Genomic DNA, 107297 nt, shown 5'->3' on the forward strand with positions numbered 1-107297 from the left:
GGATGGCGGATCCCTCAAGTTGAGATCCAAGCCCCTGCTTTTACATAAATCCTTCTCTTCTCCCGGCGAGTAAATCTGTCACCAGAAGCAATAGCAACATCACCCAGGAATTTGTAATTTTTCTAAGAGAAAAAAATGGCATAATATGAATAAACATATCATCCATGCAACGCATCACAGCTGAATAAAGATTTACCAGGGAAGAGTTAAATATTCTGAGCTGGTGATTATTTGCCGGCATGGGTGAGACCTTAGGTTCTGAAGAAGAAGCCACAGGTTCAGGAATCTCATAGACTCTTTTGGAAGAAGCAAAAGGCAATCCATTCAAGTTTGATGTCTGCAGTGAAGTGTGATTTCTGTTTGAAGGGAACAATTCCGTCTTTGGTTGTCCAACACTCAGCATCTCTTTTGTAACAAGAGTATGTGGTTCTGATGATCCTGTACGGGGTCCGGGAGAACAATGCCCGTTTCGCGAAGTTGGCTCATTCTCGGGGGAATTAACGCCCGTAATTCTGAAAGCTCCCCATAGGAACATCAAGTTGTTCCAGCCTGTAAGGGTAAACACAATCGCATTTTAGCAACACAATGAACTATAATAGCTCAATTGTAATGGAGAGGAAGATTGTAATACATCTCTGCATACGTTGGGATTCTGGTGGCAGGACTTTAGATGAGAATATCAACAGTTCGACTCCGTCGACGTATCCTTTAAGAGCTAAATCATTGACAATTAAGTGCTTCAACAAGCTCTTGTAGGTCCCATAGCTGCACGAGAAGTGGAAGTGAAGGAGCTTATGGGAAGGATCTCGGAGCAAATAACCTTATTATGAAAACAAATGTAAAAGATTTTCATAATACCTCTCATGATTTTCTGCAAAGAAGAACACAGCAATATTGTTCTCCATGACCTGAGTATCCGTAAACTGAGTGGGCCACATGCTTGAACGAGGAACTTCATCTAATACTATCTTCTGAGGGAACTTGCTCATAACACCGTCAACTTTATCGGAAGCGTGATTTGATTTATGTGCTTGAATCCAGGGAAACAAACTAGTAAGGCCTCCACTTCTTGAAACCTCAAAACCACCTCTGCACGAAATTCAGAAACTCATAGATAAGACCATCTGAAAACAAAATGAGATATAGAATCATATAAAATAGATTCCTAGAGGTGAGGGGAAGATACGTACTTCCACAGGAAATCAGCAAGCGGAATGACGCTCCTTGGTGAAGGAACTAAGTTGTCCAAACAAGGTCTTCTCGTAAACCTGTTCACATCCAACTCATTAGCTTTATAAGGCTGTTCTGCTTTCGCATTGTTCACGACTATTTGGTTCTCGACATGTTGATCCCCTGACCCATCGTGAGGTGGACACATTCTTGATTTTGAGAGAGTACTCAGATGCTCATAACCTCGAATTCTCTTCTGATCATGATTATTAGCTACAGCAGAATGCTTTGATGTCAATTCCCCATTTCGTGCGATATTGTTATTGTCAGCATTTAATGAACCCAGCTTGGGTACACTCTTTGGTGGACTTGAAGACTGATCTTCTATCTGCCTCACTCTGATCCGATCCTTAACACGAGGAGAAGTAGAGGACAGCATCTTCTTAGCTATTGAAATGTCAGGACCTGAGAATTTTGTGTGGGCATCTTTGAAAGACTGAGATTTACAGAAAATTCGACGGCTCTCCTTCCCGTGATCTTTAATTATGATAGACCTCTCACTGCCTTCCTTCGGCCGATGATCCTTCACTCGTGTGTCTCCAATGTTGAAGGACCTTGACTTTAGAAGACCTGCAAAGCTCCAAATAAAGGCAAATAAACAGAGAAACTCAATTCCATAAGTAAATGACTCAATAAAGGCTATAAAGCTGATGTCTCAAAACTATTTTAAGACGTACGTGATTTACCAACTGAAAAGGTACTTCTCGTTGAACCGCCCAAAGGAAGTGGCTTAACTTTTCCCTCAGCCATATTTGTTGGTGATGAGAATGTACAGTTCCGAAACAGCACTTTCTGTGGAGGAGACACTCTTGATGATTTATCACGTGTCTCCGAAATTCTCCTTTTTGTAATTGGGGAAGCCTCTGAATTGCCTGAAGTGATCTTAGAAGACAACTTAGAGGAACAACTAACTGCTTTAGCTGTCCTCTTCTCAAAATCAGAAGCGTCTGCATCCACTTGCAATTTCTTCTTCAAATTTGATGGACCAAGACTTCCAAGCCTTTGAGTTGCGTCTATTGAGTATGATCTCTTCAATGCTTTCTCTGCCTCTTCTAGCTCCTTCTGCCTCTCTCTTCCAGATTCCTGGCTGATTTCACAGTCTTCACAGACCCAATCACCAGCAGGAACTTTGTCCATCTTTATATGCATACAGTAACTGATAAAAAGACAAAAGTAATGCCATTGAAAGTAAATAATACGTAAGAGAAATAAAATAATTGCAACGAGCAATTAGTTGAAATATATAATAGCAAGGGACAAATATCTCAGAGATCAGTCGGAAGTCATTACATGTGCTCTGCCCCATCATTGCACTTGGTACATATGGCAAGCAAACCTTCGTGACCTGCATCCCCACATATATCGCAAACTCTAACCTGTTCACATGCAGGCACCGGATAAAACAACCATACAATTTAGCCCTGATAATTTGCAATTTCAAGTCGGCAGTTTCAAGTAATTACTCAACAGGTCAAATATCAGAAATGCCAAGAGCAGGGACTGATTCCATGGGCAAAAAAGTCAATGAATTTAGCATTCGTTAAGGCAATAGCCTAGTTAAAAATACATACAAGAAAGAAAAAAGTAATAAAGGAAGGAAATCTCTCATACATCTTCATCAGCAGTGTCAGCTCCACTGTTATTATCAGCGGGCTGGGATGGAAGAGGAATCTCTGTGATATAAGGTTGTTCCATTGGCCGACACTGTTTCTCTTTGCACTCCTTTGTTTCCGGATGTTTAGAAATCTCAGCTGCCTCCTGTCCATTATTAAAAACATCAGATATACTAAACTGAGCATCTTTAATTTTGAGTGAATCGTGTGACAGTTCAGCAAGAGGAAAGAAAAATCAGGGGAAAAAAGGGGTAAATTGTGTAACCATTCAACCGAAGAAGAAAAGAAAAGGAAAAACAAGAGGCTCTCCGATTACTAACTTTAAAAGACGTCGTTGTACTTGATGATTCCCCTTTCTCCTCAAATAACACAGAAGCTTCCCCCTGAAAAACAAGGGCAGTTATTAGTTGGGTATTTTAAGAGATTTGACTGAAGAGAATTAATCTACCGACTGAAGCATCAGATTATAAACCTTAGGTGAGGGTTCTCTCGGAGTTGGAGCCCCTGGAAAATCCACTTTGCTAGTTTCAGAATCCTTCATGGACCTCTCCCCGTGATTACTGCCAGATTCTTCAGAGTTTCTGCTTGTCTTATACAGGATGTTTTGCTGATCATTAACAGCTTTTTCAGATGAAGGAAAGCTATTGACTGAAGCAGAGCTACCTGACCCATCATTCTTCCTTTCAGCATTGTTACAACGATTTTCAGCCGCTGTATTTGCAGTGTCAAGTCCACTGATGCATGAGGTGTCATCAGAAATCTTTGTATTACTACTGTTCTGAGACCCCAGTTCACTAGAAGAGGATGCATTGAGAAGATTACTGGTGTCGGCATTAGAGCATTGACCATCACTGTCTGAGCTTTTCATTGAAGGGCATAACAAGTCAGGATTCACCACTGAGCCCTGTCTGAAAGCTCTCTCTTTACTGGCTCCATCGAGAGAACCATTGTGCTCTCCAGCCGATGACACAGGGCTTGAATTCGTAAGTGTTGAGCATCGTTTTACACGGACATTGCATGTTGTCAATACATTTTCCATGTAAAATTTGCTATTCGTCAAACCGGACCTTGTTTCAGCAGATGATCCCTATTATGCAGAGCATCAAATTTGATTTAGGGAATGAAACTAAATGCAGATCAGTACATTATAGTAAAATACAATACGAATGGACAACAAGAACTGAAGGATCATAACCAAAGAAAAAGAAAGTTAATGCAGAGAATAATGAATGTGATTGACTCCATGCTGGAACCATTCAGTGTGCATGTGCTTGACTCCATTCCTAATGGCTTAGATCATCTATTGTTAGGTGATATTGCTAGAGCTTCTCTAGCCTGTCTTTGTATTGCTTAATTTATGCTTTGTTATGGCTTGACCCATGTATCCACCAAGAAAGAAAAAAGATACGTCTCCCAACTCAGATCATGTAGCTGACAAATAAATAAGCAGCTTCGATGCAGTACCAAACATATATTACGTCTCCTGAGAACAAATGTCAGAAAACAAGACTTGCAAATAAAATGATTTTCCCATATTGGTACAGGCAAATGACCAGGGAATTTAATGGAGTAACATAAAATCTCTAATGCCATAGAGTTGCATCCCTTCTGCAATTCAAGCAGACGAAGCGGGCCAGCAGTCAATTATGGCAGGCAGACATCATAGATATCAATCAAAACACAGCAAAATCAAGACAACAACGAGAATGTGAATCCGATAAGTCTCTCCTCTCAGACTATCGTGAAAGCGAGGAACTAATCAGAAACAAGAAAAACCAAGGAATAAAAAGTGCTACCGTTAAATGAGCTGTCTCACCATTTTCAATTGGAGGGTCGATCGTGCCTCATTACCAGAAGTATCCTGCAAAAAAACAGCGCCCTTTGTGCTACACCGCTACTCCTTGATCTAAAGCACAGAAAGGGAAAAAAAAAAAAATTCTCGAATATTACTACTCTGTAGTAAAATGCAAAGCTCGCAATCAATAACCACTAAAGCAGAGAACATAGTGGCCGATATAACCAGAGCCGACGATTTTACGATCAATCTAGACGAAACAAAATTAAATAGCCATCCACAAGTTACGGCAAGATAACAAAAACCTCTCCTTTTCATTTCATGGGGCCACGTAGAAACTCCCGAGAATCACCTTAGTCTACCGCACAAGGAAAAACAATTGAAAAAAAAAAATCATCTGTTAAATCGATGACTTAGTAGTAAAGGCAAAAAGCTTGACTCAGCTAATTCGAACGCGATAAACCAAAGCAGCACGAAATCACCAATCGCCACCGACAGAAATGCAGAAACGATTGATGGCAGCTAACAATCGGTCATTTCCGGGGCTGATCAGGCGACGGAGCTACAAAAATTAGCTAATGAAATGGACGAAATTCAAAGCTGCGATTCATTGATCGGGCAAGAGAAGAATTGAGGTGAGTCGGAGGTGGGAATACATGCCTGCGTCTCCCCCAAGTCCCTTCGCCGGAGCACCGTCTCACAGCTCTCCGAGCACTCCTCCTTCCTCCCCCACTTCACCTCTCTCTCTCTCTCTCTCTCTCTCTCTCCGTACAGAGAATCAGAAGAAACAGAGCCCCTGTTTTCTTCCCCTCCTTGTATTTATACTGTCTCCTTATGGTATGTGTTCTCTATATATCTAAAACTTAACTTCCATCTGCCCCTCATTTCTTCTCATATCTCGTTTTGCTCCTCAAAGTTTCAGCTTGCCTCGATTTACTCCATCTTGTATTTCTCCTTAACTTCAATGAAATAAAGGACGATTGGATTACTAACATGCTTGTTCTAATCAGATATTGTAAGAAACCTTGATAATATTAGTTTTGACAATTTAAGGTTGGAGAAGAAAATTGACTCAATGCTCAAAGTATTATAATAAGTCATTTGGTAATATAACATGTTATCTATTGTGGAGTAAGTTTTTTAACTTTATAGAATGCAACTAATATACTTCCATGGAGCATCACCAATGGGATGAGGGAAGTTTCAATTTTGGGTGGGATTCACAAAATGGGACAAAGAAATTTTTTTTATTCCCATTGGAGAGCTTGAGCAAATTGGGACTGATTCTACTTTTTTTTTTTACCAGTAAAATTTAACACATATTCCGGGAGAGAGAGAGGAGGCCAACGAATCGACATACATGTGTCTCTCACGTGGGATCATAGTTGTTCTTTTCATCGCAGAAAAGAGTCCCAATTTCGAAAGAGTATAATTTTTATGACGTATTGATTAGGTGGTTTTATGCGGTTCATAATAGAGATATAATTGGGATCCAAAATGAGACTAACATTGGTGATGCTCTTAAGCCACCATGTTTCAAGGAGAAATGTTTAGTAATAAAACTTGTAATATTATAGTGTCATTCATCCATCTTTATTGATATGTTATATAATCGCGTAACACAATGAATGCATGAGATATATTTTCGATTCGTATAGCTTCCACGTCTAAGATGGTTCCCGTGTGAATTTTACCCTATCCAATGATGTCTGGTCGGCCAATTGACGCCCTCAACGCCGTCAGATACTTAGCTTACGTTTAGACGGTGCGTGAGTCGGCATGGGCTAAAGTGAGGCTCATGAAACTAAAAGGAGCGACACTGCATGAATAGAAAACCTCAGGGTGCAAATAATAAATTATGGTGCCACAAGTAACATCTGCGAGTCAAGAAACTCAAGACGAACCCTGAGCCGTAGGATCGGAGCGGAGAGAAGATGTAGTTCTGCGAGAGAGATTGCACATAGGACGGGATGCATGGGATACTGAATTACGATATTTATTAATCAGAATAAGTTGAGGGGGCGGAGAAAATAGAAAAATCAAAAAGAAAAATAGAATAATTGGTTGCTGCGTTAGGGACGTCACGCGCGTTGGGCTGTGGCTGACCTGCGCCACGGTTGATATTTGGAGCAGAACTAATCACGTGGTGACACGTGTGGATGTAAACTGGCCACGCATGCGTATGAGCGTATATATACATGTACAGTAAAATTCTCGCCCGCTGGATGGGAAGGGAAGGGCAGGGCGGTGGATTTACGTCTATTATTTTATCTCATACATTTATTTATTCCTTATATAATAAATAAATAAATAAATATATATATATATATATTAATTGCGACAAGAACAAATGGAGCTATATTTTATTCTGTTCCATCATGTTTTGCATGCAACACGTTTGGGCGTGGTTTCTGTCCGTATCCTCTACTGTCCTCTCTCGTGTTTCTGCATGTAAATTTCAATGGATTTTACACGATTGTGTCCTTGATAAGGCGATACCTTCTATTGACATGTGCGATATTTTTATTAGGATGGTTAGCATTTTGAAAATTTATTGTTGCACTATCGATAGAAGATTACTGCGGCGACGAGGTATCATTGTATAAAAACCAAAATTTCAAATATCTTATATTATTATTATGATTTGGATCTATGATATCATTTTGACGCTATCAAAATCTCCTAGACACGAGTAAAATACATTAAAAAATTTCGCACTCTTCTCTCGTGTCCTTAAAATTTGCCATTCTTTAGTTGCTTATGTACGGGAGGTAGACATAATGCGGTTGTTAAAATGAGGACAATATGGAAATTTAGGAGTGCAGTTTGGTGGATATATCATTAAATGAATTGATTGATTAATTAGCAAACTAATTAATATTAATTAATTAATTAATTAATTTCTCTACATAAAGGAAGGGGAATGGAATCTATTCATTGAGCCTTGCCCCAAACAGATAAGAAATGATGCATGCTATATTTGGTAACTGGCAATGGCAATTGATATGTGCCCGATGCAAGCTGCTAGCTAGTGGTGGCCAGAGGGGACTTTGATTGGGTGCAAGCGCAAGTGAGTTAACCCCATTGGCTATTCATTCGAGTTGGTGGGCCTCCTTCTAGAAATTTCTATATGTAAGCGAATTCTATGCGATGCCCAGCTTTCTTTCTTTCACACTTGTTAAAATCGTTCTTTGACGAAATAAGCAAACGTAAATCGGAATTGCGGCCCGCACACAAAGTACTTCGAGCCAGCCAATCTGTTCACAAATTTTCCTTGCCGTAACATTAGATTAGGCACGAGGTTATATTTTAGATTACGCAATCGTGACATTTCAAAATTTTACATAATATTAGAATATGTTACATATTTGCGTAAACTCGGACCACTCTAAACCCAGTATTTAATGTAGTCAAAGTGCATCCCATGTTAGTCCCCTCCCCCGACTGAACATCGAAGAGGATGCCAAGCTCGTTATCTATTAGAAAATCAGAGAAAGCGAAAGAGAAAGATCGCCTCACGCTCAGTCGTTGAAGGCGAGTGTCCAATGGCATTTGGCAAATGTAGACCAACACACTCCACGTTGTCACATGAGGGCGATTGTTGAGTGTCAAGTATAAAGCAAAGTTCCACATCGGTGATATAAAGAAAAAATCATGGATTTATATATGGGATTGTATATCGTTATCGTTCAGTTCGAGCTTTTATATTGTAAACGGATCCAAACTTATATATAATCATAATGAATATTTTTAAATGATATATACGAACGGGCGCATTCGATACGCTGACCACGTGTTTGTCTACGGACCTTCAAAACTAATCAGCCTCCCCTCAAAGATTGGACGTCAAAGCATCTCAATTTTTTTTACTTTAGTGGTTTTGCAGATGTGATAGTGGATACAACAGATAAGTATGCGAACATTATCCATAAGAAAAATAATAATAAAAAGCAAGTGAACATGAAACTTGTTATTTTTCCATTTTCACCTCACCCCGTTAACGGTGGTAAAATTGGACATATGCCGGACGAATGATTTGGAAAAGTAAAAGTGAGACGAAATAAGTGAAAGATTGTCCCGAAAGGGCCGAAATACGAGTTTATTTGAGCTCATCGAACAAAAATATGATCGAACATAGGCTTCCGGTCCATAAAAGCTGGGCCAGACATGTACAAAATGGGGTGTTATAGAAAGCCCAGGGTTGCCCAAATCATTGAAGGCCCAGATTTAGCACTGAAGAGTTGAGGCCCAATTGGAAGATCAATCGAGCCTAAACTTCCACAGCACTCTCCTGGTCATCCTCATAGAGATTCCATACGATAAGTTATCGTCGAATTTCAACCGATATATCAAATCATACAACTAATCTGAGCGTCTAGACGTCGGGTTTGGCGTAAATGTGCTGAATCGTGCGGGAGTTGTCCTAATTCGATGGCTTCTACCAAAGAAAAAAAGTCACCATTCATTTAATTCATGCAAAAACCTGTGCGGGAGTTGTTCTAATTCGACGACTTGTACCAAAGTAAAAAAGTCACAATGTATTTAATTGAGGCAAAAAACCAATCTTTATACGGTAACTTTCACACATAGAATTTATCAACAAAAAGAAAAAAGAAAAAGAACTTCCTTGAAATGTAGTGCCAAAATTACAAAAATTTTAATTTTAACTTTAACTCAACACACTATACAATAAAAATACATATTTTTCAGGTCAAAAATTTTAACTTTAACTTTAACTCAACACATTATACAATCATTTGTCATTTTTCACGATCAAAATAAAAAATACTTTTAACTCTGAAATCAAACGTACGACTATATATTGCTAGTTCCACGGGGCGCAACGGAAGCGAAAAAGGAACAGAAATTCAAAATTTCCTACCCGTGAAACTAATTCCAAGACCTACTAGAAGAATAAGAGTAAATAAAAACGTACCTGGAATATTTAAAGTTGTCGACCGAGCGTCCCACGCGTGACGCCTCTACTGGAATCCACACCGACTTTGTCGACGAGTCTTCGAGATCGGCGGTGCTAGCGACCAACACTCGAAAGAAACACCGATGCGACACCCGAAATTTTCAGACTAATGGACCTAATTTGAGTTGAACAATTCAACCCAAAATATATATATTTTATATGCACACATATATGCACGTACATATATATATTAGCATATATATATATATATATAATATGTGTGCGCTTTTATATATAAGCATATATATATAATCATGCTTACTGCTCCTTTTTATAAGCAATATGGGGGATGAAGATGAAATCCCAACCGATGTGGGATTTAGGGAATTAAGGTTCCCTTATGACATGTGTCCTTACACATGTTAATCCACATAAAAGCCATGTGTCACCATATTAATCGTGCATCAATTTGGTCCATTTAATCTAATAAATCGAGTCTAATTAATCGACAAATTTAATCTCATTAAATATCCAATTAATTAGTCGCACCATAAATCATCTAATCTCTATTAGATAATTTTATTGTTTCAAAATATCTCGTCAATTTAGTCGTAGTGTGTGACCCTGTAGGTTCCCAATTACGTTGACAGTAATATCAAAATCTCTATTTCAATATTACAAACAGTGAGTGGCATCTAGCAATGCATCACTGTTACTCAAGTAATCGGAAAGTCAATTTCTCGACGAACCTTGTGACCTCCGTTACCGTGTAATATAATCCCTTTGTCCTCTATATCTCTATTGAGCCCAAGGCATGGTCGATGACATCCTTGTATGGCTCAATATCTCTTTTTCTTGGTTTACCGGGTAAGTCTATCAGAACAAATGAGCTCGATATCATTATATCGACCCATTTGGGTATGCATACACTTTTAGACTTAACCACCAAGTGGCCGTGAAATATCGCTCCCGTTTCGTAGGAGGGACAAATCCTATCTTGATCACTCACATTCCTCTCCATGCTCTGTGGTATACCCAATAACTGTCTTTATAACCATCCTGTTACAGTGGCGTTTGACAGTATCAAAGTATATGACATTACATGTAGGAATCTATGGTGACCTCAAGTCAAAGGACCATTACACTATAGTCACTTTGAGATATGCTAATGACAGTCACGTAACAACTCATGTAGCAATCTCATGGCGGATCAGTCATATACACATTACTCTTAATGTATACATGTGGTGTGATTTGATATCTCCATATCCATGACCTATGAGATTTGATCATCAATCAACACTTACACTAATCTAACCGTATTATCGTTGTCCTAATTAACGATAATACTTTGACTATGGACATTTAGGAATAATGTTCAGTAATTATAGGATCTCACAATCAAGTCACACTTGATGCCTATTGAACCTACTATTCCAAGGACATTATTGTGTAAAATCATATTTAGCGCAATTTACACAATAACAGATATGCCTCGTAATATAATGAAATACATGTCATATTACAGAACTGATGATAGATTGCATCTAGGGCATACACCAATTCCCAACAATCTCCCACTTGCACTAGAGCCAATCTGGCATCTGTCTAATGCCAATAGATCTAGTGTGAGCCTCGTGCTTGCGCTGCACAAGAGGTTTCGTAAGTGGATCTGCGAGATTCTCATCTGTTGGTATTCTGCATATCTTCACATCTCCTCTGTCAATAATCTCGCGAATGAGATGGAAGCGCCTGAGTATATGTTTGGATCGTTGGTGAGACCTAGGTTCCTTAGCTTGCGCAATGGCTCCATTGTTGTCACAATAGAGATCCACTGGGTCTGCGATGCTAAGAACCACAGCAAGTTCTGTTATGAACTTCTTGATCCAAACGGCCTCTTTTGCAGCGTTAGAGGCAGCAATATACTCGGCCTCTGTGGGAGAGTCGGCTACTGTCTCCTGTTTGGAACTCTTCCAACTCACAACACCTCCATTCAGGCAGAACACATACCCTGACTGCGATCTACTGTCGTCCTTATCGGTCTGGAAGCTAGCATCGGTGTAACCTCTTACAACGAGCTCTTCTTCGCTTCCATATACCAAAAACATCTCCTTAGTCCTTCGTAAGTACTTAAGGATATTCTTTACTGCAATCCAGTGTCTTTCACCTGGATCTGATTGGTATCGACTCGTCATACTCAAAGCATACGAGACATCCGATCGAGTGCATAACATAGCATACATGATAGATCCAATAGCTGACGCATATGGAATCCTATTCATTCTGTCCCTCTCCTCTCGAGTAGAAGGACTCTGAGCCTTCGAAAGGCTTATGCCATGTAACATAGGCAGCGACCCTTTCTTAGAATCCTGCATGCTAAAGCGCCGAAGCACTTTATCTATGTATGCACTCTGACTTAGGCCAAGCAGTCTCTTGGATCTATCTCTATAGATCCTAATACCTAGTACGTAGGTAGCTTCGCCTAAGTCCTTCATAGAGAAACACCTTCCCAACCAAGTCTTCACAGACTGTAGGGAAGGAATGTCATTCCCAATCAGAAGTATGTCGTCTACATACAACACCAGGAAGATTACTACGCTCCCACTAACCTTCTTGTAAACACAGGGTTCATCTTCATTCTTGATGAAACCAAACTCTTTGATTGCATCATCAAAACGAAGATTCCAGCTCCTAGAAGCTTGCTTCAGTCCATAAATAGACCGTTGTAGCTTACAAACCTTTCCGGCACAATGTGGATCGACAAAACCCTCAGGTTGTGTCATAAACACATCCTCGAGGAGCTTCCCGTTCAGGAAAGCAGTTTTGACATCCATTTGCCAGATCTCATAATCATAATAAGCTGCAATTGCAAGCAAGATCCTGATGGATTTAAGCATAGCTACCGGGGAAAAGGTTTCGTCATAGTCAACACCATGAACTTGTCTGAAACCTTTTGCCACAAGTCGGCCCTTAAAGGTAATCACATTACCGTCCATGTCAGTCTTCTTCTTGAAGATCCACTTACACCCAATGGGTTTTGCCCCTTCAGGTGGATCAACCAAAGTCCATACTTGGTTAGTGTACATGGACTCCATCTCAGATCTCATGGCCTCCAGCCATTTCTCAGAGTCTAGGCCTATTACGGCTTCCGCATAGGTTGTAGGCTCATCATTATCTATGAGCAATACGTCATTGTCTTGAGTCACGAGAAATCCATATCTCTCGGGCTCATGACGTATCCTACTAGACCTACGAGGCTCCTGTGTCACCTGTGTAGAAGATTGTGCCACAACAACTTGTGGTACTTGTTCTGCAACATCGCCCGTCGATTGGTCAATGTCATTTTGTGGTAGAACTTCCCCAAGTTCTAATTTCCTCCCACTAGTTCCTTTGGAGAGAAACTCTTTCTCAAGGAATACCGCAGTTCGAGCGACAAACACTTTGCCCTCGATGGGATTATAGAAATAGTATCCTCGAGTTTCCTTAGGATACCCCACGAAGTAACATTTGTCCGATTTAGGGCCAAGCTTATCCGAAGACAATCTCTTCACATAAGCTTCGCAACCCCATATCTTTAGAAAAGACATCTTGGGACGTTTCCCATACCACATCTCATATGGTGTCCTTTCAACTGATTTCGACGGAGCATTGTTTAATATGAGAGCAGCTGTCTGTAGAGCATATCCCCAGAAGGAGTCAGGTAAGTTTGCATGACTCATCAAAGATCGAACCATATCTAATAAAGTTCGATTCCTCCTCTCAGCTACACCATTCCATTGTGGTGTTCCAGGTGGAGTCAGTTGAGATAAAATCCCACACTGTTTAAGATAGTCAGCGAACTCATAGCTCAAATATTCACCTCCTCGATCTGATCGAAGAACTTTAATGCTCTTACCCAACTGATTCTCCACTTCATTCTTAAATTCTTTGAACTTTTCAAAGGATTCAGATTTGTGTTTCATCAAAAACACATATCCAAATCTATTGAAATCATCAGTAAATGTAATGAAGTAGAGATACCCACCTCTAGCAAGCTTGTTCACTGGTCCACATACATCGGTATGTATGAGAGCCAAAAGATCACTAGCTCGCTCACCTTTTCCGGTAAAAGGGGCCTTAGTCATTTTCCCCATTAAGCAAGGTTCGCATGTCTCGATCGATTCTAAATCAAACGAGTCCAGTAATCCATCCTTATGGAGTCTAGAGATGCGATTCTCGCTAATATGGCCTAAACGACAATGCCAGAGGTAAGTCGGGTTCGAATCATTAGATTTGAGCCGTTTGGTTTCCACATTATAAATAGGCGTATCTAGATCAAGAACATACAGACCATTACTTAAATGTGCACTGCCATAATATACATCATTCATGTACATAGAACAACACTTGTTCTTTATAGTGAAACAAAATCCCTTCTTGTCCAAACAAGAAACAGATATTATGTTTCTACTAATAGCAGGTACATAATAACAGTCGTTAAGATCTAATACAAGCCCAGTAGGTAAAACTAGGTGATAAGTCCCTACAGTTAATGTAGCAACTCTTGCTCCATTTCCAACTCGTAGGTCCACCTCGCCCTTTGTCAACGATCTACTGTCCTTTAGGTCCTGCATATTTCCACAAATATGAGTACCACATCCGGTATCTAATACCCAAGATGTAGAAGTAGTAGATACATTAATCTCTATAACATGGATACCTGAAGTGGAAGTCTCACTTCCCTTCTTCTTCTTCAACTCTTCCAGGTATATCTTACAATTCCGCTTCCAATGTCCAGTGTTGCCACAATGGAAGCAGTAATCATTCTTCGCCACCTTGGCTTTAGGCTTCAACGCACCCAAGTCAAAATTGGATGCACCTTTAGCCTTCTTGCCTTTACTCTTGCTCTTGCCCTTTCTTTTGGTCCCTTGGACCATTAGAACGGACGTCCCCTTGCTGATATCATGCTCAGCTGTTCTCAACATGCTAAGCAGTTCAGGCAATGGTTTATTGTAGTCATTCATATTATAGCTCATAATGAACTGACTATAACTGCTGGGCAGCGACTGTAGGACTAAATCTGTGGCCAACTCTTGACCAAGAGGAAATCCCAGTCTTCCCAGAGTCTCAACGTACCCAATCATCTTGAGTACATGAAGACCCACCGGGCTACCCTCAGTCAACCTTGCCTGAAAAAGTGCTTTAGAGATCTCGAATCTCTCATGTCGGGCCTGCTCTTGATAGAGCTGCCTGAGATGCACGATCATATCGTACGCCTTCATGTTCTCGTGTTGCTTTTGAAGCTCCGAGTCCATGGTGACTAACATGAGACATCCGACGTTTACGGCATCATCATGATGCTTACTATAAGCATCTTTCTCAGCTTGGGGGGCATCGTCAGGCGGTGGCGCAAGAAGAGGTTGCTCTAAGACATATAGCTTCTTTTCTTGGGTGAGAACAATTCTCAAGTTTCGATACCAACCAAGGAAATTATTCCCTGACAGTTTGTCCTTATCAAGGACGGATCGCAAACAGAAAGTACTAGAAGTGCTCCCTGCCATGGTAACTACCATAGAAATATACAAAATAAGTATTATGACACAACAATATTTAATGAGGACTTTATAAATATTGCTCCCACTATTTATATCAAATCAATGACCCTCAACATTGATTCAGAGAATATCATTCTCATAGTAGCTCAAGATCCATATCTCACCAAGCTCTGAGTCAGCGAGGGCTGATTCACCCAGAACTGGCTATTTAGGTAGGGAACTCACTTTCCCAATTGCATCACATGCAACTCTTGATTAGTTGAGTGAATAACTCCTTATTCAAATCTATCTTATAGATCGATGTCCAACTACATGCCTCTGAACTCCTAATCCTATTAGGCTTGCTCAGTTAAGTCCGACCCACTGGTAAACACAACGTCTTACTAGGATAGATAAGGGCATCCTGCGAAGGCAAGGTCTACACACTCATCGATCTTGGTCTTGACGAGCGTTACACGGTGGAAGGATATGGACTTAATATTTTGAGGGATTTGATTAACATTTAATCGATCTCACTATACACTATTATGTAACTATTACATAATAGTCCACACGTATAACTATTATACTAACACAACTAGGACATAGTCCATGTCTAACAGTCATGCACCGCAAATATCAAACATAATCATACCAGTACCAAGCATAAAATCATATTTTATGCTATTATCTACTCAGATTCTAACTAGCTAGGCTCTGATACCAATTGCTAGTTCCACGGGGCGCAACGGAAGCGAAAAAGGAACAGAAATTCAAAATTTCCTACCCGTGAAACTAATTCCAAGACCTACTAGAAGAATAAGAGTAAATAAAAACGTACCTGGAATATTTAAAGTTGTCGACCGAGCGTCCCACGCGTGACGCCTCTACTGGAATCCACACCGACTTTGTCGACGAGTCTTCGAGATCGGCGGTGCTAGCGACCAACACTCGAAAGAAACACCGATGCGACACCCGAAATTTTCAGACTAATGGACCTAATTTGAGTTGAACAATTCAACCCAAAATATATATATTTTATATGCACACATATATGCACGTACATATATATATTAGCATATATATATATATATATAATATGTGTGCGCTTTTATATATAAGCATATATATATAATCATGCTTACTGCCCCTTTTTATAAGCAATATGGGGGGGTGAAGATGAAATCCCAACCGATGTGGGATTTAGGGAATTAAGGTTCCCTTATGACATGTGTCCTTACACATGTTAATCCACATAAAAGCCATGTGTCACCATATTAATCGTGCATCAATTTGGTCCATTTAATCTAATAAATCGAGTCTAATTAATCGACAAATTTAATCTCATTAAATATCCAATTAATTAGTCGCACCATAAATCATCTAATCTCTATTAGATAATTTTATTGTTTCAAAATATCTCGTCAATTTAGTCGTAGTGTGTGACCCTGTAGGTTCCCAATTACGTTGACAGTAATATCAAAATCTCTATTTCAATATTACAAACAGTGAGTGGCATCTAGCAATGCATCACTGTTACTCAAGTAATCGGAAAGTCAATTTCTCGACGAACCTTGTGACCTCCGTTACCGTGTAATATAATCCCTTTGTCCTCTATATCTCTATTGAGCCCAAGGCATGGTCGATGACATCCTTGTATGGCTCAATATCTCTTTTTCTTGGTTTACCGGGTAAGTCTATCAGAACAAATGAGCTCGATATCATTATATCGACTCATTTGGGTATGCATACACTTTTAGACTTAACCACCAAGTGGCCGTGAAATATCGCTCCCGTTTCGTAGGAGGGACAAATCCTATCTTGATCACTCACATTCCTCTCCATGCTCTGTGGTATACCCAATAACTGTCTTTATAACCATCATGTTACAGTGGCGTTTGACAGTATCAAAGTATATGACATTACATGTAGGAATCTATGGTGACCTCAAGTCAAAGGACCATTACACTATAGTCACTTTGAGATATGCTAATGACAGTCACGTAACAACTCATGTAGCAATCTCATGGCGGATCAGTCCTATACACATTACTCTTAATGTATACATGTGGTGTGATTTGATATCTCCATATCCATGACCTATGAGATTTGATCATCAATCAACACTTACACTAATCTAACCGTATTATCGTTGTCCTAATTAACGATAATACTTTTACTATGGACATTTAGGAATAATGTTCAGTAATTATAGGATCTCACAATCAAGTCACACTTGATGCCTATTGAACCTACTATTCCAAGGACATTATTGTGTAAAATCATATTTAGCGCAATTTACACAATAACAGATATGCCTCGTAATATAATGAAATACATGTCATATTACAGAACTGATGATAGATTGCATCTAGCGCATACACCAATTCCCAACATATATATCCTCTTATTTTCATCTCCCCAGCCGTCGTGCAAAGGAAGTAATCCCTATAGATGGATATTCCACCCAATTCAAAAGTTCTTAGTCTGGTTTCAACTAAGGGGAGAAAACGTAGCAATCCGATCCCAGATACAATTTGCTTTCGCTGTCGTTCTCGTTTCGAACTGTTCCGTTTTGATTCATTCTTGCTTTCATAAAATGTAGATCGGACCCTTTCCAATATTGGTTATGTGATTATAATAATCGATGGTTGCGATTGTCCAAACTTCGCTGACACATCTCATATCAACTTAATAAATTATTTATTTAATCTAACTTTTTTTTATTTTTTTCGATTACAATGAAAATGGAAGTGAATCGAATATAATGAAATAGAAATTTTAATAGCTAATAAAGAGGCATAAATTGTTTCACAATAAGTATCTATCTATAATATAATTTTTGATTAAATTCCAAATTTTTTTTGTGCATATTGTGCTATATGGAAAGTTCAGTGGATTCCAACTTATTTAATTCGATTCGAATTAGCCCAAGTAAAACTACCATAATATGAATTTTTTCTATTCACCAATCTAAAACTCAAAATTTTCACTTAAAAGATAATAATCTCCGAACTGATTGAATGCAATCTTCAAATTTTTGTCGTCGACAGAGAAAGGCAAGTCAAGCGTGTAAAGACTTGGAGGAAAAGGCCCAGGTGCAACGTGTGAGCCTCGTTGAGAGCGTTATCTCCACGTGTCAGCTTTCTAGTGGCCTATCGGATATTCAAATGCAATCCCATTACCGCATCATTAAAAAGGATCAATCAGGACATTCTTCGACCCCAAAAGCCCACAGGAAAACCAGCCAATAGAAACCCACTGGAGTGGGACCCACCGAAACACTCCGCCCGTTATATGATCCGTCCGATCAATTGCGCTGCGAAATCTGACGGCCACGATCACTCTCCCCCTCCTCCCCTCGAAAAATTTAATGGTTGCGTGAACAGAAACGAACGGTCAATAGGCAAGGAACAAACGAACGAACACGCGCTCGGACTTTGGCTTCTTCTCCGGCAATGCCCTCCGATCTTGTGCCCCGTCTCCGGCTGAACCGGTTGTCTTGACGGAGTTTCATGCATGGAGCTTTCCCTACTCACTTCGACGGCTTCGCTTGTCGGCTCGACTTCGAGCAGAGCAGCTGCACTGAGCGGTGGCAGTTCGAGGCTCGTTGACTACGCGGCGAGGGGGAGGAGGAGCCAGCGGCCGAGCTTTTGCGAAGCTAGGCCTCCGGTGCGTAGCGTCAAGGCCTCCGCGGAGAGAAGTGAAGGCATTGATGGAGGCAGGGAGAGCGAGAGCGGCGGAGGTGCCGGAGGATTCAGTGGCCCGGCCATGGAGGTGACCACATTTGATCGGAGATTCGGGGAGTCGGAGTTCCCTGTGTGGGAGAAGATTGGCGCCGTTGTGAGACTCAGCTACGGAATCGGTAAGCTACTCGCACCACGCTGTAACAGTGATATCGCAGGTCCCCATAGTATCGGTTCTTCTTCGATTCATCGATTCGATGTTCTCTTTCTTCGCATCAAACTAAGCTTTTAGATATCAATGGAGGGAAAACGAGTGAATCGAAAATTGGTAGTTTTGCCATGGAAAGGTTAGCTTTGGCGTGGTACTCCCTTTTAGGGAAAGTTGTTATCTGGAAAAGGATGAGACTCTGACAAAGGCTGTCTGGCTCATTTTGAGGAAATCTCTGATTTTACATGTTCTCTGGCTTTTCAAGAACAGGAATCTATGGGGCAATGGCCTTAGCTGGGAGATTCATATGCTCGATTACGGGAGTCGATAGCATGGGAGGCTTCCACCCGTCGTTGGATGCTATTCTTGAAGGACTGGGATATGCCGTGCCTCCTATTATGGCCCTATTGTTCATACTCGATGTACGTCTGCTGTGTAGCCGGATTTTTCCGGTCCTTTTCAGCTCGACAAGCTTCTCTTATATTCACGGCTGAATTTCTGAATATACAAAACCGAAATGTTTGTTTATCAGGATGAGGTTGTGAAGCTATCGCCTTATGCCCGTGCTATTAGGGACGTCGAGGACGAGGAGCTCTGGAGTTTCTTCTACGGAATGTCTCCTTGGCAGGTCTGTCTTCCTCTTGCCCCTGAACAAACCTTGGTTGTTATCCTTACCTTACATATCCATAAAATGCGAATCAGATTGAGTATGATTGATCAAATTATGTTTAACACGCATGCTCTATTGCAGTTCGTACTGATCGTAGCTGCCAGCTCTGTTGGTGAGGAGCTTTTCTACCGAGCTGCTATTCAGGTCTGTTGCCAAAAACATCATCTTTATGGCATCATACTGTAATGGTAACCGGCAAACCCGACTGATTTTCTTGTTCATTCTTTCCTGGACTTAAAAGGGAGCGCTGGCGGATATGTTCTTGAGGGGCACGAACTTGCTTTCTGATACTCGAGGACTGGCATCTCTTGTAAGCACTTTACTCCTTAAAAATTAATACCTGTCGATATTCTTCAGCAATTGACTCATTTCGAATTATCCGCATCGCAGACTGGTGTCTTGCCTCCCTTCGTCCCGTTTGCGCAGGCTTTTGCAGCAGTTCTCACTGCTGCTCTTACAGGCTCACTTTATTATGTGGCTGCATCCCCTAAAGGTTCGTTCTCTGCTAGTCCAAGCAACGGATATTCGGATTCCTTATATTTCTTGTTCATGTACGCTTACAAATCTCCTGCCTCCTCCAGATCCTACATATGTTGTGGCACCGGTTTTGCAATCCCGAACCGGCCGCGAAGATCTGAAGAAGCTCTTTGCAGGTTTGATCCCCCCCCCCCCCCCCCCCCCCCCCCCCCCCCCCCCCCCCCCCCCCCCCCCCCCCCCCAACACTCATGTTATCGCACCTCTGTGAAAAGAAACTTTTTAGTACTATTCTTCATCATACGACCTGTGTTTTTCTTTTTTTTTCTCAGCCTGGTATGAAAGGAGACAGATGAAGAAGATATACTCTCCTCTTCTTGAAGGGCTTCTTGCCCTCTACCTCGGGTTTGAATGGATCCAGGTACAGATCTCGAAACCTAAATACTTTTCAAGGACTGTGGTTCTTAAACAGAGTCGGGCAAGGGAGTTGTTAATCGGTTTCCTTCATGTGACTCCAATTATGACAGACAAACAACATTCTCGCGCCTATTATCACACACGGGATATACTCCTCTGTGATACTCGGGCATGGTCTCTGGAAGATACATGATCAACGAAGGCGATTGCGCCAGAGGATCCAACGGCTCAAGTCAGAGGGGAGAACTCCGACTAAGAAGTAATGCGGCTGCTCATGTAATCTTTGAGTAGGTATGCAGGAACTTGTACATTACATAGAGAGTTAATTGGCATCTAAAATAATTCTACAGCAGTGAAGATGTAGTGTACCATACGACATCACAAGGTAGAATAGTACTTTATACCAACAGTGTATTTATATGTAAATCGGAAAAATTACAAGAGTATAGACTCACAAGCACACTGTTAAATCATCGGCTACACTGGTTATCTCCTTGGAAAGTTTTGCTTACTGATTGTGCTGATTATATTCTCTTATTATGTCAAGCAATGCGAATTGCAGTTCTAGGACAATGCTATTAAAACATTCTGACGACACAAGAAGGGATAAGATTTCTGCATTATTATTGTCAAGCAAAAAGACCTGCCAGTTCATGTTAACGTGAAACACTTGAAATCATTCTTTACTGTCTATATTGTACTTTGGTGCTGTAATTTGAAATACCAACATCTGCAAGAGGAGCATCAATCTTCTAATTGGGCAATGATGTTCACGAACACCTTGTAACCTTGGCACATATCTGAGAGAAGGCAATACTCATTCTTGGCATGATAAGTTGCCATTAGACCTGAAATATAAAGTGAAATCAATGAGACACTAAAAGGTTTTGTTTGTGCTGATGATTTGGTGGAATTACAATACTTGAAAAAAAACCGTGTATGGATATGATAAGGTATATTTATATTACCGTAGCCAGCAGTTTGCACATCGAAGCCTTCATCCTGTTGAGAAAAGATAAGGAGTGGAATGAGCAGAGATGCAAGCAATTTAATAAGATGATAGAAGAGATATCAGCAGATTAAGTAACCTGCAATTCTCGGATGAGAGGCAGGCTTCCAGTGATAGAGTAAGGCTTCACATGGCCCACAGCTTCCTCAGTGGCCTTGCAGAGTACGTGGTAGCCACGAGAATCGAGATTACAGGCTATTCCTGAATTTGCCTCATCGAAAGTTATACGAAGTCTGTAACGGAAAGTATTAAAAGAAAATCCTTTTCAGGAAAATTCGATAAGCAATGAACGAACCAGAGAGAGAGAGAGAGAGAGAGAGGCAGACCTTCCTCTGAGGTTTTCTTCGGGTAAGACATACTTTGACACAGGACCTCGAGTATCTAATTTCTCTATGTTTTTATTTATGTCGTCCACGTATTCGTATAGCTTCTTGATGACATCTTTTACGCTGGACCAGAGTACCAAACAGCAATTTATCATGACAATGATAAGTACATACAAATGGCGAGAACTCAGTTTCCCGGGGAGAAGATCTTGTAGTTCAAAGGAGCAAGATTCTTACTCGTAGAAGGGTGTCAACCTGCAACAAATATATTGACAGGAGCCGAGGTAAGAAATCAGTTTCGGGCAGTTCTAGAAGAAAAATATGTGGAACACTATTACCTGACGTCTCCACAAACGGTACATTCAGCAGGAACTTGATTGATTCCCCCTCCTGGATCTGATGACAAGAGCAGAGGAATCATTATTAACATCCACAAAGACTATACTGCTTGAAAATTTATGACTTACAGCTCCATTGGGTCGGTTTCATGGTTGATGGGGTAGCAAACCCATAGATCTTTTCTTTTGAATGAGGTGGAAAATCCCGGTAAAACCGAGACTGAATTTCTTTAAGTGCTTCCATAGCCAGCTCCAAAGGATTAATAGCCTGAAACACACGAGAAGAGATACTACCATTGCAAATGCTTTAACATACAGAATCGAAAGTATGTCGTCTCCTGAGGGTCCCAACAGAGATAGGTAGTTAAAAATTTCGATTGCTGTACCTTATGTGGCAAACCACTGTGGAATAACTTTCCTGTAACTCTGAGCCTCCAAGGAATCATACCACCGGTACCAATGCAAGGCTGTTTATCTGCGGTATCAATCCAAAATCTGCAAGAAAGATCATGGACGGATTAAAATCTTCCAAAAGTTCTCAAGCTCGGGAAAAGGCTCCTCTCGACTTGAAAGAACTCCACGGAAAGGCAGCAGAGAAAACATACAATGGACCCTTCTTCAGCTCACTAAGCATGCCTTCGTTCACGAGGGCATCCACTCCGACGCCTGTAATGGCAGAATTCTCTTCGTTAGCGATGAAGACAGCAACTACAGTTGACTTTAGTTTCGGCTTGGTCTCCCCAAGCCGCTTCATGAGCTCTGTCACGAGGGCAACATGCCCCAAGCAATCTGTCGTTCCCCGGCCCCGCAGCTTGTCCCCGTCGATGCTCATCGAGAAGGGATCAAAGTCCTGAACAGACAGTAATAATATTTATTTCGCTGGGACAAGATATACACAGGTATCTGCTAAACGAATTATCCAGACCATCTCTGAACCAAACAATTCGCGTTCGTCGTGCACTAAAGAAGAAAACCAGCAGACCGATGTTTCTTCGAGTACATGAAGCAGCAAATGGCACTACGCTGAATCGGTAGACTCTGATAATTAGAATTTATCATCTCTACTGTAACTAACTGAAAGGGAAAACGCAAATTTGCCAAACAGATTAAGGCCTTGAACGTCAAAGCCATCTACAGATCATCCAGACTGCACTGACGAGTACAGAATCGAAGCAATATGCCACACTCCATGGACACCACTTTAGCAGGAGACGGTATTAAATCCATTTACCCATTGAAAATTTTAGTACTTAAAACTAGATGAGACCAATTGGCAAAGACCGCCAAGATCGTAATCGGCAAGCTCGATTGAGTATAAATTCAGAGGCATAATGAAATCAACCAAAAGAATCTACAGCTAGTGACGAGGACGGAGAAGGAAGCAGACCCAATCGCTGGGATCAGCGGTGACGACGTCCATGTGCATCCCGACGAAGGAGAGGATCTTGCCGGGGACGGACCCGGGGTACTCGACGATGACATTGCCACGGTTCTCGAAGAATGAGACGTGGCGGAGGACGAGGGGGCCGCCGCCGGTGGTGGTGCTGAAGGGGAGGAGGGAGTCGAGGACGTGCTTGGCAATCCGGTCCTCCTCGGGGATAAGATCGGGGGGGTTGTTCTGGACGAACTTGGACTCGCCGATGAGCTTCGAGAGGAGAGCCGTGAAGGATTGCTTGTCGAGCTCGCCGAGCGTGTCCTTCACGTTTGAGGACGCCATTGCTGAGAGAGTGAGCCGCACTGTGAACTGACTCTGTTACCGGAGGTTTTACACTGAAAAAGCGGCGTTGAAGTTAGGGAAGGTATAAATAAGAGTAAGTTATGATTTTGGTCCTAAACGATACCAGTGTCAAGGGTTTGGACCCTCAAAAATTTTTACCACGATTTTAGTCCCTCAATCACCATTCCGTCAGATGTTTTAGTCCTGCCGTCTTCTTGCGCGTGCCAACCGTGACGGAAATCTCACGTGACGGCTGTGCTGGACCTAACTCCGTTAACCACCCCTTGAATTGCCAAAAATGGTGTCGTTGTCTTCCTCGTTGCTTGCTTGCCCTAAATGACGTCGTTCTCCTGTAAGCTGAGTCTCAAAAGAAGAAGAGCAGCCACTGCGGCGGCTTCTCGCACTGTCCCGACCCCTCATGCTGCTGCCATCAAGTCGATGAGGTCTCTACTTGGGCGTCCTTCTTCTGATGCCTCTGATCAGCTCCGCTCCTCTTCCTCGTCTGCTTCTTCTTCTTTTTCTTTGAATGAAAGACTTGGTGTTCGTGATGATAGATTGCTATTACGGGATGAAAATGAGGGCAGAGAAAATGACAGCTTCGGCGATTTTCATTTTGCTTCGGGAGATGGTTTCATCATCAAGGAATTGCCTCCCAGCGTGGATACACAAGCTGAATCTCGTGAACCCAAGGAGAAGGAGCAGGAGAAAGATATGAGTTCACCACCACTTGCCCTTGAAGATTTAGCTGCTGCTGCCAGGACCAATACCTTTTCGACCCATGCCGAGGATTTCGGCAAATTTGACACTTTAGCTCTTACTCCAATTGCTATTGTTTCACACTCGGAAGAAATGGGTTCGGAGGGGGGGTGGGGGGGTAGGAGGAGGAGAACGCCGATGTTTAGGGCGAGCAGGCAACGAGGAAGACAACGACGCCATTTTTGGCAATTTAAGGGGTGGTTAACGGAGTTAGGTCCAGCTCAGTCGCCACGTGAGATTTCCATCACGGTTGGCACGCGCAAGAAGACGGCAGGACTAAAACATCTGACGGAATGGTGATTGAGGGACTAAAACCGTGGCAAAAAATTTTGAGGGACCAAACCTTTGGCACTGATATCTTTTAAGGACCAAAACCATACTTGACTCTTCATCTTCAAAGGAAATGGTTAGATATGGGTGATTCTACCACAGCACGCTACGCAATTTTGTGTATCATAATAATACAATAATATTAAACATTATAATCATCTAAATTTTTAATCTTGTTTGATGTGCTTTATATCCACGCTCCAAACGAATTTAAGTAAAGATTATCTTAAAAGGGAATGGTTAAATATGGGTAATTCTTCCACGGTATGGTACGTAATCTGTGTCTTACAATAATATCAGTCATTATATGAATTCTTAATTTCATCCGTCTATTATTTACATGCTTAATTGAAAATTGAATCGAATTATTGATTGTGTCATGAAAACCTTTATATCCACGCCTCAATACCCAAGAGGAATATGTGCTTCTAAAAGATATTTTATAATGCGCCCAATCTCGAAGTTAGTTCTATTAGTTTCAAATCCTATAGTAGGTAGAACTTATTAGATTCCGGCATCTAATTCGTTTTTCTAAACACTTTTTTTATTGATTTTTTTTAGCATAAAGTGATAAATCAATCAATCAATCAAAACAGAATTCTTTTTTATATATTTGTAGCGGGGCCTCTCTACTTTTATAAATTACAAACAAGTCCCACGCTCAAGATAAAAGGCAGGAAGGCAATTAATTAGGACAGGGGCATGCGAACTACATCGCCGGTCACTGCCGGTGCAGGCGACTTGCAGGCTCTAGTGGTGGCCGGCCGGCAAAAAGCCCCTGCTCTGGAGATCTAATCCTCTCTATTGAAGAGTAAGCATCTTCGATTGAGCCAGCCCATGAATGAGCTATAGCCCAGCTTACTCTTGGATTTGGGTCCAAATGTGGACAATGGGAAGTTCTTCAAATTTCCAACCCCAGAATCAAAACCTAGCAGGCGAGCAATAGATTAACAATCCGTACTTAATTTAGTAGACATGACGTACAATCCAATGACGAGAAAGAAAACTTGGAATGGCTATAGATTCATGTCTAAAACTATCCCGATCGATCTTGAATTAATTCTCTCTAACCTTGTATTTGGATCGAGGAAAGTTGAGGGGACGAGAATAGAGGGAAGGGGAAGGGAAGTTTGTGTGAATTTCATACACAAATCCCCCATTTCTCTCGTCCCTTTTTCCTCTATTCAAACAAAGCATAAAAGTCTGCTGCATACAATAAAGCTACTATAGAACACGATGTATGGACATTGAATACTTCGCTCTTGCCTTGAAATTTATTCAATAACGAGTTCCGACGCTAGACACTGCAACTATATTTCATCTGCCCACATGAGCATAATTAACGGTAACAATATATTTTAGGAAAATATTCTCAGAACATAATGTAAATAAAATAATACGTTGCGACCTCATTCATTGTAGTAGGCCTATGTGCCTCTTTTATAATCGGAATATACTTTGCGACCTCATTCTATAAAAATTATGGAATGATTCTCATTAAGATAGTGATTTTTCTTTTTTTCACCCATCATGAGTCTTGAAGGCGTACATCAACAATTATATGGTTGCTGATCGACTTCCACAACCAAAGGATACCAATTTGTGATTTCTTTGCTTTTTGATTGGTAGGGATTCAAAAAGTCGCTTAATTAGAGCTAATAACCTCGTCCTATATGCAGGGGCGACTCAAAACAATTGGGACTTAAGGTGAAAACGTAAAATAAAGCCATTCATTTACTCGGTATAAATTAGAGAGTAATACAAATAGAGATAATAAAAAAATTCAATAATGTAGAATATGGGTGTGGAAGTTGATGATTTATTTGACGAGAAAGAGAGCGAAAAAATAAAAGGACAATTTTATGTTTTTGAAAAATAAAATGCCAGTGGTGATCTTGGTCAATTGGTTGAACAGTAACTTGAAGTTCATTTAAGAGACAAATATTAGGAAGATAGGCTAATAAATTGCTAATTAACATTTTCTTTTCTTTTGTTTTGGCCAATCAATGAGGATGACCGTTTGTGATATTAATAAATTGCTAATTAATGTACGTGGTGCCTAATTGCCTGATTAGCTTCAATTGGGAGTTCAAATATTCAATTAAGGGAAAAAAATATTTTTGGTATAAATTAGAGAGTAATACAAATAGAGATAATAAAAAATTTCAATAATGTAGAATATGGGTGTGGAAGTTGATGATTTATTTGACGAGAAAGAGAGCGAAAAAATAAAAGGACAATTTTATGTTTTTGAAAAATAAAATGCCAGTGGTGATCTTGGTCAATTGGTTGAACAGTAACTTGAAGTTCATTTAAGAGACAAATATTAGGAAGATAGGCTAATAAATTGCTAATTAACATATTTTTTTCTTTTGTTTTGGCCAATCAATGAGGATGACTGTTTGTGATATTAGTAAATTGCTAATTAATGGACGTGGTGCCTAATTGCCTGATTAGCTTCAATTGGGAGTTCAAATATTCAATTAAAGGAAAAAAAATATTTTTGGTCTTATTAGTTTAATCTTCAGTCAATTTTGGTTCTATAAATTGACAAAAATCAAAATTAGTCCTATATGTTTGGTCTATTAGATAGTTTTGGTCCATTTGATGAATGAGCGTCAAGGAATTGCTGATGTGAACTTGATATCATTAATTTTGTCCACGTGTTAATTTGTTATTAACTACAAATTAAAAGTATTTAAAAATTAAAACATGAAAAAAATAATTAATTAAATAAAATAAAAGAAGAACATAGCCCCGACTAGAAGGTTGTCGCTTGGCGGGGGGACTAGATTGAGGTGCTTCCCTTCTAGCCGCGCCTCCCTCCCGTGACCATCCAATCCACCGAGGCTAGGTTCTTTTCTTTTCTTTAAAAAAAATATTTTATTTATTTATTTATTTTAATTTTTAATTTTACTTTTTATTTTAAATATTTTTAATTTGTAACCAATAACAAACTGACACATGGACAAAATTAATGTCATATCCCATCATCAACTCCACAATGGCATTCACTGAACGGACCAAAACTGTCTAAGAGACAAATATATATGAGCGATTTGGCTGTTTTTAAATTTATAGAACTAAAATTGACTGAAAACCAAACTTATAAGACAAAAAAAAAGTATATTTTTTCGTTCAATTAATCAAGGAAGTTAACATTGGTTGTTAATTGATACGGAGGTAATGAGGTATTATAGAAAAGAGAAAAGTAAATTCCTTTGATGGAAAGAAAAGATAGGAATAGTGGGAAATTGATAAGGTAATAGTGGACTAATTAATAAAAATGAGAGAGGATAATATAAAGGTTAAATAAGTTATTAGAGATTTTAATTTAAAAATAAATATAATATTAAATAATGAGTCTATATACTTGGGGTTAGGGGCTTATCATTTTCGGGGGCCTAAGGCGAAGACCTTATTGGCTAATGCACGGGCCGCCTCTCACATGAGACCAAGACAGTCCAAATTAGTGACCCTCCTTTTAAAATTTATATATATCGATATAAAATATAATAAAATTGCCTTGAGATATAATAAATGCACTTTATTTAATGCAACAAAAAGAAATCACTTAATAATTAATCAAAATACAATAATTAGTATTACGGAATAAAACTTTTTCCATGGATGAATTTTCATAAATAAAAAATCGTGATATTAAAAAATAATTGAAGGGATATAGTAATAAAATTTATCAACACATTTAATTGCTATTGAGATTTTAGATTGTGAGAATATATTTTCAATTTCATAATTTTTAATTAATATAAATATTATAAAATTGTAAGATAATTAATATTTTGCAAATAGAATAATAAAAAGATAGAAAACAAAGTAGTCAAAATAAGAAAAATATTAATAAACATAAAATGATAGAGTTAAAAGGATTATCAATATTATTTTCTCTAGTTGTATATAGATTTGTGACATATTTAAACTTTAACTAAAAATTACAAATTGAGAGTTTTGGATTAGATGGTAGTTAATAAATCTTTATAAATATCCTTTTTCAGTAGTCAAAATAAGAAAAAAATTAATAAACATAAAATGATAGAGTTAAAAGGATTATCAATATTATTTTGTCCAGTTGTATATAGATTTGTAACATATTTAAACTTCAACTAAAAATCACAAATTAAGAGTTTTGGATTAGATGGTAGTTAATAAATCTTTATAAATATCCTTTTTCATATATATAGATAAACCAATATATCAATATAAATTTATAAAATGCAAAGAGCGAGAGGAGAAAGTGCCTTATTAGTCAAATAATACCACTCACAATTTCATGTTAATTGACCTTCCAAATTCTATTTCAATGAATTTTACTATTTTTTATTTGCATCATGCTCGATAAATTTGTACAATTTGTCCGTATATATTATTTGCATGTAACAACATACAATTGAAGAACTTTTGAAAAAAAAAAGTTTTCTTAAATTAGGAAGAATTTCTCAAAGTATATAATATATATAAAATTTTCAAAATCCATATGCTAACTAACATATAAATAAAAGACTTGAAAATTTATTTTATGCACAATCTTTCTACTCCTGATAATTTTTTCCTACGGCCTAACCACTATTTAAAATCTCTTACTCTTCACCTATACATATTACCCAGTAATGCATCTCTGCACAATGTTATTTTCATATTTATGAAATAATAGTAAGGATATGTTCGTCATCATGGTTCTTTGATGGTTACAAATAATTTATTGTGTTTTTTTTTTCCATACTTCCTGTAGTACTTTATTCTTTTTAAATTTTTATTCATTCTTACACTATATGTATTGATCAATTAAAAGTTATCGTGAAACACGCATATATTAACTACTATTTATAAATAACATATGGTCGTAGATCAGTTCGAAACTTTGAATTAATTACACCCCACGGTCACTATAGGAAAACAGCCCTTGGACGACAGTTTTCCGGCAACATTTCAGAAAGTGTCGCTAAAGAGTTGGAGCCGGAGGAGTGAAGACAATGGTTATATAAGCGTCGGCCTATGATGGTCTATGGCGACGCTTTGGAAAGTGTTGAAAATAAAAGTTGCGAGAGGTGCTCCTAGCACGACCTTTTGGCAAGGGTCGCGGCAAACCAGCCTTGGCCGACTATTTGCTTGTGTTGTCCCAAGTTAAACCTTCAATGACTTTTCAAAGTGTCGGCCAAGCCCTCATGTTTGCCGACATTTACTAGAAGTCGCCTTAGGCCTACTTTGGCGACTTTTTTGGAGTGTTGATAGTTGTCATCCTAGTTCGACTATTTCTCTGAGTCGTCATATGTAGTATTTTGGGGATTTTACATTAGCTCCTGATAACTTGACTGAATTGTAAACATGTTCATCATAATAGTATGTTGTCAGTGACGACATTTGAATAATGTAACCGACATTATCCTTCTGATAGCGTGATGGGTTTCTATTACATGGAGTAGACTTTTAATGGTGTGGAGATAAGCAATGGCATAAAGAGCAATTGATCGATTGAAAAGTTCGCAACTTGGTTTCCAAGAACAGGTATTTAATTAATTCATTTATCTTTTCGTAGTTTCAGCCTTAAAAGGTCAGTTATGCATTTTGCCATAATTGTTTGTTGTATACATACATAGGTTCCAAGTTTGGCGCTAACAATGCAAGCCGCGAAGTTATTGCTCTCGCTCGGGGCCCAAGTAATGTGATATTTACATTTTCAGGATTTATAACACATGGATTCTGATTTCATACCGTAACTGGGGAGAAGTTTCATAACACCCAAAATAGTGGCGTTATGGTTGTTGCTAATGGCCAACCATATTATGGGCGTTGTACTCGTATGTTTGATTAAGACTATTTTGGTGATTTCAAGGTGACCATGTTTAGATGCGATTGGGTACACATTAATTCTAATCAGGGAATGTAAAAGGATTCAAATGGCTTCACTGTGGTCAACTTCTCAAGGCGAATTCATACCGGAAGCGCTCCATCCGATGATCCTTTTGTATTTGCTTCACAAGCAAATGAAGTTTTTTACGAGGAGGATGGCAAGAGCAAGGGGTGGTTTCACGTTATAATGACAAAGCCAAGAGATTTGTATATGGATGGATTAGAAGTTCGTGCGCAAGATGAAGATGATGACGACATATACGCAACGTGCTAAGATGAGACGATATTAATTATTAATTTTGATTTGGATATTCATCTTTACTTTGCTTGTATATGGCTATTATGCATTTGTTCAACTCACTGTACGCGATTACATACCTACCAATATTCTATCCTTAATAGAAACTTTCACTAAAGAGAGACTAGCAAAGCTCGTAAATCGACTCTCTGGACTAACAGCATGTTGCTTTTGGTAGTCATCATGCTGCCAGCATGGTTTTAAAACGAGATATTTGCCTGGCAACATGTTGATCCATATTGGCAGCATGCTGTCAGCAATAGGTCCACCCATATATATCGACAACCAACCCCGACACCTGACAACTTAACCCTAAAACTTTAAAACCATAAAACACTAAAACCTACAAGCCTAAGTCGATCTCTAATCGGTTCTGGCCCACCAAATTCACACAAAATAAGGCCGGAATCGTGGGAAATCCATCAGAAACCACACTGAATCAATCAAGCATGGTGTACAATTGAATCAAAAGCCACATTGAATCAGTCAAACACGGAATCATGGTTCTCGGTTTTCGGTTTGATCATAGCCACACTAAATCACTCAAGCATGCACGAGAATCAAGGGAAATCAATCAAAAGCAACGAAATCCCGATTTTTTTGGCCAACTGAATGGAGAGGGCCGAGATCCCTCCTAATTAGGCGATTTCATGATTAATTATTTGATTAATCCAGGTTAGAGTGATTAGAGTCAGATATAGATTAATCCAGGCTTGTTAACCTGTTCAAAAGTTAATTTTACATTATTATCTTTATTCCTGTGAAATTTAATCACAAATCAACATCGAACATCATACAAATTCATTAACATCAATAGTCAAGAAATGACCCTACATGAATCCCATGGTGTTGCTTTCGGCAGAGTGGAGTTAAGGAAGGGCCTAAGCACACCATAATCATGCTCATTTCATCATTTTCCATCTCGATTTTAATGTTGAGTTGGCCAACTGAAGGGAGAGGGGCGCCGAGATCTTCCTAATTAGGAAATACATGAATAATTATTCTTCAATTAATCCCGAGTCAATTAGAGTCCAATGGAGATTAATCCAAGGTCATTAACCCGTCAAAGCTTATTAACCCATTCAAAGGTCAATTTTACATGATTATCCTGTTTAAGAGAAATTTAATCACAAATCAACCATAATCATGCTTATTTCATCATATTCCATTTCGATTAAGTCCATTAATCAAGACCAAGTTAATCCGCATATTCATATGAGTTCATTCTTACTTCATAACCATCAGGATCAAAGACGAGATTAGTCCCTGGCCTGATACTATGCTGCTTACTACAGCCAGCAAAAAGCTAGTACGTCTTGAAAACGAGATGTCTCATAACGATTGATTTTAAGGATCAAGGACGAGATTAGTCCCTGACCTTTTCCTTTCTATGTCTGATAAAAATAAAACATAAAATAAAAAGGTTAAATTTGAAATTTGAAACAGAAAACCCTTCCTGTATCTTTCACTTCCTCTCTTGTGAAAAAGAAAACCCTCACCTTCTTCCCTTTCGTTCATTGGCAACCGAAGCCGCCTCAACCAAGCAATCCAACTTCGCCTCAATTGAGGTAAGCGGATTTCCCCTGCTCTAGTCCAAGCAATTGAAGGCTCCAGGATCGCGATTGTGGCGTTCTCCCCCAACTTCGCCACCTCAACATAGGTGCTTGGACGAGCTGGTGCAAAATCCCCGAGTACCGGGAGCTGATGGGCAGCTGGTCCGATCGGTGTTCCATCACGTTGACCCGTCGCAGATGAGGAAGGCGACGAGGATTTTTGCTGCTCAAATGGCCAAGCATGTTGGCAGCACATGGTCAATTAAGGTCTTGTAGGATTTAAATTTGATAATATGTGTCACCTGTTATTATGAATGAGGACAAAATTCTGCAAATATGGCAAGAACACGTGCAAGAACATTAAGGGGGAAGTACGAGTGTCTTCGGGGGAGGCTTCCGTAGGCTCAAATACCTCAAGGAACTCGCCGGAAGGTGAGAGCCAAACTCAACCTCCAGAATCGATGGAAGAAGTGCCTCCAACTCCAACCGGTAAGTACCTTTTTAGTAACAGTGTAAAAGACGGGTATGCTTGTAGAAATGATGCATATGCTTGCTATTGTACGCATAGGAGCCTATGAGAAGACGAGGACCGACAAACATGTCGGACATTTGGACTCCCCCAACAAGTTAAGTTGATAGAGGAAGCAAAGGAGTGATTTTCGAGGCAATACCAGCAATTGCTTGCTAAATTCTTGAAGCATGGAGAATTGCGTAAGTCAAGCCATTTATATCTTCGTGTGGTTGCTTATTATCTGTTTGTTGGATATGATTATAATGTTGTCAAGGACATCTTCATGCAGTTTCGTAGTCTACTCGGAATTCGAACAAGCAAGGAAGCGGGGGTTTGGTTAACGGCGCAACCCAATAAGTGCTTCTGGAGTTGTATTTGGATTTGCTAATATGTGTTAACTTTATTATTGTGACAGTGCTGATGCATAATTTCCTAATTATGATGTTGGGAGACTGGTTTGGATTTGTGTTGGAATTAGTAGTATGTGTTAACTTCTTAATTAGTAGTTGTGACAGTATTAATGTATCACTTCTTAATTATGATGTTGGAATTAGTAGTAGATGCTTTGTACTGATAAACTGTGTTGCAATGTAGAATTCGGGGTTTCTTTTCTATATGCATTTCGTGACCAACAGTGGGCTTGTTTCATAACAGGCTGACAACATGTTGCACAAACAGAGGCAGGATGTTGCCAGCATTGTCCCATGTGAGAGCAAGCCATGCTTGTCTGACCTTTGTAAAGGTCGGCCCATGCCTTGTTTGGCGACCCTAGAATATGTTGACCCAGGCTTGGATTGGATGACGCCGAGCGACGTTGCTCCTGGCCGTGATTGGGCAACGTTTAGAAAAGTCGCTCCAGGCCATGCTTGGGCGACGCTTCTAAGCGTTGCTATTTAGAAGCATAGGCTACTTTCGTAAATATTGTTATAGACATTGCTTAACTGATGTTCCAAAAGGTCGCTACAGACCATGTTTGGGCGACGTATATGGTGGTCATTACAGGCCACGTTTGGGCGACTTTCTGAAAGGTTAGCAAAGGTTAAGATTGAACGGCGTTACAAAAAGTTGCGCTAGAGTAGGCTTGGGCGACGCTTCTCACCGTCGGTAGATGATATCTTGACCGACTAATAATAAATGTCGGTACAGGCCGGCTTTAGCCAACGTTTTGTAAACATTGGCCAATTTTTGTCTGTGCCGACATTTTGAACAAAGCGTCGCTGGATCTCTAGCAACTTTTTTTTATCTGACTGTTTGCAAAGCATCGCCAGAAATGTCGTCGGGCTTTTGCCAACACTTATAAATGTCTTCTAAGGGCCCAAAAAACGTCGCCAAAAACCTGTTTTCCTGCATGTGTTCTTCATTTTGAAAGTATTTCCAAGTGTCTTCAAATTTTTCTTTCCTTTTCTTTTTTAATTGAGCAATTAAAAATAAAGATAATAAAACATAAATAAGGGTTTATTCCTCACGAATGAGAAGTCAGAGATTAACAATTAAAATGAGAGATTCTACCTTCGTAGAGTCCGTGAATATAAAATTTATAGTTCATATAAAAATGAAATTACTTATCATATAGATCATAGTTATTCTTAAAAAAAGAAAAAAAGCACATATCATATCATATTTTATCAATTAAGGCCGGGAGGAACCATCCGTGGACTTGTCAATGGCTTGACTCCAACCTATTCTCTGTAAATACATAAATTTGATCCTGATACGTAATACATGCATGTATAGTAGAATTTTCAATACTCATCGCGCTGCTACTGTTTGTGGTAAAATTTAACGGCATTTCTTCGTTCTTTTTATTTTTTTTCCCTAGTCCTTTCTTACCATAAACTTTTCATTTTGTTTTGCAATTTATTATTCATCTAGAACAAATTGATGGGGTGCATGTCTGTCATAGGCATGAATGCATATGACAAGTAAATAATAAATGAAACACTTTTTGGTTATAAAAACGAGCATATATTCTTCACCGGAAAAAGAAGAAGAAGAAGAAGAAGAAGAAGAAGAGCATTTATTCAAACCAATCATGGGCTAGACAAGCCAAAAATCTTAACTATGTACAAGAACATCCAAAAAGAGAAATTTGATTTTGATAATCTCAAAGCTATAGAGCCCACGATTCAAAAAATCTCATGCTTTTAGTGGGAAAATCAGATGTTGAGAAATCTCACTGACTCCTCAACGTCCGAGGTTGACACAGTGAATATTCACATAGGTAATATATATGGAAAATTCTAATGTAATATAATATTAGGATGACATATTTGATACTTTGATATTTCAGCCTAAATATTTAATACTTAAGTTCAAATGCTTAGTACTTTTATTAATGAACTGTAAAACATACTAAGCACTTGAATTGAATTACTAAACATTTAAATTTAAAATTGTATAAGTACAAAGATATTTATATTAATCACAAATATTAAAAAACATTAAATTATTGAATTAAAATACTAAATATTTATATTAAAAATACTAAATAAATTACCGCCATTCGTTCTCATGTTAAACGGACGCTATACGTGGGCCTCCTGTAAGGATTGATTTGAGACAAGACTTGCCTGCAAGTAATCGATGATCAGGATAAGATAGAGACAGACAGAAAGAGAAAGGAAGAGGAGATTTTATGGAGTGTGTGTGGAGGCGAATGGGAATTCGAGCCCCATGCAAGAAACCGGACTAGCATGCATGCACTACACAACCTCAGAAATCAACTTCAGTCTCATCAGCACAGTCCCCCCCAATCCCCCATACACACTCTCTCTCTCCCCCACCACTTCTGACTACTGTGTGCCCCGTTGGAGTTATCCGAATCTTGGTCGATTCTGCTCATCATCAGCCTCCGATTATCAGTAGCAGGGTTTCTCTCATCAGTAAACAGTAACATACAGCGATATTTCTCTTTTGGATCTTTCTTGCTTTGTCAAATTATAAATGTCTTATATAGAGGATGTGGCTGAGTGAACTTTATCTCTAAGCAGAGGCCAGATCCTTACTGCTGGCCGCCTCCATTGCCCTTGATCAAGGATGGGATAACATCAATTTCATTTGTGATGCTCTCATGCTCGTTGACGCGATCAATAGGCCCTCCCAGGCTCCTTGAAAAATTAGGACTATCATTTTAGATGTAATTTTTTTCCTTAATCATTTGTCTTATCGGTATTGTTCGTGAATCCCCTGAACTCAAAACTCCCTAACTCGCGGCTTTGGCCAATTTGGTCTTAAGTCAAATTTAGATTCCTTTTGTATGCTTGAGGGGTTAGCCAATACTATCTGTTCCTTTATCTTCGGATTAATAATATCTCTTTTAGCCATTTACCTATCAAAATATAAGAAAAAGTGAACTTTATTTGTAATGCTAGAGGTCGAAACTTAATTAGTGAAAGCACTTCAAGCATAAAGATGAAGTGTGCACCTCAATATGTAGAAATTAGTTTTAGTCATAGTCTCATATATAGGAGAAAACATACGTAAGATTTCATTTTTACAGTTGCTATGTCAGAAAAAAACTGCAGTTATATACTTAATTAGATGAGGTAGTTGGGAATCATCAGAAAATTTATGCTGCGTTTGATTTGTTAGTGTGATTTTAAAATTATGATTTTGATTTTAATTGTAGAAAAAAACAAATGAGATGGCATTATAAATTTGACTTGAGAAACGTGTGTTTTTGTTATTTAGTGGGTAAAATTAAAATCAAAATTACAATTCTAAAATCAGTTTTAAATTTCAAACGAGACCTTAGATTCTAGACCAGCACGCAATTATTTCATGCGGCACATTTTTTTTTTAATGTTATAAATGTGCGGGGATCGGTAAAATGGAGCAACTCAGCGATAGTGACAGCGAACTCATCATAAATAGAAGGAAAGTTTAACGATGTCGTACCGCACGATTGGCAAATTGCGCATTAAAATGGAGTTAGATATGATAGAATATCGAGCTAGCAAGAAAGAGAGAGCCAATGGGCCGGGGACCAAACAGAGAGTTATGCTGACAAGTTAATGTCTGTGACAAGGCAAGGGGGCCTTAATATAGTCAATTTTTTGTGCACAAACACACACTCACTCTCTCCTGTTTGGGTATGGCTAGCTGTCTTTGTGGGTGCACTGCAACTATATATACAGACACACAAGTACACGTTTATGTATATATATATATATGTCTATGTATGTATGGATTTTGGTGGTCGGGCAGGGAGGCTTGAATTTTGTGATAAGATTCCTTTTTGAGATCATAAAAGAGAATCATGAATCTAATACATTTAAATAATAAAAAAGATATAAAAGGATACGAGTAATTTTATGAGGTATCGAATTTAGAACCTTTTGATCATCAAATTAAAAATACATCACTACGTTATATCTTCTTTTGATAACAAGATCCATTTTTCTTTTCCCTAATTGAAATAAGAAGAGAAGAAGAAAGGAACATAGATACTTATAGATACTTCCATATATACACACACACATACACACAGAAAAATATAGTGTGTGCAGTGTAAGTATAGTTACAGTGTCATCATCATCAGTATCCCAGAAGCAATAAAGCACTGACCCGACTGACCCGACAAAAAAACCCTCTCATGAGGTCCTTTTCCCTTCTGCCTTGTGGATGAGCATCTCTTGGGAATGCCAAAACCCTCCCCTGCAGCACTCAAATATGGTAATAATACTGTTTGGACACAAACGAAAGTAATTTCTCCATCGGGATCATATAATTCAGCGAAAAAATGATATTTCAGTTCGCAGAATTTATGTACAGTGCAAAGAATTGAAACTTATAGACCATGTTTGGTTTGTGAATATTATTTTAAAATCACAATTCTAACTTAACTCTATCCACTACAAAACAAAATAACTCATACAAAGTCAAAGAGTGAGTCCCATTTATATCACTTTTTTTCACAACAAAACAACATAATTTATACAAAGTCAAAGGGTGGACCCCATTTATTCCACTCAAAATCAAAATCAAAATCTGATTTTAAAATCCTACTGTAAAACCAAACGCAACCATAGGAAAGACCTCCCGGTTAAGAGCAAGTTGATATACATACAAATGAATGTTTTAGCTATAAATTGAAACCTCATGATTGGCAATAAAAAAGGTAATCACAGGGAACTTCCATAGTAACTTCTTACATGAGGGTTTTAGTATTTCACGCTTATTACATCCTGTATCATCTCTATGTTTTGTTCTTTTCTGTCATAAGGAGATACGTGAGATCAATACTAAAAAAAAAAAAATTAAATGCAACGAAGTCGGTAATTTCATTGATAAACCTTGCATGGAGAGCCTCTTGATTTCTGGGTGAATGAGTGTATTACTACATTGCACCACTTTTTAAATGTTTTGACTTGAAAGTTATATTATGTTATTAGTTTTGAACTTGCTTGGAGCTTCTGAATCTCAGCTCAATCAGGTTTCTTTTACTCGGGGCTTTCTTCTTCTATGGTGCCCCCAGCTCCAATATTTATTTCAACCAGCTGTCAGTTCTTCTTCAAGGCACCGAAATTATCTCAACTACTCGATTGGCTCGTGCATTGCTTAAGCTGGAAAATATGATGAAACAAGTGTTCAAAACAAATGTAACTGATTAGAGGGATATATGGCATGTAAAAATATTCATGATTCTTGAGAAAGGAGCATGTGCAATGCATATGTTCTCACCTGAGAATTAAGAATTTTCAAATTTGAATTTCGTTAATAAGGCTATACATTTATCTGTATTTAGATTTTTATTTATTTGTATGAGGTTCATGATCCTCCCTTATAATCTAAAAAAATTCACAATTCTCTGTGTATACTTACACCAAGATGATGCACTTTAAACCAAAATGTTAAGTGAGGATTAGTGAATTCTAGTTGCACTATATCCAAGTTTAATTACATAACTTATCCAAAAAGAAAGTTTTATCCATCCTAACATGACAATTTTTTTAAAAAATTATTTTAAGGGAGATCTCACGGCCAAGTACAAAAATATGAAATAAGGTGAAATAAAAGGATATATAAATCTCATTAGCGGGGATTAACTTCAAGACCTCTTGGACGAATGCTATGATGATTTCTAATTACTAAGAAAATATAAAACATTTTTTTTTCTCTTTTCCTGTCCTTGATGGGTAATTTTAATTTGAACTAGTTAATTAACATATGTGGGTCGCTCTCGTATGGTAACCAATATGTATTGGGTTCCATAATCATGCTAAGACTACTTGTTTTTCTTTATTGGTTATTAAAATTTATATTTTATTATATTAGACCCATAAACCCTCTTATAATTGAAAAATTAACATATATTAGTCCTATAAATAATTCAATATTAACTTTCATGATTACGGAGGGAACTATATGTATATATAGAACGCAAAATTTAGCTCTTGGCAACAAATGCTTTCACAATTAATGTACTCTTTCATAGAGAAATCTTCATTTTCTTTTATATGTATCACCTGATATTTAGAAAGTTAATAAGCCCCAACTCATATTCAAGTTAGATCGATTTATTAAGGGATAAGTTTCTCTTAAGTAGTGAATTTTTTCCATTTACAAGAGTCAAATATGAGACCTTACTTAAGAGAAAGAGGTGCCAAACTACATCAATCAATCCAAATTTATTCTTGTTAATTTTGATTTACTCTTTGAGTTTGTCTACAATTGGTTGGGTATTACATGTCTTTACTAACCTATATCACGGGGACCTTTACCATTTGTTTGGAAAAAGGAGGGGAAGGGAGGAGGCTTTGATATAAATTTCAAAATGTTTTCACTTTTCGATGTGCCGATTAATCTAATTGCGATTTGGGTTGATCCATTAAGTGTCAGACGATCTCAATTAAGAATTTTCTCCATTCGCAAGACTCGAATCCGATACTTCGCTAAAATAAAAGATGAGCCAAGCCTCATGAACTATTTCAAAAATCACTTATAAAATTGGTGCGATAGACATGTGTTGCCATGTAGAACTTTTTCTTTATTATTTCTACCCCAAATTTTTTAATATTCCCAAAAAAATAACTTTTTTAAAAGAAATTTATTTTTCAACTTTCATCTCTTTTCATTCATTTGTTTCAAAAAAGTTCTCTTCTTTTAAATTACATTTTTCATTTATGTCTTTTCCACTTTTAGGCATGTTAGCCAAAAAAATTAAGGAAATAGTTAAGCTATATATATTTTATAAGATACTAGCGTACAACTGTCAATTTCCTATTCTAATGCTTTTTTCAAATATATGTACTAATTAGTATTTGGTTACGTTTTCCATTTTCATTTGTTTTCTCTCCTTTAATGTAAAAGCTAATTAATCATTATTCTAAAATTTTATATAAACTTTTATGTTTTCATACTTATCTTATAATATCATTTAATTGAGTTTCTCATTTATTTTTTGTCTACATTCACGTATGATCACAAAATTGAAATGTTTTCTAAATTACAGTGTTCAATCAATTTTAAAACGAATGACGATGTTTTAATTTGTTAATATACTTTCCAATATTGCTAACATATGTTATCATACTTCGATCATATGAAAATATTAACTGTTGACAAAAGGAGTTTTTGGAGACCGTAACATAACGCGGACTCCTTCCTAGTGACATTGTAAAATTTAAGGAGAGGAGAGAAAGAAATGAATTCATTTTCTTTTCATTTCTCTTGTACTCTTCAACTTTACATTTCCCCCAAATTGGAGAAATTTAGAGAAAAAAAAATTAAAACTTTAAAAATCTGAAAAGATTATTTTGTCCTAATTTAATAAACAAGACTAAACTATAAAAATGGAATATACTCAATCGATCTAAGTAAATTTTTCTTCCTCCTCCTTTCTCTCCTTTATTAATCTATCCAAATAATGAAAATTAAATCCATCCCATTAGCCTGTTTTCCCCGCCACGTTCTTCCCTCCTATCCCTTGTTAATTGAAATTCGATCAAAGGTTAAGCTCAAACTCAGCCCATCTGATAGGTGTGAAATTTACTACAAAAATGTATATGCACGATAACATTTTCCTCATGCATAAACTTGGTGGGTTGAATCGGAGATGTGGCTCTCTTCTCTCTTGCCCTTACATTTACTCATGAATTCTCTTTCTCCCTATGTCTCTCTTACATCTTTTGATCGATTAAATTTACAAACATTAGGTAAGAAAATCGTATCCAAAATTGAATGTTCAATACACATTGACAGATATATATCATATCACTCGCTCAAAATCTACCATCACATTAAACAGTAAATTAATTTCAAATTGCAATATGATAAAATTGTGTGAGGCTCTGTACAACACACGGGCAAAGTAAGCCGTATACTCGAATATTTTTTGGGCCTACCATATCGAGTAATGATAGAACGAATTCCCCATAGCAATGTAGGTCTAGACATTTACTCTGTTATCCGTGTCGGACAATGACATGGCACTGCAACTCTTAAATTTTTTTTTTTCTATTTTAGCATAGTATCACACGAAACCCTAATTTTGTTCCATCTTCCCAGGACGACTTAACCATGCATTAATTGTAATTTATATAGATCCTTTCCTCTTTCTATAATTCATTCATACCCAATTTGGCAAAATCATTTCAATTCAAGTAAATGGTTCAAAAGTAATTTTTTTTCGGTTACAAAAGAGAACTTATGAGACCATTACAATGTAATAGAAATCCTAATAATTTATAAAGGGATACGGATAGTTCCAGCACGATTGTCGAACATGGAACCCCTTGCATACCAAAAGAGAGCGTGCGCTATTGCGTTACTTGGTTCATAAGTAAATTAAGAACAAAGATACTAATTAACTAAATGAACGAAAGAATAAATGAATGTATTAATCAAACAACATAAAATTTGCAGCAAATCTGACTAGCTAGGGACAGGGTTCTTGATGAAGGGGCACCTTGTAATCTCTCCCCAATTATTTTGATAAGAGTGTAATTTATCAATCGGAGTTATACATGGCGAATCTTGCCTCAATCTCATCCCTCTTGAAAAAACCCATAAATATCTGCAATAATGAGATCTGAATCCTGTGACTGTCGTAGCGAGTACGGCTCCATTACGAAGGCAATGGCTTATACCCGAGACGAAGCTCAAGATCAAGGTCTTCAACAAAATCTTTATTCCACTTGCCATCGGCATCACCCCTACTGTGACAATTGCTGATTTGAGCAGAAGATGCTTCAATAAATTTGCTCGAGTATGCGTGAGAAGAAGTGAAGCTCGTGCTGGGCTTCGCCAGCAAGTTATTATCAACAGGCGCAGGGAACCAATTGCTCGACATGGCAGCATCAAATTGAGGAGGTAGCTGGTAGAGAACGCAAAGCCCTCTGTTAATGTTGGCTAATTCTTGACCAGGGACAACGAGTGCGGAAGAGGAAGTAGAGGCTGATGACAAGGCAGCGGCTGGTGGCGGCAATTGGTGATGGAGCCGCTTAGTAGCACGGTCACGGCGATGGACATTCATGTGGCCGCCCAGGGCCTGGGCCGACCGGAACTCCCTCTTGCAGAATGTGCAGGTGTAACACCTCGGAGGCCAGGTCGAGCCCGAGACACTCCCTGTATAGTCCTCCACAAAGGCTCTCACCTCCCAGGAGTCATCTAATTCTTCTGGAGCCCGCACCGTAGGGTTCCACACCAACTGCGCATCGCCCGAGCCTGGAACGCCAGGATAGTTGGTCGCCGGCTCCGACTGAGCCAATTGTTGGAGCTGTGTCAGGGAGAGGAGGCTTAGCCTGGCAGCCATTTTGGGACTTCAAATGAAACTTCTAATGAAATGAGATAATATGCAGTGAAAGAGAAGAGTGATGAATTGCTTATATATTGGAGGGAGGTGATATAAAGGTAAGAGAAAGGAAACAATGGTGAAGAAATTAGCCTTGACAGTCTGTGGTGTAGACTACAAAGTTCATCTCCCAGCAAATAGCGGTTGGAATTTAGGATGCATGGTTGACATATGATGAAAATTTTAATTTAATTAATTAATTGACCCATCTAATTAATTTATTCTCCACGGCCACCAACAATTAATTCTCTGTTCACTTCAATAGATGTAATTTATAAGTGAGCTGCGCTTGGATTTCAACGCCCGCACGCGTTGGTTTATTTGCTAGTAAATAATTTGATTCGATTTCGCTGGCTTCTTCCATTGATTAAATGGGAATACAAAAACACACAGCATAGTACCCTTCATAAATTGCGTTTTATGTTGATGAATTTTACTTATTGAAGGCGGTTCGAAATGCACCACAAATAACTTACTGGCAGGGTGAAACTAACATAATCAATTGAGCAAAAATTAATCTTAGTTACTATATCGAATACGATGGCATCACTAAAAAAAACTATTTTGGTTTTCCTTATTTATTTTCTGGAGCATTTGCAACTACCTTTTTTTCTTTTCTTTTTCTTTTTCTTTTTTCTTCAGTCGCACTCAATCATTCTCTCAGGTAATTAAGGTACATCTGAATTACAATCCTAAACCATGTATTACGCTTGCTAAGGAAGGCTCAGATTTATTAGTGTGCCTATTAAAATAAAATAAAATTTTATTTAAAAAATTGGTATTGAAAAATTAGAAATTTTTTAAGAATTTCTTGCAACTTTTAAGTTATTCAGAATATCTTGACGTCTCCAGTAAATTGTAAAAGTAGAATTTCGAAATGATTGAATTTTCTTTTGGTGAACCGAAGTGATTGAATTTGATCAATGTATATAACAATGAGAGGGGAAGCAGAAATTTATTACAAAAAAAGTGTGGCGGTAAGTTTTCCCTGTCAGAAACAACAAATGTTTCCCTGTCAGAAACAACAAATGTCGAAAATCTTACCAAATATGGAAGTTCTTTTATGTTTTTCAACGGAAAATATGGAACTTCTTTACTCCCCTTAAGAGATCGTTTCGATTCAACGTATGAAATATATATATATATATATATATATGTTTTGTGATCCTACCTCATTAATATGAGAAAACATCAATTATCATCAGTTTATCCCGAACGGATTAATGGGTTAATCTCTTGAGCATTTGACATAATACGGTGTCCATATCAATAATTTTATTGGTTTTTTTCTTCAAGATAGACTCATTTAAGATATTTTCTATGTAATAATTGAATGACATTTCATGGTGGAATTCACGGCATAAAATTGTTCTAATAGTATTACAATAGTACAAAAGGCGTTTTGTTAATTCACCAAAAATAAAAATGAAAAAGGAAAGGACGGCTCAATATTGTAGAAACAAAATAATTTTCCTTCCCTTCAGCTCTTAACCTATATCTAATAATTGTAAATTAATATAGTTTTGTCATACTGAAAAATAAATAAATACCAACGTGAGTTGATTCAAGCATTTGACGCTTGTTTTCTTAAATAATGTCTCAAATTCGAGTATTAAAAATTGAGAAAATTCACGTTGAGAAGATTTTACCTTTTACTGGATCAATTCAGTTCGAATTGAATTAATTGGAACTCATTAAGTTCCATATATTAGGATATACAGTGAAAATAAATAACACTAGCCAGTTTTAGGGTCAAACGTCATTCTAAAATATGCGGCCTGCCTCACCTTGGAATCAGATCTCGTAGGTCAAATTTATTTATTATGGGAATATGCTCGATCTCCTTGAGTAGTATTTATTTACTACTCATAACTGGATATTTTTGTTATTGTATATTATGCATTGACTGTGCGACAACAAGAAATAGACTCTCATCCTTTCACTTCGTTTCAATAAATTCTATGTTTTGTCGGACCCCTACATAAACCCAAGTTTCTCTTCTGGGACCAATTAATTATTTTTGTTTATCTTTTTGGTATTTTATATTTTGGTTATTTAACTATTACTTTTTATGTGTATCACATGATATCTGAAAGCACGATAAATCCTAATTCGGATTCCAACGACAATGGCTTAGTAAAAGAGAAATCTCTCCTAATCGTACATGGATTTTCTTCATTTACAAGACTTGAATTAAAGACCTCACTTTTAAAGGGAATTGATGTTGAACCATTTGAAACAATTCGTATTGATTATTTAACTTTGCCCCAAAATATTTACCAGAATTATTTTTCACGATCTCACAGTAAGTTTTCAAGTCGAAATCTTGGTGTGAGGGGGGCAAACTCCTTTATAATATGTACGTATCAATTGTTTATTGATAAGATGCATTTAATAAACTCAAAGACCTGGAAGAAAATGGCGGGATTTTTAGGCATATTAATTATCAAATGATGTGAGCGAGTGCCTACTCTGAACAAAATGACTACCCAAGACGATCATTAATTTATAATCAATACTAATGACGAATATGTGGCTCAATAGTAAATTGAGCTACTAATTGACGGACTTCACTTGCAGCTAGCGCAAGCATTCAAAACTTATTGTAAGCACCTCGTGGCAAGAGTCTAACCGATGTCTAAGATTAGTTTCAGTCAATAAGTTAAGGATATCGGTGACTTTACAAAAAAAAAAAGAAGCTTTTTAACAATGTTATATGTTATTGAAAAACGAAAAAATTTGTGACTAATTCATTTGAAATCATATAAATTAATCATGTTCTAAATAACATCAGCTGGTAGATGAAAATTTTTCAGATTAATTGTTGCTTGTGGATCACGACAGCGTAGTTAAAGAAGATAAAGTCAGTTCATTTCAATGCACAACAAATGAGACTGTATATATTGATCTCAATTATGAGCTAGGCTATAAGCCAGAAAATCTACTATCATGTAAATATTTGTGTACATTTAGCGCATAAATTCTGTATCAGAAAAATTATAAATAAAAGAGACTCAGGGAGTATTTTTTTCGGTGTGCGCTTTGGTATTCGGAAGTCTATAGCCTCAATTAATTCAATTCAAGCCAGGTCGACTTAATAAGTGGTAAAACTCACATAGTGTGAATTTTCTTCATTTACAAAACTCGAACTCAAGATCTCGTTTAAGATAAAAAGTATCAAATCATTTAAATCAACCCATGCTAGTGACTTGGTTGTATATTAAAGTTGAGTTCTAAATTTCATTAGTTTATACCTTCTACTTATTTATGCCCCTTGAAATTTCACCCCTTATCATTCTAAGTTGACAATGTTTACAATAATCTTATTCATCAACACCTGTAGGAAATAATTTCTGACACCTCTAGTATCATTTTGAAAATTTTTTACTTGTGTTAATTATAAGGGTCAAGGTTCCTCTAAATAGTTGTTTCATTTTCTTTTTGTTGATAAGTCTAAATATAGTTGGTTCATGAATTAATGATATTCGGTCAAAAGGAAATAAATAAAGATCATATTCAGTTTGTTCCAAACGTTAGAGTACACAAAAAGTGGTTACTTTGATGTCGCAATATAGTTATGGACTCACCAGCTAGCTGGTTGAAGTTGCATTGACAAAGTAAATTATCTCCGAGGCAGTCCCTCGATCTCGTAATGAACTTAATTATAAGTCAACAACTATAGATAATTAATTAATTAAGTCACCAATGTAAGACGTACATAGATATACATATATACATGTCATATGTTAGATTATCGTCCATAGTAGCTAATTTAATTTCTTTTGACGTCGCTATCGTTAGAAGCTGTTCTCCATACACATATACACATAGCTCAAGACAAAGGTAAGGGCCAGCGAGAAAGATACAAGAATGACGGCATGCATAAAACCCCCTAAAAAAAATGTGGGTAGAAACTATGGACATACTTTGCATTTACGTTTAAATTTTTCTTAGAAAATAAGCATAATTAATAAATTTCCTTATTCACGTGCAATGTAAGAACGTTGAATGGATGACTAAATATATATTATATATTAGTCCACTCACAATTAATTTAGGGAAGTTTTAATTTTTTTTTCATTTTTTGTTTTAAATATAAAAAGATTAAATTTAAAAGGTAAAAAAAGAGTTAATAGAAAGGTATATGTAAAACTGAATTAGGACATTGAGGAAAAGGACTAGCTAGCTAGATGACAATGTCCATGAAATCTGCAAAACTTATAATAAACAACAAAAACCGAAAAACAGTGACGAGAAAATCCCTATGAGCCCAATTGTCACATTTCACAAGAATTATCGTTACAGTCATTATTTATATTAATCTAATATTTGAATCCTTTGTTGGTACCATAGTTTATACATTGAGACGTATATCAAAGAGTCTACAGTTTTCACCCAAAAAAAAAAGATATTTATGAAAAAAATGTATCTAAATTATGCACTTTCTTGCTTGATCAGAATATAATACACTATAATTACAATTGTCCGTATACCGAAAAAAAAGATGAAGAAGGAATCTTTAAGAAATGTAGCAAATTAAGATCTTGCAAAATGTACTGAAATTAAGCATCTAGTATCAGCTAATAACAAAATACTGCATGCAGCACCCCTTAGCCTTACTATACGTGAAAATTCTCGGAAAGAAATTCGTACCGGGGAGCTCATAATCTGGACGAAACATGCTCCAGCCTTCGAGCTCCCGTGACGTCAGCCTGCAACCTATTAAGCCTGCATTTCCACATTCATTATCAACTAGCTAATCAATCGTTTCCTGTGTAACTTAACTATATTCACTAATATAATCACAGATCAAATTGATCGTGCATGCTTCAGGTACACATTAAATGGGCTTTTCCTCGCTTTCCAATGTCCATATGAATTGGCCCAATCCAAGCTGGGCCGAATCGAGAGCGAGCCGAAGTGTTTTTTTTTTATCTGTGCTTTCCTTCTCTTGCAGTTGAAGCTTTCAAGGATTGATGTTGACGGGGTCTTCGGACCTCTTAAGCAAAACTGTAGTGACTTTGCCTCAGCTTTCATCTTCTCTATCTCGGAGGTTTGGTTGCGACAGATCGTACATCAAAACGTACGTCGTCCGAGCTTATTATTCCAACATCTCATGATGTTGTTTTTGTATTATATGTTGTTGCGAGGAACTTAAATTCCGCAAACATGTTCGGGCAGAAAAAGATAGAACCACATAATTAATTCATATCATTTCTTGATTAGATCATTCGCGGTTGCCTGGCGAGACTTGATCTATGATTTTGAGAGGACAGTAAGTCGTACGTGCGTACCCTACCTCGTCATTGACAAAGGGCCTCGTATCCCTCTTTGCGTGGTCTTAATTTCTTTCTGGATTAGAGGAGACTATGGAATGTTGAAAGATTGCTCCGGCATTTACATAGGATATTTTATGCTTATAGATTTTTTTTATTTTTTTTAATATCGTGCATTTTCCTCAGAGAGAGAATGATTCCTTATGGCTTTGATCTAGCTTGGTGGTTAGTCAACACCCACATATCTACTACTTGCCCCACTTCAAATCACAACACATCACGTCAAATCTGTCCATCTCAATTTTGCCATTTCGGGCAATCTTTTCATTATTTGGACATATTGATTCAAAAGTTCATTTCAGGACAGACAATTCACAGGCTACTTGACGCGCCGGGTTAGAAGAGCTGCAAAGGAAGAGATGAATTGGGAACGCATTGCAGACAAATATCTTTTAACAGTCTAGAAGAATGTTATGCATAACTGGAAACGGACTAGTAGTGCAGTCGGAATTCATTTCACGACTAGTACTCCCTCAATCTTGGGTATTCGGTTACAAAGTACCATGAAGTCGTGCAATTTTTGCTGCTGTCACGTGGGAGCCTCTATTAATCTGCACAACTTTTTATTTAAGCGGCATGTATGTATATGATTTATGAACCCATATGTTAGGCTTTATTTTGAGCACATGCTTCAGGCTAAGTGATGTTCCCACCCCCATGCATGGCCCACACGTGATCACGTGGCCGAAAACCCTAGCAATTGCTTTTCATGGGCTCTTCTTTTCTCAGCTAGCTGGGCCATAGTCTTTAATATTGAGTGCCCCTTTCATACTTTTAAATTAGCACAATTTACTTGTAAGTCGATGTTCGAGTGAGAATTAACATCAATCAATACAATATATCATGAATCTACCAAAAAAATAACTAATTTTGAGCAATATTTTTCCTGACTGCTGCTTGAAACATTTACTTAACCCATTGTTTTGATGAAAGGTACTTTTCTGATCATATATAGTTCCATGAATATAGGTACATTTAACGGCACTGCACTAGCTAGAGATGGTCTGGAGCGGATAGACCAACGGATACTGGCTAGTAAGGTTAATAAAGTAGCTAACATGAACTATACTTCTTTAAAATTCGATAATGATAATGATAATGATTTTCATGCCTTTAATGTTGATTGAGGTGCCTCGCATTCGACCTTGGAGTCTCGGAGATTCGGGAGTCTCAGGAGACTCAAAGAACGACAAAGAAATTGACGAAGATGATGAAGAGGGATTGGAGGACCCGATCAGCAGTTCAGGGAATCTTCTGTCTATTTTGCAGCATCGACCCAAGGAAAATTTCTAGTTCTCTGTCAGAGTCGCAGTATCACAGTACATGCTGCAGCAGCATCTGAGAGCTCAGCTGAAATCTGGACAAGCTTGACCCGTGACCTGACTCAGTTTTCTTTGTGTTTTTCCACTCGAATTGACTAGGGTTCACCTCTTTTGAGCTGGTTTAGGACCCCTTTCTATCTCTTTGGCTTTTTCTTGTAAAATAACGACAAAAGACCGCATTCATGCATCTTTGAGAGAGAAAAAGGAAAGAAAGGGTTAGGATTCTTACAATTTGGGATTTTTGAGTTCTTTGAGTGATTAAGAGTATGTACACTTGTAATCTCCCGATCTTCAAGTGAATTTCTCCGTGCTATGTCACTGTGGATGTTTCCTACTTCGGGTTTTACCACGTAAATCTCGATCCCTTGATTCTCCTCCAACTCTACTCCAACTCTACTCTACTTTGTTGCCTTGAGTTGTTGCTTGGCTTGCTCGTGCTTGAGATTCTCGATTTTGGGTTGTTTCCGCATTATTGTTGCTATAATTGGTATCATAGCCTAGGGTTGAGGATGTCGACGAGGTTTTAAGTAGAGAAGTTTGATGGGTTGAATGATTTCGGGTTGTGGAGGATAAAGATGAGCACTTTGCTTGTTCAATGCGGGCTTGATGGAGTGCTTGATGGAAAATGGCCGGCTAGTGTGAAGCATGAGGAGAAGAGTATGTACATAGCCAAAGCCCTAAGTGCGATTCAATTGAGTTTGTCGAACAAGGTGCTTCGGGAGGTGTGCGGCATGAAGTCGGCTTCAGAGTTGTGGAAGAAACTTGAATTGTTGCATTTGAAGAAGTCATTGCTAAATAGACTATATTTGAAGCAACGGTTGTATAGATTCTGGATGACTTCAGGCACCTCGGTTGCCAATCACGTGGACTTGTTCAACCAAATTGTCATGGACCTCTAAAACTTTGAAGTGGAGGTTGACGATGAAGACCAAGTTCTACTCTTGTTATGCTCGCTATCGGAGTCGTATGAGAATCTAGTTGATATGATGTTATACGGTAGGACGAAGCTTACTCTTGAAGATGTAAAGTCGTCGCTACTCTCTAAGGAGTTCATGAGCATAGTGGTTGAGAATCAATCGGGCGATAGCGACGGTCTCTTTGTACGGGGTTGGGGAACGAAAGGAATCCTCAAGGCCAAAGGAAGTCGATGAGCTAGAATTGTAAGAAGCAAGGACACCTCAAGAAGATTTGTCCAAAGATGAATGGGAAAGGCAAGAGTGTTAGTCCTTCGGCCACCGCCGGAGTAGTCGAGAGGGATTCGGATGAGGGGGAGCTTGTTCTTGTAGCAGCTGAAGTCACTAAAGCCCACGAGGATATGAATGGTGATACGCTCGCTACCATATCAAATAGCTTGGAGACTAGTTGGATCTTGGAATCGAGATGCTCCTACCATATGTGTCCCAACCGAGAGTTCTTCATCATGTATGAGAAGATTGAAGGTGGTAAGGTTCTCATAGGCAATAATAACGCTTGTAAAGTGATTGGTATTGGTATGGTGCCGGTGAAGATGTTTGATGGGATGATTATATCATTGTCTAATGTCAGGCATGTCCCCAAGTCGAAGAAGAATTTGATTAGTTTAAGTACTCTTGATAGCCTTGGATATGAGTATAAGAGGAAATGTGACGTCTTGAAGGTGTCAAGGGGCGGCTTTATGGTCATGAAAGGTGTAAAGCATAATGGCCTATATATACTGTAGGGAAGCACCATTACAGGAACTTCAGTTGTGAGTTCAGCGGATCAAGATGCAATTACAATGAAGTTTGGCACATGAGGCTCGGGCATATGAGTGAGAGGGGTTTGACTGAGTTGAGCAAGATGATTACTTTGTAGCCAGAAGATGGGGAAGCTAGATCTGTGAACATTGTATTATGGGCAAACAATACAGGGTGAAGTTCAGCATCGAAGTTCATCGAATCAACGGTATTCTGGACTATGTTCACTCAGATCTATGGGGTCTTTCTCAGGTACCGTCCATGAGTAGGTGCAAGTAAATGCTAACCTTTATTGATGGCTATTCAAGGAGGGTTTGGTCCCGTTTGGTTTTAGGGTTGATTTTTAAAATTGAGGAATTTACCTAAAATGGCTCATGATTTACTCGTTTTATCAAATCTATCATATGCTTATTTTTTTGTCAAATCTATCACATGGTTTACTTTTTGCATCAAATCCATCACGGCGTTATCTTTTCCGTCGACATCTAACGGTCGTGCTGACGTGGCGCCCACGTGGCAAGTGTGGCCCACTACTCTCCACGTGCCACATCAGCACAGCCGTTAAATGTGGACGGAAAAGATAATGTCGGGATAGATTTGATGCAAAAAGTAAATCATGGGATAGATTTGACAAAACGGGTAAATTATGTGTCATTTTAGGTAAAAACCCCTTAAAATTTTAACTCTAACTTTAACTCTACTCACTACACAACAAAAGTCAACAACATAATTATTACTTTTTCCCTTTTCTTCAATTTTTTTAACAATTTCATTCAATTTTTAATACTAAATTCTCTCAACTATTCATTATTTTTTCAAACTTTTTCTCATAATTAAATAACACAATCATTACAATTTAATTAAAATCAAAACTCAACTCTACTTAACCCTAAAATCAAACACACTGTAAGTGTTGAAGGCACTTGTTGAGAAGCAGACCGAGAAACCGATCAAGCTTTTGAGAACTGATAATGACTTGGAGTTTTATAGTGATTAATTTAACAGATTCTGCAGTAAGCAAGGGATTGCGAGACACCGAACAGTTCCGGGAACACCACAACAAAACTGAGTAGCCAAACGCCACAACAAGGCGGAAGCTTGCAACATAGCTGCCTACTTGATTAACAAGTTTTCGTCGACCTCCATAGAGTGCATGACCCCAAATGAAAAGTGGACGAGAACGCCTACTAATTATGCTGACTTGAAGGTTTTCGGATGTCCGGCATATGCTCATGTATAGAGAAGGAAAGTTTGACCCGAGATCCCAGAAATGCATCTTCCTCAGCTATACAGATGGGGTGAAATGGTATAGGTTATGATGCCTAGATAGTTCGAAATTCCTCATTAGCCATGATGTGATCTATTGATGAATTTGCTATGTTGAAGTCGAGTCAACGGGCTGAAAGAAGGGAGGTGGAGCATAAGGAGCAGGTAGAGCCTAGTGGTAAGTAGGTGAAGCTCGATCTTGAACCATTAGAAAATCCACGAGAAGTTGAGGAAGTCCATCTCGAGCTTCCTCAAGAGTAGCTGTTACAACTTCTCCACTACGTTCTCGTTAGAGATAGGGAGAAAAGGCAAATAAAACCTATCCGGAGATGTAGGCAAGTAGATCTAGTAGCTTATGCATTGAGTGTAGCGGAAGAGATCGAGGGTGACGACCGGCCGAGATACACGAAAGTTATTCAGAGTAGGGACTCGATGCGGTGGGGAGCAACCATGACAGAAGAGATGGAGTCACTTCCGAAGAATAAGAAGATTGTACAGTGCAAGTGGGTCTACAGAAAGAAGAAGGGAATCCCGAGAGTAGAGAGTTCGGGCATAAAGCGAGGCTGGTGGCGAAGGGCTTCACACATAGAGAAGGGATAGACTTCCATGAAGTATTTTCTCCAGTCGTGAAGCATACTTCCATCAGGGTGCTACTTGCATTAGTAGCCTTGTACGACCTTAAGCTTGAGCAACGCGATGTAAAAACCGCGTTTCGTCATGGAGAGCTTGACGAGCGGATATACATGAAGCAACCATAGGGATTTGTTGTTCCTGAAGAGGAGGACCACTTTTGCTTGTTGAAGAAGTCCCTCTACGGGCTTAAGCAATCACCTCGACAATGGTATAAAAGGTTTGATTTGTTTATGTGCAACAATGTTTTTTCTAGAAACAATTATGATTGTTGTGTGTATGCGAAGAAGCTTCAGGATAGCTCCTATATTTATCTATTATTGTATGTTGATAATATGTTGATTGCCACGAAGTATAGGGATGAGATAGACATGTTGAAGTGTCTACTCGGTTGAAGGACTTGGAAGCTGCAAAGAAGATACTTGGCATGGAGATTTGCAGGGACATTATTACTATCTCAAAAGGGCTACATCGAGACGGTTTTGGCTTTGTAACGATTTAATTATGCTAATTCCAAGCCGGTTGGGATGCATCTTACTTCGCACTTTTAGTGTATATGTAGCCATGTCACCATCTACTGATGAAGAGGCTCGGTATATGTCAAATGTTCCCTATGGTAGTGTAGTAGGAAGCTTGATGTATGCTATGGTTTGCATTAGGCCTGACATAGCTCAAGCTATAAGTGTGGTTAGTCAGTATATGGTTAATCTCAGGAAAGATCATTGGAGAGCGGTGCAGTGGATTCTTTACTATCTCAGAGGTTTTGTAGATGTGGGCTTGATATTTGGTAGAAGCAAAGATGTCTCATGCTTGATTGTTGGATATACGGACTCAGACCATGCAACAGATAGAGATTAGAGGAAGTCGATGACCGGATATGTCTTCGCTTTGTCGGGTTGTACTGTGAGTTAAAAGGCGGTCTTACAATCCACAGTTGCCTTGTCGACAATAGAGACAAAGTACATGGCCTTAGCGGAAGCGGTGAAGGTGAGTATTTGGTTGAAGGACTCACTGGGGACTTTGGTATTGATCTTGAGAAGTCGGTGGTGTACTCTGACAGTCAAAGTGCCATTTGCTTGTCGAAGAACAACGTCTATCATGAGAGGACCAAGCATATCGATGTCCACTATCACTTTATCGGGGAAGCTGCTAGTCAGAGAGTAGTGGAGATCGAGAAGATCGGGACAACCAATAATCCAAAGACATGTTGACGAAGCCCGTGACCACGAACAAGTTCTAGGCACTGCCTAAACTTGGTGAGCATTTGCAGAGTTTGATGTGGAGCCCCTATTGGGCAAGCGCAGAGCCGGAGATGTGTGAAAATTTGTTCAAGATTGGTGAGATGTGGTCGAATACGATATAAGGTGGAGATTTGTTGATTGAGGTGCCTCACATTCGACCTTGGAGACTTGGAGATCCGTGAGTCTCAGGAGACTCAAAGAACGACAAAGAAATCGACAAAGATGGTGGAGATGGATTGGAGGAGCTGATAAGCAGTTCAGGGAATCCTTTGTCCGTGCTACTGCACCATGTCGCAACATCGCCTAAAGAAAAATTCTTGGTTCTCTATTAGAGTCACAGCATCACAATGCATGCAACAACATCGCCTGAGCGCTCAGCTGAAATCTAGGCGAGCTCGACTCGCGATCCGACTTGGTTTTTTTTTTTTGTGTTTTTTCACTTGAATTGACTAGGGTTCACCTCCTTTGACCCAGTTTAGGATCCCTTTATATCTCTTTGGCTTTCTCTTGTAAACATAACGACAAAAGACCATATTTAAGCATCTTTGAGAGAAAAAAAGGGAAGAGAGGGTTAGGGTTCTTGCATTTGGGACTTTTGGTTCCTTGAGTGATCAAGAGTGTGTACACTTATAATCTCTCGATCTTCTAGTGGATTTCTCTGTGCTTTGGCACCATGGATGCTCTCCGCTTCGGGTTTTACCACGTAAATCTCGGTTTCCGTATTCTCCTCCATCTCTACTCTACTTCGTTGCTTTGTTGCTTGGCTTGCTCGTGCTTGAGATTCTTGATTTTGGGTATTTTCTCCATTATTGTTGCTACATTTAAATTCTAGGGCTAGCAAGTAGGATCCGCTACATCACGAATCTCACTTTAGGAAGATGTGAGACAGCAATGCCGGGCTATGCAGGAACTTATGCCTCAACATAGTCATCGGGACTAGCCTCGGACAGAAAGGGAATCAACCCCAATGTCATAAATCTTCACCTCTACTATATACAGTACTCTCTTGGATAATTAGGATAGTTTAGTACTGTATAGCATCTGGTCCGATACAACTACTACTCTAGACCCAATGTACGTTGCTTGGCATTGAATTGTGTCTCGAACTTCGGGGGACTGTACCATCAAGTGAGACTGAGCCGATTCGGATTCCAATTCCAGCCAATAGAGATGATATTGCAGAGCGCTGGTTCTGCAAAAATTCTGCTCACATATTTACTCTTTCCCTTTCTCTTTCTTAGGACCCCTTTTCAATCCCTGCGGTAGTGAAGCCGCAAGACAGTGGCGTGCAGTACCGCAGGATATGAAATTACTCAACAGCATCTTATCTGTCTCGGCTCCAACCATCCATGCACGTGTTTGGCACAGCATATGAACCCACATAATTTTTTTTTTTAAGTTGACATCACGAGTTGTTCTCAACCTATTTAGCTGAGACTAATCCCCATTCGGCTGTCAAATCACGAGGTACTTCCAATTTCTAACCTTTTGATTTTACCACGGCACATAATTCATGTTTTGGGATTCGAAATGTGTCAAAAACCTTTTCCTCTTTTCATTATTAATTTTCTCGAATTCCCTCGTTTCATCAGTTGTCCTGCAATTTATGCTTATGCTGTTGTTTTTCCATTTAGGATGATTCAGGGTATAGTAAATGATTCTTCTGTCTCTATGGTGTCCGTGTCCGATGAAGAGACAATCATTGACGGTGAATTAAAAACATTTGTTGCAATGTCTATCCCGTCACACCACAAGTTGACGTCTGCTTTTCAATTTTTCATAAGGAAAAAAAGGAGGTAATTGGTATATAAACAAAATAATCTACTCCTCCCTTAAATCGCACCATTGACCCCCGGATATGCATACATATCTCGACCATCATGCCAGATCGAGTTTACAGGAGGATGGCTAAACCATGTCTCACATGCATTATTAGTTCAATTTCTTTTAACCTTCAAAAGAATAGAATCACTTTTAGCATGAACATCTGCAATGGAGAATGTGTATTCGATTTTTGACCGGGGTGGTCTTCTTCTTTTCAAATATCGACTGCCTGGTACAACGCGTTATAAGTAGAACCCTTCAGATACCCGACCGTTGAGATTGACCTTGGGCTGCAACAATTACGAATAAAATGGAGCCGACCACATACATAAGATAAGGCGACAAAATGCAGTCATTATCAGCCACGGGAGCCCTACACACAATGTTTTTTTTTTTGGCATAATATAGCCACTATGTACCTTCTCTATATTAATTATTAAACCTTTCTCTTTCTTTTCTCTATTAAATTAGCATTAAAACAGAAGGGAATCTATGCTGTTGGAGGTCGTGTTAATCAATTAATTTAATTATTGTGCTAATATTATTCTTTGTAACATGGGTTGGACCTTTTTGAAAAGAACAAAGGAACATGTTAGTATCATTTGATTTGAATATATGTTTACTCATTTGGCACTTTCCGAGTTGGCTTCATAGTGTGGAGCAAAATTTTCAAAAGCTGGATTTAGATGGGTTTTTTCCAATGATGTTGATGAGTTATGAGCTTCTTGGAATTCCATAAAAAACGCACAGCTCTCTCGATTCGATTATAATCGCACGCCACGAATCCTAAGTTGTTGTCTCACACGAAAAGTGAAATTTTATTTTCGAATTTTTTTTTAATACCATATGGAATCGAATTCAAAATCTGACATATTTATCTTTAACTGTTACGGTCACATATTTAATATTTATTGTAGGTTAAGAGAGCCAAACTATTTGTAAGGGTAGGGTTCTATATATCACCAAAGATTCGTGATTTCGTGGAACTCGTGATAGGAATTTCAAAAGTCTTCACCTAGGAGGAAGAAAATTTTCAACCATACTCTAGAATTTGGGGAAATTTATGTACATTGATGTGAAAATTGAAATTATTTAGGTAAACTAGTTGCTCGTTTATGGTGGTGTTTCTGGAAGCTTCCTTGACCCCTTCCTCAAATTAAGTTTGAAATTCGAAGAAAGATTTCATACTTACTGTTATTTTTTTTTAATTAAAGAAAACCTTACTATTTCATTTTAATAATTTCCAAGTTATAATTAACAAATGACACGTTTTTGAAGTTTAACCACAATATATTCAAGTCAAATTATATGAGAAATAAAATAATGTGGGACTCCGACATAATTGCAAATTATTTTCATGACTATCATGTCCATACCCATAATTAAAGGAAAAATAATATAAATCAATCAATCAAATAATATATGTAAAAAAAATACCTATACTATTACATGCATGAAAGTCAATTATTTGTTAACTTACATCTTTTTCCTGGAAATAGTAGTTAAAAAGGATGCCTTGATTGTGCTTATCTTCTAACAGTTTAACTAGCCAAAGTACCATCGCTTTTCTAGCCATGTTCAACAGATCTAATAATTAATAAAGCTAGTTTAGATTATATTTATTAACTGAGATTAATTAAATCTTTTATTTGATTTACTCTTTGACCTACATCATGTATATATTTAATTTTATTCTATGTTTATCTAATAGCTGCTACTTAATATTTAATTTTCTGAAGTTATATAAAATATATATCGGTACTATATCTCTAGCTGTAACATATACTATATTTATATTAATGAGTGATATATATATATAAAGGACAATAATACTATAAAACGTTAAATCCCAAGTGGATAAGTTTTGATTCTTAGAAAAAAAATGTATTTAATATATTAATTAATAAAATAAGTTAGTTGCAATTGGTAATTATATCCAGATAAGATTCCAAGAGCATAAAAATAATAGGGATGCGCTCATGAGGTAATGATTAGTTTCATGTCAAGTAAAATTATCCGAGGTTTCGACAATTCCCAAACATTTCATAATCAAGGTAGAAAAGACATTGAATATAGAGTTTTTAGAAGAAAGTGATTATATATTATTAATGAGTGGATTAATTATATAACTATATCTCTTCAAATAGTCCTTCCTTGTAACTAATTTTGCTTTGTATTGGAGTATATTAATATTATTTTGCTGTTGGGAACTTTCGTAACTTGTAGTATTTTAACAAAAGGATGGTTTGATTAGGCTGGGACGAAGAGAATAAAATATTTTTTTTTTGCCTAAAATAAACAATTCTAACAAATCCTCAGATCACTAATTTCGCATATTAAAAAGGCGAGATCCAAGTGAGGTAAAGATACCCGGGCAATGCATAAGGAAAGACCACAACTGTCCGATTTTTTGAGTTCACCTTAACGTTAAATATAAAAATGGGTATACAAAAATAAATTAGCTTACAAGTGACACTCTGAGTACTGAAGTAAAACTAACACGATATATAATTTATTAAATATTTGTTTAACGATTTCAGGAACTTCTTTTGTAGGTAGAATAGAATCAAAAGCAATTACTAGAAGATAAAACGATTGCTGAATCGTTTTCAATTTTTTCTCCGGAAATAATAAATTTAAAAAAATGGAATTTGCATTTCAACCAATTTATGGTAGCAATGATATATATATGCCCTCAGCATTATTATTCTATTAAATTGATAATTAGCTAGTGGGGGAACCTCGGATACGAGGGGTTTTTTAATTAGTAATTAGTGAGAGTTAATTATTGATTTGGTGTCCGAAGATGAAATTTGATTGGCCGACTAAGACGTTGTCACCCAGATTATGCAAAGATTTGTGTTGATATTCTATTGGTGGAAGACGACAAATTAGCTCATGTTTTTAAGACTCCATGGGCGAGCACTTGCTTGGAAAGAATCACGAAGAGTTTAGTGCTCACAATAATTAATCCAAGCTGGCCAATGAAGACCAACTTTAACCCTTACACATAAAAATATTATTATATGATTATGGTGTGATCGTCATTATCGCCACAACTTGACCCAGTACAGTCGTCGCTCGCTTTTATTGTCATTTCAAAGACAAAATATATGTCTCTATCTACACGTATAATCTTTTAAACAGTCAAATTTTTAAACTAATGTGATTTTTTTCAAATGAAAAGTCGTCATTTACTGTAATTAAATAATTAAATAATCAACCAATATAAACAATATAGAGATCATACGCACATAGATCTTATAGTTAACATAGAACCCTTTTTTTAACCTAAATTCTCGATTATTAGATTGTCGAGGATGCTTAATTTGCTTCTCCTACTAATCTATGATGAAAGGAAATTGCGTCTAATAAAAAAAATAACTAAGGGAAAATATAGATATTGTGTAGGAAAAAGTTGAGTGCGTGTGTTTCTACATAGGACGCCGCACGAGAGATGAGATGGGAGTTTTGACGTTTGATTTTGATGTGGAGGGGGACAAATTGTTGGGGGGATCTGAGAAAAGTGTTTTGGTTTTGTACTTTGGTGGATCCTCCAACTAAACCATATAGTTTTATTTCACCAGACGTAATCGCATGTAATATATATTGTCACATACTTCACCATATGTAACTTGTCCATATCACGAGTTTTAGAATCATTCATTAATCACTACGCATTATCTGCTCTAATTTATCAGCTATCAGTTAACAACTTGCAGCAGTAACGATTTCAAGATATCAATTGGCAGAATGTTTCTTAAATTACTCCTACGACTGAAGGCAGTAAGACCAAGTTCATGTTCGTGTATTGGGACAAGAGACGGTAAGCAACTTAGGTGATTTGATTCGGGTGATTCGATATTTATTCTCTTTAAATATATTGTCTCGAATTTTAATATTATAAATGGAGAAATCTACTATTGAAAGAACGTTATCTGTTAATTAAGCGATCCCACTCAAATCTGATTTAATTATTTAAGTCATTAGAGTTAAAAATTAATTTAAAAAGGAAAATAAATTGGTATGGATGGGGAAAAACTCCCGAAAATTAAGGGAGATGGTGGGGCTGCAGAGGACAATTCCCAAGGTGGGGAGAGAAGTGGCGACAGCTGCCTCGTGGCCGACAGCTATACGGTGCCCTCATAAAAAGACCCCTCAACACGGCCTCTACTTACTCAGTGTAATGCTGTGCTGTGCTGTGTGCGCTTTGACTTTTTTTTTTTTTTTCTAATTCGGAATATTCGGATTTCGCTCGATTAATTTTCGAGGTTCGGTGAATTCCTGACGGTGCACTGAGCGAATAATTATGCCAAAGGCATTTTGGTGACTTTAAAGGAATTCGAACCTGAATCTCGATGTAAATTTAAGTGCACATTAATTATTAGATCAAACCCTTTGAGTTGCGTGCGCTTTGACTTGGAGACCGCACGTGAATGTCCCCTCCCCTGCCCTTAGCTCCATCTCCTTTCCCTTCCCAATACCTTTCACCTCATTTTATGGTAAGAAAGGGAAAGGATAGGAAGCCCTTGTTACATGTGTAAACGGCTATATCATGCAATGTAAAATATATCATAAGTCCATAACAACATTTCGATACTTAACATACGATTTACTTGTATACCTAAACGAATAATGTCTTTGAGTACTCAATTGAATAGTCCGGCATAGCGCGGCTTTCGAAACTATGTGTGCTAGTCTCCTAGTTCTTCAGAAGAAACACATCACGACCATCATAATTTGATTCTTGATATAGTTGGAGAAGTCTTGTCTTGATTAGTATTCTTATCTCGTTGTCAATCGCACAGCATTCAAGGAAACGGTTCCCTATGGTATGGGATATCAAGGATGACTCTCAATCATCCATCAAGCAGGATTTGCAATCAAGATAATTGAAACAGTTCTTGATCTTAGGAATTAGATTGATTCTCATTGATGTTGTTATCCTTTCTTGTATCTAGTTTCCTAATTGTATCAGTTTTCCTGTATTAGATTGCTCTACAACTCTTAGGCCTTGACTTTATTCTCAATATATTTATACTAGCTTTTTTTTTTACCGTGCGATGTGCGGGTTAACCTATTGGTTAGAGGGATTATTTTTAGATCGATTTTATAAGTAGATTTTTCTTCTATTATTTCAATAGTGTTCAATATTTGAACATGCTTATTGCACATCAATAAATTTTTATTTTAATAACTAATTATGTCGAAAAACTTTTTTATGGATACATTATTTTAAGAAATTGTATCTTTCTCTAAATAAATTTTGAGATTACGTTTTTTAATATGCTTATATAATAAAGTTATTAAGTATTTATTAATTTATATGCATTTATTAATTCAATACTAATTGTATATATATTTACGATTGTTTATTTAAACATTTACCTTTACGATCTTATACTACATATGAAATTATCTTTCTAAATTTATTTATTATGAGGATACAACTTTATATATATAAATATACGAGCCATTGAAGCGAATAACTCAGAGCTGATTTAATGGCTCCCGTCCCTTAACGGATGGTAGCAACAAGAATCTAAAGTGCCATCGTGACATCTAATTAGGCAAATTTAGCTCCAGCGTTCATATAAATCATGACATTGGATCAGACAACATTGCTAGGTAGAAAAGTGATTGAAGTGCCACAGAGATGAGAACCAGCAACAACAAAGTTGAAGAACATATACCCCCCAATTTAAAAAATCTCGTACCTAAATTACACTGGACATGACTTATTTAGTTTAATTAATTTGCATTCTTCGTTTCTCAAGTGTCATTTTCTTTCTTTCTTTCTTTCTTTTGAGTACATTATCGCGAGGATAACCCCAACCGCTGGATTAGCACGCAGAAGACCCCGAAATTCTCAAACAAGTGACCAATTTTCTATGGCCAAAGATTTATTAATTTTAGTGGGGCTTCCTTTCCTTTTTTTCTCCCTAACTTTTTTGAACACATGAATTAGATAGAGACTTGAATATTACTATGCCCCAGTATGAAATTTTCTAGCACATTAAGAACGAGAAAGGTTAGGTGTTCAGGGTTTGATCACATAATCGATTTGGTTTTATGACTGATCTATTTATTAACACGTTTGCATGGCTCGTTTGTCATTTATACACGGAAGTGAATTGCCATATATGGATTTCTCAATAATGCATATCGAAATTTTGGAGAGTTTAGCATTTTCTTTCATTATTAGAGATTTGCTTCGAAGGGTAGTCTATGCAATTCCTCTAATGCTACTCATATGCTTATCCAAAAATGCATATAATTAAACGAGGGTGTAGTAAAGTGGCGCGAGTTATCTCCTGGTAATCAAAAAGTTCTAGATTTAATACTCGTGATGTGACCATTTTTAACCATTTATTAGCTATGATCCATGCGTCTCCTATGTAGCCGGAAAAAATACATGCATATAAATATATTGATATTGATATTGATTATGTGTATATATGAGTGGCACACAAGCTTTTGACAATAAAGACGGTGCGAATTTAATCATAAAAATATTATGTACGAGCAACTGTTATTTTCACTACTTACTTAAGAAAGCTAATAAATTGATAAATCCTAATTTCTTATATTCATGATGACTTTTCTACTTAAAATTAATTTTATATATGTAAAGTTGCATCAATGGTCTAATGGCTCTGAACACGTGGTGGGACGTACAAAAAATTAATTGAGGGCTCTAACAGTAAAATAGAAGGGTATGTATTCTATTTTACTTATCAACCTTGGACTAGCTATAATTATTAATTAATTAACAAAGAATCCGCATGGAGAGCAGGAAAAAAATGATATCTTTTGGACAAATAATTTATTATTACTCAGTATATCAACAGGGAATGCCACATGATTTTAATTAATTTTTTGTTTTATAAGGAATTTGTGTTATTCTGTTATATATTTAAGTTTCATCCCGACGTAACAAATTTGTTCCAATTGCACCATCTTGATATATCAAGTATTGAATTTTAAATTTCCACCTAATTTATCCACCAAAAAAAAATTTCCACCTGAATTTTAGTGGGTGAGAAAATGCTTTTCCCCGTCCTTTCATCACTATTTTGTTGACTAGAATAATGAACTTCTACTCATATATTTCTTAGAAATCTAAGCACTAAAATATATTTTTCCATGAAGTTAAGAGATGACTTATAACATGTTCGTTAAACTAATTTGCATTTAGATATCAGCTTCATCTTGTCATGGGTGCTTCCAATGGACTTCTCTATAGTGTTGCGGATAAATTTTGTTCACGTGAAATTTGCCAATTGTATTACACATTATATTAAAGAAAAATGGTCTATTACTGCTTCCATTTTTGCTGTTGGTTTGGTTTAGTAGTGCCAATACAAAATGTTGGCCTTACTAATTCCTTGTAACTAATGGCAAGCAACCTGTGACTTTCTATACATTCATTCAATATAAGAATTATCCTTTAGCAGGGTCATAGACGTGGCTGCTAACGATATCAAATTTCAAGAAAACCTTTTCTCAAGTAATACTACAACGCATAATCCACATTGAAAAGAAAGGAAAATGTGTTGATATTTGGTGAAGATAAAATTCATCTTATATAGCTATTAGCGAAATTATATATGCATGGGATTTTCTTTTGGTCGGAATTACATAAGATTTTTTATTAGAGCTTTCATCATGAATTACTTATGTGCATTAAAGTATTTTTTTATTACATAAAATACATTTCTTAACAAAGTGGATACATGCAAATTATAAGATATACCTTTATGAAGCAAAGCGCCATCTCAAAAATATTTGATAATTCAAAAAACATTTAGTCGCATTTCGGTTTTCCCTTTGAAATATCCATAGGAAACATATATGGTTCCGTCTTATCTTTCTAGAAGAGTTTATTAAACAACTGGGTTCTGATAATTCGGTATCTATTTGGCTTAAGTAAAATATCACATTCGAGTCTTGTGAATAAAGAAAATTCGTGATTGAGAGAATATGCTACTGAATAAATGGCCTTAATTCGAATCTGAATTAGTTAAGATTTATTAGATCTCTAAATACCCGATGGTGCACATTGCAAATGAGCCTAGCTATTAGTGGCTGCTTGTGTATATATGTATATATAGATTATATGCATGCTTATTGTTTTGCAAAAGACACGAAATTATTCATCCCTTAAGACCAAGAATGGGTCAGCTTTATAGCTAGGCTACATATACATATACAAAACATATACATACATGCATATATATATATATATATATATATATATAGATAGACTTTGTTGCTAGTGAAAGGTTAATTGTATATATGGTAAGCTGGGTCAAGCGACTAAAATTAAATGGACGGCCAAAGGGAAGAAGAAGACGACAGTGTAGGCCCCACGTCACCGCGCCACCTTCTCCAACTTACGTTTTCTTGCCTTGCCCACTCCTTCGATCAAACCAAAAAGAAAGAAAAAATTGCCCACTCTCTCCCTCTCTTCATTTTCCTTTTAGATTTTTGTATCTTTCTTTTTTCTTTTTTCTTTTTTTTTTCCAAATTCAGAATGAAAGGTTCTTATGGTAATTACAAAATATATCATTTGAACTGGGCTAATTTGATTGCTAGTACCACTATAATATAATTGACTTTCAGTTGCGTATAAAAAGTATTATGTATTACGGGTATACCACGTGATACTGTTACTAGACACCCAAAAAAATCTATTTTTGTCAATAATAGATTTTTCATATACAATACTTTCTCTCACAGTGGAGGCAAATAGAAATTATGTCTCTTAAACTACTTTTAGAGACATAAAATGATGTATAGAGGCTAAATTTTGGCACTGAAGACCTTTACTAATCCGAACATTACCAGCAGATGAATTATTATTATTATTATTATTATTATGAGGGAGGCTCGTCAATCTAGTATAATGAAAAAAAATTAATAGTTAACAAAGGGGCATGGTAAATCCCAATGAGTATCGAACATTTGACCTCTTGATTATCGCGAGACCTTAGGCTACTAAGCTGCACCCTCTTTCAGTGTATATGCATTAAGATTTATTGTGTTCAAATACAATAAAGGCATAAAAGCGCCCATATAAAAGCTGAATAGTTGAGAAAGGGCTTGCAATTGCAACATCCAATTATATGAGCTTAAACTAATTAATTATCATATGATTGATAAGTGTACATGATAGGCGTATATATTATTTAACCTATTAATATATAATATAGAGATCTGAAGCGTCAGAATCAATAGTTACTATTTCAAGAATGCTAATAAAAATGATCATTCTTTTATCGGATTATATGTATGAGGAGATAGGGGGAAAAGCCCATCTTATATATGTGAGAGGGAAAAATCTCTTTTTGGATCGAAAGACAATTTCTAGTCAATAGAATTTTTTAAAAAAAACCTGAAAATATATTAGTTTTATTATTATAATGATTATTTCTCGCCCGCAAGTCCCTCAAACAATCATATCTAACATGTAGCAACTAAATATTAAAAAGCAAACATTATTATTATCATATCAGGAAATTATTATTATTATCATATCAGGAAATTATTATTATTAAACAAAGGATGGAAATACAGATGAAATGATTCTCACAACGAGTTTCAACTACTTAAACAAAATTGGGTCAACTTTTCTCTTAAACCATGGTTGGTTGGTTTCCCTCTCAAGGTCCAAAACCACCCCCCCTTAATTAAAATAATTTGAGTCATCTAACCCCATCCACACAAAGATTATATTGATTCAATACTCTAGGGTTTATTTACTCTAACCCCCATTATTCTATTCCTATATATACATACAAACCACTTTGATGATATAATTATCAGAATTAAAATATTTCTATATTACGTCCGTGCGAATATAATGTTATCGCTACGCATACCTCTTTGCACGCGCTAGCTAGGACATAATATTGCAGATCACAATTTCCTAAAGAATTAATTCTCTTTATTTCTTATATTATCAAAAAATGAAAAATCGGCTCCACCCTAGTAAGAAAAGTGACTCCATTGTTACAGTCTTGTTAACAATGAGATATAAAAATTATGCTTATGTATCTCTTGTGTACTTTAGTTCAAAAACTCTACACTCGTATCGTTTTTCAGCATCCATATTGTTTTTTCTCAGATTTAATGAACTCAACAGATTTCCATGAAATTCATACATAAAAAAAGAACATAAAAAAAAAAGTTCAATATGGATTTCTAGGAGATACATGATACGTAAATTTGATTTATATCATGACCCGACTGAGAGTATGTTTGATTTTATTCATGATTTCGCATTAGTAGTCAATAGTTTTTTTTTTTCCTTCACGCGCACCAAATGAGAGTCAGCCTCTCCAATGTATGTATGCACATTTTTCTTTTTATAATAATGTGGTCTTCAAAATAATACAAAGGCATCCATCCAACTTGAATATATTCATTTATTTTATCTTGTCAATATACCTTTTTTTTTTGGTAGATTATTATGTCAATATACTTAAAACTTTCGGGTTTGGAAGACACAAGGGGACCGAGCTCTCCCTCCCCCCCTCTCTCTCTCTCTCTCTGCCTTCATCTTCTCTTCTCTCTTCCCTTCATCTGCACTCTTTCCCCTCCGTGGTTCAAGTTGTTATATAATCACTCTCATAAAATACATACATATATATATATATATATATATTTTATATCTCTCCATATAATATATGACCTTTTGTTCATAACCCTGATCTCTTTCTCTATTGTATTGGGATTAATATCTTCAAGAGGAGCTGAGCTGAGCTCTCATTCCTATCTTTACTCTTTTTTTCTTTACAAAAATTCATCTCTCTCCACTTCTCTCTTGTGTTTGCAATAAACAAAACCCAAGAAACAGTTTCATCACTTCCTTTTCATAAATATTTCTTTGTTTATTTCTTAGTAATTATAATAATTTTTCCATCTCTCTGTTTCCTGTTTTCTCCATCCTTTAATTTGATGTGCTGGACATGGCCGGTCTAGATTTAGGAACGGCTGCTCGTTTCCTCCACAACCCGCTCCACCGGCCCGATTTGCACCTCCCCAGACAGTCGGAGCCCGACGATGAAGACAACCGCTTCTCCAGCGATGGTACTGGCCATCATCAGGGCCTTGATCTTGGTCCAGCAGGGGCGGCCAACGGCGCCCAGCCAGGGCATGGAGACCTCGTGGCCCGCCGTCCGAGGGGTCGGCCACCGGGCTCCAAGAACAAGCCAAAGCCGCCTGTGATTATCACCAGGGAAAGCGCCAACAGCCTTCGCGCCCACATCCTCGAGGTCGGCAATGGGTGCGATGTGTTTGAGTCGGTGGCCACTTATGCCCGGCGACGCCAGCGGGGGATCTGTGTCCTCAGCGGCAGTGGTATTGTCACCAACGTCAGCCTCAGCCAGCCTGCAGCAGCCGGGCAGACAGTGGTGACCCTCCACGGTCGGTTCGAGATCCTGTCCCTAACGGGGTCTTTCCTCCCACCGCCCGCCCCGCCCGGGGCCACCAGCCTCACGATATTCCTGGCAGGGGGCCAGGGGCAGGTGGTGGGCGGGAACGTGGTCGGGGAGCTCATCGCCGCAGGCCCTGTGATCGTGATCGCCTCATCCTTCACAAACGTCGCCTACGAGAGGTTACCCTTGGACGAGGAGGACCAACAGTTGCAAATACAGCCGCCCGCGTCTCAGGCTCCAGGCAGTGGCGGCAGCCCTTTCCCGGATCCGTCCTCAGGGCTTCCCTTCTTCAACTTGCCACTCAACAACATGGCGGGGAACAATGTCCAGTTGCCGGTTGATGGATACTCCACCGGTCGTCCTCCTTTCTGAGAATAATCAAGTGATGATGAACAAATAATCTGAATGATGACCACTTCGAGTACTTTTGCTGTGACTTGTGCTATATATGTCTCGTGTGGAAAAATTCCCCTTAGCTTAAAAAGGACCGATAGCGTACGCGAGGGGAGTTCATTAACAACAGCTCCAAACGATGAAAAGGTCAGCGAATTCATCGATAGATTGTGTTGGAAACATATGGTTTATGTTTGTTAAATGTTTGTCTCACGTCTCTGTTGATTTGTTTCAAATTCTCCTGTTTGATTAATTTCCCTTACCACATCCAACTTCCTCTATATGTCTGTAGCCTTCTTGGGGTTCTTTTTGTGATCAATAGCAGCCAGTGTAGTCTCTTCTCTTCTTGTTGACTTGACAGAAGTTAACAATTTAACTTCTTCTTTGTTTCCTAAATTCTTGAGCAATGGTGTGTGAGTTAGGTGTTTGAGACTCATCAAGTGTGTCTTTACCTTATAATATATACATATAATAAATATAAAAATTGATGATAGATAGGTTATATATATATGTATATTATGACATACATGTTAGCACCCTTGTTTTTCTTTGTCAATTTCTCAATTCACTAGGAGCTAGGTTTTACATTTTCAACAACTGTGTTGTCTTGAAGTGAATTGATTAAGACGTATATGTGTATTAGTTAGTAACATGGGATTGTGTTGAATCTGCATTGTTATCAGGAAACAATAAATATAACAGTCACATTATTCAAAACCCAATAGATAGTATATTTCTGTCCTGAAGAGAAAATTATATCTTATTCCAATGAATATAGCTTTGGTTCACATTACCTACTTAATTAGTAGTTCAATTTTTCCAAATGTAGGAATACGCAAATTGTTGTTGGAGGGAATTAAAATAATTTAAGCTTTTATATGCTCAGTTTCAAGTATCTTTATGATATTTCTGATATATAAAAGTGAGGTTTTAAGTGTTTAATGATAGGACGAACACTAACAGGTTGAAGTTGAGGTAGATGTTGTCATTCACCTTGGTGATAACTCTAATTTTGCTATTTTTGAAATATTGCTGACTGTCGAGTCAAGATATATGCATTTGAGCCATTAGGATCTACACTAAGATAATTTCCTGACAAATTGTTGGTACATTTTCCATCTTTAATGTTAGCTAATGATCACATATGACATGTTTTATACCTGTTTCAGTAAGTGTGCAGACATGCAAAGCTAAAAAGTGAATATTAAGAAGTTAGAATTACTTACTGATCTCTTCATCATGGATTCTTTGAAAGCTTCTGTTATTGAAATATGGTCCATTCTCCTTTCTTGATGCGCATATCTGATTCATAAGTTTACATTAATTACTCGTCTGTTTTATTTATATATCTTTCTTTGTTGACATGATAAATGACATATTAGAACTCAATCTTGCCAATCTCCCCACCCTTCTACCCTTCTATAATGTGAATCATCCCATTTTGTTTATAGAAAATGTATATCGTCTCTTAGAACACAGACTGTCTATAAATACAATTCAAACTAGGTTAGGTTAGTTTAGGGTTAGAATCATAAATTTCGGGTGTCTGGATAATGACTTGCAATATTCAGCACCCAATATATATATTCACACACACACACACAATGATGAACTTTAGCCATAATCTTATTTATATGCATAGTCTAAGATCTGCTACTACTTTGAACTAAATAAATGTATATATATGATTCAATCAACATTAAAAATTTTAGTTTAGATAGGATTTGTAATTCTCATATCTCCACAATATCCCCACAAGACAAGATTAACCCATTTTCTTTAGATCCTTAATCTTATCAAAACGAGATTATTTAGCTAGCTAGGGCTAGATTCATTGTTCATCAATATCCCTCTCATTTCCTAAAGAGTTAGTCTATCACCAAAGTTTTTCAGAAGCTACCTGGCTATAAAGTTGTGGGACTGATTAGTATTAAATTAGTTAGTATTATGAAATGGTGGAGTGTGTCATGCAATGAACTTTATTCTCCACTTGCCATATACATATATATACACGCATATATGATCTGGTATATTACTCTCTACAATGGCTTTATCATATGCTCGATCGGCTGATCGCATGGAATACGAACATTGCATAATGATGGAAGAAGAACCCTAATTATGATAGTGGTGCTTGTATCATAAGAATTGCATTTGATTCCTTCTTTAAAGCCAATTTGGCTTTGTTTATATATGAAATGCGCCAAATGAAATTAAGTCCTTTTAGTGATGGATGTTCCCCATGAAAAGCAAAGACACCTCAATCAACACATGAATTTAAATAACCATTCACATGATTGAAAAATTATTAGTCTACAAATATATTTGTGGAGTTGATTCTGATGAGTAACTAATTGTTGTAAGATCATTCTAAATGAAAATTCTGGTGGCACAATTCCTAGCAAGGAATTTGTGCATTTGTGCTGGAAAAAGAAAATTTCAATCAATTAATAGATCGATCAAACAGCAGTTACAGACTCACAACACTTCGACATATGGATTTTGTCGCGATATAGTAGATCTGAACATGAGTCATTTCAATAAATATCAGGTTACATATCACATGAGCTTATAAATCAGTGATAAAACTTCAGTATATGGGAATCTCATTAGAGAGGAGATTACGTTGAAGCGTGGCGAACATGGTACAGGTATTTTATTCATTATGATGAGACTCCCATATTTGATATCAACATTTTCATTTGATATCGATAGATTGGTTTTCAAAATCAATCAATCAGAAATTCATCAAACAGAATTTGCTCTAGGAATAGCAGAAGGTCAGCTGTTCTTGCTCATTAGAACATCAGTAAGACCACAGAATATCAATGAATTAGATATGTATAGATTTATATATATATGCATATATATATATATATATAAGTTTAACCCCACCCCCATGAATAAATTAATGTAAGCGCAGCTCTGCTTTGGAATATTTCTCACAATTAGAATAAAAAAACCTTGCATTGGCAATTGGCATTATAGTTAAGAACCTGACGTGCCTCGTACCAAAACTTTCGTTTCATTAATTTATCCGAAGAACATTAGTTGAATAACCATATATTATGCACCCGTTGAGAAATATTATAATATATTGCCCTTTATTATAAATTTGTAAAGGTATTCAAGACCTAACCAAATCCATTAATTATTATTAACCAAATATTCAAAGTGCTTTTAAGATTCTTCATTAATGGTTCGTCATGGAGATAATGATGATCAAGGCAACAACGATGATGTAACAGACTGCAAGAGCTACCTTTTGAATTGTCTTTATACATAAATACAATCCCAAAAGGCAGTTGAACTTTAAACACAATAAAAAAATTTATTAAAAAGGAGATCCAAAGTTTAGTACATAGTAAAAGAAAAATTATAAACAACTAATAAAAAGGCATGGGTAGTCCTATTAGGTATCGAATCTACGATCTCTATGTTAACAGGCATGAGCATGCATCACTGCGTTACGCCCTCTTTCGATAAATACAATAGATTTTTTCGGTGAACAAAATTGTAAAAGACATAAATTACTCTCGCAATTTTGTATATTAAACATTTAAGGTTACTTTTCTTCTCAACAAATGTACTTCTTGAAATTCAAATTTATATTGTCCTCCTTACATGTTTGATGTTGTTGCCACTCAACTAAAAACTTATTGATTTTTTTTCTACTACCGTCAAATAATAATAGATATAGTGCTCAAGTAAGAATTTATATTTTATGCTCATCCATTAATCTTTTTTGCTGGATATGCTCATCCATTAATCAATTTCATCATTTTGAATTTTGAAACCCTGGTCCACTTAATAATTGTCCGTGAAACTTCTTAACATTTCATGACATACCGAAAGAAAATTAATCAAAAGCCGATCTCCATGGAAGAACAAATTCTATCGAGAGAGAGGGGACTGTGTTAAGGTATAGAATGGAAGAGAGGAGAGGTGTTAGTATAAACTATCCCAATGATGTGCATAATCGATAGTCGACATTCGAAAGCAGCGTCAACATAATCCGATGAACTCTATTCAATTTCTTTTTTTTGGGTAATAAATTTATTGAATTTTATTGATTGGAAATGAGAGAGATACTAAAAAGAAGTTTTATTTCGCATTATTTCAAATCATTGTATTAGGTCAATCAAAATCAAGAGGACTTATGTTCAATCCTCTTTATGTGAGAAGTATATTTTGATAAGCATAAACTCTCTATATATATACATATACAAATCTTATCAAATTATTAGTCATTCCTTTTCTTTTCTTTTTTGGTGGTCAATTTATGTATAATGAATGATCTTATAAAATAGACATGCATTTATAGGGTTAGTTTTCTAATTACATATGCCCTTAGAGCATAGCATAAGATATAATATCCATGAATATATCTATCAATTTTAAAATAAAAACATATTATTACGTTTAATTGGTTTATAAGAAAAGAAACACTGATGAGTCATAAGCATATACATATTTAGTCATAATTAATATAGCCATTTGCTACAACTTTAGGGGATTATGCACTTTATTAATCATTCAGGCTTTTCATCTAGTCGATCGTTCCTAGATTTAGTTCACTAATAAGGACAAGCGGCCTCACTGAGGGGAAATAGAGATAATATGAACACATTATATATAATTTGCTTAACGTATGGTGAACTATTTGGTGCTATATATGCTTGAAATTAAGGTTAACGTACTTATAGATAGATAAGAACGAGTATGGCAAGTCTAAGAGAGTATTGCTACATGATATATGATCTCATATATGTCTTACAAATTTTTCCCCGTGACAGGGATATCATGATCCAAATTTTAAGATCACCAAGAAATGCTGTTGAGAGAATTAAAAGGCATCCGATAAACTTACAAATTACAATATTTGATTTTCCTACTGATCCTTTGTTCGGATCGAAGGGAAATGGAGGGAAAGAAAAGGTGAGGGAGAGGAACTTGTATGAAAATTTTGAAAAATTCTATACCGAATCTTCATCATCTTCCTTTCCTTTCCCTTCATTTCCCTCTATAATAGATGGGCCCAGTTCGGACGACCCACAGCAATGGGCCCTATGAGCCCGGAAGACCTTGAGAGACTAATGGGCTGAGGATGGGCCCCTTAGTAGGCAGGGCCCACGATGTAATCTCGCAAATGAGCCTAACTCGTCCCGAATGTGCGGTATTCCAGGAGTCGCAGAAGGGTCGTGCGGTTGCAAACTCTCTTGGGCTCGCGGAGGGCGGCGTGCAACCATAGTGCAGCGCACTCGATCGGGGATAGAGGTCGTGCAAAATAGGGCTCGGCCTATTGGACCAGCGTACGTCGTGGTGAAATTGGGCGCTGCCAAAATCGCGTCTCCATCATGCTGACGATGATTCACGATAGATCAAAATCCTGCAATAAGCTAACAAAAGATCTCCTTGCTATCACACCACCGGACCCGGTAACTCTAAGCAGTCGACAGAGTTCATTTCCATTCGGTTTTCTGCCGACCATGGTACATCTCGAATGGAAACTAATTTCTCCCGTGATCCCATATTTAGTATTCCATTTTCACAGATGATTTGTGGAATTACGATGTTATTAAGTATAATATAGACTTCATCATTCGTATACTTTACAATTCGTATACCGAAGTTCACCATGTGTCGTATACATGTTAATTCTGTTACTATCGAAGAAAAAAGACATGTAATCATCAATCGAACTTATTTGCCATTAATTTTCTATCTCCAAGTAATTAACAAACTAATAATCTTGAGCGTAGAAGTCCATGATCTCCTCGACGTTGAGCTGCGAAAGAGAATGTGAATCGTTCCGCATCAGCCACAGCATGTGCTCGAAGAGGATCGAGTCCACGTCGACGAAGATGACCTCCCTCTTCCTCTTCTCACGCTGCTTCTCCTTCTTCTTGCTTCGGTCTGGCGCCGCCTCAGTGGTATCAATGAGGACCCGAAAAGGGTCCTCGTCTAACACGAAAGGGTCCACCAGGAACTGCCTCTTCTCCTTCCCGACCACCACCTTGACGGGACGCGCGATCTCCGGTCCTTGCAGGAGAGTCCCTTCTTCATCATCGTCATCGGACGGCGGTCGGTAACTCATGAGCCTGGAGTTGCTCGAGCTCCGCCTTCTCAGAATCGAGACGGCAGGCGAGACCAGGCAATCCATGGATTGAGAGGATTGTTTGAGGAGCGGATCGGCCTTGAGAGAGCGAGAGAGTTAAGAGAGGATTGGAATTTGGAAGCAAATGCCAAGGGAGGAAGGGATAACTTTTTCCGTGCACTTATAGCAGAGACAGAGAGAGAGAGAGAGAGAGAGAGAGAGAGAGAGAGGAATTTGAGGAAAGAGCCGTTGGGAGGGTTTGATAGGAATCTCTCCTCTTATATCATTATATAAGACAAGACTGCCGAGCTTGATTGAGATGGAAAGACGCGGTCCATTGAGTGCTAATATATTAATATTTAATACAAATATTTGTATTTATACAGTAAATTTCGTGAAATATTCATAATCAGCGAATTTTGAGAGTACTTGTTAAGGCTAAAGGGGCATAAGAATACGTTTACATCCATTAAAACCAAAACAATTTGGAAGGATTTACATGACTCCCCGTCGAGTGAATCACCCCACGTTGGTAGGTACTTGACCCAGCACCTGCCTGATCCTCACAGTGTAGAACGAACCGTTTTTTTCTCGTTAGGTTTGCAATACAGATTTTCGGGTTTGTCTCCATTAATGTAGTTTGGGTCTAATTAAATTGAAATGGGATTGAACTTTGGTAGTTGCGATTTTAACTGCATTTTTCTCGGAAAAGAACCGTCACAATGTAAATTCAAATAAACACGCAATTATTGATAGAGACCAAACATAATGAAAACATGGAACAAATGATGCCAGATACCTAACAACTAATACGAAGTTTCCACCCATCAAACAAACATTTGGCCATTCGGTGGTCAACTGTACATCACGAGGACTCAAGTCACGCGGTTACAATTGACATCCACCCCAATTTTTTGGGTCGTGCGATGTGAGTTCCGACTCACTCTTTTGCAATTAACATCCGAATGTGTAATAATACATAAATAATCTTCTCAATGCGATTGGACTATATATCTTGAAGATAAACCCACCTACTGGTTACAAGAGTCCTAACAGCAGATGCAAAAATCCACCAAATCGATGACAGCAAGTGCGAAACTGAAAGAACCCAAAGAATAAAAAGTACGTCGAGCATCCGATTTTGAAGCATGGACCAGCCTTTACAACACCAATTAACCAGACCCTAGTCCGACAGAAACAATATGGACAAACAACAAATGATGCAAAAATACCTCTCGATCATACAACGAAGCAGAAACCCGTGCTACATGGTAAGCTTCCACCCTCTCCCTGAAATGGATGATATGCAGCTTTGCTTTTTACTCTCTACGGTAAACTACATCTCAAGACGTAGCAGTAGCTCCGGCATTTAAGCCCCTCTGGCTCATGCTTCATCAGCATCTAATCTCATAGGAGCCGGCCTTGGTAATGTAACGGACCCACTCGACTGTGTTGTACCCACTCTTCTCCCATACCTGTGCCACATTCATGCCAGTGAGAACTAGTTGTAACAGCGACAAGTTTAACCAACGATTGATTACCTTTAGGAAGCGAACCCGTAGCCCTGATGCTGTAAACATCGGAACCTGCAACATGGAATTGAATTGAGTCATTCCACCAATTGACATCGAATTTTTGCTTGTACTAAAATGAATCCATCATGAAAACAGAACAGAAACTGCTATTAAGGGCAGAAGCAAAATTTTAGTAGTAAGACAGTCAAGATCAACATAGCAAAGGGGAAGAAAAAGTTTGGGGTGCTGATGAGGTAGCGTAAAAGCCAGTTCCCTCTTAAGGATTCTGGCAATATCAATATCTTTCTGTCAGTTCCCACGTAATCTACACATCATAATGGGATGGCAAAATTACTCTAGAAGCATGCAGTGACTTCAAATAAAGATTGGATTGGGAAAAATTGGTTACCTGAAACTCCATCTGGATCGGCGGTTTTGTAGAAGGTTTCTTTTCGACCATTGTTGTGATCAACTCAACTTCTGCACTCATGGTTGACTCAGTTTGTCCTGGAAATTTCCTAATCCTGAAATGTAGAGGAAAGACACAAAATTAAGCGAATAGGACAAGTAAAATACTCCGAGTATGAAATGAATGCAAGAGCTCCTAATCCATCTCCCGTATTTTACAGTCTTGTTTACTAAGTGGTCTAGAATGATGTCTAAAGAACAGAATTTGACCGACACACTTCCATTGTATACCCTGAATATTTCACCTTCAAGAGCAGTTACCAAGCACAAGTAATACAAATAACAATGAAGGAACTGGAACAGCTTTTACTGGCTGAATTTACAAAGAGAGACAAAGTACTGCTTGCAATCAAGAATATACAGCACATGTTTTTTGTGGGCTCTCTAACACACACTCTGCTGTAGTGTTTGTAATTTTGTTTATTAATTGAAAGAGCATCACTTTTTCCGAGTAAAATATATATATATATATATATGTATGTATATATTTATATATCATATACACGCATTACAACAGAACATGATCACATATCAAGATGATGCGAAGAGCTACTCACTTCCAAACCAAGCAATCAATGGAAGCATTGTATTTTGCGCGCCCTGAGGTCACCTGGAAACTTGCTTTTGCTGTTTGCTTTGGTACAGGAACTTTAATGACAACCCCAAGAGCAAACATTTTCGCACCAAAAACACTCTTAACCTGAAGAAGGAAGCAAGTGTATTAACTAAAAGACTGCATTCTTAGGAGCAAACGTTTATAAGTCATAAGTGGTCTACCGCTAACCTTAACATTAACTTCCATGCGTGTACGACCAAGGTCCTTAATTGTTGGCAATACCCGGAATGGAAGATTCACACCTTCAGTGATACGATACCTGTAGTTATTAATCAAGTGTACCAACATTAGATGAAGGTCCAGCTGAAGAACCAAATCATATGTACTCTAAAGAAAATACCTGAGCTACACTAACTGCTTAGTTTCATTGCTGAATTATCTATTTCTTTGATACCTTTATGCTCATTCTAGAGGTTTATACCTTATAAAGGCTTAGCAGTGAAAAGAGACAAGAAGGGGAAAGAACTTACTTCATAAGTTCAAATTCTCCATCGGGAGGGACAAAGCTGACAGTTTTTTCGGAGTTAAACCTTGTCAAATTTACGCATTGATGAAATGTTACATCATCAAGCTCGATAGTCTTACCACTGCAAAAGATCATAAAAGCAAATCATAAAGCACAAGTTTATACAGCAAAAGCTATACCTTTCTGCTCGTCAATTTTTGTACAAATGTCTCCTTGTACATTTACAATTAAAAAAGAAAATAAGCAGCTAGTCAGAAAGTTCTTCTCTTGCCTATACCAATTCCTCATGCAAGCTCAGCAGAACTATGAACATAAAAACAACATGCAATAGAAAATTATTCACCTTTTAGTAGGACGAGACTTGAGCTGTGCCTCTTTCTCGAGCCCAATTTTATCATTTAAACCCAACTTCAGATCAGGCATTCCAGAGAGAAAGCACTTCATTAGAATCTTTCCAGTCACATCACAGCGCAGCACACTCCCTGTATTCATCAAATTGTTATTAGCCACTGTAACTGTAGCAACAATCCTAGATATCAAAGATCTGGACCCACCTTTCGAAGACATTAGAAGGTTCACGCTTTCCACAATATCAAGGAAGACCTGGAAAAAATACCTCGTAGAATTTAAAATCCAGCAGAAGCAATATATATAAAAGAAATGAACTATAGAAACTTAAATTCACCTCATTCTTTTTGTAAGCAAGACCCTCCCTCCTCCAACCAACAGCACCAGTAACTTGTAATGTCGCATTAGGAGCAGGTCTCTCTGAAGGCTATGAATTCAAAGAACAAGGAAAGATGGCTCAACTCATAACGTGTGTGAGTTTCTCAGCATGTATCAGAAACACAACTAGATGAAACAAATGAATAAGTTACATTAAGACTAGTTGCTCATGTTATGGCATATGCCTCAAATGAATAAGTTACATAAGATGAAACAAATGAATAAGTTACTTTCTCAACAATGTAGTATATATCAGAATGAACATCCAACCTTGGATGAGAATGGGGACCGCACTCCTTCCTGAGTGATATATAACTTTAATATCTCGGGAGAAAGATTTTGAGGGTATCCAAAGTCCATAATTTCTGCAATGAACAGATGTAAATAATTCATTCATCTCCATGAAAATTAGATTTTATGTGGAAGTAAACTACAACTACTAATATCATAAAACAGCAATGCCATAGGAACTAACTGCAAAATTTCTGCATGAACAAAGTACTTCATTCATCACCATGAAAATTAGATTCTACATAGACAGAACATGATCCACTATAAGAGCATCGCTACAGGAACTGACTGCATTGCATCCTCATAGAATTGCAATCTCATTAAGCTTCATGCGGTTCCACAAATAGTTAACTCCATTTAATCAGAATTCTCAATAAATGACCTCCTCAAGAGGAAAAGGGAAGTACAAATCTTACATATCAAAACCAGAGTAAAACCAAAATATATGTTAAGGCATAACATGTAATCTTAACATAGAGTATGGAATTACAACATACCATCCAGAAGCTCATAAATTAAAACAAAATTATTCCGGATAGCATCTTCATCAAAAGCTCCCCCAAAATATGACTTGAAGAGTGCAACAGCCTGCAAACAACAGAGAGAAGAACTTTCAGCTAAAATAAAGCAAGTTCCCATCCTGCATTATTATGGCCATGCAGCAAAAGGCCCATCATGCAACAAAGAGTGATTAGCTTCAAACTTTATCACACTGGACTCAAGTCAGCTGATCTCTCATGGAGCACATGATAATCAGAAATTGAAAAGCAGAAGAATCAGCACTACATAAACAGAGAAACATATAACAAGACCAGGATGCACTTCAATTCCACAGGATAAAAAAACAAAATTGATGGCCACTGAATAGCCGTAAATCTTTCAGTTAGATAGGTCGTAGACACAGGAAAGACCTTCTAGGACTCAATGTGAATTTCAATCATGTTACTCCATTCCAATCCTAAATAAAGTGATAATTTTTAAACAAAAAGAAACTTCAGAGACAGGAGGCTTACCTCAACAACAAACTTGAATGCACAAGCTACATTAGCATTGGTGCTGACAACAATCACAATGTACACGTTGCTAATTCTCATGTAAAAGAAGGAGCAACCTCCAATCTGCCGCACGGGGCAGGTCCCGAGTTCCTTTGTTTGCATTATGTGCATTCGAAAGGCATCCACCATGTTCCCCCTAAACAAGAAGTTGCGCACTCAGCAACAGCAAAAGAACAAATAGACAGACAAGTCCATGAGCTAAATCGACATCAACAACTGCGAGGACCACACTCTCCTAACTGTATCGAATACTTGAGTGACAACCAAAATGCCCGAATTCCTCAAAGCCTTGCAGCTAATAAACATTTCCGACAGCACGAACTTCTTGGAACATACCATATTTCGTGCTCTGAAACCTCTTCAGTTTACGGAATATCTTGTGCAGAGACAATATCCGAGGTAAACATCAATAAGCTCGATTCTTCCGCTTCATTTTCAATTTAAGAGAACTTGGAAGACTAAGAGAGGAAGAGGATAAGAGAGAGTACCCGACGTCATCGCGGTAGAGGCGATTGATGAGGACATCGCCGCGAAGGTTCAAGAAGTAGATAGCGGAAGCAGCGACCGGCATCTCTCCGATCTGACAGATCGAGGAGCCGCAAATCCGTAGGGGGCGCCTGATCGCCGGAAATTATCTTTGAGGCTAGGGGTTACGGATCCGGCAGACGTTCCGGAGCTAGACGGAGGAGGCTCAGTCTGACCTGCAATTCACAGCGTCGGAGGTCTCCTGCTGAGAATTCAACAATGGAGGATTTTTGTAATTGTAAAAGGCGATGCGACCGTGGGAAGGGGAAGAAGACCGGAAGGGTCAAATAGAGAGAAAATGAAAAGTTCTGTGGCAGATTTGTCAATTTGTTCTTTTCAACTTTTGCTGAGCTGGAGATGGGCCATAATGGGCCGATCCATGGAAAGCTCCGTGGGCCGGAAAAGGCCCATGAAGGCCCAATTGTGTCCCTCTTATCATCCCATTCGAAAGGGATTTTCTATGGCTTCGCTTAATTAACTTTTACTGCTCACATGAACACCCTATAAATTCGCATGGCAAATAAATCTGATTACACGCATCATGTTACTAGCGCAATAATAGTGCTCTCTCATGCATGTATTTCTAGTGCTTCGAATTAAGTATATTTATCAAAAGAATCGTTTCGTTTAACCATCAGACCAATTCTATTCAGTTGGTTGAAAGAAATTCAATACAAGCAATTGCATTTATTGGGCAAACATATCCTTTGACCAATTCATGATCGTATGCCAATAGGCAAGTCCAAATAGTTGACTTTTGTGGATGTATTGAACTCACCCACTCAAGCCAAACCTTGGGTGTTCTTAGCACCTTTCTTTTTCTTCCATTTGATTTTTCAGAGCCAGGTCTGAATAGAATTATAATTGTGCATAAAAGTCCTGACCACATCGGAATGTTGTGGATGTGCAATTATTCACTCTAGTTCGGTTTTGTGCATGGTCTGGCTTCTCGATCCTTGTTGAAGCTGCCTTAATTCAAATAACGACACTCAAAATGAACAAAACCTTGAAGGATCAGTTTTCTCCATCCAATCTTATAGTGATGGGCTTTTGGTTCTTTCTTTCTCCTTTTTTCAATTATAAGGAATGTTCATAGGCCTAAAATGATGTGGGGAACATAATGTAAAGAGGTAAGAAAGTATCACTTGTGAGAGTTGAACCCGAACACCTTTAATTTTGAGTCCAGAATGATCGAATTTACCAAGATCCTTTAGTTGGGTTTGTGGTTTTGAGAGTCATCCTGGCCGCAATCTACCCTTTCAAATCAAAGCACGAGGTCCCCAAGAATCTACTTCCATTGATATGACAATGAAGTGTGAGGACGAATTCACCACAATCACCTCACATCCCTGTTGAAGAGGAGATTATCCTAATCTTTGAGGAAAAGGGCTCTTTCAACTTCTTCCTGCAAAAATCTCCTTCGGGTTTACGGATATATCGGGTTCGGAAATCCATTTGCAGGCTGGCCTTTCAATCGCCTGGTCCAGTCTTATGTACTATCGGATGCTAGTACACTTTTCCATGAGCTTGCAATAAATGGCTCCAATCACAAGAGGTCTGCTTTTACGGTATGAAAATCGGACCATCACTTTAAATGATCACTGCTCTGCTTCGCCGAAAAGAACCCAACCTAGCACTGATTCGTCCCTGTCGGAAACTTCTTCGGCTATGGTGCCCTAAGTTCCAAGGAAGTGTAGAAGTTAAAGTGCAAGTATTGAAAATGAAATTCATCTTATCTTATCCATAAATTAAATTCACCCAAATACACACAAGCCGGCCGAGTTGTCATTGCAACAGTAGTCTTCATACATAGCCAAAAAACTCCTTATTCATTAGAAGTCACGCGTAGGAACAGTTAACTCTATACACGAAGTTGCCACGAGGAATTCCTCTTCCCGCTGGAGAGATACAGATACACGGTAGAGGCAAATAACCGGAGCTGTAGTGAATCTAGAGATAGTAGTACTTGGAACTAGAGTCGGAAGCTCTATAAGGCCATGTTTGGTATGATAGAATGGAAAAGGAGCTGCTCAGAATCGCCATACAAAGAGCGGTCTGTTTTATATGGCGAGTGATTCCGAACTGCAAACCTTCTTTCGTACCAAATGCGACGCAAAGATGTATCTTCCGTAGCTAACTTAGCTGCTGAACTTTTGCTCTGTCATGCTCGTTGAGGCCTGCAGTAATCCATCAAATCACATCCACTATCTCTCACATTTATCAACTCTTACACCAAATTTCAGCAAATAAATTCGGGTTCATAAGTAAACGGAAAAGAATAATAAAAAGTGCTATAGGAGCTCAACTTTATTCTCATGGGAACACAAGGGGAAGAAGAGGATGAATTTTCACGAGGTACTCACCCCGACAGTAGTTACAAAATTGCAGACAGCACATTTGACTGATCGAGCTCCATATTGGTACATCAAAAGCATCCTGCAGTTCCCGCAGTTCACATGCGCCACCTGATTTGCTGCATGGACACACATTCGTTCGACTTGTATATTAACGGCTCAATCCTCAAGGGTTGTGGATTAAGTTTGCCTTTGTATTCTACAAAAGCAGAGTTATGATCCTTCTGCAATATACTGTCTTTCCTATACCGTGTCCAGTTACCACTTTCAACAGATAAAATGTTCCGAAGGCTAGTCAGAAATATGGTAAAAACTTTGTCTCTGGAAACATACTTTTAAAAACAATTCTTAATAAGAAAGTGCCAAAGAACCAGAAATAGGCCTTATACTCCTTTGTCTTTTCAGTTGAAAAACACAAGATACAGATTGTTGGAGGTTACTGGAAAATGAGGCCGACAAACAGGTTTCCTATGTAGGTCTCATTTTCCATTTTCCTGAAGAAGGGAACTCAGAAATAACATGCAACCAAACCTTCGAGTGCTAGATTAACTGTGTGGCAGCACGAGCACTGCACGCTTGTTGCTCCACGTATATACATTAACAAGGTGTGGCAGCCTCCACAGACCAATTGGGCCATTTCTGTGCCTGTAATAGTGCATCGTAAATAATACGGGTAGCTCTGTCATTAAGGAGAATTACAAAAACTGAAACAAGCGAAAAACTAACAGTTCTACAGGAGAGGTACCAGGAGGTGGAACTGCAGTGACTGCATTGCATACAGCACAGCACACAGACGATGCTCCCACGGGATAAAGCAAGAGGTTTCGGCAGCCCGAGCAGACAAGCTGGCTCTGGGTACCTAAAACCATTTAAAGAATTACTTATCGAATTGCAAAAATAATTCATCGATAAATCCCGCGAATCTCGAGCAGAAAACATTCTCTCTATTTTGCTCTTCTGATGGATTCTTTTCTATTAAATTTCCATTTTGGTGACAGGAAGAGTTATGTTTGAAAGTGGATTTGTGGTAATTGAATAAAAAATGTCTCCCCTAACAATATCCTAAATTTTGAAAGTCGCATGGTCTTGGATCTGCTGAATAACTCGGACGACTCTAAACGACTCGAGATCCCATTATCCATCAGTTTCTCAAGATTCAAGAACTGGTAATGTCCTGAAACCTGTTGACCCTCATTCATTTTTAAAGAACCATCGATCCAAAGACGCTGGTCGGTGACAAATAGCAGATAATTGACCAAGTATTCAGAAAGTTACTATTTGCAGGGGGAGTATACGGTGCTGGAGGAGTCGGGTATGGAGCTAGAGGAACTGGCATTATCGTAAAAGCTTTCAGCAGATGAAAAGTCTTCCTTGGGCCTTTCAGAAACTCGTAGTCTCAGACCCAAAGCAAACAGCTCTTTCTCCCATCACCTTCATCTGTCGACTGGTACACAGTTCGAAGATATACAATTACTATAAGAAAGAACTAAGAAAAAACATGAATTGCTAGACAAGCTCAGAGCCGCAGTCAGTTATGGAAATGAGCAGGTTATCGAGCAAAGACCACCATTTCAATCAGGTTAGAATCAGAGGCTGCAGGAAGCGGCAGAAGCAATTGAATCCAGTTCAACCATTATGGCGTGGGGCAAGCACATACCTTTGCAGGTTGCAGATGAAGCTGGGGGGGGAGAGCAGACAGAGACAGAGAAAAAGAGAGGATATAAATGAACAAAACCAATAAAGGAGCAGTGAAAGAAAAATGGCGAATGTTAAAAGGGGACTGCTTGATGAATTATTAGTTCCTCATCAACCATCACAGAGTCATGCGTGCAACACCGTTTACCTCTGTCGCATTATCAGGTCGTGGGGCTCCGTTAGCTCCAACTCGATAAAGTGTCACGCTTTGGTTGGAAATTATACATGACGTATCTCGGTTAACAATCAAACAATAATTTTTCAGAATGCTGTCGTTTTCTACTTATGAAAAACATGTAATTAATTAAGGGATTCTCTTTCTTTCCATTTATCTTTCAAGGATACTCAATATGTTCTTCAGAATGCCGCCAATTTACACCTTATCTGATCACATAACAGTGCTTGATTTACGAGATTACATTTAGATAATGATCAGAAGTTAGCAATCAGATTTTCTTGCAGTGGGCATGTCAGGATCAAGATTTTGTCAGATATGATGGGTCCCATTCCTTCACCCTCCCCCTCTCTCTCTCTCTCATGCTTTCCAATTTGGTGGGCCATGGAAGCATGCCATAGGCCACAAGCTCCTCTGTCATGGGACATTAAAGGGTTCCCAAGCAGGCCACGTCACCCAAAGGGATAAATCAGAGACATTCATTTCTTAAACTTTCTGTTGGGCCGTCTGAAATCTGGATCAGTATATGCCCCTGTGGCCTTTCAAGCCGGTGGTCCTCTCCACCGCCCTTTGCTTTGGTAGCAACTTTTCACTAATTCGACTCCGGGCAATTATTGCGTGGTCTCATTAGCTCTGCAGTTAAAACACGGACTGTTATCTGCATAAACTCGATCAGTCGTACCCGTTAATTCTTGGAGGGCTCGCCCAGGATACGCACCGACAAAAAGTTGACGTCCCAGTGATGAAATGACACGAAAGCCTCAGAAGACCATATTATTGATGTAAGATAAGATTTACCCATCCGAGTCAATTTTTGTAGCCCGCCGTACAATGGAGAGGAGTGCTGTCAGTTTGCAGCGGCAGGGCCAATCAGCACTGGTTATGTTTGCCCAAGTACACAGCGCCAGTGACACACTCTGCCTTGCCTGTAAAGTTGAAACTTCCATTGGCATGTTGCGGGGAAGAAAGGAGTAAAACAATAGTCAAGTCACACAGGCCATCTATGTCGTGAGCAAAAGTAATGCATATTCTGTCTGATCAATCCTTGACACATGATAAACGGAGAGCATCAGTAGTTGTGAACCGGTTTTCGGCACAAGAAGCGTTACCCCAGATGAAAACTTCCCGAGATATAATCACAGTGAACGATCACGACTGTCCCTCTCAACCATTTCCAACCAACATTAAGTCGGGATCGCATCATAACGGAACTACGGCAGCAATACTTTACAAGACTTCAGGTTTATCTCCATTGGACTTTCTCAGAGATGTTTGCTCCTGTTCTAGCCGTGGTGCTGCTTTTATCCCTGTTTATAGTAGATTGGAGTCAGAACTAAATTCACTTAACCTCGAGGCTCAAACTTCCTTGACAGTTTGATGGTGGGAAGCCACTCAAAGATCTTGATCCCTGAAGGGCAGACATAATTTTCGTGATATCAAGGTACTGTCCTAGTCATATATATTATATACGGATTTGACCGTCCTTGCATATGGTTTTTGGCGCATGTTTTGGGCGGTACGAACAGGAGGATTCATCTCACATTATTCACAAATTGAAATTCCTGCACTCACATAGACGAGAAATAAGCAGAGTAACACAAAGAAAGCTGAACCAGTGAAAGTTCTGGTGGCTACGATGCCCATGTAGACGTACTTACAAATGTATGTGCTAAAGATTCGAACATATACGTATATTTGTACTGGTCTGAGATAGTGTGAGGCTGAAAATGATAGAATAAATTATTGAAAAAAAAAAAAACACATGCACATACATACATATATATATTATGCACAATATATGTGTATGAGAGAAGGACAAGGAGAAAATAATGAAAAGAGTCCAAGAATGGGCAGGTCCTTTGTTAGTTGGGAGAAGAAGACTACAAAGGAAACCATTACCAGGTCCATAGATAAGGATGCAAAGGGACCACACACTGTACTGTTCTCGGTGCATTTTCCGCATTTTAATTCAATTCCAATTGGATATTCCCCCTTCACTTCAAGAAGCTTTCGTGCTGTCTTGCCTAGACTCGACGTTTACAAGGGATCAGAAGCCAATTTAGATGAGATTTTTCTTGAGAAGTCCAAGAATTTCGTTTTTCCACATCACAAAGGAAAGGCCTGCAATAATAACCCCCCAGTTCATCACTGAAGGTACATTTGGACCAAAAGATTCGGAATAGTTTGCTCGATGCGGAAATGTGGTTTTATATTTCCAGGGCATGGAGCTCTGCAGAGAAAATACATTTATCATTTCGGAAAAAAAAATTGCAGGGATATGCATTATGTACAAAACCTCATGCTCTGACAGTTCTTAGCTCGGTCCCGAGATCAGATTTTCATGAACAACAATATCGCATTTTTTTTCTGATTTGCTCAGGCAGTGATAAATCCTGTAGCTCCAAACAACTTTTCAAGGTTTGAAGCAGAATTTGATTAGTTAGCCAGAGATCTCTTATAGAATTGCTCATTCAATGAGTATTTTCAATATAATGCCTTGCAAAGACTCGAATCTCCATGCTCTTTAACATGAGATTTTGAATCCACATGTCTACCATTTCATTACCAAGGCAGAAATATTTTACAATGGAAGTCGTCAAGACATTTAATCATATGCTGATTATGTAAAATTGCAGCTAGAGGCAGATTTCAAATTATCTGATTTAAACCAGTAGACAAAACAAATATATCTTATCTACTATATATTTTTCGCTTCCAAGAAGACAAGAGCGTGATAATAGCAAACATTAAGAGGGCAAAAGCAAAATGGCATCATTCACTTGATCAGTACACTAAAATGCCCTCATCCTCATTAATCAACTAGCTGAGATACATCTTTTCGGAAAAGTACAAGAAAAATTAATGCTTTTGGAGTTTACCTTAACCGCAATTTGGCGATAATGTATGCCGGAATCATTAAGACTCCGCCAAAAAGCGAACCCTCAAACCCTTCCAAGCGATGGGATAAGGTCTATATCTTTTAGAAGACAAAACCAATTAGTCTCAATCAGTAATCTCCATAAGACCAAAATTGATATTTGTAATTAAAGAAATTCATATTGATTCAAAACCATAATCTTCGCAATAATTACCCTCAAACAGCAATAGAATTGATATGTGCTCCAGTGAAATGTTATGCAGAAAACCTGTTCCAACAGAAAATGGAAATTGAATCCTCTTGTCCCAATAAATCAGTCACATTATCAGATGCAGACTTTACCTTATGCATATTAAATTCCAACCACATAAGGGTCGATTGTTTTTAGCTGAAGACATAAATGTGGATTCTTAATTTGAGGAAAATCTAGGTAGTTCTATACGGAAAGGAAACAACATGCATACATACAAGAGATTCGAACTGTCAGCCAAAACAACAAGAGGCTCGAAACCGCGTCTGGCCAAAGAAAGAGGCTCGAAACCAGACGCCCTACCATTGACAATGATTGGAGACAAGCAGAGCAGGAAGAATTTCTAGGAGCATCGATAGCCGTATTAGCAAAGAATCAACAAAACATCCTCTTAAAAACATCGCAGTAATCGACCATCGACGGGCTTTATGCAATTAAAGTACTGGTAATCTAGTCAAGTCTTACACAAGCCAACATGGATTCAGTAATTAATGCAACAAGCAGATTACTTCATTATAATGCAACAAGCAGATTACTTTATTATCTTTCTACGATGAAAAGCTAATCGGGTCATCGAGAAGAACAGGAACAGGAAAAGATAACCATCAAATGAAACACCAGATGAATGTTGGTACCTGAATCAGCAAACAAGAAACTCCCAGAAATCAAGCAGACAAGAATATTGAACTTTCAACCGAATTTCGGTTTATGAATAATGCCGGCAACTAAAAAGTTATTTCTTAATGGCAATGATTCTGCCGATGAATTTTGAGGTTGTCGGGCTAATTTCTTTTTCTTTTTTTCCCTCCCATTTTCTGGGCTTCTTGAACCGTAAACCGTAAACCCAACAAGCTAAGCTACGGACAGCATACTCGCCGGCGGGGAAATTCCCGCGAAGTAAAGTTATCAGCTTTCTGTTTTTGCCCCACAAAAAGTGATAATTTCATTATTCACCCCAGAACTATTTACTCAGATACCAACCATTCACCCTTAAAAATAACTTTATCCATTCTGACAAGTGGACCATCGGCATCGATCAAGTGATTAGGAGCATGTTCCGGCCGGCTGATGCCCTGCACCATGACATGACCTTCTAGTGCCCAATTAGTCGAGAAGTTGGAGTTGCCCGGCTTATTAACTTCTACTTCTAAGATAGCTACTTCTTGAAAGGTTGTTACTGGATTTTACCAAAAAAAATTCAGTAGCCTTGAAAATATATTATAAAATAAAAAATTATGACTTATATCTTGAAGAAAATAATACTATATATATATATATATATATATATACACACACGTAGTTATGGGAAAAAATATATGTCATAGCACGACTTTTACTTTTGTGTCAATTTTATCACAATCTTTTAAGATTACATTATATAGCACATCGTTTAGGGTGTAGTGTCAATCGTAGCATAACATTTTACTTTTGCGTCAATTTTATCACAACCTTTAAAATTATACTATGTAACACATCATTTAGGGTATAGTATTAATTATGGCATGACGTCAAATTTTCTGTGAAAATTAAACCGGCTGATGTGACCCACCCGTGTATGGGTAATGGGCCCAGACTCTTGCCACATTCGAAATAATCCATATTTTGACAAGTACGGTGCCCTTTTATCCACTCAACTTTCTCACCATCAATACCCGAATCCCATTCTCGCCTCTTCACACATCTCTTGCTTCACTGCAATCCTAAATTTATCTTTAGTTCAGCATTTTGTCATTTCTCCCCCTTCTTCACCTACAAGCTTGCTAGTATCTCTCTTCACACTTCTCCATCTTTTGTTCTTATAGAAGAAAATGAATTAAAATTTGCATTTCATTTAACAGGTATGAGCTTCCATTTTATTTCTAACAATTTTTCATCCATTGTTCACTGTATGAACTGCAATAAGTTTAATATATGATTTTATTCATTCTATTGATAGTGTGATTGTTTTTAGAAAGAGCAATTATGTATGTGAAGAGTTGCGAATGTGATTCGAGTATTGATGTGATGGAGTCAGGTGGGTAAAAGGGTACTAGACGGGTCAGAATATGGGTTGCTCCACATGTGGCAAGAGTTTGGGTTCACTATTCATCCACATGTGCCTCACATCAGCGTTCCGTTTAATTTTTATGGAAAATTTAACGTCGTGAAATAAATGTTGTGCTATATTACTAAAATGTTTGGTAATAAAATATGATTTTATTTATCTTAACTTTACTTTACTTTATTTTTCCCTCAATTCAACAATATAATCATTACTCTTTTATCTTTTTCTATAAATTCTCTCTTACTTTTTCTTATCTATTCTTTAAATTAATTTTTAATACTAAATTTTCTCGAATATTCAACATTTTTTCCTCAATTCAACAACACAATTATTACTTTATTATATTCTTTTTCAAATTTTTTCACATACTTTTCTCAACAACTTTTGTGTTTATCTCCTTACATCAAACTAAAACAAATTAAATCAAGCTTAACCTCGGTACCAAACACTACATAAAAATTTCTGATAAAATTGACACAAAAGTAAATGGTTATGCTATGACATATATTTTCCTCATATATTATATGTAATTCTTACTTAATAATTCATGCAATTATTGATGTCTTTCTAATGTTTTAGAAGCAAGGCATAACTCGTTAGTCTATACTAGCTTTTTTTACACAATAAAAAAAATGTATGCAATAGTTAAGAATGCCTTGAATCGTCTGTTCAAGAGTAGTTTTCCTTCGTACTTGTAAGCTAGTACCATTTTCTTTTTGATGACTTCATATAAGGGAAAGGGCATTAGAGAAAATAAATATCACTATATATTATGTGGTAGTTGTCAGCATCCCATTTTGGTCTATCGGTTTTCAGAAAACATATTATGTGGTAGTTAACACCAATTTATCATTTTTTAGAAAAATACTATACGGAACGGGACGTCTTTGGATTTCACGTGCAACGTCAATTTTCAAAACCCGAGACGAAAACTTGATGCAGGAAAATATTTCATCGCACAACATTGATTCATAAATTTTTCTGAACACAATGCCGGTCCTGGATTATATTTCCGACATCCAATTGAAAAGACAAGAATTTTATAATTTACGCACGTCAATTTCAAAAAAAATCATAATCAAAATCAAAATCAAATAAACGGATCAGCAAATCCAAATTTTTCAAAAAAAAAAAGTCAAAAGGATCAAGTGTCGTTCTTTCCCTCCATCCCCCGTCCTTCTCCTTTCCTTTTTCTTTTTCTTTTTTTCTTCTTTTCTTATTTCTTCTTCTTCCCTGGTCTGCTGCGTGCAGACTTGTGGCCCTCTTCTTTTTTTTCCTTTCTCCTGCAAGTGGCCAGCCGAGCTCTCTGCCACCCCTTGTCACACCATCTGACCCGTTCCTTACCTTCCCTACCTGCAACTTCTAAGCATCGAGCAACCCTATCCCGACTTTCTCCTCTTCTCCTTCCTCTATTGCGTTTGTGGCCTTTTGCTCCCCTATCTTTTCCCTCTTTTCTTTTTCTTCCTTCAGCTAGCCCTGCAACTCGCCCCCTCTCTTCCCGATAGGCAATTCGAATTGAGCCTTGACATGCTGACAGGGGCCAGCTTTTCCTCGCCTGCAACCTCCCCTGCAGTTGACCGGAAATCAGGACCACTCTCTTTCAGGAGCTCCTCTTTTCTCCTTCCCCGCACACTAAACCCCTGCAACCTGAGCCTACAAGCCTCCCAATAATGGCCTACAGCTCCCATGCATTCTGACCCTCTCTCTCTCTCTCTCTCTACACCCATGCACCCTCACACAACCCCTTACCCACCTGCCTCCCCTACATCTCCCATGCATTCTCCCAAGCTCACTCTACCCTCCCTCTCAGCTCAACTTTGTTGTGATCCACTGTAGCCCTCAGCTCATCCCCTATAACCCTAAAAACTCGCCAGCTGAATCACCGACTTGACTCCTCTACACACTCTCACACACCTTCAGCTCATCCTCACCACATAGAACCCTCGAACTCCTATTCTCCCTTCTTGAAACACCCCTCAGCTCGCCCAAACATTCTCTCCCTCAGCTCTGAACCTTTCGGACCACACAATTCCCATCCCCCTTAGCTCGCAACTCTCTCTTGAACACCCCTAGTTCCTCCTGGACTCCCGCTCGAACCCTCTTGACACCTCAGTCAACTCACGAACCACCTCCAGCAGACTGCCGGGAGTCTTCAGGAGCGGGGAGTCACCGTGCGCAACCACCGGAGTCACTCAGACTGCCTCTCTTCCTCTCTGTTTCATTTTTCTTTCTAACCGGGTCTGTTCGTGTTCTTCCGGGTCAACACAGGTAGCCGCCCATTGGGAGCCATCCTCGAGCATCTCCAGGAGCCTTTGGAGAGTCTAGAGCCCCCCACCCTACTTGGAGAAACAACTCGAGCCGTCCGAGCTAGCCAGCTCTCCTCCCAGACGCGTTCTTCTCCATTCGGGTCTACCAAACCCGACCGGGTGCCCGACTTGCTCCACAGACCCGACTTCCGGATTTTCTCCTCGGAGCTAGGTAAATCCCGACTTAGTAGCATGCTTAGAGCCTAATTTTCGTATGTTGATGTTTGCTTGGATGATAATAATGTGGAATGAACGTTTGCGAATCGTGCCGATGAACAGGATTACTCCGAACCCGGTTTTACAAACTTTTCATTCTGTTCCAGTTCAGTCCCTGCGACTCTTCCCAATTTTCCGGATCAGTCCCGAACTTTCAAATCTGTTTCAATCGAGTCCTGGGCCATTTTCAACACTTTCAGTTCAGCCACTGAACTTTTCAGGCGATTCAAGTCAGCCTAGAGAACTTTCCTAACTGTTTCAGTTCAGTCCCTGCCGCTATTTTTATTTTTTTTCAATCAGTCCCGAACTTTCAAATCTGTTTCAATCAAGTCCCGGGCCATTTTCAAGACTTCCAGTTCAGCCACTGAACTTTCCAGACTATTCAGATCAGTCCAGGGAACTTTTTAATCTGTTTCAGTCCAGTCCCAGCAACATTTTGCACTTTTTCAGATCAGTCCTAAACTTTCAGGTCTGTTTTGATTAAGTCCCGGGTCATTTTCAGTATTTTCTGTTCAGCCATTGACTTAATTGATAAATACAGATTGGTCCTTAGTCAAATTTGATATTTTCAAAGCAATCCCTGACTTTTTGAGCTGTTCCAAATCAGTCCCTTTTGGCCTAATTTTCAAATCAGCCCCAACTCTTTGAAATTATTTCAATTCGGTCCTTGGGCAATTTTTAAGGGAAAAAAAAGAGAGAAAAGTAAAATAATAAGAGTTCTGACCCGTCATATGTGAGTCCCCGACCGATAATATGCATGTTCTTTTAATATGTATTTGTCTTGCTTATTGTGCGTACGTGGCATGGTTATGTGTGTTTATTTTTCTCCGCTTCCATGAGTCGGCGCCGTTTTATCGATCCCGTTAATATTATGTTTGTGTATGTTTACATGCTTGCGTGTGTTTCTTGTGATTATGGCGGCGCCGGCTTTGTAAGATATGTGTTATAATTGTGATTAATATGTGATTACAACTGTATTTTTTTATTTGACATTGATAGGATGATAAATCATAAGTTAAACGTATTAGTTTTAATTAATGTGCATGGATTTGGGTATCAGTGACTATCTCGGGTCCACGAGGGCCCAAGAGTATATCGGCCATCATTGACCGGGCATTCTTGGCCTTCGGGGACTCGTCTTGGTCTTCGTATCACAACATTTTATCTTAACTAAAATGTTTGGTAATAAAATATGATTTTATTTATCTTAACTTTACTTTACTTTATTTTTCCCTCAATTCAACAATATAATCATTACTCTTTTATCTTTTTCTATAAATTCTCTCTTACTTTTTCTTATCTATTCTTTAAATTAATTTTTAATACTAAATTTTCTCGAATATTCAACATTTTTTCCTCAATTCAACAACACAATTATTACTTTATTATATTCTTTTTCAAATTTTTTCACATACTTTTCTCAACAACTTTTGTGTTTATCTCCTTACATCAAACTAAAACAAATTAAATCAAGCTTAACCTCGGTACCAAACACTACATAAAAATTTCTGATAAAATTGACACAAAAGTAAATGGTTATGCTATGACATATATTTTCCTCATATATTATATGTAATTCTTACTTAATAATTCATGCAATTATTGATGTCTTTCTAATGTTTTAGAAGCAAGGCATAACTCGTTAGTCTATACTAGCTTTTTTTACACAATAAAAAAAATGTATGCAATAGTTAAGAATGCCTTGAATCGTCTGTTCAAGAGTAGTTTTCCTTCGTACTTGTAAGCTAGTACCATTTTCTTTTTGATGACTTCATATAAGGGAAAGGGCATTAGAGAAAATAAATATCACTATATATTATGTGGTAGTTGTCAGCATCCCATTTTGGTCTATCGGTTTTCAGAAAACATATTATGTGGTAGTTAACACCAATTTATCATTTTTTAGAAAAATACTATACGGAACGGGACGTCTTTGGATTTCACGTGCAACGTCAATTTTCAAAACCCGAGACGAAAACTTGATGCAGGAAAATATTTCATCGCACAACATTGATTCATAAATTTTTCTGAACACAATGCCGGTCCTGGATTATATTTCCGACATCCAATTGAAAAGACAAGAATTTTATAATTTACGCACGTCAATTTCAAAAAAAATCATAATCAAAATCAAAATCAAATAAACGGATCAGCAAATCCAAATTTTTCAAAAAAAAAAAGTCAAAAGGATCAAGTGTCGTTCTTTCCCTCCATCCCCCGTCCTTCTCCTTTCCTTTTTCTTTTTCTTTTTTTCTTCTTTTCTTATTTCTTCTTCTTCCCTGGTCTGCTGCGTGCAGACTTGTGGCCCTCTTCTTTTTTTTCCTTTCTCCTGCAAGTGGCCAGCCGAGCTCTCTGCCACCCCTTGTCACACCATCTGACCCGTTCCTTACCTTCCCTACCTGCAACTTCTAAGCATCGAGCAACCCTATCCCGACTTTCTCCTCTTCTCCTTCCTCTATTGCGTTTGTGGCCTTTTGCTCCCCTATCTTTTCCCTCTTTTCTTTTTCTTCCTTCAGCTAGCCCTGCAACTCGCCCCCTCTCTTCCCGATAGGCAATTCGAATTGAGCCTTGACATGCTGACAGGGGCCAGCTTTTCCTCGCCTGCAACCTCCCCTGCAGTTGACCGGAAATCAGGACCACTCTCTTTCAGGAGCTCCTCTTTTCTCCTTCCCCGCACACTAAACCCCTGCAACCTGAGCCTACAAGCCTCCCAATAATGGCCTACAGCTCCCATGCATTCTGACCCTCTCTCTCTCTCTCTCTCTACACCCATGCACCCTCACACAACCCCTTACCCACCTGCCTCCCCTACATCTCCCATGCATTCTCCCAAGCTCACTCTACCCTCCCTCTCAGCTCAACTTTGTTGTGATCCACTGTAGCCCTCAGCTCATCCCCTATAACCCTAAAAACTCGCCAGCTGAATCACCGACTTGACTCCTCTACACACTCTCACACACCTTCAGCTCATCCTCACCACATAGAACCCTCGAACTCCTATTCTCCCTTCTTGAAACACCCCTCAGCTCGCCCAAACATTCTCTCCCTCAGCTCTGAACCTTTCGGACCACACAATTCCCATCCCCCTTAGCTCGCAACTCTCTCTTGAACACCCCTAGTTCCTCCTGGACTCCCGCTCGAACCCTCTTGACACCTCAGTCAACTCACGAACCACCTCCAGCAGACTGCCGGGAGTCTTCAGGAGCGGGGAGTCACCGTGCGCAACCACCGGAGTCACTCAGACTGCCTCTCTTCCTCTCTGTTTCATTTTTCTTTCTAACCGGGTCTGTTCGTGTTCTTCCGGGTCAACACAGGTAGCCGCCCATTGGGAGCCATCCTCGAGCATCTCCAGGAGCCTTTGGAGAGTCTAGAGCCCCCCACCCTACTTGGAGAAACAACTCGAGCCGTCCGAGCTAGCCAGCTCTCCTCCCAGACGCGTTCTTCTCCATTCGGGTCTACCAAACCCGACCGGGTGCCCGACTTGCTCCACAGACCCGACTTCCGGATTTTCTCCTCGGAGCTAGGTAAATCCCGACTTAGTAGCATGCTTAGAGCCTAATTTTCGTATGTTGATGTTTGCTTGGATGATAATAATGTGGAATGAACGTTTGCGAATCGTGCCGATGAACAGGATTACTCCGAACCCGGTTTTACAAACTTTTCATTCTGTTCCAGTTCAGTCCCTGCGACTCTTCCCAATTTTCCGGATCAGTCCCGAACTTTCAAATCTGTTTCAATCGAGTCCTGGGCCATTTTCAACACTTTCAGTTCAGCCACTGAACTTTTCAGGCGATTCAAGTCAGCCTAGAGAACTTTCCTAACTGTTTCGGTTCAGTCCCTGCCGCTATTTTTATTTTTTTTCAATCAGTCCCGAACTTTCAAATCTGTTTCAATCAAGTCCCGGGCCATTTTCAAGACTTCCAGTTCAGCCACTGAACTTTCCAGACTATTCAGATCAGTCCAGGGAACTTTTTAATCTGTTTCAGTCCAGTCCCAGCAACATTTTGCACTTTTTCAGATCAGTCCTAAACTTTCAGGTCTGTTTTGATTAAGTCCCGGGTCATTTTCAGTATTTTCTGTTCAGCCATTGACTTAATTGATAAATACAGATTGGTCCTTAGTCAAATTTGATATTTTCAAAGCAATCCCTGACTTTTTGAGCTGTTCCAAATCAGTCCCTTTTGGCCTAATTTTCAAATCAGCCCCAACTCTTTGAAATTATTTCAATTCGGTCCTTGGGCAATTTTTAAGGGAAAAAAAAGAGAGAAAAGTAAAATAATAAGAGTTCTGACCCGTCATATGTGAGTCCCCGACCGATAATATGCATGTTCTTTTAATATGTATTTGTCTTGCTTATTGTGCGTACGTGGCATGGTTATGTGTGTTTATTTTTCTCCGCTTCCATGAGTCGGCGCCGTTTTATCGATCCCGTTAATATTATGTTTGTGTATGTTTACATGCTTGCGTGTGTTTCTTGTGATTATGGCGGCGCCGGCTTTGTAAGATATGTGTTATAATTGTGATTAATATGTGATTACAACTGTATTTTTTTATTTGACATTGATAGGATGATAAATCATAAGTTAAACGTATTAGTTTTAATTAATGTGCATGGATTTGGGTATCAGTGACTATCTCGGGTCCACGAGGGCCCAAGAGTATATCGGCCATCATTGACCGGGCATTCTTGGCCTTCGGGGACTCGTCTTGGTCTTCGTATCACAACATTTTATCTTAACTAAAATGTTTGGTAATAAAATATGATTTTATTTATCTTAACTTTACTTTACTTTATTTTTCCCTCAATTCAACAATATAATCATTACTCTTTTATCTTTTTCTATAAATTCTCTCTTACTTTTTCTTATCTATTCTTTAAATTAATTTTTAATACTAAATTTTCTCGAATATTCAACATTTTTTCCTCAATTCAACAACACAATTATTACTTTATTATATTCTTTTTCAAATTTTTTCACATACTTTTCTCAACAACTTTTGTGTTTATCTCCTTACATCAAACTAAAACAAATTAAATCAAGCTTAACCTCGGTACCAAACACTACATAAAAATTTCTGATAAAATTGACACAAAAGTAAATGGTTATGCTATGACATATATTTTCCTCATATATTATATGTAATTCTTACTTAATAATTCATGCAATTATTGATGTCTTTCTAATGTTTTAGAAGCAAGGCATAACTCGTTAGTCTATACTAGCTTTTTTTACACAATAAAAAAAATGTATGCAATAGTTAAGAATGCCTTGAATCGTCTGTTCAAGAGTAGTTTTCCTTCGTACTTGTAAGCTAGTACCATTTTCTTTTTGATGACTTCATATAAGGGAAAGGGCATTAGAGAAAATAAATATCACTATATATTATGTGGTAGTTGTCAGCATCCCATTTTGGTCTATCGGTTTTCAGAAAACATATTATGTGGTAGTTAACACCAATTTATCATTTTTTAGAAAAATACTATACGGAACGGGACGTCTTTGGATTTCACGTGCAACGTCAATTTTCAAAACCCGAGACGAAAACTTGATGCAGGAAAATATTTCATCGCACAACATTGATTCATAAATTTTTCTGAACACAATGCCGGTCCTGGATTATATTTCCGACATCCAATTGAAAAGACAAGAATTTTATAATTTACGCACGTCAATTTCAAAAAAAATCATAATCAAAATCAAAATCAAATAAACGGATCAGCAAATCCAAATTTTTCAAAAAAAAAAAGTCAAAAGGATCAAGTGTCGTTCTTTCCCTCCATCCCCCGTCCTTCTCCTTTCCTTTTTCTTTTTCTTTTTTTCTTCTTTTCTTATTTCTTCTTCTTCCCTGGTCTGCTGCGTGCAGACTTGTGGCCCTCTTCTTTTTTTTCCTTTCTCCTGCAAGTGGCCAGCCGAGCTCTCTGCCACCCCTTGTCACACCATCTGACCCGTTCCTTACCTTCCCTACCTGCAACTTCTAAGCATCGAGCAACCCTATCCCGACTTTCTCCTCTTCTCCTTCCTCTATTGCGTTTGTGGCCTTTTGCTCCCCTATCTTTTCCCTCTTTTCTTTTTCTTCCTTCAGCTAGCCCTGCAACTCGCCCCCTCTCTTCCCGATAGGCAATTCGAATTGAGCCTTGACATGCTGACAGGGGCCAGCTTTTCCTCGCCTGCAACCTCCCCTGCAGTTGACCGGAAATCAGGACCACTCTCTTTCAGGAGCTCCTCTTTTCTCCTTCCCCGCACACTAAACCCCTGCAACCTGAGCCTACAAGCCTCCCAATAATGGCCTACAGCTCCCATGCATTCTGACCCCCTCTCTCTCTCTCTCTCTCTACACCCATGCACCCTCACACAACCCCTTACCCACCTGCCTCCCCTACATCTCCCATGCATTCTCCCAAGCTCACTCTACCCTCCCTCTCAGCTCAACTTTGTTGTGATCCACTGTAGCCCTCAGCTCATCCCCTATAACCCTAAAAACTCGCCAGCTGAATCACCGACTTGACTCCTCTACACACTCTCACACACCTTCAGCTCATCCTCACCACATAGAACCCTCGAACTCCTATTCTCCCTTCTTGAAACACCCCTCAGCTCGCCCAAACATTCTCTCCCTCAGCTCTGAACCTTTCGGACCACACAATTCCCATCCCCCTTAGCTCGCAACTCTCTCTTGAACACCCCTAGTTCCTCCTGGACTCCCGCTCGAACCCTCTTGACACCTCAGTCAACTCACGAACCACCTCCAGCAGACTGCCGGGAGTCTTCAGGAGCGGGGAGTCACCGTGCGCAACCACCGGAGTCACTCAGACTGCCTCTCTTCCTCTCTGTTTCATTTTTCTTTCTAACCGGGTCTGTTCGTGTTCTTCCGGGTCAACACAGGTAGCCGCCCATTGGGAGCCATCCTCGAGCATCTCCAGGAGCCTTTGGAGAGTCTAGAGCCCCCCACCCTACTTGGAGAAACAACTCGAGCCGTCCGAGCTAGCCAGCTCTCCTCCCAGACGCGTTCTTCTCCATTCGGGTCTACCAAACCCGACCGGGTGCCCGACTTGCTCCACAGACCCGACTTCCGGATTTTCTCCTCGGAGCTAGGTAAATCCCGACTTAGTAGCATGCTTAGAGCCTAATTTTCGTATGTTGATGTTTGCTTGGATGATAATAATGTGGAATGAACGTTTGCGAATCGTGCCGATGAACAGGATTACTCCGAACCCGGTTTTACAAACTTTTCATTCTGTTCCAGTTCAGTCCCTGCGACTCTTCCCAATTTTCCGGATCAGTCCCGAACTTTCAAATCTGTTTCAATCGAGTCCTGGGCCATTTTCAACACTTTCAGTTCAGCCACTGAACTTTTCAGGCGATTCAAGTCAGCCTAGAGAACTTTCCTAACTGTTTCGGTTCAGTCCCTGCCGCTATTTTTATTTTTTTTCAATCAGTCCCGAACTTTCAAATCTGTTTCAATCAAGTCCCGGGCCATTTTCAAGACTTCCAGTTCAGCCACTGAACTTTCCAGACTATTCAGATCAGTCCAGGGAACTTTTTAATCTGTTTCAGTCCAGTCCCAGCAACATTTTGCACTTTTTCAGATCAGTCCTAAACTTTCAGGTCTGTTTTGATTAAGTCCCGGGTCATTTTCAGTATTTTCTGTTCAGCCATTGACTTAATTGATAAATACAGATTGGTCCTTAGTCAAATTTGATATTTTCAAAGCAATCCCTGACTTTTTGAGCTGTTCCAAATCAGTCCCTTTTGGCCTAATTTTCAAATCAGCCCCAACTCTTTGAAATTATTTCAATTCGGTCCTTGGGCAATTTTTAAGGGAAAAAAAAGAGAGAAAAGTAAAATAATAAGAGTTCTGACCCGTCATATGTGAGTCCCCGACCGATAATATGCATGTTCTTTTAATATGTATTTGTCTTGCTTATTGTGCGTACGTGGCATGGTTATGTGTGTTTATTTTTCTCCGCTTCCATGAGTCGGCGCCGTTTTATCGATCCCGTTAATATTATGTTTGTGTATGTTTACATGCTTGCGTGTGTTTCTTGTGATTATGGCGGCGCCGGCTTTGTAAGATATGTGTTATAATTGTGATTAATATGTGATTACAACTGTATTTTTTTATTTGACATTGATAGGATGATAAATCATAAGTTAAACGTATTAGTTTTAATTAATGTGCATGGATTTGGGTATCAGTGACTATCTCGGGTCCACGAGGGCCCAAGAGTATATCGGCCATCATTGACCGGGCATTCTTGGCCTTCGGGGACTCGTCTTGGTCTTCGTATCACAACATTTTATCTTAACTAAAATGTTTGGTAATAAAATATGATTTTATTTATCTTAACTTTACTTTACTTTATTTTTCCCTCAATTCAACAATATAATCATTACTCTTTTATCTTTTTCTATAAATTCTCTCTTACTTTTTCTTATCTATTCTTTAAATTAATTTTTAATACTAAATTTTCTCGAATATTCAACATTTTTTCCTCAATTCAACAACACAATTATTACTTTATTATATTCTTTTTCAAATTTTTTCACATACTTTTCTCAACAACTTTTGTGTTTATCTCCTTACATCAAACTAAAACAAATTAAATCAAGCTTAACCTCGGTACCAAACACTACATAAAAATTTCTGATAAAATTGACACAAAAGTAAATGGTTATGCTATGACATATATTTTCCTCATATATTATATGTAATTCTTACTTAATAATTCATGCAATTATTGATGTCTTTCTAATGTTTTAGAAGCAAGGCATAACTCGTTAGTCTATACTAGCTTTTTTTACACAATAAAAAAAATGCATGCAATAGTTAAGAATGCCTTGAATCGTCTGTTCAAGAGTAGTTTTCCTTCGTACTTGTAAGCTAGTACCATTTTCTTTTTGATGACTTCATATAAGGGAAAGGGCATTAGAGAAAATAAATATCACTATATATTATGTGGTAGTTGTCAGCATCCCATTTTGGTCTATCGGTTTTCAGAAAACATATTATGTGGTAGTTAACACCAATTTATCATTTTTTAGAAAAATACTATACGGAACGGGACGTCTTTGGATTTCACGTGCAACGTCAATTTTCAAAACCCGAGACGAAAACTTGATGCAGGAAAATATTTCATCGCACAACATTGATTCATAAATTTTTCTGAACACAATGCCGGTCCTGGATTATATTTCCGACATCCAATTGAAAAGACAAGAATTTTATAATTTACGCACGTCAATTTCAAAAAAAATCATAATCAAAATCAAAATCAAATAAACGGATCAGCAAATCCAAATTTTTCAAAAAAAAAAAGTCAAAAGGATCAAGTGTCGTTCTTTCCCTCCATCCCCCGTCCTTCTCCTTTCCTTTTTCTTTTTCTTTTTTTCTTCTTTTCTTATTTCTTCTTCTTCCCTGGTCTGCTGCGTGCAGACTTGTGGCCCTCTTCTTTTTTTTCCTTTCTCCTGCAAGTGGCCAGCCGAGCTCTCTGCCACCCCTTGTCACACCATCTGACCCGTTCCTTACCTTCCCTACCTGCAACTTCTAAGCATCGAGCAACCCTATCCCGACTTTCTCCTCTTCTCCTTCCTCTATTGCGTTTGTGGCCTTTTGCTCCCCTATCTTTTCCCTCTTTTCTTTTTCTTCCTTCAGCTAGCCCTGCAACTCGCCCCCTCTCTTCCCGATAGGCAATTCGAATTGAGCCTTGACATGCTGACAGGGGCCAGCTTTTCCTCGCCTGCAACCTCCCCTGCAGTTGACCGGAAATCAGGACCACTCTCTTTCAGGAGCTCCTCTTTTCTCCTTCCCCGCACACTAAACCCCTGCAACCTGAGCCTACAAGCCTCCCAATAATGGCCTACAGCTCCCATGCATTCTGACCCCCTCTCTCTCTCTCTCTCTACACCCATGCACCCTCACACAACCCCTTACCCACCTGCCTCCCCTACATCTCCCATGCATTCTCCCAAGCTCACTCTACCCTCCCTCTCAGCTCAACTTTGTTGTGATCCACTGTAGCCCTCAGCTCATCCCCTATAACCCTAAAAACTCGCCAGCTGAATCACCGACTTGACTCCTCTACACACTCTCACACACCTTCAGCTCATCCTCACCACATAGAACCCTCGAACTCCTATTCTCCCTTCTTGAAACACCCCTCAGCTCGCCCAAACATTCTCTCCCTCAGCTCTGAACCTTTCGGACCACACAATTCCCATCCCCCTTAGCTCGCAACTCTCTCTTGAACACCCCTAGTTCCTCCTGGACTCCCGCTCGAACCCTCTTGACACCTCAGTCAACTCACGAACCACCTCCAGCAGACTGCCGGGAGTCTTCAGGAGCGGGGAGTCACCGTGCGCAACCACCGGAGTCACTCAGACTGCCTCTCTTCCTCTCTGTTTCATTTTTCTTTCTAACCGGGTCTGTTCGTGTTCTTCCGGGTCAACACAGGTAGCCGCCCATTGGGAGCCATCCTCGAGCATCTCCAGGAGCCTTTGGAGAGTCTAGAGCCCCCCACCCTACTTGGAGAAACAACTCGAGCCGTCCGAGCTAGCCAGCTCTCCTCCCAGACGCGTTCTTCTCCATTCGGGTCTACCAAACCCGACCGGGTGCCCGACTTGCTCCACAGACCCGACTTCCGGATTTTCTCCTCGGAGCTAGGTAAATCCCGACTTAGTAGCATGCTTAGAGCCTAATTTTCGTATGTTGATGTTTGCTTGGATGATAATAATGTGGAATGAACGTTTGCGAATCGTGCCGATGAACAGGATTACTCCGAACCCGGTTTTACAAACTTTTCATTCTGTTCCAGTTCAGTCCCTGCGACTCTTCCCAATTTTCCGGATCAGTCCCGAACTTTCAAATCTGTTTCAATCGAGTCCTGGGCCATTTTCAACACTTTCAGTTCAGCCACTGAACTTTTCAGGCGATTCAAGTCAGCCTAGAGAACTTTCCTAACTGTTTCAGTTCAGTCCCTGCCGCTATTTTTATTTTTTTTCAATCAGTCCCGAACTTTCAAATCTGTTTCAATCAAGTCCCGGGCCATTTTCAAGACTTCCAGTTCAGCCACTGAACTTTCCAGACTATTCAGATCAGTCCAGGGAACTTTTTAATCTGTTTCAGTCCAGTCCCAGCAACATTTTGCACTTTTTCAGATCAGTCCTAAACTTTCAGGTCTGTTTTGATTAAGTCCCGGGTCATTTTCAGTATTTTCTGTTCAGCCATTGACTTAATTGATAAATACAGATTGGTCCTTAGTCAAATTTGATATTTTCAAAGCAATCCCTGACTTTTTGAGCTGTTCCAAATCAGTCCCTTTTGGCCTAATTTTCAAATCAGCCCCAACTCTTTGAAATTATTTCAATTCGGTCCTTGGGCAATTTTTAAGGGAAAAAAAAGAGAGAAAAGTAAAATAATAAGAGTTCTGACCCGTCATATGTGAGTCCCCGACCGATAATATGCATGTTCTTTTAATATGTATTTGTCTTGCTTATTGTGCGTACGTGGCATGGTTATGTGTGTTTATTTTTCTCCGCTTCCATGAGTCGGCGCCGTTTTATCGATCCCGTTAATATTATGTTTGTGTATGTTTACATGCTTGCGTGTGTTTCTTGTGATTATGGCGGCGCCGGCTTTGTAAGATATGTGTTATAATTGTGATTAATATGTGATTACAACTGTATTTTTTTATTTGACATTGATAGGATGATAAATCATAAGTTAAACGTATTAGTTTTAATTAATGTGCATGGATTTGGGTATCAGTGACTATCTCGGGTCCACGAGGGCCCAAGAGTATATCGGCCATCATTGACCGGGCATTCTTGGCCTTCGGGGACTCGTCTTGGTCTTCGTATCACAACATTTTATCTTAACTAAAATGTTTGGTAATAAAATATGATTTTATTTATCTTAACTTTACTTTACTTTATTTTTCCCTCAATTCAACAATATAATCATTACTCTTTTATCTTTTTCTATAAATTCTCTCTTACTTTTTCTTATCTATTCTTTAAATTAATTTTTAATACTAAATTTTCTCGAATATTCAACATTTTTTCCTCAATTCAACAACACAATTATTACTTTATTATATTCTTTTTCAAATTTTTTCACATACTTTTCTCAACAACTTTTGTGTTTATCTCCTTACATCAAACTAAAACAAATTAAATCAAGCTTAACCTCGGTACCAAACACTACATAAAAATTTCTGATAAAATTGACACAAAAGTAAATGGTTATGCTATGACATATATTTTCCTCATATATTATATGTAATTCTTACTTAATAATTCATGCAATTATTGATGTCTTTCTAATGTTTTAGAAGCAAGGCATAACTCGTTAGTCTATACTAGCTTTTTTTACACAATAAAAAAAATGCATGCAATAGTTAAGAATGCCTTGAATCGTCTGTTCAAGAGTAGTTTTCCTTCGTACTTGTAAGCTAGTACCATTTTCTTTTTGATGACTTCATATAAGGGAAAGGGCATTAGAGAAAATAAATATCACTATATATTATGTGGTAGTTGTCAGCATCCCATTTTGGTCTATCGGTTTTCAGAAAACATATTATGTGGTAGTTAACACCAATTTATCATTTTTTAGAAAAATACTATACGGAACGGGACGTCTTTGGATTTCACGTGCAACGTCAATTTTCAAAACCCGAGACGAAAACTTGATGCAGGAAAATATTTCATCGCACAACATTGATTCATAAATTTTTCTGAACACAATGCCGGTCCTGGATTATATTTCCGACATCCAATTGAAAAGACAAGAATTTTATAATTTACGCACGTCAATTTCAAAAAAAATCATAATCAAAATCAAAATCAAATAAACGGATCAGCAAATCCAAATTTTTCAAAAAAAAAAAGTCAAAAGGATCAAGTGTCGTTCTTTCCCTCCATCCCCCGTCCTTCTCCTTTCCTTTTTCTTTTTCTTTTTTTCTTCTTTTCTTATTTCTTCTTCTTCCCTGGTCTGCTGCGTGCAGACTTGTGGCCCTCTTCTTTTTTTTCCTTTCTCCTGCAAGTGGCCAGCCGAGCTCTCTGCCACCCCTTGTCACACCATCTGACCCGTTCCTTACCTTCCCTACCTGCAACTTCTAAGCATCGAGCAACCCTATCCCGACTTTCTCCTCTTCTCCTTCCTCTATTGCGTTTGTGGCCTTTTGCTCCCCTATCTTTTCCCTCTTTTCTTTTTCTTCCTTCAGCTAGCCCTGCAACTCGCCCCCTCTCTTCCCGATAGGCAATTCGAATTGAGCCTTGACATGCTGACAGGGGCCAGCTTTTCCTCGCCTGCAACCTCCCCTGCAGTTGACCGGAAATCAGGACCACTCTCTTTCAGGAGCTCCTCTTTTCTCCTTCCCCGCACACTAAACCCCTGCAACCTGAGCCTACAAGCCTCCCAATAATGGCCTACAGCTCCCATGCATTCTGACCCCCTCTCTCTCTCTCTCTCTACACCCATGCACCCTCACACAACCCCTTACCCACCTGCCTCCCCTACATCTCCCATGCATTCTCCCAAGCTCACTCTACCCTCCCTCTCAGCTCAACTTTGTTGTGATCCACTGTAGCCCTCAGCTCATCCCCTATAACCCTAAAAACTCGCCAGCTGAATCACCGACTTGACTCCTCTACACACTCTCACACACCTTCAGCTCATCCTCACCACATAGAGCCCTCGAACTCCTATTCTCCCTTCTTGAAACACCCCTCAGCTCGCCCAAACATTCTCTCCCTCAGCTCTGAACCTTTCGGACCACACAATTCCCATCCCCCTTAGCTCGCAACTCTCTCTTGAACACCCCTAGTTCCTCCTGGACTCCCGCTCGAACCCTCTTGACACCTCAGTCAACTCACGAACCACCTCCAGCAGACTGCCGGGAGTCTTCAGGAGCGGGGAGTCACCGTGCGCAACCACCGGAGTCACTCAGACTGCCTCTCTTCCTCTCTGTTTCATTTTTCTTTCTAACCGGGTCTGTTCGTGTTCTTCCGGGTCAACACAGGTAGCCGCCCATTGGGAGCCATCCTCGAGCATCTCCAGGAGCCTTTGGAGAGTCTAGAGCCCCCCACCCTACTTGGAGAAACAACTCGAGCCGTCCGAGCTAGCCAGCTCTCCTCCCAGACGCGTTCTTCTCCATTCGGGTCTACCAAACCCGACCGGGTGCCCGACTTGCTCCACAGACCCGACTTCCGGATTTTCTCCTCGGAGCTAGGTAAATCCCGACTTAGTAGCATGCTTAGAGCCTAATTTTCGTATGTTGATGTTTGCTTGGATGATAATAATGTGGAATGAACGTTTGCGAATCGTGCCGATGAACAGGATTACTCCGAACCCGGTTTTACAAACTTTTCATTCTGTTCCAGTTCAGTCCCTGCGACTCTTCCCAATTTTCCGGATCAGTCCCGAACTTTCAAATCTGTTTCAATCGAGTCCTGGGCCATTTTCAACACTTTCAGTTCAGCCACTGAACTTTTCAGGCGATTCAAGTCAGCCTAGAGAACTTTCCTAACTGTTTCAGTTCAGTCCCTGCCGCTATTTTTATTTTTTTTCAATCAGTCCCGAACTTTCAAATCTGTTTCAATCAAGTCCCGGGCCATTTTCAAGACTTCCAGTTCAGCCACTGAACTTTCCAGACTATTCAGATCAGTCCAGGGAACTTTTTAATCTGTTTCAGTCCAGTCCCAGCAACATTTTGCACTTTTTCAGATCAGTCCTAAACTTTCAGGTCTGTTTTGATTAAGTCCCGGGTCATTTTCAGTATTTTCTGTTCAGCCATTGACTTAATTGATAAATACAGATTGGTCCTTAGTCAAATTTGATATTTTCAAAGCAATCCCTGACTTTTTGAGCTGTTCCAAATCAGTCCCTTTTGGCCTAATTTTCAAATCAGCCCCAACTCTTTGAAATTATTTCAATTCGGTCCTTGGGCAATTTTTAAGGGAAAAAAAAGAGAGAAAAGTAAAATAATAAGAGTTCTGACCCGTCATATGTGAGTCCCCGACCGATAATATGCATGTTCTTTTAATATGTATTTGTCTTGCTTATTGTGCGTACGTGGCATGGTTATGTGTGTTTATTTTTCTCCGCTTCCATGAGTCGGCGCCGTTTTATCGATCCCGTTAATATTATGTTTGTGTATGTTTACATGCTTGCGTGTGTTTCTTGTGATTATGGCGGCGCCGGCTTTGTAAGATATGTGTTATAATTGTGATTAATATGTGATTACAACTGTATTTTTTTATTTGACATTGATAGGATGATAAATCATAAGTTAAACGTATTAGTTTTAATTAATGTGCATGGATTTGGGTATCAGTGACTATCTCGGGTCCACGAGGGCCCAAGAGTATATCGGCCATCATTGACCGGGCATTCTTGGCCTTCGGGGACTCGTCTTGGTCTTCGTATCACA

General features: G+C 38.4%; 8 protein-coding genes and 1 long non-coding RNA gene across 11 annotated transcripts in view; 3 read left to right on the plus strand and 6 right to left on the minus strand.

The window, feature by feature from the left end:
* The window catches only part of LOC116212061, a 6186-nt gene extending 764 nt beyond the window's left edge, over positions 1-5422 (minus strand). Inside the window, exons 1-12 of one of the 3 annotated variants that reach the window (XM_031546658.1) lie at positions 5299-5422; positions 4660-4749; positions 3316-3930; positions 3164-3226; positions 2842-2988; positions 2521-2606; positions 1917-2386; positions 1191-1800; positions 859-1089; positions 632-765; positions 197-549; positions 1-75 (exon numbers count right to left, since the gene is read on the minus strand). The exon at positions 1-75 is cut by the window's left edge and continues 764 nt beyond it. In XM_031546658.1, coding sequence (XP_031402518.1) covers positions 1-75; positions 197-549; positions 632-765; positions 859-1089; positions 1191-1800; positions 1917-2386; positions 2521-2606; positions 2842-2988; positions 3164-3226; positions 3316-3930; positions 4660-4662 — 2787 coding nt within the window. In that variant the 5' untranslated portion in view covers positions 4663-4749; positions 5299-5422. Of the gene's footprint in view, positions 76-196; positions 550-631; positions 766-858; positions 1090-1190; positions 1801-1907; positions 2387-2520; positions 2607-2841; positions 2989-3163; positions 3227-3315; positions 3931-4659; positions 4750-5298 lie in introns of all 3 variants that reach the window. The other 2 variants (XM_031546661.1, XM_031546650.1) reach the window with 2 other exon arrangements.
* A 12873-nt stretch (positions 5423-18295) lies between these two features.
* LOC116215724 lies at positions 18296-21052 on the plus strand. Its single transcript, XM_031551563.1, has 9 exons — positions 18296-18934; positions 19234-19385; positions 19496-19591; positions 19715-19777; positions 19875-19943; positions 20024-20126; positions 20215-20286; positions 20440-20528; positions 20635-21052. The coding sequence occupies exons 1-9, from the start codon at positions 18589-18591 to the stop codon at positions 20785-20787; spliced, it is 1143 nt and encodes a 380-aa protein (XP_031407423.1). The 5' UTR covers positions 18296-18588; the 3' UTR covers positions 20788-21052.
* Positions 21053-21117: 65 nt separating this feature from the next.
* LOC116215716 (acetylornithine deacetylase) lies at positions 21118-23976 on the minus strand. Its single transcript, XM_031551551.1, has 10 exons — positions 23585-23976; positions 22803-23047; positions 22584-22692; positions 22327-22465; positions 22198-22255; positions 22097-22114; positions 21860-21982; positions 21613-21766; positions 21493-21526; positions 21118-21372 (listed from the first exon to the last, which is right to left on the minus strand). The coding sequence occupies exons 1-10, from the start codon at positions 23912-23914 to the stop codon at positions 21269-21271; spliced, it is 1314 nt and encodes a 437-aa protein (XP_031407411.1). The 5' UTR covers positions 23915-23976; the 3' UTR covers positions 21118-21268.
* Positions 23977-32569: 8593 nt separating this feature from the next.
* LOC116192686 lies at positions 32570-33825 on the plus strand. Its single transcript, XR_004154129.1, has 3 exons — positions 32570-33208; positions 33288-33430; positions 33520-33825. It is a non-coding gene; the product is annotated as an uncharacterized LOC116192686 (long non-coding RNA).
* Positions 33826-41918: 8093 nt separating this feature from the next.
* On the minus strand, positions 41919-43182 carry LOC116192262 (transcriptional regulator SUPERMAN-like). The gene has a single exon (XM_031520755.1). It carries the CDS (start codon positions 42982-42984, stop codon positions 42298-42300), a length of 687 nt encoding a protein of 228 aa, XP_031376615.1. The 5' UTR covers positions 42985-43182; the 3' UTR covers positions 41919-42297.
* Positions 43183-66889: 23707 nt separating this feature from the next.
* LOC116193868 (AT-hook motif nuclear-localized protein 23-like) lies at positions 66890-68538 on the plus strand. Its single transcript, XM_031522614.1, has one exon. It carries the CDS (start codon positions 67331-67333, stop codon positions 68168-68170), a length of 840 nt encoding a protein of 279 aa, XP_031378474.1. The 5' UTR covers positions 66890-67330; the 3' UTR covers positions 68171-68538.
* A 5396-nt stretch (positions 68539-73934) lies between these two features.
* On the minus strand, positions 73935-74354 carry LOC116206655 (auxin-responsive protein SAUR78-like). The gene has a single exon (XM_031539449.1). It carries the CDS (start codon positions 74352-74354, stop codon positions 73935-73937), a length of 420 nt encoding a protein of 139 aa, XP_031395309.1.
* Positions 74355-75115: 761 nt separating this feature from the next.
* LOC116192535 (AP-2 complex subunit mu) lies at positions 75116-80198 on the minus strand. Its single transcript, XM_031521109.1, has 13 exons — positions 79913-80198; positions 79383-79560; positions 78867-78957; positions 78349-78443; positions 78038-78127; positions 77907-77955; positions 77696-77834; positions 77357-77473; positions 77055-77145; positions 76828-76970; positions 76212-76326; positions 75830-75874; positions 75116-75763 (listed from the first exon to the last, which is right to left on the minus strand). The coding sequence occupies exons 1-13, from the start codon at positions 79993-79995 to the stop codon at positions 75683-75685; spliced, it is 1317 nt and encodes a 438-aa protein (XP_031376969.1). The 5' UTR covers positions 79996-80198; the 3' UTR covers positions 75116-75682.
* A 1514-nt stretch (positions 80199-81712) lies between these two features.
* LOC116210579 (protein LOL1) lies at positions 81713-84262 on the minus strand. Its single transcript, XM_031544524.1, has 7 exons — positions 84147-84262; positions 83961-83981; positions 83579-83747; positions 83049-83162; positions 82835-82948; positions 82313-82422; positions 81713-82126 (listed from the first exon to the last, which is right to left on the minus strand). The coding sequence occupies exons 3-7, from the start codon at positions 83637-83639 to the stop codon at positions 82088-82090; spliced, it is 438 nt and encodes a 145-aa protein (XP_031400384.1). The 5' UTR covers positions 83640-83747; positions 83961-83981; positions 84147-84262; the 3' UTR covers positions 81713-82087.
* Positions 84263-107297: the final 23035 nt, after the last annotated feature.

Source organism: Punica granatum, chromosome 1 (assembly GCF_007655135.1).
Source record: "Punica granatum isolate Tunisia-2019 chromosome 1, ASM765513v2, whole genome shotgun sequence".
Taxonomy (NCBI): domain Eukaryota; kingdom Viridiplantae; phylum Streptophyta; class Magnoliopsida; order Myrtales; family Lythraceae; genus Punica; species Punica granatum.

Excerpts from the sequence above, each read along its gene's own strand:
- LOC116192262 (XM_031520755.1), bottom strand. The coding sequence starts at position 42,984 with ATGGCTGCCAGGCTAAGCCTCCTCTCCCTGACACAGCTCCAACAATTG.
- LOC116215724 (XM_031551563.1), top strand. The coding sequence starts at position 18,589 with ATGGAGCTTTCCCTACTCACTTCGACGGCTTCGCTTGTCGGCTCGACT. Across the intron at positions 19,778-19,874 it reads TCTACCGAGCTGCTATTCAG|GGAGCGCTGGCGGATATGTT; the intron begins GTCTGTTGCCAA and ends TGGACTTAAAAG. Across the intron at positions 19,944-20,023 it reads CTCGAGGACTGGCATCTCTT|ACTGGTGTCTTGCCTCCCTT; the intron begins GTAAGCACTTTA and ends TCCGCATCGCAG.
- LOC116206655 (XM_031539449.1), bottom strand. The coding sequence starts at position 74,354 with ATGGATTGCCTGGTCTCGCCTGCCGTCTCGATTCTGAGAAGGCGGAGC.
- LOC116215716 (XM_031551551.1), bottom strand. The coding sequence starts at position 23,914 with ATGGCGTCCTCAAACGTGAAGGACACGCTCGGCGAGCTCGACAAGCAA. Across the intron at positions 22,256-22,326 it reads GAAACCGACCCAATGGAGCT|ATCCAGGAGGGGGAATCAAT; the intron begins GTAAGTCATAAA and ends TCTTGTCATCAG. Across the intron at positions 21,767-21,859 it reads GAAGAAAACCTCAGAGGAAG|ACTTCGTATAACTTTCGATG; the intron begins GTCTGCCTCTCT and ends TTTCCGTTACAG.
- LOC116192535 (XM_031521109.1), bottom strand. The coding sequence starts at position 79,995 with ATGCCGGTCGCTGCTTCCGCTATCTACTTCTTGAACCTTCGCGGCGAT. Across the intron at positions 79,561-79,912 it reads CTCTACCGCGATGACGTCGG|GGGGAACATGGTGGATGCCT; the intron begins GTACTCTCTCTT and ends CTTCTTGTTTAG. Across the intron at positions 77,146-77,356 it reads GGAGAATTTGAACTTATGAA|GTATCGTATCACTGAAGGTG; the intron begins GTAAGTTCTTTC and ends TAATAACTACAG.
- LOC116210579 (XM_031544524.1), bottom strand. The coding sequence starts at position 83,639 with ATGCCAGTTCCTCTAGCTCCATACCCGACTCCTCCAGCACCGTATACT. Across the intron at positions 82,949-83,048 it reads CACTGCAGTTCCACCTCCTG|GCACAGAAATGGCCCAATTG; the intron begins GTACCTCTCCTG and ends GCACTATTACAG. Across the intron at positions 82,127-82,312 it reads ATTTTGTAACTACTGTCGGG|GCCTCAACGAGCATGACAGA; the intron begins GTGAGTACCTCG and ends GGATTACTGCAG.
- LOC116193868 (XM_031522614.1), top strand. The coding sequence starts at position 67,331 with ATGGCCGGTCTAGATTTAGGAACGGCTGCTCGTTTCCTCCACAACCCG.